The sequence below is a fragment of the Diplotaxodon limnothrissa genome, linkage group LG6, assembly GCF_057381915.1.
Source record: "Diplotaxodon limnothrissa isolate DT_005_m linkage group LG6, D_limnothrissa_male_GT1.1, whole genome shotgun sequence".
Lineage (NCBI taxonomy): Eukaryota > Metazoa > Chordata > Actinopteri > Cichliformes > Cichlidae > Diplotaxodon > Diplotaxodon limnothrissa.
The window spans coordinates 11,156,746-11,274,653 of record NC_140601.1 but is presented as its reverse complement, the minus strand read 5'-3'; the positions used below and the strand labels follow the sequence as shown (position 1 = coordinate 11,274,653).

The 117,908-nt window shown below is 40.3% G+C and overlaps 5 protein-coding genes across 6 annotated transcripts; 4 read left to right on the top strand and 1 right to left on the bottom strand.

The window, feature by feature from the left end:
* Positions 1 to 8,901: 8,901 nt before the first annotated feature.
* LOC146630152 (extracellular serine/threonine protein kinase FAM20C-like) lies at positions 8,902 to 48,833 on the top strand. Of its 2 annotated transcripts, none has more exons than XM_085356787.1 (11): positions 8,902 to 9,010; positions 9,296 to 9,745; positions 11,479 to 11,654; positions 16,829 to 16,907; positions 17,163 to 17,255; positions 17,479 to 17,594; positions 17,773 to 17,953; positions 19,472 to 19,581; positions 45,964 to 46,045; positions 46,148 to 46,207; positions 46,696 to 48,833. In XM_085356787.1, the coding sequence occupies exons 2-11, from the start codon at positions 9,297 to 9,299 to the stop codon at positions 46,967 to 46,969; spliced, it is 1,620 nt and encodes a 539-aa protein (XP_085212913.1). In that variant the 5' UTR covers positions 8,902 to 9,010; position 9,296; the 3' UTR covers positions 46,970 to 48,833. The 2 variants fall into 2 exon arrangements, with proteins under 2 accessions (XP_085212913.1, XP_085212912.1); XM_085356786.1 differs by having other exon boundaries at positions 9,293 to 9,745.
* dnhd1 (dynein heavy chain domain 1) lies at positions 20,658 to 45,655 on the top strand. The gene is made up of 43 exons (XM_085356785.1): positions 20,658 to 21,290; positions 21,494 to 21,691; positions 21,798 to 22,001; positions 22,107 to 22,217; positions 22,298 to 22,454; positions 22,552 to 22,803; positions 23,065 to 23,208; positions 24,764 to 24,869; positions 25,016 to 25,224; positions 25,319 to 25,562; positions 25,808 to 25,965; positions 27,828 to 27,953; positions 28,085 to 28,361; positions 28,479 to 28,606; positions 29,247 to 29,445; positions 29,535 to 29,626; positions 29,771 to 29,978; positions 30,105 to 30,230; positions 30,349 to 30,446; positions 30,542 to 33,635; positions 33,726 to 33,831; positions 33,963 to 34,122; positions 34,218 to 34,500; positions 34,606 to 35,998; positions 36,293 to 36,398; positions 36,562 to 36,670; positions 36,767 to 36,953; positions 37,354 to 37,456; positions 37,755 to 37,883; positions 38,071 to 38,262; positions 38,469 to 38,888; positions 38,993 to 39,416; positions 40,467 to 40,565; positions 40,647 to 40,823; positions 41,019 to 41,197; positions 41,577 to 42,569; positions 42,648 to 42,822; positions 42,927 to 43,001; positions 43,505 to 43,721; positions 43,842 to 43,933; positions 44,010 to 44,159; positions 44,396 to 45,006; positions 45,104 to 45,655. The coding sequence occupies exons 1-43, from the start codon at positions 20,920 to 20,922 to the stop codon at positions 45,530 to 45,532; spliced, it is 13,311 nt and encodes a 4,436-aa protein (XP_085212911.1). The 5' UTR covers positions 20,658 to 20,919; the 3' UTR covers positions 45,533 to 45,655.
* Positions 48,834 to 48,888: 55 nt separating the features above from the next.
* baiap2l2b (BAR/IMD domain containing adaptor protein 2 like 2b) lies at positions 48,889 to 60,128 on the top strand. The gene is made up of 13 exons (XM_085356788.1): positions 48,889 to 49,168; positions 49,920 to 50,006; positions 50,690 to 50,751; positions 51,331 to 51,402; positions 52,049 to 52,138; positions 52,301 to 52,432; positions 56,079 to 56,183; positions 56,782 to 56,884; positions 57,086 to 57,293; positions 57,919 to 57,984; positions 58,825 to 59,161; positions 59,273 to 59,316; positions 59,731 to 60,128. The coding sequence occupies exons 1-13, from the start codon at positions 49,099 to 49,101 to the stop codon at positions 59,804 to 59,806; spliced, it is 1,452 nt and encodes a 483-aa protein (XP_085212914.1). The 5' UTR covers positions 48,889 to 49,098; the 3' UTR covers positions 59,807 to 60,128.
* A 1,740-nt stretch (positions 60,129 to 61,868) lies between these two features.
* pvalb7 (parvalbumin 7) lies at positions 61,869 to 67,467 on the bottom strand. Its single transcript, XM_085356784.1, has 5 exons — positions 67,410 to 67,467; positions 63,922 to 63,990; positions 63,626 to 63,755; positions 63,373 to 63,482; positions 61,869 to 62,533 (listed from the first exon to the last, which is right to left on the bottom strand). Exons 2-5 carry the CDS (start codon positions 63,980 to 63,982, stop codon positions 62,508 to 62,510), a joined length of 327 nt encoding a protein of 108 aa, XP_085212910.1. The 5' UTR covers positions 63,983 to 63,990; positions 67,410 to 67,467; the 3' UTR covers positions 61,869 to 62,507.
* Positions 67,468 to 80,513: 13,046 nt separating this feature from the next.
* ncf4 (neutrophil cytosolic factor 4) lies at positions 80,514 to 117,644 on the top strand. The gene is made up of 10 exons (XM_085355623.1): positions 80,514 to 80,545; positions 80,903 to 80,987; positions 81,100 to 81,259; positions 90,858 to 90,928; positions 91,597 to 91,724; positions 97,624 to 97,675; positions 107,237 to 107,335; positions 113,483 to 113,634; positions 114,409 to 114,474; positions 117,437 to 117,644. The coding sequence occupies exons 1-10, from the start codon at positions 80,514 to 80,516 to the stop codon at positions 117,642 to 117,644; spliced, it is 1,053 nt and encodes a 350-aa protein (XP_085211749.1).
* The last annotated feature ends 264 nt before the right edge of the window (positions 117,645 to 117,908 follow it).

Genomic DNA, 117,908 nt, shown 5'->3' with positions numbered 1-117,908 from the left:
AATGTTTCCACCTCCGTGCTTGGCTGTAGGGATCGTGTTCTTTGGTTCATACTTAGCCCTTCTCAGCAAGCTGAGCTGATGCCAAAGAGTTCGATATCGTTTTCCACCAATCACAGCACTTTCACCAAAGCCTTCTCTGAATCATGTTTACTGGCAACCCTAAGACGGGCCTGCACATGTGCCTTGTGGAGGATGGAGACCTTCTGGATGCTGCAAGATTTCAGGCCATTACAGCATAGTGTGTCACCAATGGTTTCCTTGGTGACTGAGGTCCCAACTGTCTCCAGATCATTAATAAGCTCTTTTCGTGCAGTTTTGGGTTGTTTTGGCACCTTCTCATGATCATCCTCACCCCATGAGTCAAGATGTTGCATGGATTTTGGGCCATTTTATATTTCTTCTATTTCTGAATAGTCACACCAACAGTTGTCACCATCTCAACAAGCTTCTTGCTGGTTTCTGTTGCCCGGCGAAGCTGTTTACATAGTCTCGTGCTCCATCTGAGTTTTATAAAGGTCTACAATCTTGTCCTTGATGTCCTTTGACAACTCTTTGGTCTTGTCCATGGTGGTCACACTTTTTTTGTGATTTTGTTTAAAAATGGTTTTACTTTTGTGAATTCCTTCAGGAGTATTAATCTACACGGATTACTCAGGCTCAGGAGCCCCATAATTTAGAGACCGTTCCAGTGCTAAATTGCAACACCTGGTAGCAAGACCTTACCGCTATGTATTGATTTTAATACTAACGTGTAGTCTTGGAGCCATCATCTGGTGACAGGAAGTTGGCATTGTTCTTAGCTGGGGTTCCAAGTAAGCAGAGTCAAGTTGAAAATGTGATGAAAATGTCAGCAGATTGCATGCCAACGTTTGCCCTGGGAACGATGTCCCTGGACATGGCATAAGAATGAGTCCTTTACAAAAATCAAACCTGCCATTTTTTGAGACCCGGCTATGGAGGAAATCGCTGCTGCCTTCTCTGGCTTTCTTCTTTTACCCTGAGTCTGAGAAAAAGCCACAGACCAAGCAGCATGTATACTGTCACCTTAATATCCTCTATTTTTGTGTTTTGTTTTCATCTTCAGGCCGCCTTGCTATAATGACCCCACCCACATTGAGCTTTTACTTAATTTTAATGGAAAATGACCAAAACCGAGCAGAGTTGAGTCAAGCTGAGCAGGTGATAATGGAAAAGAGACACAGGTAGAGATCTGTATCTTCTTTTTGCAACATCCTGAAAGAGTTCAAGACTGAAGACGTCTATAGGCTGCTTACAGATTGACTAATACTAAAGACCTGAAGGAAAATGCATAGTTATCTTATTTATGTAATTAAACTAGAAAATATTACTTATTGAATCTTTATGTTCTCTTCTTCTAGTCATATTAGTTGCGTGAAATACATAAAGGGAGCTACAGAGATCATATATTAAAGTTGATCTTTTCCAGCCCTCCTCGAAGTAAAAACAAAGAAGGAAGAATAATTCAGTAAATTTGTGAAGAAAGCTCTTTAACCATCATCTAGGGAAAGATTAAAGAGCATTACAGCAGTGTCCTTTGTTTTTCTTAGATGTCCCTGAAAGCATAGCAGTGGTGAGCCTTTTATTATCATGGCAACAGTCAGCGGGCAAACCGCATGTGAAATGGGGTTTTATTATCCACGAAACTACACCAAACATTAGTCCTCTAACTGTTGATGCCGAACTTCAATCCGTTTTTTTTTCTTTTTGTCATCACACCGTGTCCTCGTTTGAAGCATCTCTCTGTGTTGGAAAAGCTCAGTGCTGTCTCTTAGCAACCTCCTTACCACCTGTGATGGTGAGCGGAAGGTTGCAGCGTCCCTGAGTGTGTGTGTGTGTTAGTGAATGACACAGGAGGTAAAACACAAAAGAAACCCTTTGGTGCTTGAAAATATAGTGAGTGACAACTCTCAAAATTCAGTAGCTAGTACTGTAAAATGAGGATAAGGGAAAAGAGAGAATGTGGCCTTTTAGAGGTTCGAAAATTCCACAGATTCACAAAGGTGCAGAGAGTTGGAGGGCAGAAGAGTGAGAGGAGAGTGTCAGGAGACAGCATTTAGAGGTGGGGGATGGGTGGTGGTGACAGAGGATGACAGAAGAGAGCAGGAGGGATAAATCTTTCATCTGAACATTGCTAGCGGCTTTCTTTTTTATGAGAAATAGGAAACACAATCCAATATTAATATGAGCGTGCGCATGTGGGTCTTTTTGCAAATGTGTGCGTGAGTCAGTCCCAGCTCTGACCAGCACTAGATGTGGCTGTGCTTTCATTAGCTCTTCTCCAGACTGACATAAAAGGGAGTCATGAGTTTTTGGAAAATAGAGAGGCCGGTGAAATCAAATGAGAGTAAAAACATAGAGGAGATTTTTAAAAAAAAGAAGAAATGTTTCAGTGTACGTGAGGATAAAACCTAAAAGGACTTGATTATAAGAGAAACAGAGAAAAGTAAGTCACAGAAGAGAAGCAAATAAAAGGTTGGAAGGAAAGACAACCAAGTAGCAGTTGGATTGCTGCTTGAGTCTGAGCTTATGATTTATTTCTTTCATTATCTTGAAAATCTTTTGTTACACCTGTTAAACTAAGAGGCCGAATACAAATTACATCTTGTTAGTGGCTTGGAGAGGGGGCGTGTTGTTGAAATATGATCTGCACTGAGGACGGTGCTAGAAACTTTGAAAACCACATGAAATACACACCATATTCACTAGCTGCAAGGCTAAACAAAGATGCCGCTTCAATTAAATAAGCAGGGGGCAAAAGAGTTCAAGCACTCTCCAAATTTAATTCAAAGTGGCCATAGATCTAGTTACTGAATTATCATCCTCAGTAACATGGTGGATTTTTAAAAATTGATATATAAATCATTGTTGGGTTTCTTTTTTTTATTTTTTATTATTACGTTATACTGGCTCACAGAGAGTTTATAGTTTGTGTTCACATGGACGGGAACATACCTTTGAAATAGTGGTTGAAAAGGTTTGTTACACTGGTGTCAATGGAAAATTGTATTTAGTAGTCAGTATAATCTTTTAGTGATATAAGTTTGCTTATGGTAGGATGCTGTTTGTAGTTATTTGTATTAGGAAATGTTTAACCATGTATACTTAGAGGCATATAATCAATTGTGTAGTGACAAGATGTGTGATCTCTAGCAGGCTGCAGGCTTGGTTCACCCCCCACATCCTGGGAGCGTGGGAGAGGTCGCACCTTGTTTTATTGTTTTAACGTAGCTATGTCTGTTTTAGTCTAAGTGCTTTAACTGCTGGACTTCCTCACCGTGCCATCTAGGGTGGGGGAGACTACCCTCTTTATGACCAAGGATGTACCTTTTGTGTTTGTATGTTATATGACCCTTTTGATCAGCAGTGACACACACACACACACACACACACACACACACATACGCTCAAGAGTATAAATAAAGACCAGGGCAGTTCTCTCACTGGAGTCTCTTAGTGTGGAGACTGCCCTTGCTAGCAAGAACTTCTGTGTGTTTCTCTTCTCTGAGTCTTTACTGAAGAAGTGTTTTAGAACATTTTCCCTAACAACTGGAGTGATAAGAAAAGAGAACTCTGTATACGATCCAGTCATCAGTAACCCATATCTGATTTCAATGAGCGCAAGCCTTCTTTCAAGGTTGTCACCATGTGTACCTCTGCATGGTATCTGCTACTTTTAGGGTGCCCCACTGAAGTGCCATTGTACACAAAGAATATTTGATACACGTGACCTACCCCGGTCATTGTCTTCTTGCCTCTAGTTCCTTTTCCTCAAAGCAACGTTTAAGCTGGAGGGTTCTTGTTTTGACGTACTAGACAAGTTCCACTTTTTACCATGATAGGAAGAGTTGCATAACATACATACATTCATGCATACATTTTTAAAAGTTCCATCCATCCATTTTCTTGCTGTAATCTAATTCTGAGCCATGGTGGGTTTGAAGCTTATCCTAGCTGTCATAGGACAAAAGACGGGGATACACCACAGCCAGGTGGCCAGTCTATTTCAGGGCTAACAGAGAGGCAAAAAAGCCTCTCTCACACACAGACACTCACACCTACAGCCAATTTAGAGCACTGATATCTTTGGACAAACAGGTACAGGGGGAACATGCAAGCTCCATATAGGGAAGTCCTTGGCAGCCAGCAGATTCAAACCTAGGAACTTCTTTTTTTGAGGTGACAGTCTTAACCACCACATAATCCTGTTGCCCGGTAAAAAGTGTTTACCTTAATTAGTTTAGTGTAATTAAGAGGACACAAAGCATCAAAACAGACATGTTGTACTCACTTTACCTTTTTTGTTAGCAGCCTTTAAAGTCACCTCATTGCAATCCAACTCAAGACCTACCTAATGGTTTAGAGCAGGGGTGGGCAACTCCAGGCCTAGAGGGCCGGTGTCCTGCAGGTTTTAGATTTCATCCTGGGTCAACACACCTGAATCAAATTAATTACCAGGCCTCTGGAGAACTTCAAGAAATGTTGAGGAGGTAATTTAGCCATTTAAATCAGCTGTGTTGGATCAAGGACACATCTAAAACCTGCAGGACACCGGCCCCCGAGGCCTGGAGTTGCTCACCCCTGGTTTAGAGTGTCCTCCTCCACGATAAAAAATAACAACCATTCAGGAAACATATTTTGAAAGACGGCTTTTCAGCTCTTAAGTGTCGGAGACCTGGATGGTATGCAAAGCACCATTAAAGTAGCTCTTGAATACTGTGACGGTCATCATCAACTAAGACACTTTAAAGTGACTTCATTAAACACACGCATAGTTCCACATAAAAAGGATATTAAAAAAAATATTTCAATATTGAATGGACTGCTATAAAATTTGGTGCATAGAATCCACACCACACAATTTAAGCTGAACTTAAGCTTCTGCTTCAGTGGATGTGAGTGGAAATGAGTCATAAATGTCAAGTCGAGCCAACATTTATTCATGACTTGAGCTTTAACTGGAGAGAGAAGGGGTAAAAAAGGAGAGACTTTAGGAAAATAACAGAAATAACTAGAACTCCAGGTGGACTGAAATGAGTCAGTGGCTGAGCAAAAGATAAACACAGGCAAACAAAAACAGCAGAAGTGGCCCGACATTCAAGTATCGATACCAATGATGCTATTGGTATCGATATGATACTAGTGAGATGGGCTGCCCTGTGTCATCCCTCTTCAGTAGTTTTCCACTAATTCTATTGTTCTGTCCTCCCCAGACTCGTATCTGTGGCTAAGGCAGCTCTTAGTCCTCATTTTATGACAGGCAGACACCCACTGTCAATAGATTCCTCACCCTATACAGTTACACACCAGAGTTTATAGCTAAACCAACTCATTTGGCACTTCAGAGGATGGGTTCAGCAACTGAATTTCATTCTTGAGAACTTTAAGGCCACACGAAATGCTTTGAGAATAAATGTCCACAATTGTCCTTTAAACAGGGGTTGACAACGTCATCCTAACAAAACACACTCTTAGAAATCCGTCCTGTTCTTCTGATCTCCAGCCACTCTCTATTATCTAAGCAAACCTAAACACATTCTATTCTAATCGCTGGTTTATTCTACTCACAATGGATGAATAAAATTTGCAGAAGAGCACCACTGCACACACAATCCACTGTAAGCTAACATACAGCTAGCATCTAAACTCTCTGAGTTTAAGCCTAGTGCTAGCCTCACTTTGGCTGTCCAGGGGTGAATTCAACTAAACCCTCCTGTTATGTTGTTGAACAACGTTCCTGGGTCAATTTGACCTGGGGCATGTTTACTCATCCAAAAGTGTCAGAAGCACTGGCATTGATTATTTTACAGTTTTCTTGTATAATTTTGATTTTTTTTCGTTTTCTGTAGTGATGCAGATGACATGTGACATCTGTTCTGTTCTGGGTCAATCTGTCCCGCAACATAACAGGAGGGTTAAAAAAAATGTAGTTTACGCCTAGATGACCTGGTTCTTTGACTTACACACAAATGCCTGTAAACTCTGTGAGACTTTCCAGTTAGCCTCAGCTATGGGCTACCTCTTTACCACTGATTAGCTAATAGCATAATAATAACGCCTACGTCAAATTCCTCATTTCAGCACAGTTGTTGCATTTACTAACAAAAGCTCCCTTTTCCTTGATTGCACAAGAGCTCTGTAATAAAGGGTGATAAACGTTCACCCCTACCTTTTCACTGTTTGGACATTGTGTCCTTTTTTCTCATCCATCCAGTAATGAAAATGAAACTTAAAATAATCCTTTACCTTTGGGTATTCATTTTTCAGAGACACATGCAAAAATATTTTTGAATTCCTCCAGTCTCCAACAGCTTTCAGCCCCACTGTGGGTTTTATAATGTGTACTTCTGTTTCTTCATTTGCATTTAGTTCATGTTGTTATCCAAAACGTCGATGTTTTATAAATGATGATAAATAATTAAAAGAAAACAATCACCTCTGAGAATAGAGGAAAATCCTCAAAGTAAATCTATTTTAATTATTCTATTAAGCTTATATAGATGAGTCACGATGTCAGCACATACCATATAGGTGGGTGCGACACGTGGATTTTGGGGAGTGCTCCCATATCGTTCACGTGGATCTCTCTACACGATCACACGCATACACACACAGACTTTAAAAAGTCATGCTTCACAGAAACGGCGTATCCTGTGGGACTTTGAACGAGTCCTGAGGTACTTGAATCAAAGTCTCAGCAGAAACGCACATGCAGAATATGAAACATCTGTCTCGCCCGCTGCCTGATTAAGAAGTCTGCTGCGGTGATGCTTCCAACAGACTGATAAACTGATATGTATCTGGCACATTTCCACAAAATTTAGGACACTGTGTAAAATGTGAATTCAATGATTTCTAATAACTTAAAGCCTGCAGGCATCCCTCTGTGTAATCAGATTTCATTATAAAGACATCTACAGGAAACAGTACTGAATATTAGTGATATTGCATTAAAAAAAAAAAAACAGTGGGAATCACTGCATGAATTTAAGAACACTTCCAAAAATTAACTCTACCATGCAAAGAAATACCAAGAAGATCCAGCCTGCTGCAGAAAGACTTCTGTCCTTCATTTCAGGATAAATGAACAGTTAAGAAACAGACATGCATACATACACTACGATTATTTCAACAAGAAGATATATGAAGGAAGCCACATAAAACACGTTGGAGGCTCTGCCATGGTTTCATCTGCATTTCAGCCAGTGCCATTGGATATCTTGTCTAAACTGATGGAATTGTGCACGCAGAAAAGTACCATCAGATTTGAATCTACCATGCAATACCATCTAGAAAGCATCTGATTGGCTACACACTCATTTTTTAGCATGACAATGATCCCAAGCACATTGTCAAAGCAATACAAGTGAACATGGATAGAAAAAGACACAATAGAACATTATCAATCATGCACAGGTCTCAACAGAATCTCAACATCTCAGCGTTTTTGAAGCAGTGTGGGACCATCTTGACAGATCAGCACAAAAGGCAGCCAACATCCAAAGAAGAATGTCTTTCTAGAAGCCTGGAGAACTATTCCTGAAGATTTTTTAAGGAAATCAGAAGAAAGCTTACCTCAGGGAGTTCAGGCTATGTTGAAGAATAAAGATGGTCATACCAAATATTGACTTTCAAACTCATTAGAATTATATAAACTATTTTTAACCTTAAATATTGTATATGAGTATGTTTGCATGTTTCAGTGCATTGCTGCACTTATTTCCCATTTTCCTATCAAAATGCAGGTGTTGGAACAACATATAGTGCAGTTCAGACGACAGAAAAAACTTATTTCAACAGGCCAGTGCCAAAGCACATTCCTACAGAGTGTGGTGAAAAGAAGAGGTGATGCAACGTAGTGGTAAACACGCTCTTGTCCCAGGGATTTAAAAAAATCATGTCACTGCTATCAAGCTCAGAATGAAAACATGTTTTTTCTCTGTATCAACATTAATATTTTCTCATAGTACTTTTCACAGAAAATATTGTGTTTACATGATTTGCAAAGACAGCACAGTGGTGCAGTAGTGTGAAAGGTTTGTCTGTGTTGTGTCACATTAAATTGGATAAGCAGTTAAGATAATGGATGAATGGAGAGTTTAATTCTCGCTTTCTGGCCTTTTTCTTTTGCAAGCTTCCCAAAATAATGAACATTTAAGTAATTTAAGTAACATTTTGAATCAGTCTGATTCTGAAAACACCTTGAGCCTAGCCCCCTGAATAGGTTACAAAATTTCAATAAGATGCACAAATAACAGCTAATCTAATACTCTTTAGTAAAGGGTTCTGCAAGCTAATATATTCTGTCACTTGACTCTGCTCTGCTCTAGCATTTTGTGCGTTTGTATGGTTTAGAAAGATGTGTCTTTCTCATGAATAACTGTGTGTGAACTGAATGTTCCCCATGGAATAAAGTTCATCTTGTTATTTGAAAGTGTGAATAAGGTGTTCTTCAAAGAGTTTTCATCTCTACATTGTCATTGGATCTGAGACCGGCCCGAAGCTTTCAGCTGAAAGCTAGAAGTTTCCTCCAAACAGACAGAAGAGCAAAACTTGTCTTGGAAAGTCCTGGAATGAAGGACAGAAGTCTTTCTGCAGCAGTAGCAATATAGCCGTGCTTATTGTAAGAACAGACAAAATCAGGCTTTAAAACTGAAAACTTATTTAAACTGTGTAAAGATTTAGTAGATTTAGGTGTATTTATTAGGGTTTTTTTTTTTTGCCATACGCTACATTTTTTGCTTTTACTCTTGTCAGAGAAGAATGACATTATACAGGGCAAATGCTTTACCCCCCAACCCCCTCTCCCCCAATCACCTGGGTTGAAAGAGATGAGTAAACACACTGATTTATATCCAGATCACTTTAACCTGGCACCACTCCCGGTCGCATGTAGATAAAGAAGACAAGGCTGACTGGATACTGAATCTCTTTATTATTCCTCTGGGAAACACACTAACAACAGCTGAGAGGTGTCAGGCAACATTAAAAGGTTTGTGTACGTCACTCTTTACTCACATTTTCTCTTCACATGCCAGATGGAGACTCCTGTGATTCATGAATGCATTACAAGGTCAAATTAGAAGAAGAGCAGGTGAAGGAATATGAGCCTTTATCAAGGCTATGTTCTACTTAATACTGGTATTTTGCTTTTTTGGTATGTTTTTGCTTTAAATTTTACACTTTGCTAACGTTTCATTAAAAATCTTCTTCCATTTTCTTTTCTCCCCCTCATGCATTCACCTCTCCTCATTCTTTATCACTCTCTTTTCAGTAGGATGATGTGGCGTATACGCCGGCGCTCCAGGACAATCTGTCTGTCCTTGGCCTTCGTCACCATTTTCATTCACCTCCTCCTGGCTCTTGTTTCATTTTCCATTTACCACCAGCCTTGTGACACCCCACTGCCACCCAGGACACACATTCCAAGAGACCTGGCACACACCAACTACACCTCTGTGGTGATCAGAGGTCCAGCTGAGCTACCAACTGATAATATACAAACAGATTCTTCCCATAAAGATGGAAAGAAGATGGTTAAGAGTCATGTACGACCACTTTCTGACAAAGGAGGCAAAAATGCCTCAATTGAGTCAGACTTGCTAAAGCTGGAGGCATTGTTTGGTCACCCACTTTACAACATGCCCAGCCCTCCTGTCCCTGAAGAGGACTGGCTGCTGAGGGTGAAACCAAAAGTCAAGGCGAGTGAGAGGAGCTCCCAGAGGTGGTCAGTATGATGCACTTAATATGCAAAGACCGTATGCTTGTGACTCATGCTTCCTTTGACAGCATCACTCCTCAACACCACAGTCAAACAGTACTTTAGCTTTCTAAAACCACTTTCCTTCACCAATCTTTGCTTTGGATATTTTGCTTTAGCACCTTTCAGTTCATATTCAGCTCAGTTTTGCGTTGTTACTGAAACGTCTCATACAGTTAAATTCATAATTTGCTGGATAAAGATGCAGTTTTTGTAGTTCTTGGTCTGCACACCATCCCAGCGGAGTTTAAGTCAAACTAATACATGATTGAAGGGCAGAATTTCAGCTGTGTTTCCTTCCTTGAGTTGCATGGGAATAATTCTGTCATCGTGCAGGTCTTTTGGTCACAATGAACTAACCAAGGGATTCTTTTCTTTTTAAGAATGTGCCAGATTGTTGACTGACCCCTTAATTCTTTAATAGATGTATCTATTGTTTCAGCATAATGATATACTCCTCCTTGGGCCTCATATTTGAACTCCAAAAAGCTATGAATTGAATCAGATGTTAATTCTACTCCATTTGTCATGAAATAATAAGAGAACAGGCCTCATCTGGCCATATATTGCTTTTCAGTCAATCATATGCATAAAAATGGCCTTTGTATAAAAATCTGTCCGTAATTCCTAAAGAGTTCATGCACAGTTTTAAAAAAAACAAAAGATAGAAAAAAAGAATTAAAGCAGAGAGTGTGCAGTTCAGTCAAATACTAACTGTTTAATTGAAAATCCACTGGGGTGTATGGAAGCAGAAGTACAAAAAATGTATCTATGTCCTAAAAATTATGAGCCCAACTGTAAGTGCAACACTGTAAACTGTACAAACTGTTTCCACAGTAACTACAAGACATTAGATGAAGCAATAAAAAGCTCCAACCTAATCACAGTATTTCTAATTTCACAGTATTCCACAGTAATTCTGGTTTTATTGCACCTCTTTGTATATTTCTCTGAAAACATGGTCGGTCAAGATTTTCACCAGATGGGTGAGACTGCAGGGAGCACACACAGTATCTTGTTGCTGCTGACAGTGTTGCTCCATGTATTCAGCTACTGTGGCCCATATTGATGTAGCCTAAGCAAAACTAAACATATGGGCTACAGTTTTCACAGGCACAACAAGAAATGTGAAGATGCTGTGCTGGCTTTGTGAAATACACTGAATATGCTGCGGTTGCTGCTGATCAAAGCGTTCCCAGCTGGCTCCTTTTACATTTGGCCTCGCTTCTGCGTGCTCTGTTGACATCTTTAAGCGTTCATTGCAACTATAGTAAAGCAACCAACGTGTCTAACAGCAGTTAATCTTCAAGTAATTCCTCTCCCCTTCGGTTGTCTTTTCCTGTGCATCTGTCTAACAGTGAGCAGACACTCCCACACACACAGACAGTGAAACCGCGAGCAGAGGAGAGCAGTGACACAGCCGAGGCTCTCAGCTAGATTAAAACTAAAACCTTAAAAAGTGCTCATCAGTTTGGTAAATAACACTGACTGAATGCTCCGTGCTCCACTTGTCCCTCCACTTGTAATGTAGTGTGGGAGGTCGCTCTCTCAGCCTCTTTGTGAACAGTGGTATGGATTGCAGTTCTCTAGTCATGAATGGTCATGACTGGATGAATGTGTGTCTAATTTTAAAATGCTTGGTTAAAGTAGAAGAGTGCTTTGTAGGTGCATTTCATTCACCAAATGCAATCATTATTCAGGATGAGTGCGAGCCAGGACGGCTATGAGGATGTTCACTGGAACAGCAGCAGTAGCAGCCACCCTCCGTGGCTGCGCTTTCACCTGGGCATCTCCCGCTGGCAGCTCTACCCCCATCATGACCCCAACATGGAGCCCCTGATGCAGCAGCTCGCCACCCATCGCATCGTCAGCACAGGTGTGATATTCAGATTCCGAGTTTTATGTTTTTCTTTTGGGCGATCTAGTAAACGCCTCTTTATAATGCTTTCCTTTTGCTGTTATTCAACAGTATCAATGTATGGTTACAGCAGAGCCTGATGCCACATGCTAATGATGATGTGCCACAGCTGAGGTGTCAGACAACCATGGGCTGGCTGTTTTCAGAGTAGTAAACTGAAGCAGTTTTTAGTTGAGATAAATAAATTGGTGTGTTAAAGACTGCAGCCTGCTCATGAAATGACTTGAAAAGAAGTAGCTCCAGGACAACCAACATTAAAATTACGCTCAACCTGTAAAGGTTTGTGGGCTACAGGGAGGGTAAGAGCAGAATAAAGAGCAGGCTTGTTGTGAGTGTGTGACACCTGAGGTTTAGGGCCTGTCTTTCAATTTTAGATTCACTGTGAAGTTTCAGTGAAATGAAAGCCACTGTGAGGGACCTTGGGGGCTCAGCAGAGGATGAGCAGGAATACTTGAACTACTGACCATGTAGCAAACTTAAAAATACACATTTCTTTATGTTTGAACTTCTACACTGATAATAAAGTTTGGGTGGGAGGGGACTGTCTGGATGGTCCACAAACACGACTTACTTGTCAAAAAGTGTAACAGTATATACTATCAGTCATTATGTGCAGTGCCGTGAAAGTGTTTGCCCCTTCCTGATTTCCTAGGTTTTTGCGCATTTGAGTGTTAGCCAAAGATAACCCGAGTAAATATAAAACGCAGATGATCCTCTGGACTTTGGGAAAATAGTCTGAAGAGACAAAAGATTAACCTTTTAGAAGGTTTGGGCCTCGTAGCATCTCCTGTAAAAGTAACACAGCAATTCATGAAAAGAACATCATACCAACAGTCAGCAGTGGTAGAGTGATGGTTTGTGGCTGCTTTGCTCCCTCAAAACAAAGACTATTTGCTGTAATTGATGGAAACATGAATTCTGCTCTCTGCCAGAAAATCCTGATAGTGAATGCCCGACTGTCAGTTCATGCCCTGATCTGAAACACACCAGCTTGTCTACTTCTGAATGGTTAAAAAACAAAATGAAGGTTTTGGAGTGGCCCAGTCAAAGTCCAGACTCAAATCTGGTGATTTGAACATTGAACGACTGGCGACCCATTGAACGACTGGCGACCTGTAGCCCTGACCCCCATCGTAAGCAAATGCTTCGAGAAGCTGGTCAGGGACTTCATCTGCTCTGCACTACCCGACTCACTGGACCCTCTACAGTTTGCATACCGCCACAACAGGTCCACTGATGATGCCATAGCCCTGACACTACACACTGCCCTGTCACACCTGGAGAAGAGAGACACGTATGTGAGGATGCTGTTTGTAGATTACAGCTCAGCATTCAATACCATCGTTCCCTCGAAGCTGGACAGGAAACTGCAGGATCTAGAACTGAGCAGCTCCCTCTGCAGCTGGATCCTTAGCTTCCTGTCTGACAGACGCCAGGTGGTCAGACTGGGCAGCATCACCTCATCCCCCATCACACTGAACACTGGTGCTCCACAGGGGTGTGTACTGAGCCCTCTCCTGTACTCACTCTACACCTACGACTGCACAGCCACTAACAGCTCCAACATCATTGTGAAGTTTGCGGACGACACTACAGTGGTGGGTCTTATCACCAACGGTGATGAGACGGCTTACAGGGAGGAGGTCAGCGCCCTGACCCACTGGTGTCAAGACAACCATCTCACCCTCAACGTCGCAAAGACAAAGGAGTTGATAGTGGACTTCCGGAGGTGCAGAGAAGTACACACCCCCATCACCATCAACGGCGCTGCTGTGGAGAGAGTGAGCAGCTTCCGGTTCCTTGGAGTACACCTGGCTGAGGATCTTACGTGGTCAGTACACACAAACAAAACAGTGAAGAAGGCGCAGCAGCGCCTCTTCTTTCTCAGGAGACTGAAAAGATTCGGCATGAGCCCCCGCATCCTCAGGACCTTCTATCACTGTGCCATTGAGAGCATCCTCACTGGATGCATCACCACCTGGTATGGCAACAGCACCGCCTACAACTGCAAAGCTCTCCAGCGAGTAGTGCGGTGCTCTGAACGGATAATTGGAGGTGAGCTTCCCTCCCTCCAAGACATCTACAGGAAGCGCTGCCTGAGGAAAGCGGGGAGGATCATCAAGGACTCCAGTCACCCCAGCCATAAACTGTTCAGACTGCTTCCATCAGGAAGGAGGTTCTGCAGCATCCGGTCCCGTACCAGCAGACTGAGAGACAGCTTTTTCCATCAGGCCATCAGACTGCTGAACACGTCATAGACACCTCAGCTTCACTACTGGAACTTCAACATTATGCACTCCACACTGTATATAAATGCCACTTGTTTTGCACATATTCAACTCTGTATATTTTATATATTTTATTATTATTATTATTAGTATTATTTTATTTTATTTTTTTACTATTTAATTTGTAAAAATGTGTATACACACACACACACACACACACACACACACACACACACACACAGGAAAATATTTAGTATACACATCCAGAAATGCATACACTATTATATATTGTACATATATTTATTAGTTTCAGGTTGGCCATTCTTGTATTTTGCTCGTTTGTGTTGTTGTGTTTGCACATCTCTGTTGCTTGTGGGGCTCGCACACAAGAATTTCACTCGCATGTGCTGTGCCAGTGTGCCTGCACATGTGATGTGACAATAAAAAAAGTGATTTGATTTGATTTGATTTGATTTGGTGGAGATGATTTGACCTTAGGGGCTATGCATGCTTGAAAACCATCCAGTTTGGCTGAATTACAACAATTCTGCAAAGAAGAGTCAGAATTCCTCCACAGTGATGTGAAAGACTCATTGTCAATGATCAGAAACACTTAATTGCTGTTCTTTCTGCCAGTGGTGGCACAGTCAGTTTTTGGGTTTAGGGGCAATTAGTTTTTCCCACAGGGCAAGCAAAGGGTTTGGATAGCTTTTGTCCCTCAATAAATTAAACCATCATTTGAAAAATGCATTTTCTATTTATTTGGTTTGTCTCTGCATAATATTAAACATTTTTTTGATGATCTGAAAAGTGTGACAATGTGCAAAAGACTAAGAAAGAGAAAATACTTTTTCACAGCACCATCTGTCCATTGGTGCCATGAAGTTGGGATAAAATGTCATATCAAAATATATTCTATAGCTTCCTGTTATGATAGGTAACGGTGGTGTCAGTGATGGTGTCAAATATTAACATTTTTCTTGAAAAATGCTCTTGCTGTAAATAGATCCCTGTGTAACCTTATTCACCAGTCAGGCCTTGACGACTCCTTTCACCAAAATAAACTGAAGGACACTTAACAAGAAGAAACTCACCAATTGCAGTGAACTGAATCACACGTGCAGTACATGGCAAAATATATTGTAATACTAACATGTTAACATATTCAACGGTGCTCAAAGATAGTGAAGTGCAGTCTTGACCATCTCCAAGAAAACTATATTATCAGAGCTGCTCCAGTACATTCAGCAGCAATATCTCTCTAACATTTCCTAACATTACCCACCCAAAGCTAGAGGTCATACCAAACAGATATAGCGCAGGTAGAAAAACTCTGAGTGTTGACGTAAGATGTGTTTCACTGATTGGATTCAGCAATTAATTTGTAGTAGGAAATGTTATTTCAGCTTTGAAAGACAATATAGCCTTGGCTGAACAAGCAAGGCCATAAACACAGGCTGAGATGGGTTTTTTGTTACCTTGTTTGGCATGGCATGTGAATGAAACTTCATACAACCTTGTTAAAAGAAACCGTTGTTGAAAAGCACAAGGCCGCACGCTCCATGTGTGTAAATAATTGTAGAGATTCACAGAGATTCACTAAAACTACAGTTGTTTGTATCGTAGCACAGTTGCAAGCATAACTGTGAAAAGTACGTTTGTAAATTCAGTTCAGGATCACTTAAATTTAGATTTTTCAAAGTTCTTAGGATTGCTTTATAAAGTTTTTCCAGAGTAGCCTTCCAGAAAAAATGTGAGTAAAGGACAGATGTTCCTGTTAAAATGTTACTACATTAACTGTGGAAAAATGAGAATACGATTTTATCCATCCATCCATCCATCCAGCCATTTTCTTCCATTTATCCAGTTTAGGGTTGTGGGTGATGGAGCCTCTCCCAGTTGTCACACGGTGAGAGTCAGGCGACTTCCTGGACAAGTTGCCTGTCTGTTTCTATAAAATGCAGTCTTGTGAAAAACTAAGAATGATTCAGTAGCTTGTGGAACCACCTTTAGCAGCAATAACTTGAATAACTGAATTTAGTCAGTCAGGTGAAGGCCTGCACATTGACTGGGTCATCGCAGCACCTCTTTTTCAGTCACTCTGTTCTAGATTTGCTGCTGTGCTTGGGATCAAGATCCTGTTGCGTGACCCAGTTTTAGTTGTCAGAACACACATTTGACCCTAAAATAATTGTTATATATTGTTAGTTCGCGATCAACACAATGATCTGGTGCTCCGAACTGTAACATTCAACCTGCTAACTGAGGCTTGTAGAGTCTGAGATGTAGCTCTTGGGTTTTTTGCAGTTTTCTGAGCATTACAGGGTCTCACCTGACCTGGGTTGAATTTTCTGGGACGTCCATTCCTGAGACGATTGTGTTAACACACACCTGAAAACTTCTGCTTTAACAGAGGCGGTCGCATTAATGCTGTGCATTTAATTATCAGTGCCTGGCTGCTACTTACCCTCTTGACTGTGGAAGCAGTAATAGTGTGCTTAGGTTTTTACAGCACTGCATAGACACATGACCTTATAATGCTGTTTGTGGTATACATTGTCTTTGTGAAGTGCCAATATGTGTGAGAAACACATTGTGTGGACATTTAGGTGTTTATCCTCAGATTGATAGAAATGTGCTATTTGCATGATGACACACATTTGCTCTTTTTCCAAAGTCTTTCTAGGAAATAAAGTCTCTGCTATCACAATTTGTGTGTGTGTGTGTGTGTGTGTGTGTGTGTGTGTGTGTGTGTGTGTGTGTGTGTCTGTGCGCGTGCATGTGTGTATGTGCTTTTTCCTGAACAATGGCCAGTGTATTGTCACAGCGTGGCGTATTATTTGTGTGTTTGTGAGTGTGTATGCACTTTGTTGCTATGGTAACACCCTCTGTATTGTATTCCAGTGCAGAAATCTGGGGGTACTCAGTTGAAGCTGGTGATGTCATTTCCCAGCTATGGACAAGCCATGTTCAAGCCCATGAAGTAAGCTGCTAATGGCAAACCCCTACACAGTCATCATAGCTCTCAGTGTGTATAAGACTCCTTTATGGCCTCTTGAAACAAGAACAATAAGTGGAGATGGGAAACATGGATGTCTAAGTCGTCAGACAGCTGTATTGTTTGAGTGAATAGTAGAAAAAATGTGTCTCAAACTCCTACTGTCTGTGTGCACTTGTTCAAATCTAGTGAGTCAATAAATAGACTCTTTCTGATGTGCATTTTTATCTTTACTGACAGGCAGGAGAGAGATGAAGAAACCAACTACAACCTGTACTATTTCTCTGACTTTGAGCGGCACAATGCAGAAATTGCAGCTTTTCATCTGGATAGGTATCAAGTCAAATTTCTCTTATCCAAAAGGGCACAGCAACACACTATTACAGAGAGCACCACAAGGGAAATGGTGGACAAAATAGCCACATAAAAAAAATGCAAGTTATGTAACACTATTATAGTTTCTTATCTCTTCTCTTCTCAGCCTTTTTTTGGGGGGTCTTTTATCTCTGCACTTAATCCTGTCCTCATCTCACACTTTGTTTCACACTCTCTGCAGGATTTTGGGTTACAGGAGAATCCCCCCTGTGGCTGGGAGGCTGGTGGATGTGGTCAAGGAGATCAAAGACATCACTACTGACCGCAAGCTGGCACGAACCTTTTTTGCCTCCCCTGGTAACACTCCAGTACACCCTTTATTAATTCAGCAGGCTTTAAACGCCCTCATATGTCAACCTATTATAAATTCATTTTATTTTTCATATTTTCACATCACCAAAAACATTTTTCTGTCATTTTTTCCTGTTCACTTGCTTGCTTTTCTCCTTCTCTGTGCACCTCTGGCTCCCCCTAGTGGGAAATGAGTGCTTCTACGGCCAGTGCTCCTACTACTGCTCAACAGAGCACGCTGTGTGTGGCCGCCCCAGGGACCTGGAGGGCTCCTTGGCTGTCATGCTACCAGATCTCTCCCTGGCAAGGCGCAAGACCTGGAGATCTCCGTGGAGACGTTCCTACAGCCGAAGCAAGCTGGCAAAGTTAGTGGACGCCCTGGGCTGTCCAGCCATACAGAAAACAAATGTGCTCAGTGATAAAGGAAAGCTTACACCCTGCACTATATCAGTACAAAGTTATTAATATAGTGTTTACAAAAGTTTTAGCAGTGGCATAAATTTGATACACTTTGCCACCTAATTTGTTTTGTTTCTATGGTTTAGCAAATAGCAAACATAAGCATGTCATAACTCTAACTGTCATAACTGGCAAATAAATCAAAGATATGCAAAGAGTCAGCATTAAAGTGTCGACACTTGTGCTTCATAACTACTGCAGTTCCCCGTGGCAGGCTGGATATTAGCTCGTGAACCAAATCCTGTTTCCTTGGTGATTTCATTCCTGCCTGATCCGTGCACAGCAAAATCTCCAGTGTTAAATTAACACTAGTACTATACTAACACTGAGCAGTGCTGATTTTCTAACACTGGAAAATAACTCAAAATGTTAGAAATATTCCAGTGTTAGAAAATTTAGCACTGCTCGGTGTTAGCCATTGTAAATCTTCAGAACTGACTAGGTTACTTTTAAAAATATAACACTGTCAAAAGTGTTCATTTAACACTCAGATGAGTGGACACATATAGACACTCTCTAGTGTTAATTTGACAGGCGAGATGTTGCTGTGTGCGTGAAGCTGGTGATGGTTTGTTGGCTGATTGCTGACTATTTGCATTCATTTGGTTTATTCGTCAATCAAAGTCGTTGAAAAATACGAGAAGCCCATGAGTAACTATTTGTATTCGGTTTGTAAAATTCACAATACATATCATAGCGTGCTTTTAGCACCTCCTGGCCAACACGCACAACTGCACACTGATCTCTGGACTGCTTCTTTGCCAGCTGCTCTTCATACTCATCTTCCCACCCTCCGGTCCCACCACTACTGCATAAATAAGAGAGGCAAAATCAGAGGCTGTGAAACAGCTGTGCCAGCCAGCCTCTCCTGGCACTGCCCCCTGAAACCTCTGCTCCACCTCTCCCCCTGCAGCTGAGCTACAATCATACCCCATTACTGCAATGTTTACCAAGTGATGCAGGATTTAGTATCCCAGCATCTTCTAAGCTCCCACCCCATGTAGTCTGCTGTTCTTGTCATACTGTCTCCTGAAACAGAACTGCTAACCTGTAGGTTTACTTACCTAAAGTATATGTTCCTCACAAATATCTAACTGCTGTTTAGTCTTATGTATCCTGTAAAAACAGAATAGAAATCCTACATTTAGAAACTACCTGCAGTTCCCAGATAGCTGTCCTCATATTTCCTACACTTGACCCTTCTGTATAAGTAGGCTGTGAACTTAATGTTCATTTCTTTAACAGAAACTCATAAAACTTTGATTAATTACGCTGTACATCATGGGTTGTAGTTAACATGATTTAGTTTTCTGCTGGAGGTGATCATTCAATCCATTTGAATAATGAGCTGTGGCTCATTTGAATGCTAATAAAAAGCTGGATGTTCCTGCTCTATTTTATCTTACAAAGAACGTGGTTTTCAGGTGGGAGACAGAACCCGAGTACTGCTCCATGGTGAAAAAGACACCGCCATACGACAAGGGCACACGACTGGTGGACTTCATAGACATGGTCATACTGGACTTCTTGATGAGTACGTTTTTGTCTGTTGCATTGTCCAGATTGGATTTTTAAAGGATGAATTTCTGTTACAGATGACCCAGCAAACAAGGGAGCCTTCAGGGAATGTTCCCTAAAGGTTCCCTGAGCAGGCAATTTGACATCTAATAGGAGAGGAAAAAAAAAACTTCTTGCCATGTGGTGGAAAAGTGAAGTCATCAGTAATATTTCAAATACGCTATATTCCACCTGTGATTTTATTTTCCCAATTATAATAAAAATATCTATTAGAGATTGGGGTTTAGGCCTATTTTCTGAGTATGAAAAGATGCTGTTTATAACATTGATTATATTACATTAAATATAACTTTTATAAGACACTTAATAAGCGCTCTGCCACCTAAAAACATCCAAAAAATGTCTGACTTTGTTTCGTGCTGCTACGTTATTATTCCGAAAAGCAGCGAGGTTAAAGGTCACCACGAACACTTTAAACTCGGCGTGCTTGACTTTCTCAATCAGACCCACTAACTCTGCAGACCGGCGTAAGCGTCTGGACGTTACCGTGGCAACGAGCCTTCGTAGTAACAACTTCACAGGTAAGACTCGCCGAAGTATTTGTTAGTTCTTAGTTTAATATTTGGTTTATTAAAAGTCGTTTTTTGAGCTTCGGAGCTAACGCCCGCTGCTTTCTAGTTGTGTAAACGCTGAGCTTCACTGTAAGTCCGTTAAACTTGGGTAAGGACTACTAAAGTATGTGTTAACTTTTTATAACAAGTTTAGCAACTTGCTAGCTTATTTGAGGCTCGTCTCCTTATGCTTATTTAAAAGGATAAAATGTCATTTTCAACTGCACGATCTGACTAAGGCAGCGAAATATATACTGTAGCCAAGCGTCTCTTTGTTTGTGTTTGTTTGTGTTGGATGTACTTGCACTAGACAGTAATTTTACTCGATTTAAATTTGAGAGACTTCCTCAATTTTATTAGAAAGTCCGACTTTTTAAACGTATTGTAGTGTCGTCTCAATCAGTCCCCTGCTATTGTGTGCAGCATTCTTTTTTATTTATTCAATGAAAAGCTTTGAATGAACATCTGTGTGAACGTGGAACTGGTTTAACTAGAAAGAAGTATAAGTAGTAGTACTTTAAAGCTATTCACTACCTTAAATTGTGTTTGCTGCTTACAATCGGCATACAATTTCATATGCGGTACATCTGTCTACAGTTTTAAAGCTTAGTTAAAAATGCAGGGTTTATATATTGTGCCAGTATAGTTTGTGATTCAGGCTAAATTTACCTATTTGTCCCTCTCCTCAGAAATTCCAGAGTAAGTCACACAAGAGCTGCTGATGGTATTCCCTGGAGATCAGCATGTTTGATGCCGCCTCACAGGAAAGATCCCGTGATGGATCGTCTCAGAGCCGTGGTAAAGATGTTGCTAGGCCTGGTCACAAGGCGAAGAAAAAGACTCACTCTCCTAAAGTGACTTTACCACCTCTGTGCCCGGAGCCGTTTCGTGTCTTATCAGCTTCTGCAGCCAAGCCCCTGTTCAGTTGTTCCTCTCTCCTCAAAAATGTCCACTCTGATGGACATTTGTCATTGGCAGACTTGCCTCATATTATTGCTAAAGTAGGACCTGGGATAGCCATAGGCAACAAAAAATGGAAAGAAGGACCTCAATTAATGGCTTCAACACTAGGGACAGAAATCCCTGTTAGAATTACTCAGTCGACAACAGAGAGGTACATAATAATACTTACAGATAATTAGACTTTGGCTTTTGTGATACTTTTCAATGCAGTATTTGTTGGGTGTAAGTGTCATTCCAGATAGCATTTATGTTAAAGATAGTTATAATTTATAGCATCAACAAATAAAATTGTTGTCACACTCCCTGTAAATGAGAGAAACTCCTAAATGAATTTCTTGTGTTTCATTTTTTCAGTATTCAGGAAAAAGGTGAATCAAAAACAGCCAAAACTTGCAAGTATAAAAAGATAGCAACCTTGAAACATGGGAGGGCTACCAAACCAAGTATATCTCCCCTCACTGGCGCAGAAGTTGTTCAAATTTTGGTTCAGAAAAGAGACCTGGGAGAATATGAGATTTATTACCTCAAAACAGTAGATGGGGATGCTTACAGGTAAAGATGAGAAAGATTATTTAACACTTGAGTTGAGTTTCATGGTTTGGTAAATCTTCCCTTGTCAAACCATAAATCCACTGACGCATGTCCTCTTTGTTTTTAGACCCTATGACCTGCGAGTTGTCCATCCCAGTGAAGCTGGTCCTGAGCACTATGTCTTCACCTCTAAAACTGTCCTACATGTTACCCAGACGGGTATTGGTGGAACTGTCAGTCTGGCAGAGTGGTATAGACAGTATGTGCTGTGGACAGATTTGCAGAAAATTGCATTTTTCAGGGACTTTAGACTGCAGAAAGCTTTTTTCTGGTAATAAATGTTAATGTTATACCTTTTGCATAACTCAGTGTATAAACTATTTCCTTTTTTCTTTACATTTATTGTTTCCTTTGAATTGTATGTTTTTTTCCCCAGGTGGCATCAAAACACGCGCAAGAGAATTTTTCAGCGCCGGAGAAAGAATCTGGAGGACATGCTGCTCATAGCTGTACCTCAGTTCAGGAATGCCCTGCATCTATTAAAAGGGTGAGTTAAAGCCAGCAACAGTCTAAAGTTTTCAACTTTGAGACAGGTTCAGATTTTCAACAATAAAATATCTTTGACAGAGTAATTGAAGAACTAAAAGAGACACACTGGATGCCTCTGGATGTCTGTGAATGCCACACATTGACGGAATTCAAGAACATACTGATAAGCAAGAATCAGGAGTGTCTGCAGATATTGGAGAAGTTATCACAGTATCACACTCTCACCCTAAATATGGTACTACACCACAGTCAACTTTTATGGTTTCATCATAAGAGACAACAAAGCCTTTTTTTTAATCAAATGATCTCTAAAGACAATTTAATATCCTCAGGTGAAAGAAGACAGCTATAAGAAACACCAGGAGCTGCAGCTACACTTAAAACTTGCTAACGATCCAAAGAGCTTCCAACAACCCATACATTTGCTCATGGCTCATCAGCGCAAGCTGAAGAAAGAGTTGGCCCAGTCTGAAAGCACCTTGAAGAAATTGGGAAATTTTGCAGCTCTTGTGCATCAGATGATTGTGCAGAGTCTCGTGACAGTCATACTAGAAGATGCTATTTCATTTCTCGATCTTTTAAAGGTTGAAAATGAACTCTTATTAACTGTTTGTGGTTGGAAAAAATGTTGATTTTAGCTGTACAAGTCTTTATTTTTCTCTTTCACCCAGTATTTTTATTGTTTACTGTTCTCAAACAATAACCAGAAGAATTACTGATATAAACCTACAATAACTGTGGAGCACCACTGCTGCATGAAGTAATAGATGATGTGTTAGATGAAGTAAAATGACAATGAAGTTATATTTAATGAAATTAACTTTATGTATATTGTCATTCGTTAGAGCAAGGAACTGCCAAAGCGCTCTCTCTTCCACACCGAGCTGCGTTTCAGTGCTGATAATCAGCTGACGGTGGAGCCCCCAATACATCTGTTCAAAGAAGCAGTGAGCCAAGCACTTCTCACTGTAGGTGACTCTATTATTCAGGTAATTTACACGTTTCAGCAGATGCAAACACAGGAGCAGTTTCATTTCTGCAGGACAATCATCATGTACAGAGGGGAAATAATTATTGGATGCTCTGCTGAATTTGTAAGTTTGGTCACTTCCAAAAAAATGAACAGTTTCTAATTTTTATGGTTGTTTCATTTTAATGGAGAGAGACAGAATATTAATACAAAATCAAAAAACATTACAGACAAAAAACATTACAGAAAAGTTATAAATTGATTTGCATGTCACTGAATAAAATAAACATTCGATCCTCACTTAAAACGCAACTTAGTACTTGGTGAAGAAGAACAACGATAACACGTTTCTTCTACTTGGTCACCAGGAGGGCTTTTGGCCCTATCCTCATTTTAGAAACTCTTTAAATCCTCTAGGTTTTTAAACCTGCTTGGTAACTCAAATATTCAGCTCCTCCAACAGATTTTCTACAAAATTGGGTCTGGAGACTGGCAAGGCCCCTCCATCATCTTAATGTACTTTTTGCTAGCCACTTCAGTGTTGCCTTGGTGGTATGTTTTCGAGTCATTGTTATGTTGAAATGACCCATCTTCAGTGTTTTGACTGCAGAAAAGAGGTTCTCAATCAAGATCTTACATTGCATAGCCCAATCCGTTCTATGCAGTTGGATTTGTCATAACTAATGGACTGATTAGATTCAAGATGCAGACTCGGTGGAATTAAAGTGAGACAACAACAGAATGTGACAACAGAAGGATTTCCAGTTACTGATTCCTAAGCTCCGCAGAATATTTCTCCACAGGAATTCTGTCTCTCGCAGTAACTCACTCTGAAATTACGCAGAGAAGAACGAGCAGGTGAGCCAACTTCTCTGTTTCCAGTCTAATGATCAGGCGACAAATGAAGGCTGCTGATCAATACTGATCAGACGATTACCAACATGGGAATTAATCAACTCAGTTGCGCTGACCTGGAGGGCAGGCAGCAGGGGAGAATCTTGCCACTGAAACACAAGGTGTGGTTAGTCATTCACACAGACACACACATGCACTCACACACAGAGAAAGGAGAGATAGAAATTGCAGAGACGAGCAAGACGAAATGAATGAGCCAGCACAGGAGGACTGCAGGACCATGACAGGAATGTAAGTGGTGTGCTTTGATTGGTTGGTTGTAATCTTTGTGCCATGAGGGCTGCGTTTTAAGGCAGAAAATAGTTATTTAGCTCAATAACATACAGATTATTTTAACATTTATAGAATTTGTTTTTTTCTGGATTTTTTTGAGGTTGATATTCTGTCTCTCTCCATTAAAATAAAACTACCATAAAAATTACATACTGTTCATTTCTTTGTGAATAAGCAAACTTCAATGTCAGCAGGGGGTCAAATAATTGTTTCTCTCACTCTATGTTCTGTGAATAAGCCTGATTTAAATTTGGCCTTTGAGACTGTCTGCTTGTATTTACTTCACATCAAACAATTATGCATAGTATAATCACATCAGTGTTTTCTTTATGTTTAGTCAAGCAGCAGCCATGAGTTTGTCTCACATCAGCTTTCATTACTTGTAGAAATGTGATGACTGCGGGTTTTTCCTAGAGGTCAGCAAAGATGTGCTAATCTCTGCTCAGGATTTAGACCATGACTTCAGCTGTATTAACCCTTCTGTAAATACAGGTATGACCTTTTGTATTGGAGTGTTACGGCTCCTGTTTCCTTTATATGAGCTCCTTCTGATGTAAACCCTCAGTACTGATGTGAAAGTGTGCCTCGGCCTGGTCTAAATGTGTCACAGATTTTTTTTTTCTTTTTTTCATTCCCAGTGGACAAAAACACTGATGGGAACACTAGTCAGATTCTGAGAGACATGTCAGCTTGCTGGCAGACACTGCCTAAAGTTGCTTTTCCAGTGGTGCAAGGCAACATGGTGCATGGCTGCTACTCTCCTCTCTCCAAAAGCCAGCTAGAGTGGCACATCAGCATCAATGACATCACAAAAGAAGTTGAGAAGGAGCAGTCTGAGATCATGCAGGCAAGACTGTCACTTTCAAGTCCAGTAATAGCCGTATTAAATGCATTAATCAAACAATCAGATTTATACAGGTGTTTTGTTTTTCTCTGGACAGGAAGCCGAACTAGAGATCCAACAGCTGTATGAGAGCTACGCATGGATGGTACAGATCCATTTGTTTACTTGTCAGTGGAGTCGAGCCTCATTGGAATCCATGAGGGGTCGGCCTGCGTCAGTGTACGAGGAGAACATTAGGAAGGTGCGCAACTGGGCTGAAAGAATCAGTGCAGCTGACTCGTCATTTTCTTCCTCCAATCAGCTGTTCGTCATCCACTGCACCCACACAAAGGAAGCTCTAGGTATGTCTTTATCGAATGAAATGGAAATTGTATCTTGAGTATAGCTTGAAGATTCAAATACTTTCATATACAAGGACCTTTCTTTGGTCAATTCAGCATAGCTTCAAGAAGGAGGAACTAATTGTTCAGTGACTTTTTAAAATCGTGAAGTGCTTTAATGTCCTGGCCCTTGGTAGATAAATTCATTACTTACACTTTGTTCTTCATAATAAATGCCCTCCTCATCTCTCCCTGTGTTTCTCCAGGGCAACGGCTGAGGTTCATCGAAGAGGAAGTGCAAGAGCAACTAGTTGAGCAGATAAGGAAGGAGTCAGAGAGCCTCATATCATATTTGGAGGGAGCTACTGCTGAACTCAAGACAGCACCTCAAGACTTGCGTGACTTCTCAAAATATGCTCTTAGGGTACAGAAACTTTTTAAAATTACTTATTTGCAAAAAAGTGTAGAATGTGATAAAATATAGGAAAAACAGATAGATAGTCTTTTAAGTGAGGAGAAAAAAAAGTCCTTGGTAAAGACTAGAGATGGACCGATCCGATATTACGTATCGGTATCGGTCCGATACTGACCTAAATTACTGGATCGGATATCGGAGAAAAATAAAAAATGTAATCCGATCCATTAAATATCACGAAAGCACCTCACAAAACTTGCAACACGCCGTAACTCGCCTCAGAACGACGTTAGCACGTCGGAGCAGTATGCATCACGTGATAGAGCAGCTGTGGCATGCGGGACCTGTCGGTGGTCTGGATAGCATTTGGAGCTTCGCTAGCAACCTGGCATTTCATCTCCGACAAAGTTATCCCCGAGAGAAGTAAAGCAAGTGTGTAAGTCCATCTCTGAATGTTTGTAAAGCATTCCTGCGTTAAGCTTAACGAGCGACTGCCTCTCGCTCTCCCGCTGCTACTTCAATCGTGAAACTGCTAATGATCAGCTGATCGGCTTTTCTGTGGCGAGTCCGTGTCTCTAGTTTGCTTTTGGCCCACTTTGCACCAGAAAGAGGAAACCAGCGGCTGAACAACAGCAGCACGTTTAAGCTTGATCAGCTGTTGTTAGAATTTATTTAATATTACTTTCTACACCAGGATCTTTTTCTATGTAGCTGACGGCTGGTAACTGTGCAGGGGCGGATCTAGCAAAGTTTAGCCAGGGGGGCTGATAGGGCATTAACAGGGAAAAGGGGGCACAAAGACATACTTTTCTTTCTTATTCTCATTTAAAATGTCTAGCTTTTAATAAATAATTATCTGACACCCAAAGTTTTAATTTGATGTAAAATGAATAGAAGTCAATTACTGTATATAGTGACTATTAAGTCTAATATATATACCCTAGTAAGCTATAGTACTTTTTACTTTGGGAAGGTACCATCTGTGCAGTCTGCAATTTTGTTGAAGAAAGATGTTGAATCTATTTAATATTTCTTGAAAAATAATTGATTTCTGTGCATTTTTTTTTTACACTGCATCAAATTAAGGTTGATTACGTCGATTAAGCATCATGAGGTGGCGCGTGAGGGGTGGTTCCCTATTTTTTATTTTTTTATTTTTGTTGTTGCTGGGAGTTGGAACCCTATTAGTTAGGTTGCTTAATATTTACGCTAAGTACTCTTTAAAATACCAGAATAGGGAGGATGGTGTAGGTCTAAGTTTATTAGATTGATCAGTATTGCTGAACTATGAAGTATTTTTTTTGTATACAGGTATAACAGAATAGCTTTAGTGTAGTTGTTGTTTTAAACTTGAGTATGAACTTGCAGACTTGCAAAATGCAGCAAGATATTTTAAAAAACAGTTTTGTTGATTAAAAAACACTATATCGGATTCATATCGGTATCGGCAGATATCCAAATTTATGATATCGGTATCGGTATCGGACATAAAAAAGTGGTATCGTGCCATCTCTAGTAAAGACTTTAGGCTACTTTTTTGTGGTGTACCCAAAGAAGGAGGGTGGTCAGAACATTCACATCCTCTGGAGGCACCTCTTGTCTTGTCTCTTGACTTCAGCTAAATTATTTACATCAAAGACTGCTTTGTAAGGGTAAATGTGTTCTGAATTTAGATTCCTTTATCCAGGTGATGCTTACTGCATTAAGATGTACATGCTGTTGTTTGAAGACACAGTAGTGAAGAACCCTAGTCTTCACTACTCTATCTATCTATCTATCTATCTATCTGTCTGTCTGTCTGTCTGTCTGTCTGTCTGTGTATGTAGTTAAATTCTAAGCAAAATTATAAATCAAATTTTTTCCTTTGACAGGTGAGGGAATTTGTGAAGGTCTTGCCTGACAAACAGAAACATTTGGAGTACATTCAGTCTCTTCAAAACACGATTTGCATGAACTATAGGAATATGACAGAGGCGGAGCTGACTGTGGAAGAAAAGGTCTGAAAGCAAATGCAAAGAAATGGCAAATACGCTATAAATAACCACAATATTAAGCGTATCATGGCTTTACATGGGATGTGAGTGTGCTCAGGTAACGCCTCGTGCTTCTGTTTGTGTTTTATATTTAGATGCTGAACTTGTGGAATTGCTTTATTCCCCTGTTGAAGGAAGCAGACGACCTTGTTTGCCGCCATCATCCTTCAATGGCTAAAGCAGTGGACATGATGTTCTCATTTCTGTTCTGTGACCTTAAAAATATCGTCTCTGACTCTACATCTGGACCCTTCCTTGATCCTTGCCAAAATGCCAAAGAGATGATGTCCAAACTGAACTACATGTGCATGCATGTAAACACTCTCAGTGCAAAGCTGGACCTGCTTAGTAGGAGCAGTCAACAGATGGGAGGTGAGATGATGCTGTATTTTGAATATTTGAAGGATTGAAAGGTTTGGTTTGGTGAAGATTAAACAAACAGGTGCTTACAAATAGCATGTTTATTCTCTCTATTCTGCTTCCTATTAGAACATACAATAGATCTCACCGTATTGACCACAGATGTTCAGAAGGTCATAGCCCGCAAAGACTTGTGGGAACTGATAGCAGTCTATACTACATGGCTGGAAGAATGGAAGCCAATGGTTTTTAGTGAGGTAACATGAAATCAACCCTTTTCTCTGTTAAACATATTCAGAGTCAAGAACCGCCTCTCATGTTAATGAGATGACATATTTATTTCTTTGTACAAAAAAATTGCAACGGGGTATGTCAATCACAGGTTACCCCATGATACAGTCATGTAAGGCTATGCTAAATGTACATAATGGTTAAAATCATTTTTGATGCTTCTGTACTGGTTAATCCACCAGTATGTGCAAGCCCATTAATCAAAATGATACTTTTACTGCTAAAATAGAATTAATGTTATATGTGAATTTTTTAATCTGCTGTTTTACAAAAAAACTGTAAAAAATAGTAAATCAAATTATTATTTTTGATCAAGACGCCAAATTACGCTTATTTGCTAGCATTCCTGAACAGAAGAATTAGTGGTTGAATTTTATGCTTGATTAATTTCTTAATTAATTAAAAAATTCCAGTGTGGTGCCACATTTCTAAAAGACATGTTTTTCTATTTTTATAATAGGTCATTAAATAAAGCATTGTACTTATATAAATTATATCTACTGATATTTAAACTGTATAGATGTATAAATAATGTTTTGTTATTCTAGCAAACCCTGAGGTATAAATATTGCCAACAGACAAATAACACATGCATTTTTCTGTCAGGTTGTGGTCTCTGAAGCCCAGGATAAAATTACAGAGTGGAAGGAGCAGGCTCAATCTTTAACAACCACCATACCTGCCAGTGATGCAGTGCTGCAGGAGATATTAGGATCTCTGGAAAACATAAGCCATCAGCTTTTAGTCCTGGCCAAGCTACAGAGCCCCACACTGAAAGGAAAACACTGGAGAGCCATTTTAGAAGGTCAGAGAGTGTGCCTATGCTATAGCACTTCCATACTTCTAAAATCACAGTAAATGTAATAGAACTGAAATATATGTTCTCTTGTGCAGACCTGGGCCTAAAATATAAATCAGAGAAGAATGTGACTGTTGCTGATCTCATGTCTCAACAACTTGAAAGTCATCAGAATCTGATTGACAAGGTAGAACACGAGAGAGGTTTTAACTAGAGCAGCTTTGGCAGTTCTGCTAAAGGGAAATAACAGGCAAACAGTCTGCTGAAACAGTTGCTTTTGAAAACACGCAATACGAATCTGACATAAGACGCTGTGTTTTTATTTTGTCAGATTTGCAGATGTGCACAAAGGGAGTGTGACATGAAGCAAACTTTCCAAAAGCTTTGTCACAGATGGGAAGGCAAACTCTTTCAGTTGGATGTATTTGCTCCCCTTTGCGTGGAAACACGGTGCAAACACACTGGGAAGACCACAGAAGGCTCCCTTCTCAATGTGCTAACTGACAGGAAACACCCCAGTGATCCTAGATTTACTATAGGTGAGGCTCAAGTCACTGCAAGCATTATTTTTGAATTACCTTCTAGCTGCTCTGCTTGGAGGAAATGTGTATTTGGTATATTCAGCTTACATGTTGCTTACATTTGCTTTGTGTTTCCTCACACAGATCTGGGAGTACACTTTGCTGAGATTGAGACCAGTTTGATGATGCTGTCCACAATGTTAAAGTCCCCATACAGTGTTGAGTTCAGGCTGCTGCTGGAGGACTGGATTCAAACACTACAAGAACTTGGTAAAGCGGCAACTAATTTTATCTTTAAAAATTGAAAGACTAAGAGAGAATTTATCTTAATGTCCATAAAAAGTTCAAACAGACTTGTAAGAATTATTTTCCCTTCAAATATTTGTAGAGAAGCTGCTTGCTTTACTTGAAAGATATCAGCAAATGTGGGCCTTCTTAACCAACGTGCTTGGTGGGACATTTTTCCGTACTCAAAGAATGGACCTGGTAGGTTCTTGTGCCTTAAACTGTCATGAATGTGAAGTCAGTGTGTTTGATTAATGATGTTTTTTTTAATCTTTTTTTTTAATCTTTTTTTATAGCTGAAGCATTTTCAACCAGTTGATGAGACATTCGAGGAAATGATGGCCTCTATATCAAACGAACCCCGTGTGTTGAACTTAGTTTCCACTGAAACAAATGACAGATTTCGTGGTGATAGCCTTTGCCAGGTTCTTCTTAATGGTTTGTCTGCAATGGAAGTCATTTCAAAACAAATGTCAGATCTTCTTGATGACCTCTGTGAAGAGTGTCCCAGATTCTGGTTTTTGAGTGAAGGGGAAGTGATGCAGATACTCTCTTTGGACCCAACACCTTTTGAATTTCAACCCTTTGTTCAAAAAAGCTTTAAAGGGGTTCATTTGCTTGAAGTTGACTGTGAAATACAAAGAGATGGTGATTCTATATCTGAGTGCCAAAGGCAGATGAAGGTGCTGGGTATTTTTGGCAGCTTCCAAGAACACGTTGCCTTTCAGTCTCCTTTAGAACCAAATGCAGACGCTTTGAAGTGGTTTTGTAACTTTGACAAAAAATTAAAGTTGACCATGGTACAGCTTCTGACACAGTGTGCTGTTGTGAGAAAACAGCTCGAACCATCCAGTCAAAATTTAGCAAGTGACACAAATGCTAGAGACAACCAGCTCCCCAGTGCGGTAGCTGTGCTGGGCCTGCTTTCTGAATATCCTCTTGAGTGCCTTCTGGTGGTGGAGAAGGCAATGTGGTGCAGTGTTGCTCTACAAGCTTTCCAAGAATCGAGCTCAGTGAAGTTCAGCACCATAAAGGCACATATCGCCGCAAAGCTGAAAGACCTTAGCCATTATATAAGAGACGGAGTCACAGGATCTAAAACTGGAACTCAAGTTTCCAAGTACACAATGATGTGTCTGCGAGCTTTACTGCAGCTTACAATGAATCATGCAGAGCAACTACATCGACTCATGGATGTTCCGTGTGCGCGGGAGTCATCTTTTGAATGGCTGAGTTGTATGAAATATTATATTAACTCAGAGGATTATAATGATCCAGCATGTTTTGTGGATATTTTGGGCCATCAAGTCCAGTACAGCTTTGAATACTCTGGCCCAGGAGAGTGGGAGATGGTGCATACACCTTGCACAGACCGGGCAATACTAGGGATTCTTATTGCTCTGACAACCTACAGATGTTGTTCTGTGGGTGGCCCTTCCATGTCTGGAAAGAAAAATACTGTGATCCAGTTAGGAAAAGCGCTGGGGCGACAGGTTGTCCTAAAACAGTGTTATCCAAGCATGATGCCTCGTGTTATTCAGCGGATGTTGGTTGGGGCGCTTCAGGCAGGGGCATGGCTTGTGTTGAACTCTGTGGACTTGCTAACACACAGTGATCTGTCGATACTAGGACAGCATCTAGTTGACATACACCAGTCCTTCAACATGTTAAGAAGAGATAAAAAGGAGAGGCTAAATTGTGAGACAGAGATGAAAATTTCAGATGGAGTCGCGGGATTCACAAATGCTGCTGAGTCAGAATGTCACATGACACTTGCAGGAAAACACATTTCTGCCAGTCTCAGCTATGGATGTGTTGCCATCTCATCAAAAGAAAATATATCTAGAGTTCCTGAAAGTCTGCGATTTGCTACAAGATCTGTCGCATTAACACGTCCAGATTACAGAATAATTGCAGAAGTAATGCTAACTTCCATTGGTTTTTCAGACGCCATGTCGTTAAGTCAACGTCTGGTGTCCCTCATTAGCCTGGCTCAAGAGTCCCATTGTCTACCTGATCTTTTCTCTGACAATGACAGCTGCTTTCTTGTTATCCTGCAAAAGATCATCTCAGCTTCTGAAAGACATTTGCAGCAGGTTGTAAGGGATCGAGAAAATTCAAAGTCCAAAGATTCACTCGACACTGATCTTATGTCGTCACAAAATGAGCCTATCAAACCTTTTGAGGAGGACGGAAGGAAAACTGAAAAGCCTCCAAAGTCACACCGTTGTTATTTGATGGTTGTACAAAGTTTAATGGAAGAGGAAGCGATTGTCAGAGCCATTCTTTCTGTACTGCTGCCCGAGAAGAAGGCCACCTCACAGTTCTACATGCTTTTCAAAGATGTTTTTCCTATAGCATGCCAGTTTCCGCTTGTCCAACAATTTATTGAAGAAGCTGAAAAGAACCAACTTGAAGATGCACTTAGAGAAGAAATACAACAAAAACACTTCTGTTGTGACACAGACATCATTTGCAATGCTCTTACACTCTACCAGACCATGAAATTGTCTCAGGCAGTTTTGCTTATAGGGCCCCCCGGGAGCGGAAAGAGCACCTGTTACACTGCTCTGACTGGAGCACTGAATAGCCTGGCTACTAAGACAGTGGAGTTGGTTTTTGACAAGGACAATACGATTGATGCAGGCTCTCCCCAGGCAGATCAAAAGATATCTCTTTCAAACTGGAGCTTTGTGGAAACTTTAGTCTTATTTCCTAACGCTATGTCCCATGATGAGATATTTGGCTGCTTGTGTGAAAAGAGAGGATGGATAGATGGAGCTCTGGCAAAGGTGCTGCGAGATGCAGGAAGGCGTGAGCATGCAAGCTTTAAACTCTGTAACAATGAGAAGAAAACTGGTGAGACAGTAGTAGTGAAGTGGCTGGTAATGGATGGGGAGCCTGTGGGGCAGCCCGGCTGGTTAGATTACCTAACCACACTGTGCAGTTCTCAGGATGCCTTTCTGGGTCTGTCGTCAGGTGAGACATTGTTGTCTCAGTCAAAACTAAAGCTGCTTATGGAAGTCACTGACCTATGCAATGCAAGCCCCTCTGCAGTGACCCGCTGCAGCCTTGTTTATGTCACGGGAGATGATCTGTGGAAGTCTGTGTGGAAGAGTGAAATAGATGCTCTCTCCTTTAAATACAAACTAGATCACAGAATTGTGAAAATGTGGAATCACTTGGCTGAAGATCTTTTCTCTAGCACCCTTCATTTGCTTGGGCAAAGGAGTTTAACCTCTGCAATCCACACTGAAAGAAAATCTTGCAAAGCCCCCACACACGGACTGCAAGAAGTCATGTCATTTGTCAGGATCCTGCATGCCCTCCTACAACATTTTGGAAAGGAAGTAGAAAAACCTGAGTCAGTGGCACATATCGACACAACAGGTAAAATAACTTGTAACAAATGTAAAACCCCGTAAGCATGGCATAATTATGTTACCCTTACAAAAATGTCATGTCCTTCCCCTCTACCAGATATGCCTCCAGCAGCCACAGGTGCCCAAAGTAAGCAGGAGCAGCTCAGCAGAAACATTTTTCTCCTGGCTTATATCTGGGGATTTGGTGGTCGCCTTCATTCTCGGTAAGATTTTTTTTTATTAAACTTTTTTACTTGGTCACACATTATATATTTACACATACTGAGTTCTACTACCGCCTGTCGATATTTCTCTCTGTAACCAGTGTTCTTCATATATTTCTGTTTTTATTTAGCCACTGGCCACAGTTTGATTTATTAGCCCGCCAAGTGCTCCTAACTTGCAGATACAAAATTGTGGTCCCTGATGAAGTCAGTGTGTATGAACACTTCTTTAGTATCGACACTAAGATGTGCCCCACGAATACGCTGTCGACAGGCTCTGTCATTCCAATGGTTTGTACTTAACATTGCACCTACTATACTTAGAATACATACAGTATTTGTCGCTGCTTCTGAATATTAACAGGTGTCTCAAATGTTTTTCATAGTACAGGAAATACACATATCTCCTGAACCTCATGTTGGAGGCAAAGCAGCCAGTTTTGGTTTCTGGAGAGCCTGGCTCTGGAAAAACCACACTGTGCCAAACTGTGCTGACTTTTGACAAGCCACACATTAACCTACCAGCCAGTCCACTTCTGAGCTCCAGAGACTTGCACACTATACTGAAAAGCATCAGATGCCAGAAGAACTGTAAAGAGACTACTGGCTTCATGGCAAACCAGCCACGCTTGTTTTTGTTTGTTGATGATTTACATGAAGCCCCCTGTGGTGAGTAACAAAATTTATAACAGAATTTATGTGATTCAGTTTGAACCAGATTTAGTACAGTGTGAATCTTTATGTTGTCATTATGCCTGTCATTTTTGTTCATAGACGTCTTTGGAACGTCTGCAATGGCTCTAGAGACACTAAGACAGAGTATTTCAAAAGGAGAGATTCTAACATTTGACACCTACAGCTCCGAGTTGTTACAGTCGGGAACTATCAGCTACCTGGCTGCATGCTGTATATCCGGATTGGATCATTCCCACAGCGGTGTTATATCCCCACGGCTCTCACGCCTGTTTTCTATCTTTGTGCTTGATGGCGTATCCCCAGACATTTTAATGTCTATCTATTCTCCCTGGCTAAAAATCTGGCTCAGTGAAATGCCACTTAATAGGCACATTGGTGAGGATATGTCATCTTCCATCGTCACTGCTACTAATGAGCTGTATCATGCAGTAAGTGACAGATTTCAGCCCTCTGTGCAGAGGCCTCATTTCATATTTTCCCATCGTGATCTTCAGAAGGTGTTTCAGGGGATGTACCTATGGAGGTCTGTAATCTCAAACAAGGAGAACAAGGAGGTTTCACAACCAGGCTTTCCTCCAGCATCGGTTCTCAACATAGTACAGGTGTGGATGCACGAGTGCATGCGTACTTTCAGTGACAGGTTGTGCTCAGAGGATGATAGGAAAACTGTTGTGTCACTCATAGCCAAGACAGCAGCAACACACTATGGAATGAAACTGGCTAATGAAATCGATGGGGACAGTCAGCCAGCAGGTGAAAATACAGACCCTGTAGATCTGCCTAAAGATCTAAACCAGCAAAGCCAATTGCACAGCGCATTAACTAAGCCTGAAAACATCTTTCAGCAACCACAGATTCTTCAGTATTTGGAAGACACGATGGCACAACTTGCATTTGGTCCTGATCTCTCTGAGGCCCTGAAGTCGATAAAACAATATTTTAAATTTAGCCCTTCTTATCAGGAGCAAGACCTTGATACGCTAGTGCAAAAGCTGTGTGTACTTACGGACGGAAAAGAAGAAGGTGAAGGACCTGACTGCAGCATCACAACCAAATACATTTTACACAGACAGAGGGTGAGTCAGTTGTTACACATTATCAGGGCTTTGCTGCTACCTCGAGGTCATGGAGTGCTGATTGGCTCAGATAGGGGCACAGGCCGCAAAACCACTGTCTGTTTAGCTGCCCACCTTACAGGCTATGAGTTATTGGAGATACATGCTGGTAATCAAAATAATCTTCATGAAATCCTGAAAGAAGCTGGGAATAAGACTAGGTCGGATGGAATCAGTGTCATCATACTGGTCCATGAGGAAATCAGCCAGTCTGTCAGAGAAGAATTACTGGTACTGATGGCTCACGGTGCCTGTCCGGCACTCTTCACCGACGAAGAGCTGAGGGACCTTGTTTCCAGAATGACTGCAGCAAAATACTCACGAAGATATCTTATGGACAACTGGATGTTTGAGAAGTAAGAGGAAAAAGTAGCTGATCTAATGCTCATCATGTTGAGAGATAGATTATCACCACATAACTCTCCCAAAACAGACCTAAATACGTTTGGTATAGTCAGTGTCAATTTAAACGTACTTAAATACAGTCTGTAAAGTGATGGTATATGTTTATGTAACATTCAGTTATACTGTAGATTTGGAAAAAACATTTTTAAGAAGGGATATATTGGAAAAAATATTTTGCAGTCAGTTTTAAAGCCAATGTGTGAAAACATTTAAACCAGATGTACTGTTTTTCTTTTTTAACAAAGGCGTTTGAGTCAAGTCCACAGAAATATCCACATATTCCTGCTAATGCCATACAGCATGTCAGAAAGCACTGACATACCTTCCAAAAATGAAGCACAAAGCTGGGTTGTAAGTATTTTTATTGAAACCTATGCATTTATTTCATACCAAAAAAACAACTCAAATACTAAACTACTTTTGAAAGTCTGCAGTGTGGCCAAAAGAGCTAACAACTTTACAAATTGGCTCAGGGTTTATTCCTAATTTAATTTGCACATTATTTGTTGTACAGGGACAAATGGCCAAGGCCCTCAGGCACAGCTGTTGTGTTGAGGTGTACCAGCCGTGGTCTAACCAGTCTTTGGTGGAAGTTGCTGTTCAGTGCCTCAAAACAAGCCCTTGTGAGACACAACATCAGGATTAATCTAAACCCCTTGTTTTTTGTTTTTCTCTCGACTGTAGCGAGACATTACCTTTGTCCTTTTCTTTTTATTAAGTGGTTCGAGGAAGCTCAGAGGCCAGCCTGTCTGTGGCTATGGCAGGGATCCATCGGTCTGCATTCCAGTATGCTTCTGTCCTTCTAAGAAATCAGCCTTTCAGTCCTCAGACTTATATGGAATTCATTGCCCACTTTGGTTACCTCTGCAGCCTCCTGCACAAGCAGTGCCAGGACAAAGCCAACAGGTACCTCTGAGACCAGGAGGTTTCCCTCTTTTCCTTCCTTTATCTCCATTGTTTGATATCCTGCTGCACATATAACAACACATTTGTGAAAATATTTCTGTGAGCACCTTTTTTCCTGTTAAAGCCAAATTATAGTTGGTACAAAAAGCACAACTTTATAGCACAACTGTACCACAGACTACATCCTCTACAAAATGTCACACAGCTACATTAATCACAGTAACCAAAACCAGCAGGCTAACATCCTATTATGTTTTAAACAGAAATGACCATGTTTGTCCACAATAATATTTATATATATATATATATATATATATATATATATATATATATATATATATATATATATATATATATATATATATATATATAATTTTTTTTTTTTTTTTTTTTTTTTTAGAATCGCTGCTGCTGTGTCTCGTTTGGATGCAGTGAACAACATATCCATGCAGCGTAAAGAGCACTTAATAAGTGTGCAGAAGATGGTTTCTGAAACAGACCAGGTAAAGTGGAGAACTTTAGCATGTACTGTTTTAGTTGTTGGTCTGCCTGTCTACTACACAAGGTTATTCACATTGAAAAGTTATTTAAAAGATATGTGTTTTCATCACACTTCAAATGCTTATGTAGAACATACTACACATCAGGGAAAAATGTAGTTTTAAAGAACACGTTATGCTAAAGTAGCCTCAGCTAATATTTCAGTTTAAATAAGCAGCATTCGGTTTATAGCACGTCTGCAGCAAAAAATGATTTGTTTAACTACATACACGCCACGCTTCCATCCTCTCTGTCCTGTAGCGTGAGAAAGAGCTCCTTCAAGCAGTAGAAGATCATAAGAAACTGTTTGAGGAAGCCTGTGAGAAGTGCGCTGCAGAGGACCAGCAACTGTGTTACCTGGAAGAGCAGATTAATCAGGCTCAAAAACAGGTCAACTTGTTTTCTTTTTGTTACAATAAGTAGCTCTAAATCCTTGAAATAACTGAAAGCATTTCTTCGCCCATTATAAAATACCTTTTTATTCATTCGAGGTAGTTTGACAGAAAAAACTGGGAACATTTAATAGTACTGTTACACAAAAATGAGCTTTAAGTTCACATGTAATTTTTTCCCCCAGATAAAACCTGCATTCTTGTCAGGCCTTCAGATTCTTAAGTGTTTGGATCCATCGGATGTGGAGGAGGTGCGCCACTACAGAGACCCACCTGTGGGAGTTGTGCAAGTCATGGATGCTATTTGTTTGCTGTTTAGTCATCCACCGGGTTGGGAAAGTGCTAAACAACTTCTTTCCCAAGCAGACTTTTTCCAGGTGGGAAAAAAATGTCTTGCAGCAAATTTGTTACAGATTTCATTGATTGCAGTGGTCAGTGAATTAAATAGCATGTCATAAGTAGGGTAAAGATAAATCTGAAGTTGTGCCATCATTTATCAGTTTGTGTAGTTATGTTCCAGTTTCTTTGTCAATGTAGCTTTGAGGCTTTAAACTTACTGTCTTACTAACGTCTCCTTGTGCAGGAACTGGAATATTTTGACCGCTACAACCTGACAAATGAACAGCTGCAACAGCTTGGGCAGATAGTTCACAGTCCCCAGTTTGTGCCTGAGGCTGTGCGAGAGGTCAGTAAGGCCTGCGAATCCCTCTGTCGATGGGTCCAGGCTGTGTATGAGTACTGCTGTGTTCAGCAGCGAGTGTTCCTAAAGCAGCAGTTGGAGGTTCAGGCTGCAGAGACGAGAAGTCGGTTGAATCGAGCCGAGCAGCGCAAGCAGGAGGTATACAGCTCACTGGAGGCCACTGAGCTTCATCTGCAGTGTGTTCAAAATGACCTAATGGAACAACTGATGCTGCTACACAAAGCTGAAAGTGCAGAGCAAGAAGCTTCTGCATGTGCTGGGCAGAGTGAGACATATGGCAAAGTTTGGAGGGCTGTTGCTCAGGTAATTCGCAAACATTGTGCATCACTTTTAACATATCACATTTAACATACTTACTTTTGAATGTTTCTTTATTGAAAATTATTTTTTCTCTGTTTTCTGCCCAGGATACAGAGGTACGTAATCAAAACGTGCCAGGAGACGCCCTCCTCTTGGCTGCAACCGTCTCGTATTTAGGCCCTTTTGGACCTGATACACGCACAGAACTGCTGCGCAAGTGGCAGACTCTGTGCCAGACAGGAAGCATCGACATAAACCCCAACGACCCCAGAACCTCTCTGTTTACACAGTTAGACACTGTACCTGGTTCCTTATCTCCTGGTTTTCCCATCCCTGTAACTGAGAGATTGCAGTTGCCTTTGGGTCAGGCATTAGGGATGAATGAGTGGCAAACTGAAGACACTCTCTCTGCCAGGCTGATGGTTAAGCTGTTGCTGTGTGGATACAGAAGTACCTACATCCAGCATTGGCCTCTACTAGTAGACAGCCAGCAACATCTGGAGATGAATTTTCCAAATAGTCTCATCCCAGGTATGTGCCTACATTTTCAAAATGATTAATTACACATGTAGCATTTACTTGGACCAACCACAACATGAAACCATTAAAACCAACTATTATTTTGTAGGTTCCCCTTTGTCAGTTAAAACAGGACTGATTCATGTAGGCATGAACACCACAAAACCTCTGAAGTTGTGCTGTGCTATTATCCGTTAGCTTCTTTGCAGAAGACCATTAGATTGTGTAACGTGTGAGATATGACCTCCATGAATTGTACTTGCTGTTCTAACAAATCCCACAGATGTTTGATCAGATTGGATGAGTCAAGACCTTGAACACTTTTGGGACATTCATCAAAGTTGAAGTTGTTGAAGTGTAGCATTTTGTATGTGTACGCTGAAAGAGGCAATAGGAAAGACTGTCGCCATGAAAGGGTGTACATGGTGTAAACAGTGTTTATGTAGGTAGAATGTGCAAAAGTAGTATCTGCATGAATGCAATATCAGCTCTTCCAGCACTGCACAGAGAAGGCAGAGACTCTACTGGCCTGCTACCTTCTTTTATTTCAATATGCTGCCATCTCATCCCCAGATGGTAAATGGTATTCATCAGACCAGCCCTTCTGCTCATGTTCTATTGTTTAGTTCCAACAATCATGTTTAGTGTAGATGCTTGTCTACAAGGATCAACATGGATACATTGATATGAAATAGCAAACAGGAAGTTGTGTGTAGAGTGAACATCCCACAAGACTTGCTTTTCTGGAGACTTTTATCTAGCCATCACAGTTTGTTTGTTACAATGTAACACATGCATGTTTTTATACTTCTGACACATCAGTTTTAAGAATTGACTGTTTACTTTCTGCCTAATATGCACCCTTCATAGGTGACACAAGATAAGCAGTTACTCACTTCACCTGTTAGTGGTTTGATTGCTGTGGCTGATTTTTTTAACCACTGCATGCTTGTTACCCTTTTTATTTCTATACAAAGACCGTTTTTATGATTTTTAAATCACACAACTCCATGTAAGACTGAATTGTATTGGACCAGTGTATGATAAATATCTACTCAACAGGAAAGAACACAAAACTTGAGGAAGAAATAGATTTTGGGATGGTAATTTGTGGAGATGACGTGGAACTGGTGCACAAGCTGGACCAGGCTGCTGAGAGAGGTGACATAAGAAAAATACAAGTAAAGGTTGATAGTCTGTTTTTTTCACCATAATAATCATTTTTAATCTTTTGTTTTGTAGGTTTGAGAGTACTGGTTACTCATGTGGAGCGTGCAATCCCCAATCTTCAGTTCCTGGCCAAGTTGTCACGTCCTGCTGGATGTTACTTTCCAGGATTAAATCAACCTATTCAGATGGTCCATCCTGAGTTTTGCCTCTTCCTCAGCACATGTCTGCCGATTAGACTACTTAACAGTGGTTAGTTTGATTAGTGGCGACAATTTAACTTTACACCAGATTTCATTCCTGATTTTATTTGTAGAGCAAGTAAAATAAATGACATTTGTCTTGGTTAACACCAAATGTTAATGTAGAGACTAGGTAAACTAGATCCTCTTCTGGAAATTCTCTGGAAAACGTTTAGTTAGTAGTTGTCTTGTTCTTGTGCTGTAGGGATCCATCCATCTATCTTGGCTCAGGTACGTGTGGTTGACCTTTCTCTGAGCTCAGAAGACATCCCAGAGCTGATGCTGACACAGCTGCTGCAGGCTAAGTGTAAAGAGCTGCTGATTCAACACTTGCAATTCCAGAATTACAAACAGGAGCTGCGGGAGAAACTGGCCACAGAGGAGGTGACTAGACCAGCCTTTTGCATCATACTGATGTCAAGTGACTTACCTTGTGTTAAACAAAACAGCACTGAATGTAAAGTAGTTTAAAACCCAATCCATCATGGTCATATAAGGAGCTTGCTTATGCTGTAGTTCTTCTGAAAATTGGGCATTTTATATCATGTCATGTTCATGTTATAAGCTGAACACATTCATGCAGAATATTTTGACCTGACTTTTATTGTCCATTTTATCAATGGTATTGTACTTTGTACCAGTTGTGTCCTGAATTTTTTAGGGTTGGTTGTATTTTTTTTCAGTCAAACTGCAGTGTCAGCTTTAAGTCTTACCTAAAAGTTTTATGTTAAATTTTAATAGTTATTTCTGATTCTCATCTTAGGACGCTCTAATGGGTTACATCCTGCAGTCTAACACTGTCCTGCTGCAAGACCCGGATTTTCTTCCCCGTGTAAAAGTTTGTCAAGAAGTGACGAAGAAGCTGCAGGATGAGATGAAGCAGCTGAGGGAGCAGCTGGAGCACCATGAGTCCCTGCTGGCAGTGCCTCGCCACTTCGTGAGGCTGGGTGCCGCTCTCTACCAGACCCTGCAGGCTGTGTCCAGTCTTTCCCCTGCCTATTATTTCTCCCTACATGGCTTCATGACTGTGATGCAAGAAGCTTTCACTGGGGAGGACAGGATAATAGGGAAAGTTCCAGGGAGCATAATACAAGAGTTGATAAACACGATGGTAGTCAAAGTGCTGGTACAATACAGGCCTTGTCTTTTCAAGACCCATGCTGCTGTTCTGAAGCTGCTTGTGTCTTTAGCCCTGCTCCAGCACAACCAGCTGTGCTCTGAGGGTGAGAGGTTGGCCTTCCTCATAGGCCTTGGAGACACACAGCATCCTGGGACTGATTCACCATCCTCCATCGCTGATCTTCCCAGCTGGATTTCCCCACTTATCCACTCAGAGCTACTTCGCTTGGAAAAGATTCCTTCATTCAGAGGCCTAATTGCCTCACTCTGTGCTTCCCCGAAGCAATGGCAGGAGTACCTTCACTTTCCTTCCTCTACAGTGTTAGGGCCCGTTCCCTGTCGTTCTCACTGCCATCTCTCTTTGCTGCAGCGGGCTCTCCTCTGGAAGACCATGATCCCCGACTGTCTGGAGGGACTAGCAGATGCCATAAATGCCTGTCAACTCTGCCTGCCTCAAAAGAAAACAGAGACTGAAGCCCCTCTCGTTGGGAACCCAGAGGCATGCTCACTATATTTGGTCAAACATAAGGAGCCCATCATTCTTACATTGCCCAATCCAAATAGAGATATGCAGATAAGCATTGAGCCTCTTTGTTTAATAAACCAGTTGGCCAAATGTGTACCAGGAAAAAAAGAGGTGACAGCACAGTTTTTTCTGCCATTATAGAGTTACTCCTGTAATACAGTGCTTGATGCATTTCTTCCTATGCTTTAGATTCAGGTGAAAGTCCTTTCCTTTTGGGCTCTCTGTGACAGAAATCTCTTCCTTTCAATGCTGGACAAAGCTGCTAATGACGGCCACTGGTTGGTGTTTAACAACAGTCATCTGTTCGAACAACTGGATGATGACGTAGTGGCTAAACTCAGTCATTTAATCTCCTCAGTCAAAGGTAGGGGGTAAATCAAAATCAGTTTAAATGTATTTATAGAACTTGTCCAGTCTTTATGTTTGTGGATTCTTCCGCCTACTTATGTGCCTCATCCTATTAAACAGAGAAGCCTTGTCTGATTCACCCCAGCTTCCGATTGTGGTTTATAACTCAAGAAAACACATCACACCTCATACCAGGTAGATCTATTATGTTGCTGCTTTTTCAAATATTTATTTCCATCTGTTCTATTTTACTCTAAATGTGACCCTAATTTATGAAATGAAGATCTTGTTGTACTGAAGCATACTTTTGTCATGACAGCGAACAACTGTTAAAAGTAGCATCACTGTTGGTCCATTCAGCTTGAAGATTAACATGTAACTCTGTACTTTAGTACACTTCCAACCTTTTACAGTGTAAGGAGAGCTATTTTTCACAGGTATATGTGAAAGATTCCTAAAGTGAAGCTTTTGCACAGACCATGTCATGGTTTGTTTTTAGTGACAGAGTGCTTTATGTAGGTCAGCAGTGACCAAAGGGGCACTTACACATTTTGTTTCTCCTATGCTCGTGTGAGTAATATTGGCTGGCGTGCTGGAAATGTGTGTTATAAATGTGCTTTCAGAAAAACAGCTACTCCAGTTTTGCTCTTGTTGTAATAATCATAATGATTGAAATGACTGTCTTTATTTTTAAACAGCGTCAGTGCGAATGTGTGCTCTGCATCTGGTCTGTGACTCTTCCTGGGATCTGAAGGAGGAGCTGAGCTGTTCTTTGCGACAGGTGGCATCCATCAGTCAGCCACAGTTGGGTATCATGGCTGACAACAAGTCACTCCTCCGCTGCGCTATCTTTCACTCTGTCTTGGTGCAGCGACAGACCTACAAGTATTTAGGCCAGGGAAGAATCTATCACTGGTAAGGAAGTAAATATGCATTGTATAAATTGTTTATGATGAAGAGGTAGAGGTTGTTGTATGATGTTTAAAGATTTATAATCTAAATAAATGTATACATTTTCTTCTTGTTTTTTTGAAGGAGTCAGGAGGACCTTCATGCTTTAGTGGATGCATATATTCATGTTGCCCATCTGTGCCATGACAAGACTAAGGTTTTGCAATATTTAGCAGGTGAAGCAATATGAAAATATAAAACACCCTAATTCAGTTACTGTTCGATTAATTAACTTTTGCTTTCCATTCGTAGTCAGTCTAGTGTATGGTGGCCATGTGACAGACTCTGCAGATTTGGAGGTGTTGGAGGACATTGCCAAGACCTGCTTCACTACAGCTTCACGTCACTTGAACAGCGGACCGCACATCCTTTCGAAACTTGTCAGAAGTTCTGGTCACTCTGGTAACTGGACATTTTTCTACCAATTTAACTAACATTCACTGTTGACGAGAAATGGTTCAATTTTTTCTTTAAAGCTCTCAGAACACTGGTGCATCAATACTGCACCAAAATGAGACTGAATTCCAGACTTAGAGCTGGTGTGTGTGTGTGTTTTTGTGTGTTTGTGTGCGTGTGTGAGAATGCTTTTCTGTTGGCTGCTCTCTGTAAAATAGATTTGGGATGTTTTATGCCCTCAGATTTGTCTGGACAGCTGCAGGTCGTGGAGCAGGGTCTTTGGGAATCAGCAAACATCAGCGAGCCCGTGGTGCTGGGCTTTAATGCTGACATAACGACTGAGATAATCAAGATCACCAGCTACAACATGACCATGTTACTGCGGACCTCGCAAACTCCCCTTCGATCAGTAAGGCGTTTTAGCACCAAAGAAAAGCAGCTTGCTACGCTGCCAGCGTTCAGTGATGCCAGAGTCAGACTGGAGGGTCTGAAGCGCTACCTCACAAGCAAGAATGAAAGTGCAGGAGCTCTTCCTCGTGGTCCTGTGCGTGACTTCCTCCAAGCTGAGTGGGATGATCTCATTGACTCGGTATCCTTGCTCCTCTCACAGCTGCAGCAGCCTGTTCAGTATTCGCTGACCTTCGCGTCCCTCCTCAAGCTCACTGACTTGTCTGGCTTGGAGAGGAGGGCAGAGTTGCTCAGTGCATATCTGTGGCACCATGATGCTTCAGATCCACCTGGTGCTTATCGACTATCTGCTTTTAAAAACGCCAGAGGCCTGCTGGTGGCAATGATGAGAGAGGCTGCTCAAGTATATCGTAAATATATCACTGATATAATTCTACAGTTCCAGGTAAAGCATTCAAATTAAAAATTATAGTAAACACTTATTTCCTTACCACTAAACATGTTAGTAAGGATAATAAGCTCTGATGTTCTTGTCCACACAGGTTCTGTCTTACAGCACATACCCCATCTCACTTCCTCTGGATTCTGTGTATTTGTGTGGCCTGGAACTTAAAGGGGCATCATGGGATACACAACTGCAAGTCCTACAGGACACTGTCTCTCCTCAGTCTTGCTCAGTACCACTTCTTTGTGTTAAAGCTCAAGTCAGGAGCACAAACAGTTCCCATGATACAGCCCCCTGCAAAAGTTCATATTTAATGGATAACAGGAATGTTCACTGTGCAGCCGTCGTTTCCTTAACTACCCCTCAGGTACCAATCTACCACTGCCCACTCTATCTGGACGAAGGGTTGGAGAGTGGAAGCTCAGGACTGGCTGATGTTAACATTATCACAAAAGTCCCCCTTCATACCAATCTAGATCCTCTTCTGTGTAGTTTGAGAAGGGTGAGACTAGTGAGTAGACTCTGACTGTACTCAGCTGCCTTATCTGCTGTGATTGTTAAATGAAATGATGCAAAGATTGTAGTATACAGTATGTCATGAGGACTGATGCTCCTGTGATTTTATGTGAACCTTCAAATAAATTTATAAATCCACTTTCATGTCTCGTCATTCTTGTTCTGAAAAAAAGAAAGAATTTAACAAACTTCTATAAAGTGATTATTTCAGCTCCACACTATCTTCTCTTCTTTTGGATGACATTCCCTAAAATAGTTGAAAGTACTTTTCTGAATAAAATGTGACTCAATCTGTAGATGGCAGACGCACAAAAGTACACACAGTAGCCGTAAGCATAAAGATGTTTATGCCAGAATATTTATATGTATGCAACATGTAAAATGTTTCAGGTTTGGTTACCGATTACTAAGCAAATCCTTTCTTTTACTTTCTCTCTTTAGGTAACATGGACAGGCACCACTATGAAACATTTGAGAAATTTGTCAATAATACTTTTCTGCTACACCTTGACAATGGGAGGGCGTGAGTATTTCTGTTCTGTATGTGTTGCTCATATACTGGGCAGAGGTGCTGGTCAGACTGTAACTTTGACATAGCTGACTCTGGATCTGTCCTCTTTTGCAGATTTGGGCGTCACTCCAAAGATGAGCCTTCGATCTTAACTCCCTTAAAACAGTGCTGCAGGTATAAACCAGACCATCACATACATGTAGTGAATTACTTATACATCAGGTAAATATTCAGTTCAGTTTTATCTATATAGCACCAAATCACGCCAGCATTCACCTCATGGTGCTTTATATTGCAAGGATAAAGACTCTACAGTAATAGATTTACAATCAAGACGACCCTTTATGAGCAAGCATTGGCAACAGTAGGGAGGAAAAACTCCCCTTTAACAGGAAGAAACCTCCAGCAGAACCAGGCTCAGGGATGGGCAGCCAGCTGTCGTGGATGGTTGGGGTTGAATGGAGGGAGACAGAACAAAGTTCCTTGGCTTAGTTCAGAAAGTGTGAGAGAACAATCACATTGTACCTTAACCATCAGATGCTGTTCCTCTTTCTCTTTCTTCATCCTATTCTCTTACCCTGTCATTTGGCAATTTTGAAACATCCCAAAGTAACTTCCTTTTTCCATTTATCTTCTTTTTAAAAACTTTGCTGTCTCTCCAGAATCCGTCGCTCCACTTGGCTACGCCTGCGTCTCCTGACTTTGCCTCAGTATCGATTAAGCGATGTTATGAGAGCGTCACTTTCTCGTGATCCCCTTCACAAGGTGGCCCCACTTCTGGCAGAGCCCCACCTTACGGCTTTAGATCGACGTTTGAAAACTGTCCTAGGAACTGTAAGTCGCTGTCAAAAAGAGCAGAAAAGAAATGACAACGGTGAAGACGTCTTCTATGAGGACACGGCCTCTCTGAAAGACGTGGCCGCTCCCTCTGGTTAGAGCAGTCTCACTTACCTGTCACATTATATCTGTTTATTTCATACTTCTGCAACATGATGCAGGAGTTCAGAGTTATAAAATATCATTTATAGGAGCTATATAATTTTAAAACTCACTTTGATTAGTAACTGTCAGACACATGATGATAAATCATTAACACAATGTAATGCAGTAGTATTGTCATAAATAGGATAAAATTTTTCGGGGGCTAGCTAGTCAGTTCCCTGCAATATTATGTGTCCTTCTGCTCTGTGGGCCTGCCTGGTACTGGCTCTTTTTGTATGTGTGTTTTCAACACTTTTGGTACAAAACACCTAATGAAAAGACTTCCGTGTATTTGGTTTAGTGCAGCTATAGCATTAAGTACACCAAACAGTGACTCTGAGTGAATCTGAGCTTTAATTCAAGTTTTCGTCTACATTTAATGTTTTTTCTGTTTTTCTGTTTCTTAACTTGGTTTGTGTTAATAAAATGATTGCTAATAATTCCACTTGAAACTGTTTCAGCTTTATATAAAGAACTCACATGCACTGGCTGAAGATTCAGTGATGATTTAGTTTAGTTTTTTGAAAGGGAACTAACACTTTTCCTGGAAAAGTTCCGCTTATCAGATTGCATCCAAATGCAGACAAAATACACAACAGAAGAATGTTACAGTCATTTCATGAAGTAAAAAGTCACGTGGGGCTGTGAAGAGTAGAGGGGAGCGACCGGAAAACATAGCAGACGTAAACAGCAAACAGAAACCAGGACAGAATAATTGGAAAGAAGAGAAGAAACTTAAAACAAAGTCTACTTTTTTCTCTCTCAAGATTCAAGATTCTTTATTTGTCACGTGCATGGTTATACAGGCAGTGAAATGTGACCTGATACGCTCCTCGACTGTGCAAAGAAAAAAAAGAGAGACAGACAGAACTTTATATACAGTGAATAAGTATATACAAGGAGGACATTATATGCGGCAAGTGGGTGAGTTATGTACATTATATAAATAGAAATGAAATAAGATAAAACAATCTGGAAATTTACAGCTTGTGTACATTGCGAGAGGAGGGTGTTAAAGTGTCTTGTGCTATAGCGAGGCCAGAAGGATTCAGGATGATGAGAATGAGCTAATGAGTCCTGTCTCAGTCACTTAAGGATGATGGGGGTGATTCAACACACGAATGTCCTGAGGATAAAAACTCCTCTTGAGCCTCTCTGTTCTTGTTCGGATGGTGCGAAACCTTCTGCCTGATTTCAGAAGCTGGAACAGTTCGTTGCTGCTCACTCTCTTCTACTCTTCTACTTCCACACATAAATGTCCCCATAGCACGAAAAATGTTTGCATTAAAACTTTTACTTCATTTTGTGAGCTAACTATATTTAAGTAATTTGTACCTTTTTAACACGGAAATTTGTTTCTCGTCAGTCAAACAAACTGTGGCAGGATTTTCCCTCAGGTGTGAGGATACGTCACGGATGGTTAGGCAGCTGGCTGTCCTCCTTCTCCTTTCCTTTCAGGGCTCCAATCAATAATTTACCTTGCTCAGCCGTATCGATGTCAGCTACTCCCTTACCTCTTCTCTTACCCTTGCTCACTTGCTTTTTCCAGAAAAACTGCTGATGACATAAGGGTAAAAGAGCTCATTAACGAATGACTGAAAAAAAGGAGAAGGAACTGTCAGATAGGTGTTATTGGTCTTTGGGAAAACAGCAGAAGCAGTGGGAGGATAGCTGAAGGTGACTTTCTCAGCCTTAAGACGCTGATATACACGGGACAGTAAACTTCTGGGAATACAGACTTTTTACAGAAGTTTAGTTTTTTTCTGACCAGCTTTTTCTCATTTTATCGTTAAACCTGAAATCGATCAATATGTCTGGAGTCAGTAGTGATCAGCTGCACAAATCAACTTTATCTGTCTATTCGGTGAGTTTACATCATGTTTCTTTTGTTTTTGTTCATTGTGTTGAAACCTGGGGACCGGTATAGTATTCATTATTTAAAGAAGGATTTTGTATATTTAAACTAGGCCGGGGCGCACTTGGAGGTGAGTATAAAAATACATTTTAGCGTTACGCTTCAAGTCACTGCTGAGTTCACCTGGTGTGGTGCTCAGTTTGTATTTCGTGTGTTTCTGCAGAACTTGATGGAGCACTTCAACCCAGGCCTTCAGAAGCTCGTTGCTCTTGGAAACAGCTACATCAAGGCCTTTCAAGGTGAGCGAGGTTGTGAATGACTGAAAGGAGCAGTTACACTGTGGAGAATGTGGATTTTGTTGTTAGCACTAGTGTAGATGTTGGATCAGGATTGTACAGAGATGATTGAAGTAAAGTCTGCCCATGGAGACCCTAAGAAGGAGGCCACAAGCTGCAATTAAAATCCAAAAAATGTCACAGGATTGTAAATGTCTATCAAGGACCTACTCATTTGTAGAAGTTATTTGGTTAGGAAAAGATATAAAGAGATTTGTACATGTGAATATGAAAATATGATTTGATAAAAATAATCTATTTGATTGCTGACATTAAGCAGAATTTAAAACCTTTTTTTCTCCAGAGATGAGAGATTTTTTTTGTGTGCATCACCTTTTATTTGCATGTCCGAGTTGTCCGACTTTTCCATTGTACATTTTCCAATCTTAATCACGTGTGTCACATTGCATAGTGCAAGCAGCATGCATCATTCATGCATCTCTGTGCCTGATAAAACAATTCAGGCTATCAGCCACAGGGCAGTGGGGCTGTGCCGTAAAACTATACCAAGTGGCACGAGGCTATTCTTAGACCAGAATCACATATCAAATAACACTGCCAGTCTTTTAAAAGTAATGAATAAAAGCAGAACTGTTCGACACAATAAGAAGCAGTTTAAGTGGTTGTGATGTTACTGTAGAGTTTATAGATTTGTCAGTTTGATTTGTCTAAATGTGAAAAGCTACATTTGTCTCTCGATGTCTGTATGTTGCAGCCTTAGGCGTTTGCAGTGAGGCCTATTTCAGCGCTGTGGCTAAGATGGGCGACCAGGCACTTCACACACTTTCATCTCGCTCCCTTGGTACGAGTGTGTGTATTTGTGACTCATTACTAAACAGGTTTCACCCTTGATTTATTGCTTTCATTAGAGAAGCATCGTTATCAAGAGTGCTCTACTGAGACACTGCACTTGCACAAACACAGTCTAGATTTTAAACCACACAAAGTAAATTTCAATTGTACTCTCCTTCTTTTCATACATATAGGCTACATATACGTGTGTGTGTGTATTTACTGATTCTTTTAGCTAGTGTGTGTGCACTATATTTTATGGAAGCTTTCCCTTTGTCATTAGAGATGTGTGTTATCATTCTTCAGCGGTAATTAGCTTTATGCTACTATTAAGACAGTGTTGGCTAGCATACATGTGGTTTCGGTAGGTTGGCTAACTGTGAAGGTCAGGGAACCACAGCGTGACCAGGAGCCCTATTGAGTGGCAGCCACTGAATTATAGATGAGGGCAGTCTTTCAGCTCCACTCAGTTTATTAGCTCAACCGCAATCCTTGACAATAGACAAGGCCGGAGGTGCCCACAGTATATAGGGTTGGCTAACTTTCCACCATCGTAGCAACCGGACTCGTTCATGGCTCAAGTGGTTTTACACTGTGTTAAAGTTTTAGATCAAATTACTGACATTCCCAATAAGATTTCGCTTTCTTCAAATATTTTTCCGTACAGAATTGTTTTTTTTTTTCTTTGAACAGGGGATGTCCTGATCCAGATTTCAGAAACACAGAGGAGGCTCACTGCAGAGATGGAGGGAGTGGTTGGTACATTTCCTCAGTAAATGCTGATCCCTGCAGTCTTTAAAATACTACATACAGCAGTTCTACTTCTGTGAATTTAATTTTGTTTGCTTGAAAGTTTTTACCAAACTGAAAATAATGCTTGGTGGGTATTAAGCTATATTTGACAGAATAATAACCGCTATACATTATTTGTCAAATGATGAGTAAAAACAGCTACAATTAGTATTTTGCTTCAATGTAACTTCCCCAGTTTGTCCCCAGATCTTTGAATTTGTGAGTTCAGCATTTATAGGATGCTAGTAAAAGCAGATTTCACTTCTTACAAACTGCTTCATCGAAGTTAGCTACATAAAGCCTCGAGGACACTAGTTTGTCCCTGTATGTTATTTTTCTTTTGACACTAAAACCCCTGTGCCTAATTGTGGTATGAATAATCAAAGCATGGCCTCTGATTACAAAGCTGGCCTGAGGAAGGAGCACATTTGCATTTAGATTTAGTCAAACAGCACAATGAACCTGATAATTAAAGCCTGTGTTTAAACAAGAGGACAGATGGTTCATCACTGTTCCAGTTGAATTCTTTCTTTCTGCTGCAGTTTCGATGGTTCCAGATAGAAGTGTTGCAAGCAATGGAGAAGAATATCAAGTTGGACGAGGAGTATATTGATGTGAGTGTAATGCATTGGGAAAGCTTACGTTTTTCTGCCTGTGAAATTAAGAAAACTTTCTGGACTATTTTAGGTTTTTTGGTTTATGGTAAATAAACCAAACTTTAACAATCCTACAGTGTGACTGTAATAGTTTCAAAATACTATTGCATTCATTTATTTTTTCTTTTTTAATTAACAAAGTACATTTTAAGCTTCCAAGCTTTGTTTCAAGTCAGATCAGCTTGAAATCATCAATAATTAGTAGTTACCCTAAAACTGTCTTAAAGTTGGAACGGGTTAAAAACACAGATGAATAAAGTTTTAAACAAACCCTGTAATCTGTGACAGGAACAGGCCATATTCTTCTCAAGATTTACTTTTAACAAATTTCCTATGTGTGGGACTAATAAGGTTCTCTTATCTTATCTTTAAAAATCACTCCACGTAATTCTTTGAGTGAAAACGGAGCTTCTGGTTCTTTTGTCAGCAATTTCATCTTTGGACTTAATTAGAATAAGAAACAGAGGGGTGCTGCATCGCCAGCAGCACAAGCAGGTGAGAGGACAAAGATGGAGAGCGGTTGACCAGCACTAGGATAAACATGACCTGCTAAGCCTCTTACAATTTTTGTATAGTTTGCAAATAAACTTTCTTTGTGCCGCAGGGCAGTCGCAGAGTGTACGAGCTGGAAGTAAGAAACCAAGCGGAGGCTTTGGAGAAGCAGCTCAGACGGGGAACCTACAGAGACTCTCTGGTAGTTACACAAACATACATAGAAAAATATTATGTGTTGACATTATGCACATTCATATTAATGCACACACAAATACACACACAGTCCAGTAATACACCTTGTGAGTGTATCATTGTAGGTGCATGCCCTCATGTTCATTGTTCCCTGTGCGTGCGGTTTTAGGAGAACAGTGAATACATGCTGTACCTGCGGCAGAGCCATCAGGAGATCTTAAAGGAGGAGGAGAGGAGGTATCGCTTCTTGGCAGAGAAACACTGTGGCCTCACTCAGTCACTGCTGTTCCTAATTAACAAGGTATTCATACACACTGGCCAACCTACACAGTAGAGTTGATTAACCCTGAGCAGCATCTGTGTGAGATTAAGGTAAAATGGTATTATCTTACTTTTGCCATAATTTATTCAGTACTAGTGCGCTCTTTGAGCTACAAGTGCACTTGTTGCTAAATGTAATGGTGTAACTGGTCAGTAGGGTTGCCAACTCCCTGAAAAATAAATAAGGGACACCTCGTGGCCAGGGCCGGGCGACCCAGTTGTCTTCACCCTTCCCAGTGTGGTGAATTTTCTAGCTTTTTTTTTGTGTGTGAAATTATTTTTTTAACCCTTTGACTTGAATTTGATTTAAGGAGATGCATATTCTTTGTGATATGAACACATGTGAAACAAATGATCATTTAGCCATTTATTTTTAGCTCAAAATGACAACATTAACACAATAAAACAGGTCTCCTTCTTAAACAGAAGCCTGTCATGCTTAACTTTTGAGAATATAAGTAAATCTTTCTTTAAAAGAACTCTGTCCTGCTTAACTTAAAATAATAGAAAACAATAGAAAGAAAAACATTCTTGTAACAGTGCACATTTAGTGCATTTAGTACAATTGGCTTCAGTTGAGGTATTATTTCAGCTTTTCTAATGCTAATCAGCTGCTCCTGTTTGTAAACCCGCTTGTTCCCATGATTACGCATCTTAACTCATCATCATTATTCATCTATGTATTACTTTTATGTATTAGTCATCTATTTGTTGTAATCATCTATCCTTGCAGTTGTTTATTACACAAAATAAATTATATTATCACACTTCTGGCCACATAGCGCTGATATTCATTGCACATGCCCATATTAACTTTTTCCAGCCAGGTGTTTTCCTTTTCCCATTCTTCCCTTTCTCTGAGGGGAACAAACATTGCTGCTCTAATGCTGGGCTCACACTGTGCGGTTTTAGGCCCATTTTGAGCCAATTTTTGACCGATTTTGGCCTTCATCGTGCATCGTGTAGTATACGTGGGGTAACGAGAAGTGATTAACACCTCACGACCAGCTCCCGATCATCAATCGCTTGTGAGGGTCTCATCACAGCCGCTCACACTGCTCGCGCGCAAACACGTAAACGTTGGTGTAAAAGATGGAGCAGCACGGCTGTGCAGCGTGTGATCTGGACACAAGCGATGGAGGCACAACTTGTAGAACTTTGGAAAGCTCATCCGAGCCTTTTCGATGTGGCATCACAAAATTATCACGACCACAACAACCGTGAAAACAGTTGGATTTACACTGCTGCTCAATCACAGCTGCCTGATCATGTTTTTCATTAGCAATTTAGCAAAGTTGATGGTGGTGGTGTGTGTGTGTGAGTGTAAGACGGAGAGAGAGAGAGCGCGACAGATTTTCTGTTATAACCTTCATGTTATGGAGGCACAGTGTGAGCACTCAGGTCGCATCAGAGCATCGGGCGGTATAGTGTGAGACCCTGCATCGTGACCTACCAACTTCTAACCCCTGCGAGTCAATCGTGCAGTTTGAGCAGGAGCTGAATAACGTGACTGAAAAAATCGCACAGTGTTTGCCCAGCTTTAGGTGTACTGTCGTCCGAGACTTGCACCGCCGTGTCGGCGTTTGTTTCCCTGTTGGCCATGCTTCTTGTTGTGGTCATCTGTTGTCTTCCGGTATTTTCTCCGTAAGCGACCTTTCCTCGACCAATGAGATGAGCGGTAATCTGAATTGTCATACTCGAATTGTCATAAGTGTGCTGTCAGCTCATTGGTCACAAAGCAGGAGAGGGGCTGGGAATTATGTTTTCAAACAAAGCGTTAATTCCATAAACATTTATAGACTACTTTTGATTCTCACTGTATTACGGGACAAAGTGCGTCCCTTATTAGCTCAATACGGGACGTGTACTTTTGTTTCGAAATACGGGACGATTCCGTATTTTAAGGGACGGTTGGCAACCCTACTGGTCAGATCTGTTGATTCAAATGCAATGAAATCAGAAAAATCGAGTTTAAGCAGGAAAAATAAATGTTGTAAATCTGGGAGATTACGGTGTCGGTGTGAAAAGCTCCATTAATAGGTGGGTCCCAAAAAAAATGTTTAACATATGAAATATTTTCAAAAATTTCACATGTTCAGTATGTAAAGGCCTTAAATCTTTTATTTTTAGGTGACATGATGATGGGTCAGTTTAGTCACCAGTAACCTTGTAACCTGCTGAAAGGCACATTACATACTTTTTAAAGAAATACTCACTACAATCTGCTCTGCAAAACAAGGAACAAAAAACATGTTAGATATAATACAGAAATACAAAATTTTGCTTAATTTATATTTTCTTTTACATTCATCAGAAAAAAAGCTGATGAATGTATTATTATGTAATACAAGTTTCCTTTGAAAGAAAACTTTTGCAGCCTTCAATATAGCCGGTACACTGAACAATAACTAGTTTTTGTAACATTTTGAATATATAATTACTGTCCTGACCGATAAGCTGCATTTCCCACTTCATGGTAGTAGATGGAGCTTAGTATTCTGTGTATCAGCTACATCAGCTGCAATCCATCATGTTGTGAAGGGAAGGCCGACTGCAGCCATCAGCCATGAGCTTGGAGTGCTTTTTCCACCAAGACACTGAACTGCCCAGCCTTTTTATCCCAGTCATGTGGGACCTTGCCAATATCTTGTTCATCTGATGAAACTCACTTCTCAGTGTCATGTGTCTTATTTACTGAAGCAATATGTCTTAGACCTAAACCTAGAAAAACACATTAAGACAATAACAAAATCAGCTTACTATCACCTCAAGAATATTTCAAGGATAAAAGATCTGATGTCTCAACAGGACCTGGAAAAACTAGTCCATGCATTCATCTTTAGCAGGCTTGATTACTGTAACAGCATCTTTACAGGTCTACCTAAAAAAATCAGTCAGACAACTACAGCTCATCCAGAACTCTGCTGCTCGAGTCCTCACTAAGACCAAAAAAGTGGACCACATCAGTCCAGCTCTGAGGTCTTTACACTGGCTGCCTGTCCATCAGAGAATAGACTTTAAAGTTCTGATGCTGGTCTATAAAGCTCTGAATGGTTTAGGACCAAAATACATCAGTGACCTCCTGACCCAGTATGAACCTTCCAGATCCCTCAGGTCATCTGGATCCGGTCTTTTATCAGTTCCCAGAGTCAGAACCAGACACGGAGAAGCTGCATTCAGCTTTTATGCTCCTTATATCTGGAACAAACTCCCAGAAAGCCTCAGATCAGCTGAAACACTCAGTTTATTTAAATCCAGGTTGAAGACTCACCTGTTCTCAGCTGTATTTGAATAAAGCACCAAATCCACACTTTTAAGCTTAAACTTCAAAACTTACATTTTAACTACTGATTTTATCTACTGTTCTGATTTTATCTGTTTTGATTTTTGATCTTATATACTGTTTTGTTTGTTTGTTAGTTAGTTAGTTAGTTAGTTAGTTAGTTAGTTTTTAATCAATTTTAAATCATGCTTTTTATTTGTTTTTGTTTCTAATGTCTCTGTAAAGCACTTTGAATCACCTTGTTGTTGAATTGTGCTACACAAATAAACTTGCCTTGCCTAGTCATGTTGCTGAATGATCAAACTGAGATGGAATGAGGCGCTCACCTCTAATCCGTTTTCAGACTGGTGCATCTCTCCAGCAGAAGGCAGACGGATGGAAAGAGAAAGTGAATGACACCAGAGTCTCCAGATCTCGAACACCCACCCATTCAGACCAAGAGGCACAGGTACCAGCACTTTATCAGGTTTACTCATTTTTTTTTAGCCAGTAGGAACATTACACATGAGTATGCCACGCACTATAAAACAAGGTACAGTGGCTGTGGTTTCTCAGCGAAACACTGCACAGTCTGCTGCGTTTGAATTTGTGGAAACATAGGAACAGAAACCAAGTCAAGTCTCACCGTCTTATTTTTCTTATAGTTCAATAAATAAACCAAAGTCTATTTAAAATAATTTATGTTAAATTCACTTAATAAGTGGCATCTGTTATGTTTACTAGCATCCCCAGTCTAGTTCAGCAGCTGTATTTGTATTCTCATGTGTCTGTTCTCTGCTAATAATGTACTATTTGTGCTGTAAAGGTTGCTGAAGTGCTTCACAGCGAGTGTAAGCACACATTTGCTTGGTTTATTTGTACAACATGGTGTTTAGTTTTTCCAGCATTGGTCTCTGTGGTTCTTTAGAAATCTTGACACTAAATCGAGCACCAGCACCAGATTGTTTATTTATAATCGTAATATTCCTGCTGAAAGCAAACCTTGCTATGCCAGACTTCAAATAAAAAAATCCGATCAGTGGGATCTGTATTCTGTGTCTGCTTAGCTGCGAGGTTCAGTGAGCTCCCTGCTGCAGACGGTAGCCAGAGATGAGGATATGTCCTGGGCCAGGCGGGAGCAGCACGCACTGGGCAGAGTCCCTTCTAGAGGTGGGAGGTGTGCTGTTCTAATTATAAGAGCTGTATATTAATATGTGATTATTTGATAACCTTTGATGCCAGAGAAGATTAGAAGTATTAATTTTTGCTTGTTTATATGCATTCATTCATGCATGCCTAAAATATTCCTATTAATATTCTTTTAATCTTTTTCTCCTCTCTGTTTCTCCTTCATCTTTCCTCTCCCTCCAGCACCGTCTCCCCTCCCCAGCCGCTCTCGCTCCAGTTCAGTGGGGGAATCTTTAGGCCTGGGAGGAGGGAGAGTCATGAGAGCGCTGGTTTCTCATCCCTCCTCATCCAACCCAAAGCTCCTGCCTTTCAACAGGGGCGAGACTGTCATCGTCCTGGTCCAGGAGCCACGCAACGGGTGGCTGTATGGGCGCACTGACAGCAGCCTGCGGTGGGAAATAAACATTTACGTGCATGTGCCGTTTTTGAAATGCTCCGTCTTTACAGTGTTCAGTTATCATCTGCACCCAATCTTAAAATTGATGGCCTTATAAAAAAAAAGTCTCTCACAGAGTTTTTCCAATAAAAGGGTAAAGATGTCAACCTTTTACCACTTTGAGCTCCTAGATCAAGTCACAAATTTGTTTTGCTCATGATACTATTTAAAAAAAAATACAATTATTACTGTAAAACTAAATAATAGTAACTCAAAAGACCAGAAACCAGTAAAACAAACAGAAACTCTGTGATTGTGGCACATCACATCCGTCTCTCATGAAATCTCCCTCAGGGTTCCCCAGATTATCAGCTTTGGGTTAGTTCGCATCATCGTGTGATGCTAAGCCCGAACCATCTAACCATCAGTGTTAGGATTATGAGGGAAAAGATTATTATGTGGGAAAAGGTTGAGAACCTGTGATTTAAAGGATTGCTCTTGTGTTTGGTTGACAGACTACACGAGCGCTGAAAAAAACACAAGACTGAGAATTACAGAGTCTGTTGCTGGAATTAGTTTTTTGATTTATGTAAAGACAGGAAGACACATGATGTTTAATTTTCTGTCTTTTCTCCTCCAGTCAGGGCTGGTTCCCTGCTGCGTACGTGGCCCCTATTGAGGATTTCTCCAATAATTTAGCAACAAGGTAGGAGACAGATACTAATCTCAAATCTGTATGCCAAAATGTTCTTTCTCTGGCATGACACTGGACACCAAGAAAAAAAGATATTGGGGCAAACCACAGGATCTAATCTGTATGATATGTGAATATTTAGGTTGCTGCTCTGGGAGAAGATGTTATTATTTTTGTCTGTGAAGGTTCTCAGTCATCCAGGTCATCGTAGTCAAAGGAGCTTGCAAAGAAAAGCGTCTGGACTTCTTTAAGTTGCTTGAAGACGTTTCACCTCTCATCCGAGAAGCTTCTTCAGTTCTAAGGTCAAATGGTGGAGAGTCCCAGATATAAACCTAGTGTGAGTATCCCCCCCCCCAGAGGGACAAAAGGACCCCCTGATGATCCTCTAATCGCCTGAGCCAAGGTGTGAAACTGGGTGTGGGTCCCAATCAGCCAGAGTTTCGGGTGTGTTCATTGTGAAACCTGGCCCCACCTTATCATGCGAATTCCTGAGATCAGATGGCCCAGGAAGTGAGTGGGCGTTAAGGCGTCTGGGAAGGGATCTCAAAACTGGATTATAGATGGCAGAGAGTTGGTGTCGTAAACCCCCGCCTCTGTTCAAAGATGGTCGCTCACAGTGGACATAGATGGCTTCTTTCACTCCTCTTTCTTCCTCTCCACCATTTGACCTTAGAACTGAAGAAGCTTCTCAGATGAGAGGTGAAACGTCTTCAAGCAACTTAAAGAAGTCCAGACGCTTTTCTTTGCAAGCTCCTTTGACATGTTGTTATTTTGTTATCCTTTAGTAAAATATTCCAGATATTTTTCCCACTATGAATCACTTAAAAGATTCTGCTCCTTTTGCCCCAACAGTGGCAGTTCTCTAAGAAGTCACAGTATGAACAATCTGAATGACAGTGACACCTACGCCGACCAGTCAGAGAGCAAGAGTTACGGAGACGTCCCACCCCCGGCCACACCCAATCGTAGAGCCTCCGTGGACTTCAGGCCTATCTCTCCACTCCCTGAGAAGAAGGGAGAAGAGGCATTGGAGACGAAGCCGAGTCAAACAAGGAGCTACAATGAACATCCACTTCCTCCCCCACCGCCTCCCCCTCCACCAATTCAGAGTGCAAGGAGGAGTTCAGGAGATTTTCGGCCCATTTCTCCCCTACCTGACAGAAAGGGTGGATCAGCATCTGACGTCCAGGTGCTACATGTTTGACTTTAATGAAAATTGTCTCTTTAACACAGAAAAATACGCAACACTTCAGTGCTAAGTGTGGATTTGTATTCATTTATTTATTTGTATTTTTTGTAGGCATTATCACCACATGGACCCCCTGAAAACCCACTGTTTCCCAGGTAATTAGACATGGATTATGTATGCATTTATGGATTATTGTTATGTATTGTTCTGGAAAAAAAAACGACAGTGCAGCACTGCTTTGCCAATATACCATGATCCAATATATATGAATCCTATGAATTGTCTTCCCAGAAAAACTAGATTACACTTGAGAATCTGCAAGAAACATCTTTTTGAATCCCAATTCCCACTGCAAACAATAAACCCCGATCAAAGTTTACTTGAAACAAAGACCTCCACAGAGTGCTCATTGCACACTGTCAAAATGTACCACCCTCAGGCTGTGGTGTGATGTTAGTGTCTAAACCTAGAGTGTGTGCACCTCTGTCTGAGTGGTTTATTGGTATTGGCAGAAAGCAGTTGAGTGCATGTGGTGTTGTATATCATTTTCCATCATCCTCTCATTTCAGAGGCACAAACCCATTCGCCACGGTAAAGCTTCGTCCCACGACGACCAATGACAGATCTGCTCCTCAGATCCATTAATCCATCGGCACTCGTGCATGCAGGGTTTGTTACTGATGCTGTGAGATCAGGTTGTGGAGGCAGGACATACATTTTTGTTAGTGAATGACGTGACATGTCTGAAATGTGAATGCTCTGAGTGAAATGGCCAGAAGGTTTGTACCGTTTTAAGATAACGTATCTCCCATATCAAAGAAGATACTGTAATACACATCGATTAATCAAATATTAAAACCATTGAGTTGATCATAGCATTAATTCAGACAGGCCACAAAGACAAGCTGAGCTGAGCAGTCTCAGCTCACATTAGCTCATCGACATCCCTTTCATAATTTTATATAAGGAACACTGATTAACCTTTGAGTGACTAATTTTTAGTTGTAAAAACTTCCTACTATGAACTTATCAATCCACAGTTATGGTAAATTGTAAGGTTTTATATATCAGGACAGAGTAAAACTAATCTGGACCTTTCTAAGTTTTAAAACTAGCTAAATGCAGCCCAGTTGAACTACAAAACATGACATATTACTCTGTGTCATAATTTCTTTAACAAAAATTAAGCAAAGCTACAGAAAAATGTGAAAAACTAAGCACACAGGTACTTTAATTAAGAGAGTATGTAGCAGCTAGTCGCTGCTGGTCAGATTGACTTGATTAACTAATCATCAGCTGGTGTTACCACCACTATATAGCAGAACACAATGCTACAAACCTCTTAGGAGGGGATGCCCCAGGAAATTCACCCCAAAGTCAGACTTTGCAGAGCTCACACAATTACCAAAAAGCACAGAGCTACATCTACAAGCCTCAGTTAGCATGCTAAATTGTAAAGTTCTTGACAGTACAATTAGAAAAAGACTGGACAGATATGGCTTACATAGAATGGTTGCCAGAAGAAAGCCTCTTCTCTCTAAAAATAAAATATTGCAGCAGAGCTTAGATATGCAAAGTTACATCTGCACAAGACTCAAGACTTTGGGAACAACGAGTGGAGGTGGTTGACCATAATGCACAGCAGTAGGTTTGGAGAAAACCAAACAGCATATCGACACAAAACCCTCCTACCAATGGCACAGTGGTGACGGAGTGATGCTTTGGGCTTGTTTTGCAGCCACAGGACCTGGAAACCTTACAGTCAACCTTGAACTCCTCAGTCAAAGCACAGACCTCAACCCGAAATTCTGCGATCGGACCTTCAGAGAACTATGCATAAATTAAAGCTCACAAATCTCAATAAACTCAGGCAGTGTTACAAAGAAGAGTGGATCAAAGTTCCTCCACAACAATGTTGGCTGATAATGTCACACAATTACTTCACGCTGCTAAAGGTGGTTCTATGGAATCATGTGATGTGCTTTGTTTTCTGACACTGCTTCAGTATTTTGGTTTAGTTTTTGTTACATAATTAATAGAAAGGTATAATATGTCATGTTTTGTTACACATGACGAACTGTACTTATTTTATGTTAAAACCTACAAAGGACCAGAAGAGTTTTGCTGCAGGCTTGCAAGCCACTTTGCAACCCGCCTCCACCCCATGGCCTTCTTTCTGTCTGTATCTCTTGTTATTAATGTTCACTCTGTTCTGTACCAGGATCCTGTTGCTCCATAGTGATGTGACGCCAAATATAAATTGCTACAATGTCCAAATCAGCCATCCTCCCTGACTGAACTAAACTAAAATGGTTATTTTAACAAACCTTTGTACAGCAATTTGAGTTTGTATGTTAATATTTGTTTGAGTCTGTTGGTAAAAATATTCAGAGAATATTTAAACATTTTTGGAAGTATGCTTGTTGCCAGAAATTTGAAGAAAACACTGATGCTGCGCTGTTTTCTACAGCATTTTATTCATGTGTCAGCACCACGTCTTCAGTCTCTTTACTATGAAACCTGGCTGTTGGCAAAATATTTATATGTGTGTGTGAGCAAGCAACCTGAGAAAGAAGGCATGTTTCCCAAAATGTTAAGCTTAAGCTCTCCACCATCCCAGTGATTGACCTGTTTTGCGATGTTCAGTGTGTTGTATTTGTGTGAGTTCAATGTTGTGTGTTCACTGCGAGTAACAATAAGTAAAGAGACACCTCACGTCAAGTTTTCTTTTTTATTATCATTTCATACTGAGATCTTTTCTCTCTTCACAGCTCTCCTTATATGATTTTATTTACTACATGATCTGATCAGAGGCAGGGGGTGGAGGAGGTGGAGAAGGAGGAGGTGGTTGAGGTGAGGGAGGTGAATGAAGGTGGATAAAGAGGAGGAGTGGGAGGAAAGTGCACTGACATGTGAACATCTAGAAATAAAACCAGTCAAGACACAATGCAGGAAGGAAATTAAGATTTAAGGAGTCTTGAGAACATCTACACCATCTACAACACTAGTACCACCTTTTTTGACCACAGACTATCCTCGCGAAATCATTAAGAATGCTTCTGAAATCCATACAGCATGTGTGGTTAAATATATATATATCTATCTATATATATAAAAAGAAAAATGAAAAGTGAAACTGGTGCCTGTTATGCCTGTATGTTCCTCCTCAGGTGGACTCCCTGTTGGCCTGTTTTTGGTAGTGTTTTGCAGAGAGCAGGCCTGGTCTGACTCCGTGTGAGGGGTCCAGAGCGAGGAAAGGGAGGAAGAGTTTGAAGGTCGCAGTTACAAAATGTGGATGCAGGGACAAAGAGGAGCAGGAAGAACAAGAGGGGAGTTCAGCTTTCCCCTACTCATGCACTAAGGCTTCAAACTCTGAAAAAAAAGAGAGCAAAACAAAAATGTAAATGCGCACAAATGAGTGAAACATTGTCACCATATTCAGTTAAACACCAACAAGAAACTGATCCAAGTATTTCATGGTGTCTGGAACCTTGAACTGTGTTTTTCCTCTGGACCAAAGCTTCTATATCATAAAACAAATCTTTCACCTTTAATACATCAACAGGCCACACTGTTGCTCCGGTTTTCTGCAAAGCAAGTTATCTAACATTTCTCACTCACCCATTCATTCTTGCACTTTTTTATGCCCAATTGCTTTCTATTTAACATTCACACGCTAATGTACACATCAGGAGGTTCACTATCTGGCCCAGCCACACTTTGGTGTATTTTATGGGATTCCTTATACACCAAGCACAAGCATTCATTCCACCTGTCATCCCTTGAAGTCGCTGAATGGTGTTACCATAGCTAACATTTCAGATATTGTGTTTTTATGATTATGTTAAAAAAAGATCAATTGGCAGATTTAGTTTATGGCATGTTTATTCCAGTAAACAAATTAGATATTTAAAAGTTGGTGTTAGCTTGCACAGGTGACATTACATTTTTTTTTCTCAGTGTGTCTTTTCTTGCAAACTTGCAAATTTGCTTCGGTCATATTCAGTTTTTCACTAGATGTGAACAATAAGAATCAAGCATTAGAAACATTTTGGTAAAATCTGAAAAATCCCACACAACATACAGCATTTGTGGAAGTGCAGAAAGCCTACTTGCTAGCTCTCCTCCCACCCCGTCCTCATCCTACTCTCATCACCTCTTTGTATCTTTTTGAAGAATAAACTGAAAACATTTTGACACCTTTCTCTTACCATCAATGCCGATCTTGCCATCTCCATCTTTGTCTGCAGCTGTGAGAAATGCTTTAGTCTCAGCGTCAGTCAGATCTCTGCCATCTTTGGAAAAGCCCTTCAGTACAAACCTGAGAAAAGTGCAGGTTGATGCAGAAAGTGGGTCACTGTAGGGCAGCTTTAAGGAACATGTGACATCAGTGTTATATTGCAGAGCTGTATCTTTCATCATGTCTGCTTTTAGCGTGTTTTTGCATCTGTTTGAGTTTCTTACATTAGCTCTTCTTCTTCTATAAATCCGCTACCATCCACATCCAGAACCTGAAAGACCTTCTTGACGTTTTCAGCCGACATGGCCTTCATTCCCACCATTTCAAAGAACTTTTTAGGGTCAAATGTTTCTGCTACAAAAGACAAGGCAAAGATAAAAGATTTTATTACATCAACTCCATGTGCACAGATTTTTTTTAAAAACAGATTTTTTATGGGTCAGCAAAAAATTTAAGGCCAACTTTTGGCACTTTGCAGCGCTGCTGAGAATAACACAGAGCCTCTACAACAGTTACTGACCTGCGAAGGCATCAAGAGCTTTCTTGATCTCCTCAGGTTTTAGCAGATCTGTCATAACCATTTTGTTTCCTGGAGAGAGAGACGGAGAGGACATGAAAGGCACAAAGTTTGGTATTGCATTTCAAAGAGGTGAGTGAGCAGCAGCTCTGCAGCTGAGCTGATGTGATACGAAAGCTGAAAGTAAAATCTAACTCGTTATGTGCACATGTGTTTGGAAATGTATTTTTAGTTAGACAGATGTTGCATTTTACAGAACAGTAAATTAAGAGAAGATTATCCATGCCAACAAACCCAAGGAGAATTTCAACCCTGACTGGCCTGGTAGGAATATCTTTAAGGCATTCGAGAGATGGCCTCTGTGGAACTTGGCACAACGAGAGGTTAATTGAAGGACATACGTTAGAATTTAAGACAGAGACATAAATACAGTCTGGCAAACGCCCATGGAGAGAGACAAGCTTTGTACACTGAAATAAGCACCCAGAATTGCTCTGGATTCTCCGTTATCTTAAAAGTATCACTTCTGAGGAGAGACTTTCCTGCAATTTTTTTCTTTGACTACAATTTTGACAAATAGAACGTGTGAAACAGCGAAGCTGAGTTTGTCAAACAGTACTTTGACATCAGTTAAAGTACATGGTATATTTTACAGTTAAAGTAGTCATTGCAGGATAAACTCTGATGGAATTTATGGTGTGAAAAGAGCCTTTTTTAATTCAGAATTAGGCATTAAATTGTATGTTATTAATTGAAATGTCTTCTGTTCTCTGTGTCATGTGTCACAGAGTCACAGTGCAACTAGTTACCCTCAGTTGATGCAGATGTTTTCCACACTTTAATCCAGCAGTGTTAAACACAAGGCCCAGGGACCAGAAGTGGCCTGCCAGTGACTCCAATCTCTGTCTTATAATTACATGACAGTTGATAATTTTAAAACATTTAGTTCTTACATTTTAAGCCGAGCAGCTTATCATGAAATTGCACTTATTTATATGTAGTTAAAATTCTTTATACTGACTAAAAGGGGAGTTTAAGATCCAATATGTGGCCCACAATGTGAAATGATTTTGATTCCTTGCTTTGACATATAAAGAAAATTCCATTAGTTTGTAAAATAACTTTATTAAACCTAAGAAACCTGTCCAGTCATTGTGAAATACACACCACTTTATAGCTGAATAACACAAAGCGTGCTGTAGAGCTGCGTGTGCTCAGTACAAATGTGTAACCTGTTGTGTTTCATGTCTCATCCGCTTGCTCGGTTCTATTTTGTGATCAGTGTCCTCTTAATTGCAGTACATGACTTTAACCTGTAGGTGTCACACCTGAGCTGATCCCAGAGTCCTGTCATTTCAGAGCTCTGGGATCAAGTGCTGAGTTGTCAAGATAGATGTTTGATGAGTGGGTTTTGTGTCTTTAAGAGATGTGAGCTCCTGAGTATGTAAGAGTATATGTCTCACAGTCAGGATACGTGTGCTGAGAGACTTGCAAAGCCCCACCGGGGTCATGTCAGTAGTCCCTGTGCAGATTGCACTATCCTGACCCCTGGAAAATCCCAGGCCTTCCTGTCCAAAGGACAGAATGATAAAAGTAAAAATTCATTGTCATCCTCTTGCTTTCCGTCCAATCAGCTTCTCAACTGTCACCACACCTGTTATGTGTCTGTTTTTGGCAACAAAAACCAATTAGTGAGCATCTGTTTGTGGTTTGTGAAATGTCTTGAGATGTGCAGATTTTTTTTCCTGTCAATAAGATGATGCAAATAGAAAGCGTTGATGCAATGAAGCCATCTCAGGGATAACATTTTTTGCTTTTGGGAACGTGCCACAGTTGTTTTTATTACCTATATCAGCAGTCATACGGTTCCAGTTAGTTGTTGTGGATCTTGTCAGATTTTGTGTTTTGTATTTTGTAAAACACAAAACTAAACATTCAGATGACATAACTGACGTTCTTTCAGCCCATCGTAAAATTCACAGGTTTTGTCCCACTGTTCATGAACTTTGCAACAAGTGTTCACGAGCATGCGCGCTTTCTTTTTCCATGACTGTGCCCTCAAACGTGATGTCACTTGTAATGCAGACAAACTGGGCCTCAGTCGCATAATTCTGTGTTTAAACCACATGTATGAACTGTTTCACACTCAAATCCGACACAAAGAGACAAACGAAGAAGGCCTGGCTATCTTTTAAAGTTTAAACACACATTTTTCATCAATAATAATAGTTGTAGTTGTGATAATCATAATAATTTCATTTCAGATATTATGTGTATGTCTCTAAAAGAGCAAGAACAAAAATGCTCAAAATAACATGAAGGATAATATATAATATATATGTATAATATATTGAATAACATTCTGATAGGCTGAACGGTGATACAAAAAAGTACACATACAGAGCCCGAGGTAACTGGGTTTCCTTATGGGGTGGGTAATTGTGTGCGCCCACTTATTTCAGTGTGCAGAGTGACAACGTTTCTGCTCACATATTATGAATGACACTCGGTGACTTTATTTAACTTGCAGTGAAGGATGTGCATGCTGTGATGGATATGTGGGGTTATATTTTAGTATCATAACATAACAGACCTTCACTGAGGATTGAAAGCCACTCTTGCCTGCGTGTGTGCTATAAATAAGTCGTGTTTCTTTAGAAAAGTAGATACAGTTCTAACCAGCAACTTAACTTTTTTATTTTTATTTTTTTCTGGTGGCGTTAATGATTTGAAAAGCAGATCAGCATAATACCCTAAAGCACATATAAATATCTGCCAGTTAAAGTTCTGAGTCATGGCACAGAAAAGTGTATTGTTCAGTGAAGCGTGTCTTATTTAAGTCCTCTTTTCAGAATACCAACAACACCTAAAATCATCTACAGCAGACATTAGCTACTGTACTTAAAGTTACTTAAGCACACAGCTGCTGTGCCACTGACACCTGTTCTTGGTGAAACCTGAGCAAGGAAACACCCACGAGACCAACACCTGCTGCTAACATTACCTTTTATTTAAAACAAGCTACTGCAGAGGAGCGAAAACCAAACTGAAACCACCAAACATCCCCATATTTAACAATTTGTGGATTGATTTCAAAAAGATATATTTACATAGCTTGTTATTCTTCTAATACTGTATGACTTTATTGACTGGACCTTTTCACTTTATCAAGTTGTGTTTCATAGGCCTCGCAAATCCTGAATCAATGGTGCTCCTGATTGATTTTCTTAGTCGAGTTTCTAGCGGAGCGTTCGCCCTCAGGCTTACACAAACACACCCCCGATGCACATCCTGCAGCTACAAACAGTTTATCCCCATGTGTTATTCATATCTTGGTAATTTACAACTATTTCACTTAGCTGAAGTCTCTCTGCTTGTCACAGATAATCCCCGAAAAAAATTGCAGTTAAATCTTCAGCTTCCAGTGTCCTATGTGTGGTCTCTTGCACCTGTAAATGTTTGTGTGTGTGTTTATTTATTTTCTGTCTTACCTGAATAAAGGGGTGGATGATTGCAGCTGAGAAATAAGGCAAAACAAAAGGTGATGGAGAGGAATTGGAGCAGAGAGAAGACAGAAGGGCAGGAGATGGAGGTAAGATGAGCAAGATGAAGGGGGGGACGACACAATATGACTTTTATAGCTGCTTCCGAACACATACACACTTACCCCATACACACAACATGCCCACCTCTCATTATACTCTATTTTCAGAGGGGAGGAGGAGGGGGGGTGTCAAGATATGACGCAAGCACTGTTGGCCTGAGAGTGTGATCGTTTTCTGTTTTCTGTGCAGCACTACCATATCACACACGGGACTGGTAATAATACCACTTTATCTGTCTTGTTTGGACCGTACCCACATCTTCTGTCTTGATCTGTGCGTCTGTCAATACATTTGGTCCTGTCTCTCACACTCAGTATAACTAATAGCACTGGCTTGGCCATGTTATGAGAGGCTGTAGTTACAACTACTTTTAGAAAATGCCATCAAGGAGTTGCACATGTAGCACTGTGTGAAGTCCAGTTTCTTTATATTTTGTTAGGAAAATGGGGAGTAGGTGTAGCTGTTTGTTGAAAATTAAGGAAACATACATGGGAATACAGTATGTAAGGCAAATAAATGATGCTACAACCAATCAGACAGTATTTCATGGGGGATCCAACTCTGATACTTTTCTGTGTTCATCATTACACACAGTTTTGACAAGATGTCCAACGCTCAACCCAAAACCATGACAGAGCCTCCACCGTGTTTTACAGATAGCTGCACATGGTCTCTGTTGTACCTCACTTCTTACCTCACATCTTCATATGCATATTAATAAAGATTTGAACCAGAAAGGTCAAATTCAGATGCAGTGGTCCATCAGACCTGCTGGCACTGATTTTCAGTTTGGCATACCTCAGCCCTTTCTCCCCGTTCCCTTTCTTGAGAACGACTTCTTGACTCTTTGATTGAGACAATTTTTGATTACATTTCAGTGAACCGCAGATGGATCTTTTCCTAAAAGCCAGATTTTTGGATTGGATTTTTACCTTTTTCTTAAGGACATGGCTTTCAGATGGTGTTTATCTGCTGTAGATTATTTTTAAGACTGCCACGTCTTCTTTGTCCATCACTTGTTCAATTCTTGGCTATTTGGTATATTCAGAAAAAAACAGAAGAGAGCATAATTTGAGAGCAAATTATGTACTTTTGGAACATGCTACCAATAACAGAGAGCCTTAAGACAGCAGTCCCCAACCCCTGGACCGGTCCGTGAGTCGTTTGGTACCGGGCCACGAGAGTTGAGGCTCGGGCATGACATTTATAGTTTTCAGGGTTTTTATTGGTTTTTATCGTTAATTTAGTTTCCCTGGGTCTTTTCCTGTGTGTTATGAATAAATCTTCTTTTTTTGGTACCGGTCAGGTTTTATTTTGTTGTATTTATCCTTTGTCTGTGAAAATATTGTCAGACATAAAACAGTCCGTGGCGCAAAAAAGGTTGGGGACTGCTGCCTTAAGATACACTTTCTTTAACTGTCTTTTGCTAAGTTCTCTGTTGTCTGTAGATGCAACTCTGAGTCTGGCTCTTTGGAAGGAAAATATAAAGGATAGATTGGTGGCTCAAGATTTGTAAATAGCACAGTATAAGTTCAGTGTACAAGATACCTTTGTTATACAGAGCTTTGCAGTACTCACTGCCTAATGTAATTCAGAGTGATTAAGAGCAGACACTAAAATTCAGTTTTTATAAGTAAAAGCTACTTAAAATAATGATCAACACCAAGGAACACTATGGCTGTGCTGGCAGCACGAGGTGTCCCAACACCTTCCTAAATTGCTTTATATTGGATTCATAACTTATTCTTGCATTTTATGAATGCATTCAAATGAATTCCACTGTATGAATTGTGCCAAAGAAATGCATTTAATTTTTTTTGATTTGCTAGGATTTCTAACTCATCCAAGGCAAAGTTATGCTGAAGAAGTCTGTTCTTCTTTCTTCTTTCCATCTTTTATCCAAGAGAAACTTTCCCCTCAACTTTTTCTCTCCCTATCTGTCCTTTCATCTTAACATCGTCCTATTTTTTATATCTAATTTCTCTGTCCATATCTTCCTACACCATACACCTGTGCTTATCAGTCTCTGTCTGTATAGGTTGTTAACTTTGTGCCTTTTTTGTTCTCCCCTTTTCTCCCTTTGGTTCGCTTATCTTTTGCTGAGTGATTTAGTAGGCCACCTTGCACCCAGTTAGTCAAGGCCAACAGAGAAATTTATTTGTAGTAGTGCATCTCTGAAAGAAAAGAAAAGTCAGTAAGATACTTTAGTTGTAATAAAACGGCAGCCAGTTAAAGATACGAAGGGCTTTTTTGTTTTTTACTGCAGAGATTTTCATTATGAGCATTAAATGAGATTTCATCCCTGGGAGTTCATGGTTGATTATACCACACTGCCAAGGTATTAGGCTTTCAACATCAAATATTCATTCTCTGCAAATTTTGTGTGGAAGAGAAAGCTGGAAATTACAGCACATTTTAAGCCTTAATAATGACTTGCTAATTACAGGTTTTAATAATCGAACACCTCCATGGTTAGATTTTACTGTTGGCTGTTAGTAATAGTAATGTCTGCCATGGTTTCCAGTGTAAAATTCAGGCACAAAATGTAGTAATGTTATGACATATTCAACTGCAGCTGACACTGTGACTAATAGTATTGTTAAAAAACCCATTACCAATTAAAGAACAAAAATAGCAACAAAAAATGTAAACATTTTAAATTTAAAAGACTACCAAACATAAAAAGGGAAAATAAAATGTGACTCTCTGTTCCTTCATGTCCTGCGCTGACCCTCTGTTCTGTCCTGAGACACTCTTAGATTTCGCCTCTCTATTGAGTTACCCTCTCGTCAGCACTTTCCAGCATTGTAGAAGAATGGGAAAGGGAGGAGTGAGGTGGTGAGGACAACATGCTGGAAGGATTTGTAGTTGGTGGGGGTGGAGAACGGTCAGGAAGGGAGGATAGAGAAAGACACTGAGATACACAAAGAGGAATTTGCAGCTTGTTCATGAGATCTCTACAGTCTTGGTTTATTATTAGACTTGTCAAAGGTTTTTGACAGTGTCAACCAAAACATCCTTGATAGAAATGTGGCTTCACAGTGTTTACAACTTAGTAAAGAAAAGTCTGTAGCTAATAACAAAGATGATTAAAATAGAATTAACCTACTTTTTGGACTACAGTGGTCCCTTGTTTATCGCGGGAGTTACATTCTAAAAATAACTCACGATAGGTGAAATCCACAAAGTAGCCAACTTAATTTTTTACAATTAGTATAGATGTTTTAAGGCTGTAAAACCCCTCACTACACACTTTACACACTTTTCTCAGACAGGCATGAACATTTCCACACGTTTCTTTCATTTCTTTTGTTGGGGGGAACCTACAAACATACAGTACAGCACTTCGGAGTCACACTGCTAGCAATTGAAGATTCATGTAAATTTGAAAAGCTGAACGAATTCTGTACTGTACAGGAGACACGGCACGAGATCGATTGACAATGGTCTCCAGCCAGTCAGGATGCAGAACACAATGCGCTGTAAAAGACAACAAAACCCCAAACAAACAAACAAAAAACCATGCAAAATTGCACAAAAAAAATCAGTGAAACAGACAAGCTGCGAAAGTTGAGCCACGTTATAGCGAGTGACCGCTGTACATGAGTCCAACTACTTCTACTGCTCTCTTTGAATGGCCTACAGGGGTCTGCAAAAATATGCTTTTTATTTATTTATTTATTTATTGCTGATACGGCTTTTTATTTCACATCCATACCTAATTTGAATTTTGCTGACTTTCCTCAGTAGGTAGTCTCTTTATGGACCCACTTTCCCAATCAGTTCAATTCAGTTTTATTTACAGTTGTGGTCAGAAATTTACATACAGTATGGGCATGAATGTTGACTCTGTAATGACTTAAAAAAACATGAACTAGGTGCACAAGTTTGAATTTATTTTGGGTTTTCTGTAATACACAGGGTCAAAAGATTCTACAATGTCTTGAAACTGGGCAAGACAAAGGCTTAGTAACGTCTCATTAGTGATGATGATTGAATACAACTGGTACTTTCTCTTTGTCAGCATAAAAATGATTTCTTTGAGAGCACTCATTGGATTGACCAGTACACAGAACAATGGGAAAGTCCAAGGATCTAAGATCCAAGAAGGAGGACTGTAGATTTTCACATGTTGGCGAAGTCTCTTGGAACCGTTTCTTTACAACTCCAGATTCCTGGATCATCAGTTCAAACAATTGTACTTTAAGTGCAAGTTGATTCAGATTCAGGAACAACCCTTTAACCACTAAGGCTCAGGCCTGTCATGCACTAGAAACTGCTGCCACACCAGCATTACTGTTGACATTAAAGTAAGTTTCACATCAGCATAGACTGAAAGGTTGCCCACCAAGAAAAAAGCCCCGGCTCCAAAATTGACAGTTTCACGCTCAACTGAAATTTGAGGCTGACCACACGGACAAGTCAAATGCTTTCTAGAGAAAGGTTGAAAGAGAGACTGAACTATTCTGTCATGATGACAAAAGATATGTTTGGAGGAGTAAAGCTGAAGCTTTCAAAGCTAATAACATTGTACTAGCTGTCAAGCATGCTGGTAGTAGCGTCATGTTCTAGGACTGTTTTGCAGCCAGTACTGGTACATTGCATAAAGTGGATGGAGTAATGAAGAAGGAGAAATGTTGTCTCCAAATGTTTCAACTTCACCTCACATCGGCAGTTAGACGGTTGAAACGTGGACACAATTGGATGTTTCAACAGGCCAATGATCCCAAATATGCACCATATTTTTCATTTGTGATGTCCATGTCTCTCTCTGAACTGGAGATTGCTATACATGCATTTATTTCCTCATGCTTGGACTATTGTAACTCACTGTCTAAGCATAAGGTTCTCTGGATCGTCTGCAGGTTGTGCAAAACGCTGCAGCTAGGCTTTTGACAAAATCCTCTAAGTATTCACATGTGACACCGTTGCTATCTGGGCTACACTGGCTTCCTGTTGACTAATAGAGCTTTGCATGGACAGGCACCAGCCTACATCTCTGATATGCTACAGCCCTATGTCCCTAGCAGGTCCCTGAGGTCATCTGATCAGGGCTTACTTATTATAAAACAGACTAAGATGAGAACTGGTGATAGAGCTTTTGCCACTGTGGCCCCGAGACTGTGGAACTCTTTCCCCCAAACCGTAAGACTGTAGACTCAGTAGTTGTTTCAAAAACAACTAAAAACTCACCTTTTTAAACTGCTTCTGGTTAATTTTTGCCTGTTTTATATTGTCTGTTTTACCTTTTTGTGGCTTTTTATCTTATGTACAACACTTTGTGACTCTGTCTAGAAAGGTGCTATATAAATAAAATGCTATTTATTTTATTTATTTATGTGTAATTATGTGTTATATGTACGCTAACTGATGACTTCTTTATTGTGTTTGGGATTTTAGATGATCCCCAAATGAAATGAAAGTGCAAGAAATGAAGACCAAGAGTTTGAAGGCACAAATTGGGGTTATAATGGAGTGTGATTACTGCCAGAGAGAGTTACATAAATACAGTGTAGGCTGAAGAGACACTCGTGATTATAAACTGTTTAATTGGCCAAGACAGCTTAACACTGAAGTGAAAATAGGCAATGAAAAAAAACAGGGTGACTGCTATACAAGACAGTAGATTCAGAAATAGATAAATGATGTAGACACACATCAGACTGAAAATAGAGAGAATGTGAGAAAGACAGTGACAGACAGACACAGGGAGTAAGAGGAATTAAATTTGTTTTTAATCACCAACTTGCTATTCAGCAACAGGTGGTATATGACATCGTGGCAGGGGTAGCTACAAGCCACAGCTGTCTATGTGAATAAGTGTGTATGAGTGGTATTGATATCAGTGGGGCATCCCTTGTCTACTTAACCAAAGATTAGCAGATATTGGCCCTAAAAATAAACACAGGGGAACCCGGTGTGCTTACTGATCAGGGGTGGAGCTGGAGAATATCGGACGTTTCACTTGTACAGTCGGGACTCAAAGGCCTCGTTCGCTCAAGAAGAAATAGCATCTTACTCACTTGCAGAGTGTGGAAGCATGTCTTTTAACACAACTGCTAGAAGAATAGATGCGTTTGGGGGTGATATTTGTTCATTTACTCCCTGGATTCACAAATGAAACCCCAACAAAATTAAAGCTGCTGTGCCGAGTAACTCCGTATTAATGGATCAGATAATTTCATCCATGTAAGAATCGCAAAAAGTAACAGATAACAAATACCTGACTCTGCAGTTCCTCTCAGCAGAACAGAGCACCATTGAATCTGTTTCTTCTCTGCTCTACATCACTCTCATTAAGCAGCACCAGTAGTTTTAGTGAACTGCTACACTGCTTTCACAAGAATATGAATACTAACCAATGAACTTACTGAACAATCAATTTTGCCAGGAGTTGGTTAGTACTGCACTGTAATACATTTTCTTGAGAGGAGCAAAACTCTAATGTTTAGTTAATGTTAGTGTTCCTCCGTGAGATTAAGTATTGGAATTTCAGGAGCAGGACCACGCCTCCAAACACGCTCCTTCCGGTTCTCATCTTTATAGGTTCCCCCAGTTCTCCACCCTCCCTCCCCTTTTCTGTTCTTTAACGTCTTCACTTCTATTTAGTTCATGGGGATCTGCCAGGCCCGGGAGTCGTCGCCAGTCGCCTTCGAGGCCCTCCCCAAACCGCAGCTCATTTCATGTCCAAGCATTCCCCTTTACTTACTAAAACGCTGTCAAACCTAAAATGAGGATGTGGGCCCAGCCAGTGAATAGCAACTCTTGGGGTATAGATAACGGTATCACAGCTTATCTGCTTCACCGGCTGAGTGTCCATCAGGTCGATAACATTGATTATATGAAACTGCTTTTAATGTGATGTAAACTGCTTCAAGCTCAAGCAGATTTCTCAGACTCCGTCTCAAATATATAAAACTTGACATGGAAACTGACTCATTTTTGACCTGTGAGGTTTGCAGATCTTCGTGTCCACTTGTTTGCGCTTGACTGCAGCGATGCTCGAAACCTTGTCAGTTCAGCTCAGGCCAAAATGCACAGTAGAGTGGGAGAAGGAAGGCCCGCAGTTTTCCAAATGTGCACCACAGGCACCGGTGTTTGTGGTATATTTAGTTCTAATATTAGGGCCGGCGTGTGTGGGAGTGTGTGGGAGATGGTGAGTTTTTAAAGGAATGCACCAAGTTCTTGGGAGGTTAGCCTGTTACTCAGCCAACCTGTTAAATAATGAGAAACCAAATTTTTCCATTATCTGAAAGATTCCAGTTAGTCATGCTCATTGCTTATTACGTGCTATGTTTAGGGACGGTGGGTGACTAGCTTTGTGTCTATAATTACAACACTGGAACTCTAAAAAAGAGCTAAACCTAATCCTCACATCTCCTTTTTTTAATACTTACTGTTGCTGAAAACTGTGTGTCTTACTAATCTGACATTAGCTGAGTACAGTAATTACAAATATGCGTCATTTTACGTTATTCAAAACAAGTGTTAACAAGTGGCCATTAAATTCGATCTGAAGTGAAAGACATTGATCATCCTGTTATCATGCAGTGCACCACTGAGAAAACTTTGATCCTGGCATTCATGCAGACATTGCGTTCACACCACCCACCTAACATCACTGCAGAGCCTGTGTCTGTGTCAGTTCTCAGTCATCCAGGTCATGTTAATTTAAGGAACTAGGCGGTTAGGGACAACCCCCTCTAGGGTTTAAATACCTGGGACTCTCCACCTTTAGGTTTTAAATCTGAAGAAGCCTCTTGGATGAGCGGTAAAACATCTTCATGAAACTTAGAGAAGTCCAGTCGCCTTCTTTTCCAGCTTCTGCAGACCATTTGCACTCCCTGTGGCACCAGCACTCACCAACAGCAGCAGCCTCCCCGAGCAGACAATGACCCCTGCAATGTCGCAGAACCTGCTCAGAGCTGCCTCAGAAACACAAAACAAACATGAGCCTATGATGTCGTCTTGACTGAAGTCCCCACATACAACATGAGCAACATACATAAGCATACACAAGCCTGCTCCACTGAGGCTGCACTGGTCTACATACTGGTGCCACCAGAGATCTTGTGTTCATGCACCGACAGGTCTGTTCTGACAACGTGGTGGAAATCTGCAGATTATTAGGAAGGTGGTTTCAGTGTTGCTGATGGTGGTGTGGATATCCAATATTTAGAATGTACACCTAGCATCAGAATGGGGAAGAAAGGTGATTTGAGTGATTTGAAACTTGGTGTGGTTGTTGTCTGAGTATTTGAGAAATTGCTGGTGCACTGGTATTTTCCCAACAAATCATCTGAGGTTTATAGCGTGCCACCATCGTGCTGTGTGGCATTCCAGAGGTAGATTTTAGATTTCGGCTCAGAGTTTTCATCACACAAAACAAAGACTCAGCATTTAGGTTACTGCCCAGCTTCACCTCTTCCTCTTTCTGCTTTCCTAATGATGTTACCACGGCAACAAGCTGCCGACATGTCAAACACAATCTGGGTGCTGAGACTTTCTGTCAGTCCCCCTTCTTCTGTTTCTCTGTGTGTATACGTGTGCACTGGTACCTGTCAACTTAATGGCTTATTAGATTTCATCAACACTTTTTTACAGCGTGCTTGTGTTTCAAAGATATAGTCCAAGGCCAGCATGCAATAAACTATATACAAACACTGTTACAGTACCCTCTTTTACAAGCGCACAAACACATAGGGAAACTCCTCCACTGACATGTATACGCATTCCCAACAGCAAATTCACCCGGACACACGTACACTCAAATGCGCAGAACAGACTCCAGCAGCTGGCCTGACCTTGAAGATAAATACACCCTTGAAAAATGCTTCCGCAATTCATGGCTGGCGGTGGTGTGTTATACGAGCAGCGTTTCAAAGGATCCATCTCGGGCTGCGTGAAAATAGATATGGAGTCAACACACACACACACATGCACACACACATCCATCTGTGCACCATCTTTTTCTCTCATGCACGCAAGGTCACTGTATTACACTCAATTTCTTGAACAAATCATCATTTTTTTCCATTTTCTCTCACTCTCCCGATTGTTCTTTCTTGTAGTTGAGTATTTTGCTGTTTGCACACTGAGTGTAACTGAATCACATGACTGCAACTGCTCCAATCTCTTGTCAATCTGAGCATGTAGATTTGCCACTAATCTGCTGATTTAGGTGTAGTTACAATTCTTGTGATTCACTGTGCTGGCTTAAAGCACATGTTGTTTCTTTGTGTGCAGCTGTCCAGCTATAAACAAGTGCTGAGCTTGGATATAACTGTAAAAAAAAGTAACGAGTATGTGAAAGTCATCAGTTAGTCAATAACTTTCGTGGCATCTTGAGCACTTAGAAAACCATTTTATACTGGACGGTAAATCAGTTCGTTTTTTGTTTCTATCCAACTCCCACACATTAACAACTGCACTGACATCTAGTGTTTGAAGCTTTAATAACCCCATATTTAATGTTTGAACTGTTCAAAACATTTTATTGCACAATTATGTCCCTTCATTGGAATGTCAGCGTCACTAGCTGCTGCCTTTATTAACTTATGAATGTCAGTAACGAGAGACACCCGACAGGTGAGCGCTGAATGAAGGCAGGCTAGTGTCAAAGTGTGTGTGCATGAGATAAGATGTGAGAGAAAAACTGACTAAATAGGTGGTGGAGAAAGCTTGTCCTGAACACGCCTTCAAGAACAATGACTGTTCTGATCTCACCATTATGCTTCTCAGTCAAAAGCCAATAAGAGCCTTTGTAAGAGGCTTTGTACACATGCACCGTGTACACATGCACAGTGTACACATGCAGTCGTTATTACTGTAAATAGCTCATTCTGGTAGGCATTTGTTCTCAGTTAAAACACTTTACTGTACATGTAAAGATCTCTGTTTGACATCCTAATTTATTATCTGATCGCAAAATGCGGTCAGCAAAAATGACCAGTCATGCACGTCACTTAAAGATTTTTCAATTTTTCTTTTTTTTCTGTCTAATTTATGTCAGTTAAATTTAAACCGTGTCTCTCAAAAATCAAAGTTCCCTGTATCAGGGTTTTACACAGTATGAAAGGCCGGATAAATGACACTGTTATTAGAAAGGTGCTGCTCTGAGAAAAGTTGGAGGAATTTGGCATTTTTCAGGTCGTTGTTTTGGTTTTTCTCCTTTTGTTTTGACGCCATAATGCAATGGTTACAACAGTAATTGATGAAACACAGAGACATGCTACTTCAGCTTTCTCCTACAGTCCAACATCCCTGGTTAACCTGTTGGAGTATAAATGAAGTGTGCATGTGAGCATGAATGGTTGCCCGTCTCTCTGTGTTAGCTCGTTGATAGACTGACGACCTGCTCGGGGTTTATCCCACCTCTCGTCCTCTGACAGCAGCCAGCTCTCCTTTCCGGCACCCTGAACTGAAGCGGCAGAAGAAAATGAATAAATGGTTGGATGGATGGAGATTTCTCAGGTTTTTATTTCACGTTTTCAGTCATTACGTAGTTTTATTTTCACTTGCTTTTTTAAACTTTGGATTCACTGGCTAGGTTTAAGAAAAGATTGTGCCTTCTTTCAACACATTATCTTAAAAAAGTCCTTTACTTGCATTTGTATAATAATAATAATGATGACAAGTTGGAAGTGAGATCATCGCACATCTAAAGATATCTTCTGTATATCTGTGAGACGCCATTATGATGTAGTTCTTTTAGTAGCTAAAGAGCCAGATATTTCTCTCCGAGGTAAAATGAGAATGGATATTCAGCTTTATTGAGTCTGTTCCATTTGAAAATAGCTAATTACCACATTATGACAGCTTTATGGAGTTATAATATGGCAGTGCTGGGTTTACAGATTGTTCTACAGAACCATCAAGCATAAAAATGCCATCTAATACACACTGACACCATTGGCAGTTGTAATTTCCTCCTTGTGCCTCTGTACTGCAGGTATTATATTATTCTGAGCTAAATGACAAAAGTGAGAGGGGTCCTGCTCGGAGACCATCTGTGTACCCTGTAATCTGCCTTCTGTGTACCTCGGGTATTAAATGTTAACCCATGTTTGGCCTTTGCCTCAAAACTTCCTGTTTTTTTTATTTTAAATAACAGAGAAAATAATACGTGTGGTTACAGTTAAACATGCTGGCAGTTCAATGATTATTGATCACTTGTACTTAACTGTGACTCTGGGCTTAAACTGAGATATAGCAGATGCAAAGGTCTGGTGGAGCAGACCTGACAGGGCAGGTAAACTTATGGCATGTTCACTGAGTATCAGAGTACATTCACACGTTTTCAGATGTCTTATTCAGCTTAGGTTATATAGAGATGTGTGCTGTTTATTTCTATTTCAACACTGATTTAAAGAGTGTTGAACTACAGGAATATTTGTAAACAAATCCTTTATCCATTATATTAGGTCAAAAATAAGTTTACTCGATGTTTCATGGTTAAACACAACTGAAAATTGTATTCAGTGGTCAACATTTGCAGTTAACTATAGACATACAGGATGGCAGCGGAAATCGGACCTATTTAGTTAGCACAGATGCGGTGCAGTGTGTCCAACAAGGCTATCACTACTGAAGAGGCCTCTTACTTGGTTACAGGAATCTTGCTAATCAGTTCAAGTTATTTATTGTAATTTTAACTTCCTGGTGGTGGATGTGGCTGGTTGTACATATACTCTGAGGAAGTGTTTCAAAAATAAACCATGAAAGGGACAAAATCCTGAGAAATGCTTGGGGAGTCCCAGTGCTTCATGTAAACCACACAGTTCTATTTTAAAATCTGCCACCGAAACTGGTTTACAGAAGGGGAGCGGCACCTTAAAACTCAAACACACACACACAAAATGAAATTTATTTATAGCTGAAAATATATATACATAACATATGTATAATGTATATTATTCAGTGCATGTTACTGGTGAGAGTCTTTTGAGGGGTGCTCAAGGACACAAAATTCGTTCAGCTAGTAGCAAGCATATTGCATTTTAGTATGATTTTCTGAGCATTGTAACGTCACAACATCAAGAAAGCTTCAACTGCCTCCAGGATGTTACAGTGCACACACACACACACGCACACACACACACATTACATAGCATCAAAAACATAATTTGGGAGCGCCGACGCATTGCCAGCTGCCAGCCAAGGATCTGATGTCCTTTGTCATTTTAGTCGTTGTCCTTAACCTCCACCTTATCCTTGGCGGTTTTGAAAGAAAAACCGTTTTCTTGAGGTTTGAGCCACGACGCAAAAAACATTTGCAAACAGTATATTGCACTATATACTGTTTATACCCCCCCCCCCCCAGGGATTGGATCCTAGAATCGCCCCTGGCGCACATTCAGAAACTATAGAAATTCGAAACCTGCTGATTAATAATTCTGCTTCCAATTTACAACTTATATTGAAAAAGAAAGAAAGTAAAAAAGAAACCGAGATCAGCTCTCGCAACGTGCGCGATGCCTTGCCAGTGCAAAGAAGCGTGAAGTGTGTCACACATGCTGGGTTCATGGAGTACTTACTTGTAAAGTGTGTAAACACAGGCACAAACAGATGGAGCACATTTACGATGGCTCTGAAGGACCGAAAAATCCAGTACGAAAGGCTGTACACCACAGATATCTAAACGCTCACTAAGTCGCATCTAAGTCCGCATACGGTTATTTTCTGCTTGAGTGTTTGAGTTTTTATCCTTATGCGTTTTTGTTTCCAGTGAAATTTACGCTTTTACCACATGGATTGTCAGCTGATGACGCCTGTGCGTGTTATCTGTATGTGTGCAGTGAGACTTCCCCACACATCTGTGTGGCCAAACGCGCGCACCCGTCTGCTGATCTTTTTTTTAAGGAACTTTCGCTTCCTGTTGCTTTTCTCCGCACTATTGCGCTTGTCAGTTTGAAAGTCAGTCAGCCTGTGGTGTGTGTGAAAAGTGCTTTGTTCACTAGCAGCTTTAAAGTTTCTTCTGCGTTCATCATCATGTCTCTGCCGCAGCAGTTACGCGACCAAAGGTGAGTCTGTCTACAGGTGACAGGTTAGAGTCGGTGAGCCGATGTTTTGCGCACAGACTGGCTGCGAAGTTCATTTCTGATCGCTGGTGAATAATTGTAACATATCTAATTTGATCTAAAAAGACCAAACTAAATCAAGATCAGCATGTTTTATGGTTGTTTTACTCATACAGCTGTCATCATGTTAAAAACAAAACCTTTTTAATTGTAGATTATGTTTTTCTTTGTTTGCTTGTGTGTGTGTGTGTGTGTGTGTGTGTGTGTGTGTGTGTGTGTGTGTGTGTGTGTGTGTGTGTGTGTGTGTGTGTTTTTCTTTGTGTCATTTTTGTCTTAAATGATCTGGTCTTGTTGCTTTAGTGACTTTGATCAGCTCCCTCTCAACATCCCAATCAGCGCCACCATTGCTGATATCGAGGAGATTAAAGGCTTCATCGACTACTTTGTAAGCATTAAAAAAACTAAAGGGCTGAGATGTTTTTCACTGAGACTGGCTGAGAATACCAGGCTCAGCTGTTTCTTTTTCTCTTTCATTCATGCCTCCGTTTCTCTCTCAGAGGTTCGTGATTGAGGTGAAGACTAAAGGAGAGAGTAAGTACCTAATCTACAGGAGGTACCGGGAATTTTTCAACCTCCACCAGATCCTCGAGGCCAGGTACTCTTCAGAAAACCTGGCCAAACTGGGCCCAAACACCTGCATCTTGCCTCCTCTTCCAGGTGTGTGTGTGGGTGTGCACTGTTGATCGTCAGTGGCATGCACGGTGCAAGATTTCATGTCGCTCAAATATGCGCTTGTTAGTGTCCGGCTGCTGGCAGATTGGTTGTTATGCCCTCTGAAGCTTATCTAAATCTTTTCAGGCATGCCTCGTACTCGGACTATGTCAACAGTCACAGCTTCTGATTTTCAGTCTTGCTAAATTGCTTTTCTGAATTGCATGGTATGTGCTGTGATTTCCACCATGGCAGAAATGGCCCACATAAGAGCTGGTGGGTTCACTAACTCAAGGCAAACAGACTGAATTTGAATATGTTCCCTAAAAGTCAAACAATAGTTTGGTCTAGTGTGAAATATTGTAATGAGTGTGGGAAAATGGTATCTACTGTAATGGTTAGTTTCACAGTGTAGCTGTGTCAAAGTTACACAAAGGGAACTCCTACTGGATCCTTCCTGTATTGTCGCTCCATAACCTTACATGCTTGCATGCTTATTCTCCTCCATGCATAGGAGAGCAGGTTCACAGAGACACCTGACTGAATTTCCTCTCTGTCTCTGGAAGAACTGAAACCCCTCTGAATACTCTTTACTAAATGCATACGGCTGCTGTGTTTGTTGCTGTGCTTACATTTTGTTGTTTTGATTTTGTTTTTCTCATGTATTCAGGGGGAGATTGAGACATAATTGGATGCCTTTAGTGAATTAATATTGATATTATAAAGAATAAAAACTGTTGCGTCCCTTAAAGATTTGATTAAGTTTGGTGGGAGCTCACTTCTATTCAAATCCGATTCTATTTAAGCCACAAGAGCTTAGTTATAGCACACTTTAGGCACCCATTGCTGCATAATAATGTGAAGCATGAGTGCTCCAAATGCTGCATTTACAATCCTCTTTCTCCACCGAGACATCCGCAGAAAGAAGATTGAGATCTACTTTTGCTCAGCTGAAGTAAAATGGGTTTAGAATGAAGTTTATATTCTACCAAACCCAGTGAACTTTATTGTGCTTTTTCTTTTATTCGCGCTCGAATCTTTAGACACACTTGAAGCATTTACTGTCATGTTATGTGGCTAAATGTCAAAAATCCAGCATTACAAGCCAGCAGGTATCATGGTGCCCCTACAAGGTCAGTTTAAACCAAACCATACATCAGAGGACAGTAATTCCTTTAATCCACAACGATTGACATTCAGATTAGTCAGGAAAGAGCATATGGAAAGAAGGGCAGATGAATGCCACGGGCAAAATACAGAGACTAACTTGAATAGAGAAGGGAAAGAAGAGCAAAATTGAAGGGGAAGATTTTGAGAGGCAGTAAGAAGAGGGTGATTTATTCATTCATCCATTTCCAGGGGCTTCAGGTATGTAGCAGCCGACGGAGCAGAGAAACCCAAGCACCCTTTTTGTAGTAATCAGTGACTTGTATGCTGAAGCACCAGCTGGGGGATACAATTGCTCCATCGTGACCACTTTTGTCCCTGGATTATCTGTGTCGGGAACAAATCTAAACTCAGCAGAGCAGGACATCGACTCACTTTAGCATGCTAGTTAGCTGCAGGTTGATACTGAGGTTTTTCTTACTGATGGAATATACTGACTTGACTGATTTCATCATGATTTGGTGACTTTAAAACAGCCATTTTAAACAAGCATTGCATCCCTACCATTACTGAAATTAAAAGTACAGCCAAACATTCTGCTAGCTTGTGCTTAAACTATACATGCTAGTTTGTACTCAAGGTTAATGGGCTCTTTGCTATGATGGCTAAGATGGTGCATTTCTTATGTTATCACTGAAGTTCTTGAAAACTCCTATCATGGCTTCACTTAACTGGAGTATTATCACTGTTACTTCACTTCTTAAATGCTGTCAAAATGAAAACTACTATCTTAAAAGAGACCTTATAAAGACTACAACTGTAAAAGTATTTTGAAACATCCATACCTTATGCCTAGAGTTTTATATTGAGTCGCTTCTTGCTGGGTACTTAAGTGTCTGTGAACAGAACTTTACTTTTGAAGGGAGGCTGAATCATATAAGTAGAAATAAGAAATAAGTTCAACCAACAGAGTGCATCTAGACAGTTAACTCATTCACTGCCAGGGTTTTTGAGCATTTTTACTCATTTTTGAAGAGCCACAGAAAACTGTGTGTTATGATCATATAAACGCTGAACCTACCAAAATGAAGAACAGACTCTCTTCTTCCATCCAAAAAAAAAGCTTGTTTCTACCATTTTCCATTCTTTAGTAATCAGCTGTAGAAGAGAGGTGGGTTCCACCAAAAATGCCTGTTTTGACCACAAAAAGGGAGAAAACGAGCTTTTTGTGAAAAATACATTTCAAGCAGTCTGATGTTCACTGACAAGCTGCCCGAGGTTGTATTCTAGCCCCTCCCATTGGAAACGTAATTGACGTCTATAGACGTCAATGGCAGTCAACGTAAGTTTTTCAATTGACGTCTATAGACGTCAATGGCAGTGAATGAGTTAACAATCTGGAAGAAAAGTCACTTTCCACTGCAAATGAGCTGCTGTCGAAGAAGATTAAGCTCTGGATGAAATGCCTGTACTGGCCACAATGAAACAAAAAATTTAAATTAGGAAAAGTTGGTAAGTGTGATAATGAGTCAACTACTGAAGTGCTTTTTAGAGCTCACTGACAGGCAGAGAAGACGGAGGTATGTGAATCCCGTTTCTAACCCACCTAGTTTTTAATATACAGTAGTTAATGAAGGTTTTAATTTGATCAATTTTGACAGCATTGATGAAAAGACAGGGTTATACTAGCAGGGCACTCAGATCTCTACTAAAACCCAACAGTCTGATAGTCATTTGTTAAAAAATAATGTAAAAGATTGGTTAATTAAATTCCTACTCTAGCGTTCACCTGCCCATATTCATATAATTCCGTAAATACATCATCTAGTGGTCCGAACACAAGAATTATTGAGCAGTAAGCTAACAGGCTTCAGAGTTCCCACTGTGGTGTAATTTTTTCTTTACATGAGAGCACACCCATTGCCTCCAACTCATGTAGCTGCTGCTGCTGGCAGGCGCTGGAGCAGGCTGTAGCTGTGGCTGGAATCCAGGGCCTCAAGCCTTTATCACAAGCACTGTTTGATCATTCTAACACCAAGTAAGCCTGCCATTTTTGGATGATATCTGTTAGCTGCCAAGTTTACATTTGACTCTTTGGTCCAAAATGCAGCAACACAGATTCTTTAGCATAGTGTCAGTTACACTGCTGCCAGCTCCAAGTTAACATTTAGTCAACAAAAACATTTAGTTAGACCTAGCTAACCTCGTTACAGTAGTCCCAAAATGTTGATCTGTTTATCTGGATGTAGGGTTTTCAGTGGGAGGAGTGTTTCATCACTCATCCAAGTGACTTCCTCCGTATCAGCTGACTGCAGGTTTCCCCAACCAATGACTGGAACTAGCCCACTGAATGAACATTGGGCTGTGAGATCAGTTCCTTGATCTCACAGCCCAATGTTCATTGAGAGACGTTTCGTCACGTTTCGTCACTCATCCTTCGTGACTGAAGAAGTCACTTGGATGAGCGACGAAACGTTTCTCCCACTTTTGGGATTTACTTACTTAGATGATTGAGCATGCATCAAGGCCCGTTACAGGAGATCTGGTGATTCTTTGCTAATGTTAAAACACCCATTTTGAACAAGTAGTCTTCCAAAATTGCCAATATTAATGGATTAGTCCAGAAAGGTTATAAATGTTGCGCTTCACGGAGAATTTGATCAGATGAAAGCATACCGAACAATCAAAAGACTAGCTGACATGGGCACTGCAGCCCAGCAGATGTAATTTCAAATTGTCTCCGAGATCTTTAAGAGACCAAAATTAGAATTAATAGGTTCTTCTTTCCAATCCCACCTAACAAATTTCATTGAAAAGCTGGCTCGGTAGTTTTTCTGTAGTCCTGCTAAGAGACAGCCAAACATGCCAAAGCAATCACACTCTGCACTGCTATTCACCTTGATGATGGATGTAGGATAAAATAATCAAAAGCACAGAGACTTGAGATAAAATATTGTAATGTGAAAGCCAAAGTATATTCAGGCCTCAGTCACTGTTTGTGCTGCTGTGTGGCTGTGTCTGTCCTCATCTGCTCTGTGGCTTTGGCTTTATTCAGCTCATTGTTTCCCCATAAGTCTGTCTGTCTGGGAGGCGGCGTCAGTGTCTGTATTGATTATCAGTGGCTGGAAACCAACATGTGCACCAATAAAAGCCTGAGGGCTTTGAATGGGTGGCTCGGAGCATTGATTTAAGAAGGATGAGGACAGACAGAGGTGATTGTTTTGTGTGTAGATTACAAATAGATTACAGATTTATTTCTGTGGATTCACAGGCTTTAGCTTGGTTATTAACTTGTCATTGTCATTATTAAACATTATATTTACTTGGCAAAATGGCTCTGTCTCATCATTAGAACTACTAGTCACATTATAGTTGCAGTTTTCATTTGATTCAATTTAAAATACAAAACTAAAGTAAAAATGCATTTAAACTAGCTTATAAAAGTGAGCCATTGAGGACTTGCACAAAAACTAAAAAGTCTGCATGTAGGGAAACACAAGTTGAGATGGGTACTGGACAGCTGGTTATTGGCACTTAAAAAAAACAACAACCCAAACTTAATACCGTACATGGTGGTTGGATGTTGTTGGTATTGAAGTGGGACACTACAGTAAATTAAAGTCAGGGGAAAAAGTTGATCAAATACACTTTGGTGACCATTTGCCTCAGGTTGAGACATAGTGGGGGTGTCCAAATTCATGGGCTGCATCCTCCTGAGGCCGCATTTGTAGGCTGATTACGTCACAGCGACGTAACGAAGGCTGTCCAAATTCGTAGACTCCTCTGAATTCAGCCGACAAATGCATCCTCCTTTTCCGCAAATTTGAAGGATGGGTCAGGTGTATCCTTCGTGGCCCACCATATCCCAGAATTCTTAGCGCAGCCCAGCCAATTCCGGTTTTCAACAATGGCGGCCGCTACTAAGTTTTAATATTACTCTTATTACTCTTTCTGGGTGCCAAAATACACTTTTAACATAAAAACATGTGTAAACTTCAAATATCTGCTCAGTTTATCAAGATATCACATATTTGCAAAAGTGCTCCGACGTTTTCGGAGACGTCTGTTACCCACCAGCTCGATAGCTAGCCGGGAAACTCCCGGCAAATCATTGTCAGATCACTGCGGTCGTTTGCTACTCAGGTTAAACGTGATATATAAGTCACTTGGGGCGATCGTGGCTCAAGAGTTAGGAGTTCGCCTTGTAATGGGAAGGTTGCCGGTTCGAGCCCCGGCTTGGACAGTCTCGGTCGTTGTGTCCTTGGACAAGACACTTCACCCGTTGCCTACTGGTGGTGGTCAGAGGGCCTGGTGGCGCCAGTGTCCGGCAGCCTCGCCTCTGTCAGTGCGCCCCAGGGTGGCTGTGGCTACAATGTAGCTTGCCATCACCAGTGTGTGAATGTGTGGATGACTGGATATGTAACGCGCTTTGGGGTCCTCAGGGACTAGTAAAGCGCTATATAAATACAGGCCATTTACTTAGATAACCTAAAAATGTTATTATTTGGCTGTTTTTCAGTGTTTTGTTTTTTTTGTGAATAAATCAGTCTGGCAGAGATTAAAGTTATTTGATAAAATAAAACTTCCCTCGGGTGGGTTCCTCCTTGGTTTTCATTGAGCTGAATAAACATCAAACAGAAAACTGATTAAACAGAAGTGTGAGATGGTCGAGAATTTACGTCTGTGTCCTGTTATATTTTAGATAGCAAGGAGCAGACGGCTGAGTTTATTAAACTCCACCAAGACAGTGGTGACGCAAATCTGAAGGCTAGACTGTCCAATTTCACAGCTGTTTACTTCCAGCCTACCCGACCTTCTGAGGACCCGGCCCACGTGGACCGCGAAGGACGGGTCCTCAGGAGGATGCAGCCCATGAATTTGGACACCCCTACTGTCACTTCAGCTCTTCTTTGATTCTGTGTTTAGCTATGTACAAAGCGCTAATGTTGCCATGCTAGCATGCGAACATACTCAGTTGCAATGCTAAAATGCTCATGTTCAGCGGGTGCAGTGTTTTCCATCATTATCATTTTAGCTATTTTTGTGTTATTTTGCTAGCTTTGCTGATTACTACAAAACTGAAAGCATATTTCATGTTGATGGGCATGCCATTAATGTTTCTAAAATGTCCCCATAAACTACTGAAGTATCACTGAAACTGCATCATATCCTTTATAGGCCAGATTCACCACTCAAATGCCCCAGACAATTATTTAACAGGACAAAAAAAGAGGGCTGAAGGAGCCATAACTACACTTACAGTATTTACTGGAACATAAAAAAACTGTCTATGTAGAGCCTACGGTCAAATCTAAATAAATCACGTAAAAGTTTACTGAGCTTGACCCCTCAAGATGTGAGGAAAAAAATATATTTTTTCCTCCAACACAAGCCATCTTTAAAAGGGGTATAAGCTGTGTCTACTGCAGTATTTTAGCTGGTTTGTAAAATTATTATTATTTAAATTATTATTTAAAAATATTTTTAAAGTTTAACTTTACTGGCTTTTAAATATTAGGGGGAAAAAAGCCTTCATTAGCTACACATTAGGAACCAGTGGAAACTTTTACTGATCTTGTGTATTTTAGAGGTGCTGTCTTATAACTAGAGCCAAATCCTTTGCAATCCATTAAAACCAGGCTCTTACTCTCTGATTTCTTAATTCTCCTGTGTGTCCTGCTTAAAGGGTTTCTTTCTTGTTCTTTCTTTTCGGGCATCGTTCAGAATGCTTTTCTGTTCCCTCAGCTAATGTCAAGGTCATTATGAATCATTATAAATCACTATGATCAACCTACCAAATTACAGCTGCTTAAGTCATATGTTTGATTTCTTATTAAAAAGCAAGAACGCTTTTACTAAAAAAGACTCTATAGTAAAGATTTTACGATTTTACAATTTGTTGTAACATGTACCGCCATATCTCGCAATGCCAGCTGCTATATCGGGAAAGTTCTACTTTTCTACAAACTCTGATTTAACGTCTGCCACTGAGGAGTCTGTTGGATAATATTAGATCTGATGGGTTTAATTGCAGTGCCAGATCTCATCAGGATGGGAAGGGAATAAGAAAGACAGGGGAGAGAGTGAAGGGAGACAGGCGAGGATGGGTGATGATTTTGAGGGCAGAAAAAAAAAAAAGACAGCAGAAAAGGATCGAGGTCTGTCTTTTCAAATAAAGCTATTCTCATTAAGGAGACGTAAATAATGTTTCAGTATCATGTGTGCGTTTCTTTGTTTCTTTCTTGTGAGCTTGGTGCTATGTTATGCTTTTCTATCTTAAATGTTGATTTCTGAGTCATACGTGACAGCTATAAATTCAAGGTCAAAGGAGCATTTAGGTGAGTGGATGGGTGACTGCAGTGAGTGAGTAAATGAATGAACTTGTGCCTGCAAGTGATTGAGTGAGTTATCGTGCTCCACAGTGAATGAGACAAGGGAAATTGAGTGAAGAGAGAGGGCTGAGGGTCATTAAGACTGTGCTAAATTTGATTTAACAGCAGGGTTAGATGGCCTTGGATGAATTGGTGGGGCCCGATTTAGACTGTTAGGAGTCTGTGCTGTGCCTCGTAATTTTTTTGACTGGACGTAATGTGATATTAGGAAGAGTAATATGCTATTTTCACAATCTTTTAAAGTAAGGAGTATTTGCCTTGTTTAGGACAGGATAAATGTGTTAGCTGTCTAACACATTGACATATGAGTTGGGCTACACCCTTAATCGTTGAATTAAGGTATTTTCAGTCCCACAGATAAAAGAAGTATAAAATCAAGCACCTAGCGATGCAGTCTGCCTGCATGAACATTTGCCCAGCTGTACGTAGTGTTATTGCTAAATGAATGAGTTTGGGAATCACGGCAACTCGGCAATGAAGCGGCAGGTCACCTAAAGTTACAGAGCGAGTTTTACTAGCAATTTGCTAACACGCTACTTTAAAACTGTTTAGCATCAAAAAAGTGCTGCTGGTTTTTACAGAGTGACAAGATTATATGTAATAGGTGGGAACAGAGTGCAACTGACCCTGTTACATTTGTATTTCTGGGAGTTCCTTTCTTAAAATGCGGAATGTAATTAGGAGAATATTTAAATCATATACACAAAAGGATTCACTAACATCCGCAACGTGCAGTTTGCTGCTAATTGCAATGGTATTTAAAGCCAATAAAAGCATGCCTGATAATGAAATGAACTGACTGTTCTTGTGTTTAAGAAACAGTGCATCTTTTGTAGAAATTCAAATCAAATTCAAATTCAAATTTTATTTGTCACACACACACAACCATACACAGTATGACATGGGGGTGAAATGCTTGTAGCTGTACAATGCCCGACCATTAAATGACAGAAGAAAAGTTTTACAATATTTACAATTTACTACAAAAATTTACAAATTAACTTAGGAATTTACAGTAAAGAATGTGCAAATAGCAGAAGAGATTATAAAGATAAGGATTATAAATTATAGGAATTATAGGATTATAGGAAATGTGTGGTGGTGCATGTGGTGACGTGTGTGAGAGTCCAGTCTTATAGTGACGTGTTTGGGAGAGTCCAGTCCTACACCTGGTTCAGGCCCCGAATAGCCTGGGGGAAGAAGCTCCTCTTCATTCTCTCTGTTTTGGCCTTAAGGGAGCGGAAGCGCTTCCCAGACCTCAACAGTGAGAAGAGTGAGAAGAACTAACCACATTGCTGAGCGCTATTTGGTACTACTTTGCTCTGTTTTGTAAATCTGGCCTATGGTGTGTAAAAGTCACCGACGCTCTGCTGACACAATAACTACAGATTTCCAAACCTCCTCTGGCTGCATGAATTGCCATGAAACTTAAGGACATTTTCTCCCAAATACATTAGCTTAACTTAACTTGAAGGTGTTTTTGTGATTGCAAAAATGTACCATTGCTAGCATGCTAACATGCTAAACCAAGTTGTGTAACATAAAAAAACCCTGAACTTAAAACTTATACTTGCGACACACGTGCATCTAAACACTTTCAGTCTTTGTGAGTTCGAGCAAGTAAGGAGATAATGTTACCACATAATCTTCATATGTGTACCTTATCACCTTGTCAGTCGGTTGGCCTATCTGAATGAAACTTTGCACAAACATTGTCACACAATCAGCATTTATAAACCGTATATGTTTATAAAAATGACTTATTTTGAATCCTAATCCTTTTTTATGCTAGTAAATATAAATTACCTAGATTATACTTACCTGGGTTTTATATAGTACCTGCACGCATTTCCCTGGTTTTTGATGTTAAAAACTGAACACAATCATCAAGCTAAAATTAATAATTGACATTTACAGGCTCTTGGTGTTTAAGTGTACTAGAGCATCAACAGTATCGGAGCATGTTTACATGCTTGCTTTGTTTACAAAAACAGCTGTATTGTAAACATACGTATGCATGTCCTCTATGTGAATGCATTTTTATGGCTCCTGTTCTAGAGTGTAATCTCACGTGTGCAATCACTTTTTTAATGCGTTTTCTTTAGGAAAAATCTTCCTCGGAAACAAAAAGGAGATTGCAGAGAGCAGAATCCCTGAACTCAACACGTACATGAAGGTAATCACATTTCATTTTTATGCACGATGCGGTGTCTTTTTAAAAATTTCCAACAGAGGAAAGAATTGTTGGCATGTTTGCCATCTTCTGCAGCGTGCAGTGCGGTAGCCTACAACGCAGTGGGCTGAACGATGCTGTAGGTGGATAAGCACTGACTCGGATATTTCAGCTGTAGTTTGCAGATCGAGCTCAACATGTAGGCGTTGCTGCTCTCTTCTCTTTGCTCTGCCCTGTGCCCACATCACGTCTGACTGACTGTAGTTGTGGGACTTTTGACATGTTTCAGTGTTGCACCATCGCTAAAAACACAATCAGGTTCTCTTTCTCCTACTCACTCACTTCTCTTTTCTGCTCTACTCTCTTTTTCCCCGCAACCTACGTCGCTCCCTCTTTGCCACACTCTCTCGCCTTCACTCGCCTTACACTTCTCGCTTCATCTCCACTCCTTCTCTCACAGCACCCTGCATCTCCTTCTCCTCTTCCATCAAACTCCCACTCTCTTTACACCCCTTTTGTCTCTGTTGACGTCTCAATTCATCCACCCTGATTTCCCTCCTTTTACACCAGTCCTCATCTCCATCTTTCTTGCATGTCCTTATAGTTCATCCATTTTTTTTTACTTCACTCTTCCCTCATTCCATGTCTCTCTTTCTCTCTCTTATATCAAGAGGTTGCTGGGTTTGCCAACATGGGTGTTGCTAGACGAGGCTCTCAGGATGTTTTTCTACCAGACGGAACAGGATTCTGAGCATCAGCCGCGAGCCCTGAGGCGTCTCCGCCCGAATACCCGCAAAGTGTAAGTCCCACAATTCCCCATGGTAACAAGCCAAAACACAGATTGACTCCTTTAACACCAAGTCAGACGTCACTATAAAGAAATTAGTTTTATATCAAAGGAGACACCAGTTACAAACGTTTTTACTAGTATTTTGCTAGGTAAATGGGAAAGAAGTTCAGCGACTTAAACACACAAAGTCAGTACTTTGTTCGACCAACTTTATTCTTCAACACAGCCTGAGCTCTCTTAGGTAGCTTTTCTTGTCATTTCTTTAAGCAATCTTCAGGAATAGTTCTCCGGGCTTCTTAAAGAACATTCAAAGCTCTCCTTTGGATTTTGGCTGCCTTTTTCTTTTTCTTTCTTTTGTGTTTCTGTGTGCTTTTTTTTTTTTTTGTGTTTCTGTTCCCACACTGCTTCAGTAATGTTGAGGTCCTGGCTCTGGGGAGGCCAGCATATGACTGATGGTGTTCCAGTGTGAGTTTTCCAGGTATGCTTTTACTGCACAGGCATTGTGTTTGGGATAACGCTAAGAAATGAAGCTGCTGCCAATCAAATGCTTTCCCGATGGTATTGCATGGTGGATCAAGCTTTTCTGCATTCATAAATCTATTAGTTTTGATGGGATCCCCAACACTACTTCGTGAAATGCAGCCCCAAACCATGAGAGAGCCTTCATCCTGTTTTAGAGATGGCTGTTTGACACTCACTGTTATACCCCTGTCTGGACCTTTTACATTCATATTGACAGCAATTTGAACAACAATTTTCAAATCTGGATTCATGACTCCATCGATTTTCAATCCACTTCTTGTGTAATTTGGAATACTTTGGACTTTCCTTCCCATTTCCCTTTCTTAGAAATGAATTCTTGACGGCCTCTCGTCCACTGAGACCATTTCTGATGAGGCTTTGGGGAACAGCAACTGATCAACTGGGTGATCAAGATGGGTCATTGCTTGATTTGACTTTCAGATAAATGGTCCGGTACATGGACTTGATTGACCAAAAAAATAATAATTTCGAAGAACGTTAAGGCCTTGCTGTCTCACTCAAGCGTTCTCCTGTCAAAATATAAAGAAATGTGGGGCAGCCTGAGACTTTTGAACATTTCTCTAAGTACAAAGTATTTAACTGTGCAAAAGGTGTAGCCAGAGTGTATCACGTTTAAAGTTGATGCATCTGCAAATAATGACAAAGGAGGGTAATTGCTGGCTTTGAATGGCTTGCTTTCAAGGCATAAATACCTCTGAAAAAACTGGAAGGTTAAAATGTGGCTTTAATCTGTGAAATTTCAGAAGCATTTTGACTCTTCGAAAAGAAAAATGCCTCATTTAGCTTTGAAAAAAATCTTTTTAGATGAATATAATTAAGATCAATCTAGGGCAATTTGCTCTCTTAAGGAACATGTTTCCTCTTCTCAAATAACTGTGCTTTGAAATTAAAATAATTACAGCAGACTGGATGCAGGTCTTGTATGAATTATATGAGCAGGCAAGATGAAGCTCCAGCAACATCATTTACCTCTCTGAAGATGGAGAGAGAAGAGAATACATTTCCCCCAAAAGCGTAAACCCAGGAGTGCAGATTTCTATAAATATTTAAACTGGTTTTTCTTGCTTGAAGCTATTAGCACTTCAGTGTCAATTCCCCCCAGATGAGATGCACAGGTTCAGGCAAACCTAGGTTCATTTTATGATACAGCTAATCTCATAAACTTGTGTTCTACTTTATGAGTAACTCCTGCAATCTTTGAATGTCTCATGGTCCTTAGACTTGACTTATGTAACTCCTCGTGGAGGATGAAAGGGAAAACATTTTCAAGAATGTTCATCACAAAACTTTTTTAATTTGATAGCTGCTGTTAACTTTGAGTACTCAGTCAATACTGAAGGTCATTTAGACTGCAAATTTAATTGCACAGAAATGAAAGCAGAGAGAGATGAAACTTTGTACTTCAATTTAAGTCTTGCAGTTTGGCTTTTGGTGATGTACACAAGGAGATACCAATGCCGGCAGTGAATCAGTGCTAAAAACATGTGATGCTGCTCTTCACCTGAAACTTGGCTTAAGCGCTCCACTTTTAATTTAAAGGTATAAACATTTTGTGCATCTATGAATTCAGGGTCAGTTGACCACATATACCCACAACATGTGTTTTGCTTATATAAGCTTTTACTTCCTCCATAACAATACATTAATAGGCGTTTAGCCCACACACAAATTCAAAATGAATTCACTGAGGGTTGAATAACAGCTTAGATCTTACTGAGCATACGGAGAAAAACTGAAATGCTGCTGCATTCAACACCCAGTTGTCTTGGTTATCATAAATCACATGGAAACTCTTCAAGCTTCCACATGAGGCTTAGTCTTGGGTTGGTCATATAGGGAAGGTCTGCATCATCTTAATGCATAATGGACCTTTTTTTTCAGGTCATGACTAAGAGAGCATTCAAAATCCTTTGTATTTATGGCTTTACTATGTTCTTATCAGGAAATATGAAGCAAAAAGCCTTCCAGAGGATGAATTAACTTAATACTTTATGATAATGGCTGTCCATTTAGATGTGGAATTAAAAGGCTTGGCTCCCAGCTGCAAGCAGTCTGCTTTTAAAATGGATTTCTTCTCATAACTGCAAATTATATTGTCATAAATAACATGGCTAAGGTCAGGATGATAGCAAGCGCTTCTGCAAAAAACTGCAGGTATGAAGTAAATCAGTTGAGCAATAAGCTTAGAGAGTTCACTTGTGATGGCCACCATGCAACTTTGCATGAATATAATTGGATACCTAGGAGTCAGCTGGTAGCCAAACAGCTGATGAGTGATTCACTCGTGTCCTTCTAACTTCAGTCATTTATTGCAAGAAGAACTTCAGCTCCCTGCCTGAACTATTTCCCCCAACGCAACGTAAGTCTTTTATCGCACACAACGTGTTTGCTTTTATAGTGTAGATATATTTATAGTATATGATTCTTAAAACTACTGTACACATGTGAGAAATGACAGCATCAGTGGCTGAGAGACAGGCTGATAAGACTGATCATGTAGACGTAGTAAAAACTTGATCTGCTCAATAAATCTGTATTGATTTACTGAAGATTTGTAAAATACAGTATTGTTTTTTATTATTCAAAGACTCAAGGAGTCCTTAAAAAGTAGGGGTCAGTTTGTTATGGATGAGTTTGAGTGTAAGAAACAGCAGTGTATTGATATTGTTAATCAGAGGACAGGTGCTGTCGCTCAAAAAAAACCCCGTAAATATTTGATGTCAAATCAAAGAAGGGTGTCCTGACCTGATGACGTCTCAGCTGAGGCAAGGGCACCTTCACTTGGCATTAACCTCCTGAGACCTGAACTCTTTCATGGCATGCATTTTCAGTTTTTCTTTGCTATTTAGACTGATTGGGACCTGATGAATTTAAAAACAAAGAATGACCCGATTTTTTTGTTTTACTTGATTTTTGTTTCGGAGATAAAAGAGATCCACATAAGAGGACAGTTGCGTTAAATTGTGATAGAACAGTGGCAGTATAATGTCCTCGTGAGTGCATATCAGGCCCTTGTAGAGCAAAATTTAGTATTTTGGTCTAGACAACCCAAAATGTGATGTCCACATATGTGGACGCCAGACCTAGGAGGATATCTCTATCTATAAAGGCTTTTTATCCTTTTCATGTTCTACTTCCTCATTTATAATGGCCTTTTAGACTTTTGATTGGTCCCTTTCCCTGTGGCTGGATTACATCAACAGAAGATGTGGTAAAAGCAGAGTCTCTCAACAGGAACCTTATGCAAAAGCAGACTTTCATTGCTTCTTCTGCTCTTAGATTGCCTGTCTCGGTTTGTATGGCCTTTTGGTTGATTTGTCTGTTGGAACATTTGAAGAAACTGTTACTTCCTTCCTGAAGAATTGCTACATATTTGATTTTTACATGGTCTTTCACTGCCAGTACCTATCTTGCTTCAGTATTCTGCAGTAAATACAGTACCTTTCTGAAAGGCTGGTACTGTGCAACAGTCTCAAGCAAGCTTTCTCGTTTATTTTGATTTTGCTTCCAAAGATTGACATTTTCTTGTAATTTTGTAAAGGGTTTTTAACCAGTAGGGTTTCAAAGTTGTTGGGGTTTTTTTTGGACTTCTTGCTTTTTACTTCCAGTCAAGTCCTTGTACATGACCATTTTTAAAATAATGTTTGATTTTTGCTTTTGGTTCTTTAGCCACTTGACAAAACAGTAGCCTATGAGTCATTCAAGTGTAAAAAAGAAGCCTAACTCAAAGGATGAATCAGTGTTGTGTCTACAAATAACAGAAAACTTCAGCGCTTTGCTATTAGGAGCCCAAAATTCGTTCCCATTTCTTTAGTTTAATCTATAAGAAATGTCACGGGTAATACAGTTTGTCCGACATAGAAATTGTACTTTTGCACTCTCAAAGAATTATGAGCTTTAGTGTGCAGTGTGTCCTTAACAATATTGAGGAAGTAGAAAGAAGAAGTGGCAGGCCTCAAAAACTGCACTGAAAATAACAGGCTTTATGGAGTGATGGATCCAATGTCACTTTATTGGTTTAAATCATCATTAATGTGTACATAAGAGGTCAGGAGAGAGGCACAGTAGTTATTTACAGCCATCTGTGAAACACGGTGGAGGCTCAGTCATGGTTTGGGCTGCATGTCACTCGGTGGTGATGGAAATCTTGTCAAAATTGATGCAATACTGAACGCAGAAAAATACCATCAGAATTTGATCCAGCATGCAGTACGACCTGGAAAGCATATTACTGACAACTCCCTCATTTTTATACATTGTAATGATCCCAAACATACTATCAGTGCAATAAAAGCATACCCGTACAGAAGCCTGGAGAACTATTCCTGAAATGACAAGAAAGAGACAGAGTTCAGGATCTGTTGACGAATAAAAGCGGTCAAACCAAATATTGACTATTAGACTCATTAGAATTTTTATAAGGCATTTCTGTTTGTTTGAATATTTCAATGAATCTCTGCCACTATATCCAAAATAAAAAAATGCTAGGTGTTTCAGGTATTTTATTTTCAGACATGTTTAATACAAAAGACTTTCTTTGTGCTTGTGCATTGTAACTGCAGTGCAGCATAACAGTGCTTTGACCTAAATGTGACCATACCCACCACGCTCATAGTGACAATTTTAATATCCTTAGCATTCTTAGTTTAGCATGATAGCATGGCAAATGTAATCAAGGAAACCAATTTGTCCAACAAGTGTTGGACAAATTGAAATATTGAAAGTGCTGAATGAAAAGTTTAAGGGCTGCGTGAGTTAAAATGTATATTTGTTTAATAATGTCTAATATTAATACATTATTATTATTATTAATAATAGTGTCTGTTGACCACATATTAACCTTTTATGTGGAATCAAAACATCTGTGTGCTTAAATAATGTGAAAGGGTTTATGGCCCTGAAAATGACACAAGTGTTTTCCAGCATTTATTGACACATTGTTTCCCAGAGTGAGTGTTTTAAACATGTAGTCGCTCCAGTAAGACGAAGAGTCAAATTTAATTATTTCTCATTTTCTTTAAAATGGTTATGGGTTCAAATTAATCACGTTAGATAGAAAAACAGTTATCATAACTGCAGCAGGCTTTTCTCTGTCTTGTCAATTACATTTAAGCTTACTCTAAAGTTTACTGTGCTTTATCATTCAGGCCTTGTGGAGCTGACCAGAGAGAGCAGACTGAGCTTTCGAAAAGGGAAACAGCTTCCCAGTTTCTCGATGTTACAGGAAATATCTCTGAAATATGACTGCTGAAATATCTCTTGCGGATTCATCAGAGCGTTAAACTTTGAGGTCACTTCGAGGAATTACTTGTATGCAGACAGTGTTCCCTTATATGGCTTGTCTCTATCCATCTGTGTCTTCTAGGAAACAAGTGAAGTCACAAAAGATGGACCTCTTCTCCTCCCCCAGGGCTGAGGTTGGTGTAATTACTATTTTTTGTGCTGTTGCAACCCACGGAGTAACGACCTTTGTAGTCAAACAACCACGCAGAATGCACCGCATCACCCCAAGAAGCACAATGTAATCCTATAAGCACCATCGGCATGACTGCTTTTCATGGCACACACACACACACAAACACACACGACTTTACACAGCCGTGGCCACAGAAACCAGTATTTGGTGAAAGTCACAAACTAAGTGCATAAATAAACCCTAAAAAACAGATCCCATACATAAGTGTGCCATCTGATGTGACAAATCAATAATTACGGCGTCTTTTGTCAAATGTTGTGCTGCGCCTTTTGTCCTTCCATTCTCCCTTGACGCTGTTGACCTCATCAATAGTTCCTGCTTCGCTTCACTTCCTTTTTTAATTTCTGTATCCGTTTCTCTTTTCGTATTAACCTCCCGTTCCCACACTCTCTTCTCCTCCCTTCCACACCTCTCCCCTTAAGCATCCCTTAACTTTTGTCCTTTTCCTCGCCCCTCCCTTTGTCTGTCTCTTTCCAAGGTTGCAACCATCTCTCGTCCCTCTCTCCCCCCTCCTCTTTTTCACATCCTCTCATTTCCATTCTATTCACACCTTCCTCCCTGATGCTGATGATGGAAAGAGAAACCCATTTATATTCTAAAGTCGTTTTTCTAGGAGCTGTGTGATTTGGAGGTTGTGGAGCGCTTGTGGTTCAGGTGCTGGTGTGCAGATTTGGGCATGAGGTCAGGTCAGAGGATGAAGCAGTTATGACCTGCCAATTAAACTCTCCATGAGGGTAAAAAAAGAGCTTTTATTCTTTATACGGTCAGCACAATCTTGGACTGAATTTTGAACGCACATGCAGGCTTCTACGCTAAGAGAGCTCATATTGGTTTGACTCATTCCCTTTAACCAAGATCACCAGATCCCAAATCTAATCTTACTCCTACTGTGTTTTTTTTAAATAATATTTATCCCTCCAAACCATTAAAACCTTCAAAAAGTGATGAGAGGCCTCACTTTCAAGACTTACAATTCAGAATGATCCTCACAAAAATGTAGCGGGACCCAGATATGCCAATGCTTAGCAGCGAGTCTAAATGGCTATTTTAAAAAATCAGTTAATCAGTTGAGCCTTAATATTGTTTGCGTGGGAATAGAAATGTTGATAGTACAGTCAGACTGATGGAGGACAGCCCTTCTGTCATCTGGTTGCATTACAGTGTGTAAAAATATCTCATCTCTTGTATGTGTATTGTTGGTTTGTGCAAATTTGCACAGCAGAAATGTTATTCTCATGAGGTAATTTTTGTTTGTCATCTAATCCTAAAAGTTACTTAATTTACCAGCATGTTAAAGGAGACCAGAACCAATAGTTATAATACCTCTAAATAACAAAATTCTACTATTAGTAAAAATGCACAAGTACTCCTTTATTAGTGCAGTTTGAAGCCTACCACAGGCAGTAGATTTTGTCAAAAAATGTATACTCAAATACTAACCAGTACTAAAATTGATTAATGGATTAGGTAGTGATTTGCAACAGTATTGATAAAATTCCATCTTTGCGTCCTACAGCTAGCACACAACTTCACACAGCATGCTGCAGACAGGCAGGTACACAGCCCCTCCCCTCACTACCAGCTGAACACGTGAACAGCTGCAGATCAAACTTGGAGAAGTATCTAAAATTATGTCAACCTAGTTTTTATGAGGAATTTCACAAAGTCATTAAAACACTGGTTTCAACAACATTAAAGTTTTAAAGAGTTATTATAAATGTGAACCTGACTGCACACGTTAATGTTAGCCATGTTAGTGGCTAGTGACTGATTAATAAGTGACAATGTTTAGATTAGAGCTAGAAAGCAAATGGTATCAGTCCTTCCCGTCTATAACCTCAGTGTTAGTATAACAGGATAATACAATTATTTGTGTTTAAAACATGCTATAGTTTTCTTACAGTCACAAATTGAAGCTGGGAAAAGTCTATCAGAAGCTATACAGAAACAGCAGCATCTTAACAACTGATCAGGAACAAAAATATGGAGTCAAGTCACTAGGAGCAGGAAAACAGGAAATAAAAGGGGGTATGGCTGAATACGTTTGCATTATCGCAGTATCTCATCAGTATTGTTTACATTTTTTATCAGCCTCATAATTTTTCCCTTTTTGCTCCACACTATTGAAAGGATCTTGAGAGACTCACCTATTTTCCTCGATTTTGGTATCGGGTTTGAAAATAGTGACAACCCCAGTTTGCACAGAAGCATCAATCTCCTGCTTTTTTACTTCTGTGGGGCAAACAATCGGGAAAAAAAGTTGCCTGAAAGGGAAATGAGCTTTAAAGCCGTTTGTTTCAGAACTGTTGAACTGTTAATAAGGTTGATTTACTTTAGTAGCGTCCAAGAAAAACAATGGAAATAAGCATTTTCAGAAAATGGTGGCCACACACTGAAGTGGAGCTTCATGAAAAGATAGTAATAAGACTATAACACATCAGTTACATCAGTTTGTAGCCCTGCGATAGACTGGTGAGCTCTCCAGGGTGTACCCTGGGATAGGCTCCAGCCCCTCCACTGTGACCTTGATATGTACAAGCAGAAGAGAATGGATGGATGGAAGAGTTGTTGTCCAGAATACACATTACACATGTAAAACACATGTATATATCTGTTTTTTTAAACTTTGTGTTTTGGACATGTATGCCAAGTAGTGCATTTTAAGGAGATTATACTGCGATATTGAAGTATATTTTTATTGAAGTACCTCCAACTTTCAGTACAAAATAAATGTCAGTATAATGTAATAATGTAGGAAATCAAATGGTGATGTTGCAAGTTAGTTAAAAAGTCAAAAAATAATGTTTAAAAAAAATTTTTTTTTTTCAGCAAATATTGTTAAAGGCTTTTTTCTTCAAATCTGTTTCATCTCATACTCAGCAGCAGCATTTACAGCGAAATGAAAGATAATCAAAACATTATGGCTTCATTTCTGTGTTTGTTCACATTTCATTTACTGTCTAATTTACAGAGCAGATTTTTTTCTAAAATCATCGCCATAGAATGACCGTTTCCTTTTTCCATCTTGCGTCAGTATTTTGTGAAAATCACTGGTCACCTGTCCAGAGTGTACCACACCTATAGGACTGGATAAGCAGTTAAGAAAACAGATCATGTGTGGCTTTATTTATTTATTTTTACCTGTGTCCACCTGAAGTGTCTCCCTTTGGCTATATCGCACCATTGTTCCATTAATTTCTCTGAAGCTGTTGAAGCAAGTTAAAGTTGTTTAGGGATAGACTGAAATATTCACAGCTGACATAATAGCAGCACTGACTAATAGCTGAATCGATCCACTGTCAGCTAATTTGATGAAGCAATCATTTGTAATACTTTGTAGAGAGAGACACCTTTGCTTGGTTGTGTAAGCGGCTATGTCTGCACAGTATGGAGTCTGTAATATGAGTACATGTCCTTGAACTCTGTGTGCTATATCGCCTTTCAAAAGCATTTAACTTTACTAACCTTGCTCAACACAGAAAAAAGGATGCAGGCACACACATTGCATTTCTCTCTGCACACTCCAGTGGTCTTTTATTTCCAAACTAAAAGAAGCAGCTCCATTTTACTCTCTCCTCTTCTCTCTCTCTCCCCTCTCTCCCACACAAAAGTAAAACACTGGTGTACTCTACTCATGAAGCTGCCAGCCTACTCAACATTTATTTTAGCTTTCTCTCCTTTTCTAGCTGAAAAGCTTATCCTTCCTCTGTGCGTTAGTGTGTGTTGGTGTGTGTCCTGCAGTGTGTTTCCCAGCTCACCAAAGTGGCTGTCCAAACAATGATCAATGGCCAGCCTGAGCCTGATGGATAAGAGCAGAGCGCAGCATTTGTCACAGCAGAGCCGGTACAAGTGTTAGCGTTTACGCTGCAGCACTTCTTTCCACTCCACTTAGTATTAGCTCAGGCTTAGCCCCCAAACACTGCTATGAGTAATTGTCAGCTGTAGTACTATGAGCTTCAGACAAGGTCAACGGGACAGGCTGCTCGTGGTTAGGAGGACTTTAACGAGGCAGACGCTGGTGGCATGATTTGGCTGATCTGAAAATTGAGTTAGGGAAAGAAATAAAGATAGATAAATGATATAAAAAAGGCAAAAAGATATATTAAAGAATCACAAAGGGTGGAAAAAATATCAATAAAACTAAAAAATGAATAATCAAAGAGGTACTTATCGAGGGATAAGACAGTTAAGGCAGAAATTACAATTTTAGATGAAAAACTGATTAGGAAGTGTTAGTGCTTATCTTCACTGGCAAAAATGTGACCATGTAACATAAATGTGTTAAAGTAACCAAGAATTTATGAGACTTGATTCCAGACACTAGAAAATATCAAAGCGCCATCGTGTCATAGAGCAGGTTTTATCAGTGTGCCTGTGCACAAATGTTTATGTACAGATACAGTATGTGTTGTGTTTCTTCCTGTTAGATGTAGGCCATCTTAGATACTGTAAACAATACGTTGAACAGTTACTTGATTGTGAGCCACATGTTAACGGTGAGTCACAGCATGAAAATCAAAGTTCTAGCAGTTCAGAAACCATTACCTCGCTCATTGTCACCATCACTCGCATCAATCTAGTTTTGCATCAGTGGAAATCTGTTGAAAGTCGAAAAACGATCTACGCTTTGAGATTCAAGGTCTTGCTTGCAAGTGCAAGTGCAAACATTGTCTTTAACTTATGAATGTGTTGATTATTTGAGAAACAGGGAAAAAAGTGTTTGTGCATTACTAACAAGCTTAAAGGTCAATTTTTGGTGTGACCTCCATTATTCTTTAATGCAGCCTGAACTCTCCTCAGCAAATGTTTTTATAATTTGTCCAAATAGGCTTCAAGAATAGTTCTCCAGAACATTTCAAATATGGATTTATCACTCCATACGAGTGTTGTCTCACTCCTTCCTTTAGAAATGCCAAGTTTAATAATAGCTTCCACCTTATTAGTTCAAAAACATTATTTTATGCCAGTCAGACTGTGCTGTCTTTGGCATTTTCCATAGAATCAACTTCAGAAATGGGGGAAAAAATATTTGTGACTTGTTGCTAATAACAAAGTGCCTAAAGAATCAATTTCTAACTGGTTCTTTGCTAAGTTTGCTGTGAACACTGGTTCTTCTGTTGAGTTGCAGTGTTTTGTTATACTTAACAAATTAATAAAAAAGAGAACTTTCCTCTGAGAATAGTTAGGTACAAGGACTGGACTGAAACATGAATGAAAAAGCAGCCAATGTCCAAAGAGACACTTTGAAAGACCGTTAGAGACCCTCGAGAACTATCGCTCAACACCAAAAACAGAGTCTGTCTCATTGGAAGCAAAATATAAAGAAATGAGGGGTGTCAACTTTTTCACAGTACTATATACACACTCAACCTCTGCAACCTGTGTCCATTCTTATATGTATAAAAAGACATGTTTTCTACTATAATCCTTCACCCCAGGCCTTCTAGGAAATGGGGCATCCATTTAAAAAAGACACTTCCATTAAGCATCATCCTCCCTATTGCCACGCTAACGAGCTGAGGGTTTAACAAGCTCATTAAGGCGGGGTCAGTGAAAGACTAATTGTACTGGATGATTGCCCCTGTGGCTTTCTGAACCCAAGGGCTGTGTGACTACTATTAGAGACCAGCTTTTCGCTGTGCAGTGTACCAACACCAACGTACGATAATGAAAGTAGCGTGTGTGTAGACAAAGACGAGACTCTACGGTCTTATAGTTTGCTTTGCATGGCTGTTGAACAACAAGAAATGACACAGAGAAGGACATCAGGAAGTCTTTTTTTCACCACTAATGTGTCTTGTGATACATTAGGAAAGACAGATTTTAAGGGACGGATGCTTTCAGTTTTGCCTCTATTGATGTCACTGCTGGGGGGAGGAGCTGATTCCTTTTCTTTTTGTGAGGAATTTAATCTTAAATGAATGCTGGAATAAGACAATGGGCTAATAGAAGAAAAAACTACATGTTTATAAATGTATGAAAGCTTACTTCCTTAAGGCTTACAGTCTTTCTAAAATTCACTGTACTGGCCAGATAAAGAGTCCAGTGGTCATTTTGTTATGGTGTTGTATGGCAGACACTCTTTTTGGGTGATTTGGCATCACATGATCATAGTGTCATCACATTGCTAAAATCACCTCAAAGCTCAGCTCTGCTAATGATTGCTGGGGGCTTGAACTGAACCCCTTTTGATTTCCTCCTGTGTGCCTCTCAGGATAACATTGAGGACAAATTCTTCTCACCCAGCTCCCATAAATGTTAACAATGACCAACATCACCATCATAAGATTTATTGCATCTAACACTTAGTCATATGTCTATGCGCAGCCCAATCTTACCAACAATGAGAACTTGTAGTTTACACTCATCAAGCTAACTACTTGATTAGAAGGCTAAATTATTAATGGGGACGCAGAGGGACATAGTTTAAAAACAGAAAGGAGTCTCTGGATGAAACAGGCTGAAACAGAGATAAAGGGAAAATGACAAGTAGAAGTAAAAGGAGAAAGAGGCGGAATAAAGCTGGCGCTGCATTGGAGAGAGAGAAAAGAGGTGCAGAAAGATGGGGAATTGGTTTGTCACATCATATTTTGTGTTTGTGCTACAGATACCAGCTTATCATCTCCAACACATTGTCCCATCATCTATAAATTACAGGCAGCGGCGGGTCAACGCTGTAATAAAAACAGCATCTGGAATAATGCATTAAAAATAGCAGCCCCAAATTCAAAGCGCACGTGTCCTCAGGGTCAGGGTAATCTCATCTGGATTGTTAATCCAGCCAGCTCCCTCTCTCCCCAGCTTCATTAATTTGCCACCAGTCTGCGTCTCATTTTCTGTGGACACACATGCAGCACACACGTGCACTCACTCACACTCACACTCAGATTTGGACACAGACACAGAAAGTAAAATTCAGGATTTACACACCAAGTTTCTAATGCAGGCTATATCAGGTGCGACCAAAAGGCTGAGTGATTGTGTCTGTTAACACTTCAGTGTAGTCTACTTGTGGATAGCTCATAGCTTCTGGTGCTCGCACTGGTTTTTAGATTCATATTACCATCTCTGTATGTGGTTAACTCAAGTTGATTGGTTTCTTGCTGTTTAAAAAGGAATACTGGGATATTCAAGTATACTATGTACTTACCACAGGAACCAGTTCAAAACGTCTTGAACCTGCAGTAATATTTTTGGCCACTTGGGGGAGTGCAACAACATGCATACTCCATACAGACCATAAAGAAGAAGCTAATTTCAGCTGCTCCCTTGTCACAAGGGTTCAACACAGCTTTTTGACCAGGATGGCCCCAAAGGGGATTTGTGTCTCTGGCAGGAGTGTCGCGCACGCCATGCGAACATGTCAAAGCTAGCATGTTAGTAAACAGCTGCTTTTACACATCCAGTAGACAACACAGCGTTAGCATTTATTGTGATTCTTGATTAAAGCTCCATTCACTCAGGTATTTTTTAAAACGGGGATTTTCAGCTTTCGTTTGGAAAAAATGGCCTCATGAAAATGCAAAAATCCAAAAACAAACAAACAATATTAAGAGCAGGCCAACAAATATAAATCTAACTGAACAGAAATCTTGGCCAATCATATGCTTCGAAACATAATGAACTGGTGTCAAAAAGAACATAAAGGCACCTTTGATGTTGCAAGACAAAAGTTTCTGTTTCCACTACATGAAAGGGATTCATAACATCTCCATTTTCAATGACCTAAATCATAGTTTACGTGTGGAGAAACAGCCAAAATGCCTAGAAAAAGATCACAGATTAGCTGGAATTGGTGATGTTACTTGCAAAGCACCAAATTTAAAAACCAAACATGACAGACATGAACCTCTCTCAGTGTGTCAGGAGGATCAGGTTGAACACATAACTGGAAATCCTCCATTCACTTATGTCAGAGAGCTGCACGGATGGTGTGCAGGAGGCAGCACATGTGACACATCACTGTGAATTTACAAGAGCGTTACCTCTGTTGTCCACACATGTGCTCAATCTTACATCCCTCAGCAGCCTAGTGCTCACGTCCTGTCAAATCATGAAGTATGAAAAAACAGAGATTCCCTACTCACTCGCTGTCTCACTCCATCACTCACTCACTGCCTCCCCCAGCACCGTGCCTCTGCTTAACTTTAACTTTTCTTATCTCCTCCTCTTTTTCCACCTCTTCCTCCTCCTCATCTTCACCTCCCTCCCACTGATGTAACCGCTCTGCATTCTTTTTTCATTCGCTCCCAACCTCTCTGATTCTCCAAATTGTATTTGTTATTTTTCACTCCCTCATGTAATGGCTTTCCTCCCATTGTCTCTCACTCTAACCCCACCACCACACCAGCTCCCTCCCTCGTCCCCTTCCCCATTAGCATTCACGCTCGTGTGGGGCGTGAATGCTAATGGGAGTGCGCGGTACACCAACAAGATTAATACAGAACAAGTATTAGTAAAAGATTATTGTAGTTTGAGTGTGTGCATGTTTGTCGTTGTGTGTGTAATAGGCCGTTTGTCATCTGTGTGTTTGAGGAGTCTCTTAGCAAAAGGATGGGAATAGGTGTAGAGCCCCGGTAATGACTCTACTGAGTTCTACTTAAAATGCAAATTCAACTTTGGGAGGCTTTTATTCCACACGCACTGATGCAGACTAGGACAGTCGAGTATCTAGCCACCCCTTCATACACACACACACACACACACACACACACACACACACACACACACACACACACACACACACACACACACACACACACCTTTACATTGCAGTGTGGCGCCTCCTCAGGCTGTATAACTTTTGAGTTTTCCAATGTCCTCATACCAGCTTTTGACTTCATCCTACACACACTCACGCTTGTAGAAGTGACTACAGACACTGTATATCATATGTTATGTAAACGGTGCCACATGCAGCTATAGTACATAAATGTTTTCTAGATTAGAAAAAATAGGCATCTATAAAAATGGTTAACCTTGGATGCAAGCGTTTGTCACACTTTTATTTCTGATTCTCAAAATTCCATAAATATATAATAGTTGTTACTGGAACTGATCCTCAGCTGCAGCGTTAGCTCGCACACACACACATGTAGAGTTTGACAGGCTTACACATATTTACCAGTATCAGCAAGAACACTGCTACTTCGGCAGCCCTCCTTTCCTCATTCCTGTGCTTTATTTCTCTCTTACACAAACATACCTTAAAACTCTTCTTAGACTCACAACTTCACTTTCTTTCTATCACATATCTTTTCTGCTCAAAAATATTATCATCTTCAAGCTAATTTTTGTTCTAGCGTCCCTTCTTTCTCTCGCTCTCTCCTCTCTTAATTATACACATGCAAAAAGTGTCTTACCCGTCATTGTTCCTTCTTTGTGTTGAATCCGTATGCTCTTTTAAATCGCTCCTCTTTTCTCTCACTGACTTTGTGTGTGTGTGCGTGCGTGTGTACTCTCTCTTTTGTGGTGTGTATGTGTGCGTGTGCGTGTTTCTCAGGCGATGTTTGACTTTCGCGGCAACAGCAAGGCGGAGTTGAACCTGAAGAAGGGAGAGGTGATCTTCCTGCTGCGACGAGTCAATGTCGACTGGCTGGAGGTAAGAACGGAGAGAGAAAGAGGGCGAGAATATGAGAGGGACGAGAGAAAGAGAGAAAGGTGGAGAAGGAGAGAGGCAGCGAAAGAGTGGGAGAGTGGAAGCCTGAGAAAGCTGGATGGAGAGTGAGAGGGAGGGGTGGGAAAATAAAGAAGAGGTGGAGGTGGAGATGAGATGGAAGAAAAGAAGAGGAGTTTTTTTTTTTACGTTGAAAGAGGTGGTGTCTTCATTGGGAGTATATTGGGAAAAGTGAGGAATAAAAATAGAAGAGCTAAAGATCAGAGTGGAGCAATGAAGAGAGATGGAATTAGGGAAACATCAAGAGAGGGAAAATGAGCAATACAATTATGAAGAAGAGTGAAGAAGAGAAAGAAAGTAATGGTTAAGTGATGGTTGTCTGCTTTTAACTTAGTAGATAAAAAATAGGCAGGATAAGAAAGTAAGGAGAGCAGAGAGAGACTGCAGCCTAAATAAATGCACACACATCCACTTTCCAGTTGTCCAGCACCTCTTCCAAAAGATGGACAAAACTGATGGACAAAAGACTGAGATATTTTAGTTTTACACACATCTCAGTCCCGCAGACTGTTCTAATGTTTGCCCGGACTGTGTGCACAGATATATTCCAGTAAATATACGAACATGTATATTTATATGGAATTATATTTTGGCACTTGTGCAGTCAAATTCCTCAAAATCAATAACCCGCGCGTAGAACTCAGCAGCTAGATGCACAAAGAAGCCATTGTAGATGCGAGTGTCTGCTTGGCGAGCGTTGCAGTAGAATCATGCTCTTACAGGCAGCTCTGCTCTCAAAGCTGAATTCACTCAAATCAAGCTGACTTTCAGTCAGCTTGATTTGTTTTGAGGGCAAAAAGGAATGTAACTGGTAATGTAATTGCCCTAATGTAATTGGTAAACAGGTTATGCAATGATGTCATCCAAGAGGTCACAAAAGACCCTTAAACAACAAAAAGGAGCATCATACCAACAGTAAAATATGGTGCTGTGATGGTCTGGGGCTGTTTTGCTCCCTCAGGACCTGGAAGACTTGTAATAACTGAACCATGAATTCTGCTGTTTACAAACAGTCATCTGTTTGTGACCTCAAGCTGAAGTGTACTGGAGGATTCTGCAGCAGGACAATGACTTTGGAGTGGCTTAGTCAAAGTCCTGACCAGATTGAGATGATGTGGCATGACCTTAAAAAGGTGGTTCATGCTCGAAAACCCTCAACTTTGGCTGAATTACAACAATTCTGCAAACATGAGTGGGCCAAAATTCCTCCACAGCACTGTAAAAGATTCATTGCCAGTTATTGCAAATACTTCATTGCTATGGATGGCCCAGTTATTAGGTTTAATCACTTTTTAACGAAGGGTCACGTAGGTTTGGATTTTTTCCCCGTTATATAATTACAAGCACTTTCATTTATGAACTGGATTTAGTTTGACTTGTGTTATCTTTGTCTAATATTTAAACTTGTTTGATGATCTGAAACATTTAAGTGTAACAAACATACAAAAAAACAGGAAGGGGGCAAACACGTTTTCAAACCACTGTACCTCCTTACAAACACTTCAGTAACTGATCGCTGCGGTCACCTGTAGTTTTTATGGAAGCTGCAGCTGTGAGGAGTGTCGCTGAAACCTCAACATTCACCTTCAGTGTAAAAGTAAAAGTGTCCTTTGAAACTTATTGGTTTAAGGAGGAAGGCACAACTTTTACTTTAAAGGCTGAGGACCCAAATGTGGTTGCTCGTTTTCCTTTTGTTTTGCTTTGTTCATTTGTCTCTTTTAACAAAAAGCACAACTTTATTGGTAATAAAAGTACAACATTGAAGTCCATAGATAAAGTAAGATAAATCCTGCAGTATGAGTGACACAAGGAAACACACTCGAATAGTAAACAGTGTTTGCAGACAGCTCTGTGTTTTCCTTGTAAATGATAGGCAATCCCTGCCATCCGCTTGTGACCAAAGCAGTCGTGTGGATGTTTTTGGTGCAGAAGACTCCTTGCAGTGGATTTCACCTAACAACAGCCAGTAAGCTCTAGGACAGGGTTGGGCAACTCCAGGCCTTGAGGGCCGGTGTCCTGCAGGTTTTAGATGTTTCCTTGATCCAACACAGCTGATTCAAATGGCTAAATGACCTCCTCAACATGTCCTGAAGTTCTCCAGAGGCCTGGAACTAATGAACTAATTATGTGATTCAGATGTGTTGACCCAGGGTGATATCAAAAGCTTGCAGGCCACCGGCCCATCGAGGCCTGGAGTTGCCCACCCCTGCTCTAGGAAGCAATCGTGAAACTGTCATGGGATTCACACGTTCTTCTGTCGTACAGATACTGTTAGACCCTAGTACACTGTGGAAGTGATTTGCTGGTAACACATCGCTTTGAAGCTAACAGCTGTTTGCTTGCAGCTTTTCTGGGTTTTTGTTTCATAGGTGACCCTTTAACACAGGGGTGGGGGAACTCCAGGTCTCAAGGGCCGGTGTCCTGCAAGTTTTAGATGTGTCCCTGATCCAACACAGCTGATTTAAATGATTAAATGACCTCCTCCTCAACATGTCTTGAAGTTCTCCAGAAGCCTGAAAATGAACTAATCATTTGATTCATGTGTGGTTTCAGGGTGATATCTAAAACCTGCAGGACATCAGCCTTTCATATGTCAATTAACAGTATTCTTCATTGTCATTGGTAGTTGCTTCAGTTATTCACCTGGAAGTTGCGAAGAGTTTATCGTGGGTCCCACCAACTTCTCCTCACCGGCACTTTTTCCACCTGCAGTCACTTAAATGATCAAATGTCACTCACTTTCTCTTGTCTCTTGTTGCCCCGTCGCTTCAAATTGCTTCCAGCGTGTACACAGTTTTGAGGATTGCCACTGGTCTCTAGACATGTGTGACAGGAGATGTGTAAATGTAAACAAAAAACAGAAAACAAAGAAAAACCGCGAACATGGCAAGCCATGACAGTGTCCATGTTTGCAGACTGTCATGATTGAAAGACATGCACATCTGCCTATTTGTCGATTTATTTATTCCTTTATTATTTGGTCTGAGTATGTCGAAATCTGAAATGATAAAGAAATGATGTGCCAGGTTTGTAATATGTATCCACTAGTATCCACAAAGAGTTCAGCCCAATCTGAGATCTAGAATAACAACTATGAGCAACGGACCTGCTGCTTTACAATAATCTTTTGATTTGGTTTGATTTATTTGTCTTTTACATATTTTTAAAATGTTTTCACTAGGCCTTTTTTTAACTGCAGAGGATAAAGAGCCAACTCTGTGGCAAATCAGAGTCGAGTAGTCCAGTCAGTTAAACTATAATGAAAACAATCATTTAAAAAAAAGATTGACAACATCCTACTCAGAATCAGCCTACTACGGTGACCACAGAGTGCCTTCCCTGGTGTGATTGGAGAAGCTCTGCTCTAGTTTTCACTGTTTGTATGTATGAGTCGTGCACAAGTGGATATTTTTATCTAATACTCTGCATTTTTTTTTAAAAAAATGCAATGCTGGAATATGGCTGCTGGCAAATAGATGTCATAGTAATTCTTCTTCATCACTCACTTTGTGAGTACTTAAAAAAAAGGTAAAGAAACATGCTTGATAAAACTGTGTGAGGTGTCGAGATGTGAGAACGACGCTGGGTGAGTGGGAGAGAGAAAGGAGGTGGAAGCTGCCCTGATGGGAGAGGGAAGAGAATCACCACAGAGGAGGAGGAGGATGAACTTAACCTGCCCCCGGCTTTCTAAAGAGTAACAGTAACAGAAAACATAATCTATTTGTCCTTATGCAACACTGCAAAATGCTGAGGCTTTGTTCTTTTTTGGCAACGCTGTTATCCACACTAGTAGTATGTCTTTTGTTTTTTGTTTTTTTTGATGGGGGGTGAGGTTAATGCAACACTTACAACTTGTGAAAAGTTGACTGAGTGCGTAGAGTTAGTCAGTGGACAGAGTGGATGTGGGTGGAAAACGTGACAAATCCAACTGGCATACTGGTGCGTCAAGGTAAACATTTCAAACACACCAGAGTGAAACCACAGTTTTGGAAACCGACAAATCCAGCGGCTGCAAAGCTGCCAATGAGAAACAGACTTCATCACTAGCTGCTGCGACAGTGCTGCTCAGCGGCCAACTGAAAGGAGAGTGATAGAAGCGAGCAGCTGTGAAGTGTTGATGCAGAGAAAGAAGCCTGTAGGCTTGGACTGGTCGTCAGCTTTGACTTTAAGGAGAACTGGATGTACGCTGGTAGTAGAACATACTCAGCCCATGACTGCAGTGACCAGTGACTTCTATCGAGTGACTTACAACAGAGAGTACGTCTACAGAGTCTGTAGAAAATGACACAAAGCAGGATCCAGGTTTGTTTCAACATGATCTATTCTAGGGACAATATCAGCTTAGATGGGTTTGTAATCCAATTAGTGGTAATCAGATTTTTTTGATTAATCTTACCACTTTCAATGTATTGAAGAGCCAAGAATCCCTCAAAATTGAAGAATATTTTTAGCTAAAAAAAAAAAGAGCAAATCTTTGGGGGTTGTCCACCCTTGGGAAGATTGGCAGCTGTCCTGAATATTTTTAATTTGTGAAAGATTTTTCTCCCTGTGGATTTATAAACTTCAAATAATTTGTAAATGGCCTCATACAGTAATTCTTCTCAGACTGATGGGTCCCATAAGTTCCTGCCTAAAGACATGATGTTTTTCCTTCTTCACATTGAGTAAACACACATCTGACTGCAGTAAAGTGCCAAACAACATCTGTGTGAACTTTCTTTTCACATGATTGCACATCAGTGACTTTTTGTCCATGTTTTTTAACCTTATTCCTGCTAACCAACTAACCAACCAGCCAACTAACCAACCAACTAACCAACCAGTTCTGTCATTTTTTTCAATAAAGACTTCAAAAGGTCACAATAAAGTAAAAGTACCTCTTGTAGTACTTCATAGTACTTAGAGTACTGTTACTACAATTTAAGGAAGACTAAGCTCAACTATTTAAGCACATTAACTTGCAATAAGATTATCAAGTGAGTATATAAGGATATATGTATTTCTTGAATGGTGTTCTGTTTTTACTGAATGTAGAAATAAAGCACATGCCGTTTTCCTTTCTAGCCTCTTTTAATCCTCATGAAAAAAAACAATGGCTAATGATTACATAGATTCATTGCTCTGAATTGGAAGAGGCTGAAGCTCCATCCACACCCATAGTATAAAGATCAAATTAAAGGTACAGTCAGTATTTGGGGTGCATTAGAAAAAATGTTCTGCCCATAAATGTTCATTGATTATTATGTAATTTCCTGAAATGAAGCCAGGGCATAACGTTTTACAGCCTCCTCCAAAGTAATGATTTGGTAATCCAGGTGCAGGCTGCAGGATGAACCACAATGATCAAGCAGCAAAGTTGTACAACTACAACCTCTTTCAAGCTCTCTAGACTTTTGCCCTTTTCCATGGACCTCAGAAGCACGTGAAGTTGTGATAGAAACAAAATGATTATCTGGATGTGCTGTCTTCAGATCCTAATTTTTTTTAACTTAACTTTTATCAATTGCTTTAAAGTTGCAACACAAGATACTACAAATGCTCCATTTTTATTAAATTCACACCCATTAGATAACATACAAGTCAGCTGACTAAAGAGGTTTGAATATACAACTTTTCAGGACAGACTGGGTGTTATCATCATTGTACTTGATCCAAAGTTGTGATTTCGGCGCGTTACAATGAAAGGCTTTTTTTTTCACATAATACTGCTTCCTTGTTCTACAATAAATGTGTGAAAGTGCTGGATGCTTTTTGAAACAGCTTCTGTATGTGTTTCTGCAGAGTAACACAGTGAGACACCAGGGGTGTAGTAAAAAGGCTGTATGATTGTGTTTAGTGCTTCCAACATCAGCAGCATATTATGAACACGCTAATTAGTCGGGAAAACGTCTCTCCAGATGCACTTCCATGCTGCTTTCTTCTCTTTCTCTCCTTTAAATCATCACCTTGTCTAATCATCAGTCCCCTATCACTCCATCCTCTGAGACATAATTCATTTGTTCGCTCATCTTTTGATCATTTGCTTCCTCTTCTTTATGCGCTTCTTCCTCTTCTTCTTTTTTTCTCCTTCAGGGTACAGTAAACAATCAGACCGGTATCTTCCCAGAAACCTTTGTGAAGATTATTAAACCCCTCCCTGAGAGTGACTCTGAAGGTGAAAGTGGAGGCCACACATACAGCTGTCTCCGCTGCTTCCTGCTCACCCCTTCTGGAGTCGACACCAGGTCTGTCTGACTTTAGTGAGCTAAGACGATATCGTGTGCGATTCGATTTCAGGTTTTAAACGCATTGTTTATTTATATGTTACTCTTGAAACAGTATCATGCCAGTGAGAAGAGATCCTTCATATGATCACCACAGATATATGCAAATTACGGTTCAAATGAATCACAAGAATATTGGCTTAAAGGTAGATAAGCAGCTTGTTTCAGACAGTGGAGGAACTGAGGGATACACCGAGGCCCAGGATAAGATAAATAAGGATTATTTCAAACTGTGAATCATGCAAAGCTGCTTGAGTATAATCCTGAAAAAAACAAAAATTAAAAACATTAATAGGTCCCCTAATTTTATACTTTGAGGCTTTAATGGCTTCAGATAACTAACATCAAATGTTAGCCTCAGCCATCAGGTAATGAAAACATTACAGTTAGTCATTACAGGTGATCGTACACTAATATATAGCACTATCTTCTATTTGTACAATTACATCCCTTAAATCCTGCACATTTGTTCTTGAAGTTAAAAGAAAATGAATACTGCATTTCTCACTTCAGCTTTGTGGAGGGATTTGAATCCCCTTCAGTCAGATTTCAGATGTAACAAAATCCAACAAAAAACCTTGGATTGAATTTGTTACTGTGAATTTGTTGAATTTATTGTTGCAGGCGACATAATGTAAAAGTGAATCTCTCCTATTAGCATTGTGTATATTGATTTTTAGGCCTTCAGTTTTCTAAATGCTTTAATCAGAGAATTGTGTGTTCCTTCTTTAACAGAGATGTGTGTGTACAAGAGGACCTCAGCATCCAGCCATCATACAAGGACCTGCTGTCTCGCATGAGGTAAAACTATCCTCAGTTCCTCAGTAATCTGCTCTCAGTCTTGTAGTAGCGCTGGGTTTTAGGTTATAAAAAAGCCACACCCTTACTGCATTTACACCTATATGGGAAAGATTAGCATCGGCGCTGAGGGAGAAATTACTGTGAGCGACTTCACACATGTAAGCAAATTACCACACCTTCTAAAATGTGATAATGATTTACTTGGTTAAAGCTTGTGAATACTGTTAAAGGAGACGTTCATGCTGTTTTCAGCTGTTTACATTTGCACTGAGGTCTTACTGGTCTATTGGTGCATCATGTGCGCATCTTATAACTCCTAAATACGTCTATATATTTATATTCAATGTTGGTCTGGAATATTACAGAAGCTAAGTTTGGTTCTGGTGGACGTCTCTTCCTGTTAAAAGGGAGTTCTTCTTCTCCATTATCACCAAGTGCTGGCCAAGGATCTCTAACAAGATCTGATTGTTAGAGAAAAGTCAAAACAGATTTTTAGGGGCTTTACTTTACAATGTAATACACACACACAGAGACACACACACACGCACACACACACACATATAAAATTGAATTGAACTGGGAAATTTAATTCAGCTTTACTATTACTCCAGTGAAAATTGTGAAAGATGAAATTAAAGGGATTCAGCATCAATGACTATAATCTGATTCTGTTTTTCTTCTGAGTTTATTGCATACCAGCGGCAAGAAATTGCAACAGAAACCATCCACAGCAGGAGGATTGCACTCCTTTACACATGTGGCACAACAGCACGGACTTCATTAATTATGACAGACATTAGAAAATGATTGATTAGGATCTAACAGCAATTTACTTCTGGTTCTCTCTCACATAGTCATAGTTTATATGTTGCAGTTTATTAAATGTTTTCATGATGTTTACTAAAGATTGTATGAATGTGATCCCAGATCCAACTTTTATTCCATTAAAATTCTGGACTGCTTTTATTCATAAATAGTTTCAGTAAACTCTCTTTGCACAGAAACATGAACCATACTGTACATGCATTCACATAAATATTCTGATATCAAATATTCTTCCAAATTCTTTTCTGAATTAAAAAAAAAACACCACTTGTTTTGGTTATTTCTACATGAGCAATTAGATGTTAAATTTACATTACAAATCTAAGCTTTTGTCCACGCAAAATTGAGCAGATTTCCATATCTGATGTTTCTTCCAGCATGTACTGATGAACTATGCTGATTGCTGACCTTTGTGAGCACGCTTTCAGCATTTCATTTTTTGTGAGTTAAAATGAAATTCCACAACAAACAGCGATGGGTATGAATCCATTAATTCACCGACCTGCCCTGAGGAGGAACATATTTAGTCATTGTGCACTGCAAACCTGCAAAATGCCTGTTGCCAATCCTCACCACTCATCAAATTAGTTCCTGTGGGACCTCCAAGTCCCCCCTCTTGCAATCTTTCCCTCAGCAACATCACCGGATGCATGTGCTCATTACGCTATCTGTCTTTTTCTCTTTCATTCTCCCTCTCCCTCTATTTCTCATTATCTGGTAATTTAGATATGTGAACGCTATGATTATTAGCCCTCCCCATTCATAATCAGTTCATTTCCGCCGCTTATCTGCTCATTATTGTTTTTCTGTGTTCAGGCCTATTGTGCCCTGGAGTAGGATGGATGAGACCCTGGTCTTGAGTTTTAATATGGCTTAGCACTGATAAAAGGGAGGGGGAGAATAAGGATAGGGAGGAAAGGGTGTTGGTTACATACGAGAAGACAGGAAGTAGGAAAAGAAAAGACAGATGCCAGCGCTGTAGAACAAGAAAGCTCAGAAAATGGGCCTCCTAAGGTATCTCAAGACTGTTTTATTCTGTTACATTCTAAATCTAGGCGTACATTGAACACAGCAAGAAATTGGCCCCCACTCATGCACCACCCAAGAAAGCGCAAAAACAATAGTACCTTTTAAAGTGCTAAGCAGCCATTTATTTGCTTCAGCAGTGAGCAATGCCAAAATAATAAACAAAACTCCCTAAAAAGGTCCCTATGCTTCCCTATACAAAAGAAATCCAACCAAAAGACAGTTCACTTACCTAACATTCTAAAAGAAAACCAGGAGAAAACTGAGTCAGCAAAAATGGCTTCTCACACCTACCAGGCTGCTGCAGGGAACAATATATACACAATATACAATATATACAAATCTATTTACAACGATTTACAAGATCAAGGCTCTAACGCCAGACACACAAATGAGGTTAAACTTGCGAATCAGTTTGCAAAGGCACTCTAAGTATCAACAACTGGAAAACACAGGCTGGTGGTGGAGGATGGTGGAGGCTAGGAGGGAGGGGGCCAGGGGGCTGTTATCTGGTGGTTAATTACAGGGGGGTGATCATCCAATTATCCAATCCTAGGACAGGAACAAACTCCACCCAACAACTCAGCAGCCACTCCCAGGTGTCCACCCCCTAAGAGAGAAAAGGAAAAACCCACAGCCATCCTCTGGTGGGAGGAGTCACACACATAAAACACAAACACTGATAACACTGAATCATAACAAAATGTGGTTGTTAGTCCAAATGCAGTCATTTATATTTGGTGATATGGCTCTGTTCTGGGATTTTTTCACACTTCCATCCATATACTTGGAATATGGAGTATAACTGGGAGGAGCTAGGGTGGTAGTGGGTTGCAAAGTAGCTTGCAGATGAGTGATGACAATACAGGGTGCAGCTGCAGCTTGAATAGGATGGCCCTTATGAGATTTGCCAGTTGAATGTATAACAGGTTATGAGCCAGGCAATTAACTGGCTTTGAGACAATCTCACTCGCTGATCTCTCAGAATTTCTGCCAACAAGAACTAACAACACCCACAAATAGTTTTTCTATTTCTGTAGAATATGCTTAATATTATTTATACTCTAAAAAAACACACTGATTATTGAAGTGTTTTTTTCGTCTCTTGCAGGAATGTTTTCAAGGTGGATGATATTGCCCTGAACTACCGCGACCCTGATGGTGACCTTATTCGTATCCTGGACGATGAGGATGTCCAGCTGATGATCAAGGAGGGCAGACGTCAACAGGACAAAGTCAAGAGACCTGTTAATCAGTTTCCATGGGAACTGCATGTGACCACGACCTCTGACCTTTCTGTTTACAATACAGAGGCTTGAGAGAAGTTGAAGAGAAGAAAAATAAATATAAAATATTTAGTTGTGTCATATAAGAAAATGAATTTAACCAAGTGTATAGTTGCTGATTTGAACTCTGTGTAGTTTGCCATTTACATTCATTCTAAGTCTGTTTCAATAAATGTTCCAGTCATTTCACTTAATAAAATAACTTAATACCATATTTACATTTTGCGTGCTTAAATTTTTTTCTGCTTGCTTAGAGGCTTTTCAACCGTTAGATGTGCTCTCTGACAGTTTTACAGT

What these genes read in the sequence shown, in the direction of transcription:
- pvalb7 (XM_085356784.1), bottom strand. Translation starts at nt 63,982, where the DNA reads ATGGTTATGACAGATCTGCTAAAACCTGAGGAGATCAAGAAAGCTCTT. An exon ending in AGCTCTTGATGCCTTCGCAG is followed by an intron (nt 63,756 to 63,921) that starts GTCAGTAACTGT and finishes TGTCTTTTGTAG; the next exon opens with CAGAAACATTTGACCCTAAA. An exon ending in TGGCAAGATCGGCATTGATG is followed by an intron (nt 62,534 to 63,372) that starts GTAAGAGAAAGG and finishes CTTTTTTTTCAG; the next exon opens with AGTTTGAAGCCTTAGTGCAT.
- LOC146630152 (XM_085356787.1), top strand. Translation starts at nt 9,297, where the DNA reads ATGATGTGGCGTATACGCCGGCGCTCCAGGACAATCTGTCTGTCCTTG. An exon ending in AACCTTTTTTGCCTCCCCTG is followed by an intron (nt 17,595 to 17,772) that starts GTAACACTCCAG and finishes GGCTCCCCCTAG; the next exon opens with TGGGAAATGAGTGCTTCTAC. An exon ending in AGCCGAAGCAAGCTGGCAAA is followed by an intron (nt 17,954 to 19,471) that starts GTTAGTGGACGC and finishes CGTGGTTTTCAG; the next exon opens with GTGGGAGACAGAACCCGAGT.
- ncf4 (XM_085355623.1), top strand. Translation starts at nt 80,514, where the DNA reads ATGTCTCTGCCGCAGCAGTTACGCGACCAAAG. An exon ending in CGCCCGAATACCCGCAAAGT is followed by an intron (nt 91,725 to 97,623) that starts GTAAGTCCCACA and finishes TGTGTCTTCTAG; the next exon opens with GAAACAAGTGAAGTCACAAA. An exon ending in CCTTCTGGAGTCGACACCAG is followed by an intron (nt 113,635 to 114,408) that starts GTCTGTCTGACT and finishes CTTCTTTAACAG; the next exon opens with AGATGTGTGTGTACAAGAGG.
- dnhd1 (XM_085356785.1), top strand. Translation starts at nt 20,920, where the DNA reads ATGTTTGATGCCGCCTCACAGGAAAGATCCCGTGATGGATCGTCTCAG. An exon ending in ACACTCTCACCCTAAATATG is followed by an intron (nt 22,455 to 22,551) that starts GTACTACACCAC and finishes TAATATCCTCAG; the next exon opens with GTGAAAGAAGACAGCTATAA. An exon ending in GGACCAGGCTGCTGAGAGAG is followed by an intron (nt 40,566 to 40,646) that starts GTGACATAAGAA and finishes TTTGTTTTGTAG; the next exon opens with GTTTGAGAGTACTGGTTACT.
- baiap2l2b (XM_085356788.1), top strand. Translation starts at nt 49,099, where the DNA reads ATGGAGCACTTCAACCCAGGCCTTCAGAAGCTCGTTGCTCTTGGAAAC. An exon ending in CTACATCAAGGCCTTTCAAG is followed by an intron (nt 49,169 to 49,919) that starts GTGAGCGAGGTT and finishes TGTATGTTGCAG; the next exon opens with CCTTAGGCGTTTGCAGTGAG. An exon ending in ATTCAGACCAAGAGGCACAG is followed by an intron (nt 56,184 to 56,781) that starts GTACCAGCACTT and finishes GTGTCTGCTTAG; the next exon opens with CTGCGAGGTTCAGTGAGCTC.